This window comes from Plasmodium brasilianum (genome assembly GCF_023973825.1).
Source record: "Plasmodium brasilianum strain Bolivian I chromosome Unknown PB_00_01, whole genome shotgun sequence".
Taxonomy (NCBI): Eukaryota; Apicomplexa; class Aconoidasida; order Haemosporida; family Plasmodiidae; genus Plasmodium; species Plasmodium brasilianum.
The window spans coordinates 248988-393166 of record NW_027122924.1 but is presented as its reverse complement, the minus strand read 5'-3'; the positions used below and the strand labels follow the sequence as shown (position 1 = coordinate 393166).

Here is a 144179-nt window from a genome sequence, read left to right as displayed (position 1 = left end):
ATAATATTTAAGTAAAATCATACTTTTTTGCACCACATAACAATAGCTGTCTTTGCTTTATTTCTAACAGTGTATGTATAATATTACCCTTAATTTAATGGATCAACATTTATATTTTTACTAGTTAAATAATCATTAATAGTCGTTTTTAATCATAATATTTATTACCCCATTTAATAATTTTATGCAATAATAGATGTACATATTTTTGTATTATTTTACTTAATATAAAATTAACGGATAACGCACGATATATGTAATCGTTAATATAATAATAAATTTAAATTTCTAAATATATTCTAGTGTTTTTTTATATTTATTTTATTATTTATTCATTTGGATGGTGATTATCAAATGAATTTTTTCTTTTCTTCGTTCTACAATAGCACTTAATATATTATCTGCAATTTTATTTTTTCTTTTTTTCTTTATTCCTTCTCTAAAGTATTCTTTTAAAAATATATTTCATTGTATTACCTTCTCTCAAACAAATATATATCCTTTTTTTTTCTTTACTTTTTTAATAACAAAAAATAAAATATACTAATTTTCCCCTTTTCACCCCTATTTCCGATATATATTGTACCATAATATTGCATATAACTGCAAAATAAATTTGTACATAATTTAATGTATAAAGAAATATATTTGTGGGAAAATCATATATATCATGAATTGACTAAAACGTATATCATATATTACAAATATAAAAGGTGCAAAAGTTGATGTGTTATTGGAATGGCACGTAATGATAACTTTTATGTATTCATATAGAAAAACTAACCGATAAGTAGAGAAGGGATTCACATAGAAGTAAAGAAATAAAAAAAAAATGATAGATAATTTACAAAAGTTGTTTTTAATTAAATATTTTGAACGTAGAGAAAAAAAGAAAAATGGATAAATATTTTTTTTTTAATTAATGGAATTATTCTTTTGCTAAGAAAATAGTAAATAATTAACAATGAAATATAAAACCCGACGAATAAAAGGTTATATATTAGAAAGAAAATAGAGATAAAACAAACAGTTGTTATATCTAAGAATAAATATTGAAACATTTAAATTTTTTTTCTCTATTTAATTACTGAAGTTAGTACATTTTCTGGATATATTATTTAGGATTTATGCTTACAATACTGTACTTAAGTTTCAGATTTTATATTATAATAAAGAAGTGAATACACATAACGAAATGGAACCTTAAAAAATGCGTTAATCATTTACATTTTTAATTAAATATTAATTATAAATGTTCAATTTATAAAAATGATTCAGTATAATTTTAAACGAATTTTTAAATAATTGATTTTATAATATCCCCTAAATAATGTTCATAATTAGAATTAAATATTATGATGTTTAGTACATATTAAGTACGCACATCATTTTTACTGGAATAGTATAATAAAATAATGTTATCCAAAAATATATACAAAAAAAAGTTGACGATACTACATAAAAAACAAAATGTGTAACATATATTATTAGTGAAATAAGGATTTTGTTGTTTCTAATTCAGTATTTGTGTCACGCTGTATATATCAAAAATTCAGTATATATAATGTAATTATTATTTAATTATGAAAATAACTTCAAGAAAATTGTGAGGAAATAATATAATATGCTGTGAAATATTTAAGTCAAAATAAATTAAAAATATTTACATCAATGAAAAAATATATTTAAACTATGAAGTTTATATATACCTAATAAATAACTATTTTTTAAAATCGTTTAATATATATCTTGTTTCGTAAATATTCAATTATGGAAGTGATAAATAATATAAATTAATGTGAAAACAAAATACAAGTGGAAAAATACTTTGTGCTCATTAAACCCCAATGTGTATAATGTAAACATTCAATGAAATATATTAGACTAATCATATAATTCTAGAAAATTTTTATAAACAACTGTATATAACTGATAATCTGAAAACTATAATTATATGTTATCCCTATACATTCTCTAAATAATAATAAAGATAAGAAATATTATTATGTTAAAATATTAAAGAAATAAACATAGACCAATATTACATTACTTCAACACAATGATTATAATGCTTTAGAAAATATAGATATAATTAAACAAAATTACTTTTATGTTTGTTTTCACTAACAAACACGAGTTATCATATATATTCCAATTCTACATATAAATATAAATATTTTATATTTATCTGATAGAGATTTGAATGTTAAGTATTCCACTCTAAATTAACAAATATATTATCTATTCATATCTCATTAAACCTAATTCACAAATTTAAATTTTTAATGATACAAAAAATAAAAACTATATAAAACATATTTATATATTTACAATATAATATACATTAAAGTAATTTATGCAAATTATAACTAACACTACAATTAGGAACAATAAAAATAAAATAATTGGATTTTGCTCTTCAATTTATTATAAAGTTTCATAGTGCACAACTTGTTAAACAAATATCAATTATCTATGTTAAAAAATGATATTATTTTGTTGTATATTTATAATTTTATATATATACAATAAAAAAAAAAAATTTAATCCTGTTAAATGGACTGTTACAATACATATGATTTTTTGCTTATATCTGATAACACTTATTTCGTAAAATAAACATTTAATATATTTTTAAGTAAAAAATGAAATATAATTTAATACATGTAAAAGAAAAAAATTGTATTCATTTAGTTTCATTAAGTACAAAAAAAAAAAGACATCTTTATTTGTAATTTAAAACAAATGATAACTTTTTACATGTACGTAAAAAAAATAATCATTTAAGTCTACACTTTCGTAAAACTAATACCATTTTTTACTTATATAATTTAATATATCATACTAATGAAATTATATGAATTATGCTTTTAAAAATCAATATCAATGCATATGCTCATACATATTTCATGAAATTATAATTTAATACAGAAATTTACATATTAACAATGGTATTGTGTTAAGCTAAAATATTGCATTATATACAAATTCAGAACATTAAAATATTCAATTCACAAAAAATAAAAATATTATTTTTTAATGTTGTTTATAAAAAAAACAATGTATATGTAAGTACATTTATAATAATTAAGCAATTATGTTTATGTTTATTATGTATATTTATAAATATGTTAGTTTTTACTTACCATTAACGACTACACTATAGAATGAAACATGTTCCTTATTTTTCCTTTTTTCATTTTCTCTTTATAATTATTGTATGTTTTTTAATTTTTATGAACGTAAAACAAATCCTTAACATATATAGGATAAATGATACACTTAATAATACTCAATAAGATATTGCTCTAGCATCAAACTTTTCTAAAATAATGTAAAAAAAATTATCTATTATTAATAATGATCCTCATGATACTAATATACTAGATAAAATTATTTGTAATCTATGCCTTTTATGAATTGTCTTTTTTTTTGTCTTATCATTTATCAAAGAATTTTTTTTAATAAAATCTACATAATCAAGATGATTAAATAGCATTCTTTAAAAATGAGAATTTTTTTTCATCAAATACTAGATATTTATGTTCCTTGTATTGCTTACTGAATTCCTTCTTGTATAGTGAACTATTATTTTATTATTTATTTTTTCTAAAGCTTTACTTTCCATTGTTATATATAACTTTACCTTATTTAATTCCACTATAAGATATAATTTCTGTAATCCTTAAAATATTCAAAACATTTTCTTTCTCATATTTAGCCAGTAATCCATAACGTTTTACATCAAATGTTCTATCAAATTTGTATCCTCTCTGTGAATTTACTAAATGTATTCTAAAAAAAAAATTAAGTATTCATTGTTTTAAAAAATGAATAATGTCATTCTAAAATATCTATTAATAAAAATAAAAAGTGGAAATAACAAAAAATAAAAAATTGTTTAAATAATATTCTCATATCATGTCAATGTAAAAATAATATATCCAAATTAAAACGATAAAAGCAGTAGTATTAATAATAAAAAATGACTTCATTTGTTGTTCCCTGTTTTATATCCTTAAAATTGTAATATATTCAGTTAGATAGCAATTAAAAATAATATAATATACATATTATAAAAGAATACTATAAATATTTATTTATTTTTCTTATTATTTTTTTTATCTTTTTTTTGTAGAGATCTCATAAAATGTATATATAAATATATATATATAATGTTTTTTATAACATAGACAAAGAAAAATAACTATTAAAATATATTATAAACTTTTCATTTTAAATTTAATAATAAATACATAATTTTAATAAAAATAATTTAATTTGAATTTATTCATAAATATTAAAAATGTATAAAATTATTTCGTAATAACATAAATAATATATTATTAATTATTTAAAACCAAAAAAAAAAATTATATAGCAATATTACATAATATTCCGTTTATTTAAAATATGGAAAGTATAAAACGCACATAGTACATATTTCATCATGTATTAAGACATTAACTATTAAGTTCAATTAACTTTACCTATAAGTAGTTCTAATAATTACATTCGATTTTATGCAAAATTTTTTTCTTATAATTAGCTCTTTTTAATTATAAAAATAAATGAGAAATTTTTTATTTAATAAAAAAACTTTTCATCATAAAAATTATTAGATATTTTGTAAAAACTAAAAAGAATTTATACATAAAACACGATTAACACTTCAAAATTAGTATTGTGCTTTATTTATTTTTTAATGAAATTTTCCATATTTTGAAAAGATTATCAATATTAATATATATTCTTATGTATCCTAAAATTTACAATAACATAAATCTCGTATATCATTAAATACTTTTTATAATTACTAAATAAAAATTTTGTAATTGCACTACTTTTTAATATATTATTTATATAAATTAATATTTATATTTACTAATACAAAAAAAAATTTTCCAAATTAAAATTTTCCAAAATTCATTTTATATATTAGCAATAATACCATGGATATTTGGATTGAAATAAATTTAAAAATAAAAAACATATACAATATTATTCATTAGAAAATGTCATAGAACAACAATAAGTATTATTAAAATTATGCATTAATTTTTCTTATGAAGTTTATATAATTAATTTATTATTTTCTTTTTATTACTTTAAAGACATATACTATACAAGGTATACATTTAAAAAAATAAAATCAAACATAAATGAAACTTAAACAAACATATGCTCTTATATGAAAAATGTCATTAGTTGCAGATATATTACATACCTTAAAATTTTTTGTTGTCTTTATTATAACACAGTAACTAACAATTATAAAATTATTATATGTAAAAAAATTTATTCTAAGCTTATAAACAGATTTCATGTTTTTTCCAAAAAAAAAAAAAATTATAAATTAAAAAAAATAAAGAAAATTATCATTTTCAAAACAATTTTTTAATTAAATAAAATAATAACAGAAAATCAGAATTACTATATTTGTATTCCATTATTTTATATATGGAACTAATGTCTCATTTAGATATATTCTTATTTACTATTCCTTGAAATCTCTAATATTTGTTGATATTATAAATGTCTATTTTTAATTACCAACTTCTAAGTTTTTCACTTTTTCATAAAATAAAGGATCCATCTATGAACTATTTTTTTATTTATTATGTATTTAACATTTTATATGATATTAATATATATCGTAAGTAGATTTGTGACTTTTTATATTCATATCAATCTTTTAACTTTTTTTTATATACCTATAAATATAACTTAATAATCCCACTAGTATATTATCAGTACTCATTTAAATTATCATTTTACTATTTTAATTTTCTACATGATCAATATTATAATAGTACGTAGTAATAAATTTTTGCACAACAATATTTTTTTTAAAATAAAGAAAATACATATTATATGTTCTGTAAAAATTTTATTACTTAATTATTTTATTAATTAGTAATACTTTAATATCACAATTACAGTATATTATTTATTTTACTTGTACTATTAGTAATCAATATAGTAATTTATTCATGCAAAATTATATAATCTAATTAATATATCAATTGAACATTCGTATACACTATATGCGTACTTTAATCATAACGATTTTATTTTTAGATATATGTGTCTCTTTACTGTTTGTATATTTTTCCATTTTATCAATTATATTCAGAAGGCATTCGTATAATTGATTCTTCATATATGTTTACATGCAATTATATGACACAAGGCACAAATAATAATAATATTAGGATAATTTAATTTTATTCTTCAAAAAATTTAATAGCTTACTATAAAATTTTTAAAATTATGAAATACAACATTTATTAAGATATTATTTATAAATTATATTATGTTGTATTATATAATTCTTCCATATATGTAATGAGTGTTTATTTCCATTTAAATATGCATATAATAATATATATTTTATAAGTATTAATGCTAACATATTTCATATACAACATAATATTCCCCTGTATACATAAAATTATTCTGATACCTTATTCAGTATTCCACATATAAACATATTATATCTATAAATAACTTTTAAATAGTAAAAATACAGATTTATGCTGTTTGTAAAATAAGTTATTATTCCATTTTTATAAATGTTAATTTATATTTTATGTATATAATATTATCGACCTGTATTAATATATTATGCATTAATTACATGTAATTTCTTACTCAAAACATATTTGTTCAAATAATATTCACCAAGTTACATATTAAAATATAAACTATTTAGACTGTTCTATTTTCCAATAATACGTTAATTTAATTATATAGATTTAATATATAAGTTCTTTTAACTTTTTATTAATGTACTAATATATATGTTATCTTTTCATTTATTAGTATTACACTTTTTTTTTTTATTTATATATAATCTTTATTTTCTTTAGATTTTCAAGTATTATATTTTATTAAAATTATGAAAAATACTAAAGTACAAAATTGAAGAATTAATTAAACTATCACATAATTTCTGTATATTATTTAATGCACCACTGTAAATAAAAAGTAAGTGCATTATGAATATTATTTATATGCATTGAATTCTCATTATAATATAAATAGAAATTAAATATTCTTAAATCTAAATTCTAACGCATGCATACTAATTCCAGTTATAAATATTACTATATTAATGAAATTATTATTCAGTTATATAAGAATATTTTGATAAAACTAATAAATTATATATTCAATAATCCTCTCTTGGCTAAGCAAAATATATAAAAAAATAGTATGACATTATATAAGGACACTCAATTGCACAATTTTCATCTTAGAAGTGTTGAATATTATTAGTAAATAATTACTCAAACAAATTTAAATTATTCTTCAAAATTTCCGTAATTTAGTACTAATTTTAATTTATACATAGATATGCTAGTAAAATATATAATATTCCTTTGTACATATAATACTACATTTACCAATTATAAATTTACACAAGGAATTTTTATTATTTCCCTAAAATATATTTAAGGAACATTTATAAAATATGTAGTTTAAATGTAATTAAAAAAAAGTATACATTTGTTTTCATATAATTATTTTATCTTATAAATTATAGTATATTTACTTAAAAATATAAAGCAAGAATTACAAAAAAAAAATGTTACAATAAATTTTCTATAATTATACACATTATGACCCATTAAAGATAAATATATGAATGAATGTTAAACATCTATATTATTTATTTTTAAATATATGCTATGAATATTATAACTGTTTCAATTATAACCATTAATTTTTATTTATATTTATTTCCAGTATAAATACATATATATAATGACATAATTGTTTCCTATAATTATGTATTACATAATATTAAGGATTCTAATAGGTATTAAAATATTTAATATTAAATAAAAAATAAAAATTAATATAGAATTTATATTTATAATATTTTATTATAATGTTTATTTCTTTAGTTATTATGAAAATGAATTAAAAGTATGTTTTGCATAAGCAGTATATATAGATCGTTCTTAGATACAATAAATTAAAATTTTCAAAATTATATTTCATCTATAATTAATTCATTCCTAAAAAGAATATTATTTTATTTCATATTTACATTTTCGGACATAAAATATTCATTAATTTAAACATATATTTAAAATGTTTTCGTAGTAAATACTTATTATAATACATTTATACTATTATTATCTATAGTAAAAATTAACTAAATGTACTTTTTCTAAAACATCTCAAAAAAATCAGTCTATACATTTTATAATATACAGATAAAGGTATTTACAATTAATTTAGAATAGATACTACATTTATTTTTGTTAAAATTACGAAATAATCATTAAGAATATAAAAATGTACAAGAAATAAAAAAGTTCTACATCCATTTTATATTGTTGAAAACATAGAATTTCTTATTAATTTAACGAAAATATACTAAATACTCTTTCATATATGAATATTATAGAACTTCATATATTTCGTATACATATATTCTAATATATATATATATTTTTTATGTATTAATATTAAGTTTTAATGATTAATTAAAATAGTAATTTAAAAAATAAAACATTTACAAGCACTAATAATTAAGAATACATGATTTTATATTTTATATCAAAATAGTTATGTAAGTGTATGTGGTATTATTAAATTTAAGTAAACACACTCATATTTCTTATGTATATTTTATTTCTAAGAATACTACATATTTTCTTATACCATATTAAATATTTCTATTGTCAAAGGAATTAACAATACTATAACATATTTTAGGATTATTTACCTTTATTCTTTTATATCTTTCACGTTTTATCAAAGTATAAATAATACCCAATATTATTAACGCACTGAATAATATTAAAAATCCTGAAAAAAAGTATAATATTTCTTTTGGTAACTCAGACAATGATTCTACTAAATATTTTCGTACTACTTTATACATGGTATTTATTGTTAAAACTACGAATCCTGCCAAAAATATTGAAAATGTTGGAACAATTTATAATCCTACCTTTTTATTTACCATTTTTCGTGCATTTTCTTCATTAATTTCCATGTTATACATAATTTTATCTATAGAATATAATTTATTGAATATATTTTTTTCAAAAAATGAATCTATTCTATTGAGTGTAGAATATTGTTTTTTCATAGATAATTTATTCCTTTCTTCTTCCTTTAATACAATTTCTTTTATTATTTTTTTTTGTGATTTAGGGACTATGACATTCTTATATATATTTCTTTTTTTATTTATTAATTCAGTATCACCCTCGTATCCAAATGTATATCCAGACGATATTATATCCAATGAACTCTCTGATAGTAGTCCATTAGTTGTTAAACCTGAATATCCATCTAGTTTTTTCTTCTCATCCATACATTTACAATAGATATACTAAAAAAAATGTAAATATTCAATATTTATAAGTATATAATATTTCTATAATAAGAAAATGTAATGTTTATAAATAAAAAGTTAACTACTCCAAAAAATATAAGAAACTTTATTATAATATTACATTTTTGTTATGATGATATATCCAAATTAAAAAAAAAAAATACAAGTATTTTAATAAAAGTAAGTGACTTAAAATTTTCTTTCACTGTACAGTTTTTTAATAGTATTATATAGAGACTGATAAAAATATTAACAATATTTTAAATCCTCTAAATAATAATATAAACTTTTTATAGTATTTTTGAATTTTTTATTTTAATTTAAAGGTAATAAATTAAATTTATATAAATATAACTCATATTAAAATTTTCGAACTAAGAATAACATAAAAATTAATGAAGTGCAATTTCTATATAGAGTTATTTTATAAAAAAAATAATAATAATATAAAATAATTGCAACTAAAATAAAATCAGATAAGATAAAAAAAAAATAAAAATTATTCAGTCAATGATAAATATATATTATTTATTTAAAATAAAATTTAAAATATAGAAAATATATACTAATAAATATTCAGAAACTAATTATGAACGATTCCATTATTTCCAAATATTGATCCTAATTTTATACACATTACTTTTATAGTTTCCTTTTATGATCAGATAAATTAATTATTGTTGTAGGAAAAACAATAGAAAATGTATATGAATTTATAAAACATATTTTTCATTAAATACAATATGCACTAGTAGCTATCTAAAAAAAAATACATTCACTCTAATGAGCAATTATGTATTAATAAAATAAAATTTATGCTTACCATAAAATCTCTGATATTACGTAATATTTTCAAAAGTAATATAATACTGAAAATTATATTTTTTTACAAGAATTTTACAATACATTAATTAATATCTGTACCCGAATATGATTTATTATTAATAGAATATTCATAATTTCTTAGTTTCCACATTTTACTTATTCCTTTTAAAAATGTATAAAAATATGCAAAGAGAAAAATAATTATATAATTATAAAATATAAGGTAAAAATTAATTGAGTGTAAAAGTAATGTATGCAATCAAATTATTTTAGAAATAATTTTAGCTATATATTATTAAAAATGAAAGCAAACAAAAAGGATATATATATGACATATATAAAAGGATTATAAAAAAATTTTAAGAATATAAAATATTTAATAACTTTTAATATGGAATAATTTAGAAAATGTCTCACATTATACTACTTTATATTAATACATACTCTTGGATATATAATTTTAAGATGAAATATAAACAATTATCGTCTTCATATTATATAAAAAGTTCTTATAATATTAAAATTATGTTATAACCTATTAATTTTATTCATTGTATATTTTTAGTAGAGCGCATAATAATTTAAATCTATTGTAATCAAATTAATATTATTAATGTTAAAAAAAAAAAAATATCACTTAAGTTTATTTCCATATGTTAACATTTAAAGAAAAAGTAATTATTACATTTAAAATAATTTTTTTGAAATACTAAATCTTAATTTTAAAAATTGACATTATATATTCATTCCTTTGGATTTTGTGAACATATTTCAATATTATGCATAACATTCATTTTGTATATTTTAAATGATTTCATCTTTTCTTCAATATATAATTTAAACAGTTAAGCAAAATTTTTTAGAGGAAAAAACTTTAATATATAAGAGTCCATGAAGAATGAAATACACAACTTTTTTTACAAAATAAATTACAAGAAATGGTATGTTCTACATCTTACGTGAAGTTAATATGTTAATTATAGCATATACTCAAGCACTCTAGTAAATAGCAGTTTTTCTCAAGTGTTTTTTTTTTTTATTTCTTACATATTTTTTCTTTAAAAATATAGTTATTTTATATTTTTTTCATTTTTATATGAAATATTGAATATATAAATATATTTATATAATAAATTATAATGCAAGTAAAAATTGTGTTTATAGTTATGTCAACGAAAAAAAGTAAAATACAATTTTGTAACGATGCTGTGTTTAATACTCATGTGTCATATTTATTTTTTACCGTTGACTTATTTGTATACAATTAAATGTATTAAATCTATTAATAATTTACATTTTTTAATTAAATGTGATTTTTTCAATTACAATTTATTACCCTATAAATTAATATATTATATATAAAAAATATATTCCAGTAATTACTCTAATATGAAAACTGAATTAAGTAGAAATTTAATATTTTATATTATGTCATAATACTTTTAGAACAATAATAAACTTTATACATTTAAAAACAAAATTCCCTAAATACAATATTATTTTCTTTAAAAAAAGATAAAATACACATATAAATGTATCATTGGAAACCCAAACATTTTCTCATGGATCATATTATTTTTTTTAAAGGTAATTTGATATTTATATATTTTTTTAAAAAACGGTTAACCTGTAATTTTTTATGTTTTACATCAAAATATAATATGGATAAGTGTGTGGTTCTCTCAAATTATATGCTAAATTATTTGTTCTAAATAAATAAAATAAATTCGTAACTATATATTTATTTATGTATTAAGTATAACTAAAATATATCTATTATATTTGAAACTCTAACAAAGCATAAAATGAAGTTAATAAACAATTTATTTAATATATATAAAATAAAAAAAATATTTTATCAAACTATTTTTACTATATATAGGTTATTAAAATCTTAAACTATGATCAAATATCAAAACAATATTTATTTTTATACATATAAGACCAAGTAATCCTGTACGTTTTAATTGAATTTATTTAAAAAAAATAGTTTTTAAGTAAAAAAAAAAAAAGTACTAAAAGAAAAATTAAAATAAAAAAATTACTCAGAAATTAAAAAAAAACAAAAAAGTATATATATATATATATATATATATATATATATTCAAATAAACATAAAATATTCAAAAAAAAAGTATACATATTTTAATTAAATCAATTATATATTTGTTTTCGGTGCATCATTCCTATTGAATAGAAATGTTTAATTAACTCTATTTTGTATGCTTCCTAATATCTTGGATATACATCAGTAGATATTCTATAAAATCTTAGATAAATGTAGCTCATACTACTTTGTATACTTATATGACCTCTTGTCCAAATTTAAACAATTAGGTCTTGGAGTGAATCCCTAATAATTCTTATGTACTTAATTATAAGTAATTAAATTTATACATTTTCTTCCATTTTTAATTTAACATATACTGGATCGAAAGGGGGTAAACTAATAAACATGTTAATGACATAAAATATATATAATATGAATTTTTTACAATTATGATATTTTAAGAAAAATACACCAAAAATGGCAAATTCTAATATATTCATCGTACAAAATGAATTTTTTATCTACATTAAAATAATGGAAAAAAACAAAAATTATTCCTATTACCAAAAATATTGCAATAAAAATACGAACAAAAGTATTCTTTAATATATTAGATACGTCACCTTATCTAGGAAGTGTTTTCCACATGAAATTTTAATATTAGTAATTAGCACTTGTTTATTCTTTACAACTTTTGCACATACTGATCTTTCTAATTCTTTTGAAGTCTGTTTCACTCATTGGAATTTTCTTTTTTTTTAAAACTCTTTTTTTTTCTCGAGGATGTAAAACCCCTTTCTCTTTTAATCGGTAAACCTCAGAATTCGTTATAATTATAGAAATGCCTTATTTTACCAATTCTTCCATATATTTTCAAGAACCAGATATATCTGACTCTGGTTTCTCAGTAGGAAAACTCAGTTTTCCATATTTGCCTAATTTCCATCTAAGATCATATGAGTCTTATTTTGGAGGTGAAGAGCTATTTTTTGTTTCTGAACTAATAAAATTCATATTATTCCTAATTTCTTAATGCTTGCAAACTACTTCTCCGTTTATAATGGATATAGTCTTTAGACTTTCCATTAAAGATCTATTACCATACCATTGATGTCCGTTGTTTTAACTATAGTCATATTTCTTCTTAAGACGTATGCTGCGATCAAAGTGGTAATTCTTCGATACTATTCTTAATATGAAATTTAGTAAAAAGTAATGTCCCCAAAAAATCTTGATCAAAATCAATGAAATCTAATTTTTCTTCAACAGTTTTAGTTGAATTAAAACATTCTATTTTATTGCAACTCGCATCATTTGGGACAAATGCATATAAGAGCTCGATTGAACTCATCATCACAGTTTAAAATATAATAGAAACATACAAATATTTATGCCTTACAACACTTCTTTCTGTTTTAAATTATATTACTTATATAACTGATACATTTTTTATGTATAGAAATCCCAACATTATTAAAAATATCTCTATTCATAATACTCTTATAATTTGAAAAATAATAATGAAATATTTATCTTCATATTTATCATTCATTTAGCTTGAATTATTACGAATAAATCACAATTAAAGCTATATATCCTGTGTGCTGTGGTAAGTGAAGATTGTAGATTAAGAAATTCATTAACTTTTGCTTAAACATCATTATCTAGTGAATCGCTTTTAAGCCCTATTCCTATTTCTTCATATACACTATATTTATAATGTGAAAAACTCCCAATATAGCCTCGTAATTTATCCCTTTCTAGCAAATTTTTTTGAATTTATTGCAACTTGTTTATAAATGTTATTATATTTAATTTTGCATATGCTTTTTAATTACTTAAATATATTACATTTGAAATTATGATCTACCTCAATGCCCTTAGATCAAAATTCACTATATTTCACATTTGAAAATAATTTTTTTAAAGTTTCATCCTGTATATTGCATATATAAAATCAATAATATAACGACTTGTATAATTTTTATAAAAAATGAATTTTTTTTTGATGTTTTATGCAAAAAATAACATTTAAATGAGGAATAAATTATTGTTAGATTGCAAATGAAAATATGCATAAATTATATTTATTCTTCCTTCATATTTATTATTTCCTTTTAATTTTACATTACATACACTACATGAAGTAGTTAAAACTATACAAAAATATGTATCAATGCTTAAATAATGAAAATATATATAGGATTTATTCCTTTTTTGTACTTTTTTTATTAGTATTTATATCAATTAATATAATTCTTAATGAAAGATAACACCTAATTTATCTTATAGAATAAATTATATTTGTAACATTTTTTTACATTAATATTTTTAATTAAGAACTAAATAACTTCAATGATGAAACATTTTAATAGTATATAATTAAAAAGATCTAATATAATACAGCACAACTGCATTTTATATATTTAAATATTTAGTAATTACAATAACATATTCTTTAATAATAAATATCCCATTAAATGTATATAATTAAATATCGAAATTCTTAATGATATATTTACAAATAAGTACTTTTAAATTTTATTATATGCCTAATCATCCTTATCTAATAAAATTTTAATATATCCTTTTTTATTTAATATGTTATGAGAATATATTTAAAATTATTCCATACTAACTATATATTATATCGTATTGTAGAAAATACAGCAACACCTATCTTCATAATAATAACTAACAATATGCATATTACAAAATGTAAAAATAAACAAAGAGGAATATTACAAAAAAATACAAATTAAAAATCAAAAATAAATAGCTTTCAATATAATAAAAAAAAATTCTCCTAAAAAATTTAGTTTTATTATAATTCCACTAATTTTTAGATTTCATATATAGAGTAATAATGCCTTAAGTATTTTAATATAATTTTTAATATATAAGTAAGTAATATATCTTTTATTGTATACTTCACTTCCTGTATTTTGATCTTCCTTATTCATCAATAAATATATGTATAAATAAAACAGTATCTCGTATTCTTTTTAATAAAAACTTTTAAGAAAAACTAATTAAGTTTAATTATCCTAAGAAGAACAATGAATATATTTATATATTTCCATTAGAGTGAAAATATTATATAAAATACAAATGAAAAGAATTAAAATTATATGGTAATTATATATTATATTCAGAAAATATATGTACAGTATTTATTGAAGTTTTCATAAATACTAAAATAATGATGAAAAGTTACATTAGTGTGTTATACAATTTATGTGCACTTTAGTATTTTATAGGCTCTGCTTTCTAATAGCAACATAAGTAAAATATAATTTATTATAAAAATAAATTAAAAAAATGTTCAATCATATTTTCTTAGGGTTTTGGATAAATATCTTTTCAATAGCGCACTTTAAAATTGGGTATGTATAAAATATTGTAACTTGACCGTAAGGAGATTATCAAGTTTAATAAAAATAAAACACATAAATATAAGAAAAAATTATTATAACACTATCTATTTCTCTGTCTCTCTGTCTGTCTCTCTCTCTCTCTATATATATATATATATATTGAAAGGATATTTCTTTTTATTAATTATGCTTAAGAAAAAAGAAATAAGTTATATGTATACAGATTTTATTTTGCTCCTCTGGTATATTGATGTATATATTATGCCTTCGTTCGCTATATAAATATATATTATTTTCCCTTTTTTATTATTGAAAACATGTATAGTATAAATATTTATAAATTCATTTCTTCTTAATAAAGATATAATAAAGAAAAAAATAATATAATAAATATTTAATTATAACATGAGTAAAAAATATAATAATATTACATATTTTTTTAAAAGGTATGTTTTAATGTTCATTTATTTTATTTATTTATATGTTGTATATTTTCTTTAAATAGAAGTCTTAGCATTCGTCCCCCAAAAGTTGTTTATCATTGTCATTCATTGTATTGTTCAGAATTAACTAATGATACCATAATGAATATCAACTAATGTTAAGATATTTATATTGTTATAAATTTTATAAATTTTTCCTAAATTACATTTTAACATTTTATCTTATTATAATGGATTACTTATTTTAGATGGCTAGGATTAAATTTATTTGCATTTAATAGTTTATACTGTGTATAATTTCTAAATATAATCACTGTATATTTATTATTCGATATACAACTATTTCTACAATATTCGTTCATTCTTATTTATGCTTTAAAAAATTTATTATACATTAGATGTTTCCTATCATAGTTAATTAATATATCTTAATATGTTACATGTTTCTTAAACGATACGATAATATTTATTAACCATTCCTGAAGTTCAACATATTTTTCTTTTAATTTCTGTAATATATATAACAACATAATAGGGGGGGGATTGTTTTGATTACCTTAATAAACATAGTATATATTTAGTTAAAGGGAAAACTCTTTATTTTGAACATATTAATAGGTTATACATTTCATTTAAAAAAATATTTACAACTATTGTCATATGTATTATTAATATAATAAGCATAGCATCGGCATACACATTTCTTATATAATTTATAAATTAAAATGTCGAAAATTTTATACCTTATTTTTAGTAATAACAGTTTTAATTTCACTTTAAATACAACTGAACTTTTTAAAATATTCGTGCTATAGTTTCTTTTCTTTCAATTCTTTTATTATAAAATCTATATGGCATAAAAATTCTGCCCACCTTAAATTAATTAAATGACCATCTTATACTTTATCGAAACGTTTATTAATAATATCATTTTCACTCTTTATGTTCTTTCTTGTTTTTTAATTTTTACATACCCTAATATATAATTATTGCTGCAAATAATAACAACGGCATGTGCGTTTTGCTTTATTATGTTCACTATATAATTTTAAGTATATTGATGCCCTTTTACAAATATTTTTAATCTTTTCTTTGCTTGTTTCTAAAGTATTACTGCAAAAGTTAAAATCATATTTGTTTTCTTAACAATTCAATTTATTAAAGCCTTCATATAAGGGAAATCCTTGTAATTTTTCTCCAACGAAAGTAAACAAAAAAAAATGAATTATATAAATACAAATATGTTTTAGCTAAAAAAAGAACTTTTTATTTTAATTAAATATAAATATAATAAATAAATAATGAATTAATTATTCTGAAATAAATATGAACTGTACTCATTCTTTACCTCCTATATCTGCTTTACTTTTTCAATATAAGTTAATCAAATTACCCAAAATATATGCAAACAGATAATATATATATATGGGAAGCAGATCTTCATATAATCCTTAAAAAAGTCAAGTGTTTCATTTTAATAATTATTAGAACTACATAAATATTTATTTGTAAAAATGACTCTTTATTTTACCTTTAATAATGAATTGTACTAGTATTATAATTAAAATATTAAATAAGCCTTTTTTATATGAACATATTAAATAGATATTAGGAGTATATGGTCCACTTAAAGTTAATCATAATAAGATAAATTATAGATTTACAAATTAATTATTTATAAACATACCATACAACACTATTAACAATATTCAATATAGAAATTTCATTTATGTTACATAATTATAAACTTTATTTTCCATTGAACCATTTACCTAATAATCCTATATACCTATTTAAAATAGAATCCTTTTGATATTTATCTTTTTATATAAATATAATCATTAATTTAACCTAGAAATAATAATTCCCGCGCGAAGTTAAATTATTAGGAATATCAGTTATTTTATTTAGTTCTCTTTATATTTATAAAATTATACATAATTCCTTATCATTTTCGACTTAGTACTTATTAGAAATATTAAATGATAAATTATTCTGTATTATAATAGGAATAATCTATGTATTTTTTGTAATTTTGTTAATATTAATATATATGTATATTACCCTAAATTAATATGTCAGAGAATTATTCGTCTTGAAATTTCCTGTAACATGAAAAAAATAACATTTTTAAAACAGAAAAATTAATAAAAAGGAATATTCATTTTTGTATTTTTTACATCGAAAAATATATCTGTAAATTATAATAAAATCACAATGAATTAATTTATATATAAAATATATTACACCATAAAAATAAATTTATGAATATTATTTTATTTCTGATATATGTATTAATAATTTCGAAAAATTATTTTATAATATCTTTTAATTTTATATTTTTACATATTTTATTTCTTTTTGCGCCACATTATATAGTAATATCACAGAATGATTGTATTTTTATTCTAAAACGAAATTTATATAGTAAGATGTTTATTAATTTTTCTTTCAGCCATTTATACAATAAAAACGTTATTTTAATTTTAACAATTCATATTGCACATATGTGACGTGATACCTGTGTATCATTTTATTTGCTTTCTAGAATTCTATAATCAATTGAGTATATTTTCTTAAATTATTAGGAAATAAATTTATAATAAGCATTATTATTTCAATCTTCTCTTTACATAATGTACTAGAAAAAACCTTGATACCATTTAAACGTTGTAACATAGCGTGAATTAGCTATTTTTATAAGAACGCAGTATTCCAAAAAACGGAATGTATAAATATATAAAATTGTTTACTATTTTTTAAAACAATTAACTTATTACACTTTAATAATGGTTATAATATAAGTAATTTTCTTAGTTAAAACACAATTAGATATATGTTAATTATGATATATTGTTGCTTTAACATAATCTTTAAAAAACAATAATTAATTTTCAAATGTTTATAAAAATCTTGTAAACAGTATTATATGCATATAAACAGTAAAAAATCATAATTTTATGGAAAAAAAAGTAAATTATACACATAAATGGAAAAACAAAAAATATATTCAAAATTACACAAATGAAATTATATAGAAAGAATATATATAACGTTCATATCCGTATATATGCACGTATATATTAACAGTATACAACTTCTCAATTAACAAATATAATTATGTTATTTATTTTGAAAAAACAATAAAATTATTTTATCATATAAAATAATCACATACTAAAGTACTTCATTCAGTTTATGCACATAATAAGATTATTTCCTTTATTTTTTTATCTTTAAAACATTTAAGATATTATATCATTATTTCATACATATTATTTGGTATACACAAAAAATTAACATTATCTATTGCTAAATATGATCTGTAAGTAATGTAAAGAATTGTTTAGTAGTAACTATTACTATATTAAATTTATACATTTCTTTGTAATAAAGAAATATAATTGAAATATCAAAGTATAGCTATGAATTTCAGTCCTAAAATAATTCCTTTCATAATCATTTTATGGCTTGAAAATAATAAAAATTTTATTGTACATAATTTAAAACTTTAATTTACATTATATGTTCATGTTAAAATTATTATTACAGAATTTTATTTTTATTGCGTTAAAAATACAATTGTATTCAGCCTCTCCATTTTTAAAAAATGATTTTTACAAATAATATAATATGCCATTTCTTTATTCATGTTCTTTAATTAATTTTAATACATAAAAACCTATAAATAGTAAATTGTCAATATGTTTTTGTATAATTTCTAAATGAATATTTTCATTAAATATGATAAAATAGAAAAAAAAACAAACCAACTAGAATGATTAAAAAATATTAAATAAACGTAATTTTCTATTTGAAAATAAAGCATGTATGTTTTTATATAATAGAGTAGTAAAATTAAAATATTATTACAACCTTATTTATTATAACATATAATTAATTTTTTAATTTTAAAATGTTTTTTTTTTTCTTTTTTACATAATATCTCTGTTGAATTTCTAGAAGTAATATTTAAACTAAATTTTATATTATCTTTAAAACCTATACAACTATTATTATAATAAATTGTAGTGAAATAGGATTAGTGTACAAGCGTATATTTTAAAGAACTCAAACAGAATAAAGAAAGGTATTAAACATTATAAGAGTGAAAATTATAAATTACACAATATCAAAATTTACGTAATCATATTAAGGTCAATTTATTATAAAAAATTGACACATTACTGTTAGCCAAAATATTCAAATCTTTTGCTTCCTCAGATAACCATTTGAATAAAAATAAAAAAGCTAATAAAAAAGAAAAATTTTAAGGTCGTTCTTAAGAACGGGGATTTGTTGTATATTCCACCTGTACTATCTTCCTTAATTGCTCCTCTTTTTATAATAGAAATAGATTCTAATGAATTATTATTTTCCTTGCTAACTGGATCATGTTGCATTATAAGCTTCCTTAAGTTGATATATAATTTTTTTTTAAATATCTAAAATTTTGAGCCAAAAAAGCAGATAAAATTATTATATATGTAATTGTTTTCTGCTGTTAGTAAAGTATTACAACACCCATGTTAAAAAAGTTAATACAAGGATTCTATTAAAAAAAAAAAAGAAGTTATATAATTTTCCTCTTTATGTTACTTCTTTAAGGTTCAAACACTTGTATTAATATATCTAAATTTGTAAGATGATCTTTACAAATATAAAATTTAGTTTTTGATTTACCATTTTTCATCATCAGTCATTATTAATACATAACAAAATATAATAAAATTAAGCAATATAAAAATTTCATAATTTTAATGTACATTTATTACTTCTTAATGTAAATTTAAAATAATATTTAAGATTTACATATACATTATTACAATGCACAATATGGGGAAAAAGGTATAATTGGAAATATTATATTTTAAGAGATCTCATTAACTTGTTCAGCTGATTTTATGTAGTTAATGTACTATAACAGTTATATTTTATTTTTTTCGGTAAATACTTAACTACCATATATATTATAATTTTCCTTTAAAAAGAAGTGTATTAATAATATATAATAAAAAAATTGAAACTTCATATAATTTAAAGAACACAGGTCTATTATAAAAATAGATTATTTCACTTTCATTAATGTAAAAGACATATGAATGTGACTTCTAGATTTGATTTCGTGAAAATTAAATATAAAAGGAAATAAAAAAATATATTTTATTGAACCTACTTATTATATCACTATATATATTTTGTTTTTTTTTTTTATACTTTCTTAGTATAACTAAAATAAATGCCTAAAATTCTTAAAGATTCTAAGATTTACTATAAAAATTTTTAAATCATTTTATTATTATTTTAAAAAATATATAAAATTAAAAATACTCAAAACGAGTGTATTCAGTAAATACATTGTTTTAGATAAAAATATATTACAACAATATAAATATATTTTATATTGAATACGGGCATTATTTTAAGTATACTCAAAGCTAAAATTATGTTTGTACTAAAGAATTTTAATCTTTATTATTTATAATTGTGTGTCACTATGTCAATATATTATCTTTTACATTTTTTTATCCTTCATAGTCATTATATGCATATTCTAAATAAATTCAAATAAACATTTCACACATATATATTTTCGACGTACATTGTTAATATACATTTTTTCATTTCTATATTCAATAAAATTTAGTATTTTCTTTATAATATTTGCTTTTTTTGAAGTATAAAAATACAAAAATTATTTAATAAAAAAAATTGTAATAATTTAAAATTACCCTTTTTCTTCTAATATGAAAATACGTTTCCATGACGCTCAAAATTTTAGTCTTTTTATATTCAATAGTTATTATAACCATAATTTAATATCATAAATATTATGTGAATATAATTTTTAATAGGAACCTTGGAAAACTATGTAATTTTAATTTAATCTAAAATTAATACTTATTTACTTTTAAATACATAATTTTAAATTATCATTATTTTAAATGAAATTACACAAAAAATCCTCTTCATATTAAAATATTCATGTTAATTACTATGATATCATATATTTAACCCTTAAAATTCAAATTGGAACCCTAAATATGTTATTCATGTATTAAGAATATTATAGTAACTTATATATATATGATCCTCAAATTGTTTTCAATGTTGTACATATTTTAGAATACAGATACTAAATTTATTCCTCTTTAATATGCCATGTACTTCTGTATTTGCCTTTTTACTTCTGCAATTAATATTTTCGTTGTGAATATAATTCACTTGATGTTTTATCAGTAGAAACTCTCTACTTACAGATTAAATTTATTCCATATCTTTCCTTATTATAGTACCATATTTAGAATTTTTAAATGTAATTTTTATCTCTGTAACATTTTTCCTTGTGTGCTCTACTATTTTTGTAATAGTTAGATTCATAAGATCTTAGAAATTAAGTTTTTTAAAAAAATATCATTGCACAATTTTATTTTTCATATATGAATTGTTTGAATTTAACATATTAATTAAGACTTTTTATTTTATTTTAACTATATTTTTCGAATTTTAGAAATATATAGTTCATCATGTATTTAATAAATATTAATTAAAATTATAATACATACATACATAATTATTTTTACTGATAAATTCTTTGCTTCTCTTAATAAGGAATGGCACATTAAAATTATAGTTCATAATAGGGTGTAATAATACAACAGAAATTTTCGCTTTTACTGGCATTTGAAAGATACTGTTATAGGTAACGATATAAGTAAATTAAACCTAATGATAAAATTTCTCAGATTACATATACATTAAATGCGTGAAAATTTTTATGATAATAATTTTAGTACTTACTTATTATACTTCTGATGTCTATATATGTAATTAATTCTAAGAAGTACCCCTCAATTTTTGAAAATGTATTACAAAGATACATTTATTTTTATATATACAAGTTCGTATTTTTAACACAAGCTTTTAATATATATTGAATTCTATATGCTATAAATATTCTTGAATAATAAAAAGTAAACAATTTTTCAAAATGTTCAATACATGAGAAGCATATATTTGTAAAAGACTAGGTACAATTTGGAACATTTTATAACATTTTGTTAATGTCCTCTTCAATTAAATAAAAAAGAAAAAGTAATTATCCTTTCGATTAATAATTTAAAAATATTTCAATTATTTAAAGATAGATATTAAACAAATTTGTAATGCACTCCAAAACAACGTAAATACATTTATGATATCAAATGAATATTAATACTGTGTGAGAGTTAGAGTTTCATTAAAATTCATTAGATAAATATATAATACGTAAATTTATCAATTATCTCTTTGTTTTTTTTTTTTTTTTATGTTAAACCAAATATCTCCTTTTTTGTTTATCTAAAAGAAAAAAAATGAACTCTCTCTTTTTTTAAAATACATGAGCTTTTTTCAGCACACATTTTTTTATTATACATAGATTTTACCCAAACTTCCTAATATATATATTTTACATTCAATTATTTCTTTTGTATGAACTAATACTAACTATATCAGCATACTCATTATGTTCAACTATTTTTTCACATTTGTGGATAGAAAGAAACAAATATTTTATTACTCGTAAAATTTTGTGATGACTTTTAAATTATGGATATATCAGTTATTCGTTTCTTTATTTATGCAACTAATCCAAAAATTAAAATACCAAAGTTTCATAAATAATGTAATATTTACTACCAGTTTTATATTTTATTTTAACTTATACAAGTTTAACATAATTCTAAAATAATTTTATATGATGTGCATCCTTTATAAACAATTATTTTTCTATTGAATACATTTATAAATGATTCACTATCTAATTATTATTTTTATACATTAATAAATGCTATCAAACATGTGATATAATAGCAAATCATTATACATAATAATATAAAAAATTTTATATCATATAATAAATTCAGCATTCATAATAAAATATCTCTTACCTTCACATATTCATTCTAAGACGTTAACTGTTAATAAAATAAAAATATTACCACATATAAAACAAATATACATCAACCTTTATTTTCCCAATAAAATAATTTTTATCTCAACTATTACTACATTGAAAATGATATGTATTTAATATTTATAATATTCTTTTCCCCATATAATATTATTCTGTTGTCTTATGCCAAAATGCATATATCAAAATATAATAACCCATTTTTTACTTTCTTTTTTATGAAGGACTCTCGTAAACATGAAAGTACATGATGATTACTATAAATTTCGATTTTTACCTTATTTTTAAGAGTCTTTATCTTTAGTGGAATAAGAAAAAGACACTTTAAATCAATATGTTATATTATTTTTTAGTGTACCTGTAGGAGGCAATTCTCATATAGAAAATGTTCTATAATGAACAACATTTACGAAGAATTGAACTTTTATTTTATTTATAAATTCCTAGGATCTAAAACAATTAAAATTAGTGATTTATGAAATATTACTAAAGAGAACAACCATATTATAATTCATGGGAATTTCATATATCAAATCCATTTTACAGAATTTTTATACTTTTTGTGTTATTTTATTATTGTGTATAGAAAATATATTTTATAAATTATTTTCTTCTGCTGTCATTATAATAACATGTTACTAATCAATTTTCAATGTGATATGTAGGTTTTTAAGAAAATATTCGCTTCCACATATGCAAATTAATTTTATATAGATTTATATTTTTTTTTATTTTTTTACCTTATTGCAATATTTTCTTCATAAAAAAGTTTAGAAACAATTATTTTTTTAATATTTACAGCTTATTTTATCAGTAAATTCTTATTATTTTTTTAAATTATCCTTTATAAAGCCTTACAAAAAAATAAATGAAAATTTTATATAATAAATTCAAAATTGTAAAACTATACATTCATTTTTAATATATTTATTTATATGACAAATAATATTTAAGTTAATAAAAATAAAATTATAAAAAATAATAAATGAAGATATTATAAAAGCATTTTCTTTTTTTGAAATTCATTAACATTTTTTTTTATTTAAAACAAGAAATTACATTTTTTCTACATTATTATTTTCCTCAATAATATTTCATTAAATTTTTTCTTATTTTTTAATAACACATTTATTAAATAAGAAAAAAAGAAAATAGTAAAAATATAAAAATTATGTTTTCTTTTAATTAAGCAAAGCTGGAAATATGGCAATTGTTTAGAAAATTTATTCTTATGAAACTTCGTTTATTATTAAAAAATATAAAAAAAACTACATAAAATATTAACGAAAAAAATAACATAAATGTGATAGAAAAAATAACATAAAAAGCCAAAATCTAAATTAAGAAAAATAACATACAAAATTATAAGAATAAATTTTAAAAGATGATATAAAAAATAATATAAAAAAAGATATAAATAACAATTTAAAAAATTAAAAAAGAACAAAAAAAATAACACTAAAATTGAGTAAAAGTAAAGAAAACATAATTAAATAAAATAAATTTAAGATTACAATAATATATGAAAAAAAGTAATAATAGAAATAAAACAATTTTCAAACAAATAAAAATAAAATTAAAAAAGTTTAAATAAAAAAAACTTTAAAAATAATTAAAAAATTACTTAAGGGAAATATTAATCATCCATTTTATATATAAAATTGTTTTTTTTATCAATATATAATTAACCTTTATATAAGTACTGTTTATGTTTATTCTTAATAAAAGATTAAGTTCTATATTTTAATTATTATTATATTTTTTTCTATTTTAATTTTTAACATTCGTATATCAATACATTTTAGTATAATAATGAAAATATACAAAAATTATATTTTCGTATAGTTAAAAAATAAATAATGACAATATTTGAATGAGGAGTATATAGTAATACAAATATTAAAAAAAAATTTAACTAAAATTAATAATATATTCAGTTAAAATTTAACGAATAGGATGATTACCTATTGTAACGCTCCATATTTTATATATATATATGTTTAATTTAAGTTTTTCATTAATCCTACATATTTATGTTTTAAAATTAAATATTTTTAAACAAAAAACCCTTAAATACTAATAAAAATTATTTTAATTGACAGTATATAAAATAAAATATATATATATTATATATATGTTATTAAATTTAGACGTTTCTCTAAAATGTTTTAACGTTTCCATAAAAAATTAATTTCTTAATAAATTTATAATTTATAATTTTTTGTTTTACTTAAATTTTTGTTAATTTTAAAACTTTTATTTTATTATTTTTTTTAAAATAATAATTTAAATATTTTTTATAAACTATTTTCTATTTTTTTTTTGTTTTTATTTTTATACTTATTGTTGTATAGTACATATATTATTTTTTAATTTGATTTATTATCTTGTTAATTTAATAATAGAAAATAAAATTTAGATATTAATAAAGATGAAAGCAATATTTCTTTTTGCATCGGCTTCTGTTGCCATATTTAAATTAGCTTCTTCGAGTTCATCACATAATTACAGTAGTGGAGTAAGACGAGAAATATTTTATTTATATATATTTATATTTTTGTTAATTCAATATAATAAGTAAATTAACTTAAAATATATATTTTATTTTAATATTTTGTTTAGTCATGTTGTGGAAAAAAAATAAAGCCGCCACCTTGTAGGTCTTATAGCAAGCCTGAAGATATACCATCGATTGTTTTAAGACCAAGGGTAGAAAAAATGGAATCGTTAGAACCATATAAAAGTGCTTTATGGGAAAAATGGTTTTCGAAGAAGAAAAAAGAAATGTTAGAATATTTTCAAGAGGAAAAAAATGCTTGGCTTCAACACGCAGCTATGGAATGGGGAAATTTTTTGAACAACTTAGAAAATAAATGGATGCACTATAATCCTAATATGAAGGAAGATTATAATACAAATCTTAATGATGTATGCGCAAATTGGAGTGATAGTAAGTGGAGAAAATGGTTTAAAATATACGGAGTAAATCATTTGAAATCTGAATATGTAAGGTGGTTTAATAATAGTATATCCGACTACAATATAACGATGACATGCAAATTGATTAAGTGGTATAAAAAAAAGAAATACGAATTTGATTCACACCCCGAATACATAAAAGAAAAACGTTTTTGTAAAAAATGGAAAAACAAAGCGTGTTCAAGTGTAGATCCCGAATTTTACGTAAAGACTGCACAGTATAATATCTGGAATTCTAGACATGAAAGAGAAAGAAAAGAATGGTTACAATTAATTAACGAAATTTATGCAAGATACGTTGCGCAGAAATGCACTACGTTGAGAGATTGGGGTAAATGTAATGTGGAATTCTATAAGGATTGGATAAAATTCTTTTATGAAAAATGGTTACGAAATGAACAATGGAAAGTATGGCTTCAAGAGAAGAATATGGACGACAAGAAAAACACAGAAAACGTGGAAAACACGGACAACGTGGATAACTTGGACAACACGGACAACATGGATAACTTGGACAACACGGACAACATGGATAACTTGGACATTGTAGACAACATGGATAACATAGACAACACGGACAACATGGATAACTTGGACATTGTGGACAACATGGATCACATAGATAACAAGAAGAACAAGAAGAAAAAGAAAAACAAGAAGAACTAGGACAACATGAGCAACATGGACAATAGTGAATTCGCATAAAAAAAATATATATTATAGTAAAATGAACGAAGAAAAGCTATAAATTATTTCTCTACATGATTTCAAAAGTACATATTTTCATACCAAATAAATGAAGAATAAGAGATACAAATAATTACAGTATAAAATAGAGCATTATTAGCCAACGTTATTTCATATTACAAAGATCAATGAAATATATTATTTATTTCTTAAATATTTAAGATGATTATGGAAAAACATGAAACTAAATTAATGAAAAACAAAAACGAAGGGAATTCTCTACATATGAAAACTTAAATAAACTCAAAATTAGAACAGCTCTAATTCTGAACGTGACTTCTAATCATAAATTAGAATGCACAATTTTTTTTATATTTACGTGCCATACGTTACATTTTTATTTTATTAGTGTTTATTCTGTATATAATTTTTTGTTATATGTTTATTTAATATATTGAAGTATATTTTTTTTTTTTTAATTTTTTTTTTTTTTTTTTTTGTATTTTATAATTTAAAATCATATTTACCATTATGCTTTTTTATTATAAAACTATTTCTTAGTTATTAGTATATGTATACTTTTCTATATCGTAAAATAATACTTCTATACTTGGGATATTTAACATAAATAAACTTTTGTTTTTTAAATTTATGAATAAAAATATAAACAATTTAATTCCTAAATAAAATTACACAGAATGTGTAATTACTTTATTAGAATAATTTTTTCATTAATTAATTTTATACAATATTTTGTGTGTAAATTTTATAACTTTTTTACCATAATGTCTTATCTACGTTTGGACAATTTTTAATAATAAAAAAATAAGAAGACTACCCATAATTTATTGATATATGCGTAATAACTTTCTTCTTGGATAAATAATTATTAACAGTAATTCTTAATCAAAATAATTAACATGGCTCTATTTAATAATCTTATGTTAATATATATATATTATATATGTTTTGTACTATTTTATTTTATATAAGAACTGATAACATGCTATAAATTGTAACCATTTTTATAATGAATCCCAAATATTATACATTTTCTAATGTTTTTTTATAATAAATTTATTTGTCATTTATGTGTTATAACTTTCAATTAATTTTTTTTTTTCTTTCTTTTAGATATAAGTACTTAACACATTACCTAAAGTTTCATTTTCCTTTTTTCGTAAGTGTCCTAAGAAACGTATCCCTTTAAAATCTTTTTTAGTGTACTGTCTTTATCATATATACATATATATTTTATTTTTATTTAATATTTCAAAAAAATAAAATAAAAAATCATAATTTTCAAATTTTTCCTTATTCACCAATGCAAATTGTAAAGTAATGCTCCAGATTGGAAAAATTGAAAAAGTGCATTATTTAAAATATAAAGAAATATGTTAATGAAAAAAAGACAAAATGAATTAATGGATTCAAGTAGATTCCAAATATTACAAATACAAAAAGTGGAAAAGATGGTGAACCTTCGGTATATCCCAAGATGATGCCTTTTATAAATTCAAATTGAAAAATGGGAAAATTGGGGAGAAATAGTTTACAGAGAAGAAAAACTTTCGATTTAAATGGTATATAATGTAAAAAACAAAGATCTACCTAAATATTTGAATATGTTGAAAAAATAAAAAATGGATAAACTTTTTTATTTGATTAATATAAGCATATCTTCGTTACGAAAAGGATATATAGCAAACAGTGCATTTTATGGCGTAAAGAAAAAGCTTTAAATTAAGAAATATATTCAGATAAAAAAGACAAATGTTATAGCTAAAAATAAATATAAAAACTCCGATAAAAAATGGATATATTAAACTACTAAAGTTAGCACATTTCGTGATACAACTTATAAACAACAAATGAATAACTGGTATAATTGCAAAAATATAAAATAAAAAGATTCTAATTTCCCTTAGAGCATTTTTGTAAATTATTTCATCCATAACAAAAAAGCGGGATATAATAAAAAATAAAATTATTAAAAATACTAAATTCTAACAATTGATGTATAAATAAAATTTTCAAATGAAAAGAGAATACTTGAAAAAAAGGATCCATTTTATTTCAAAATAAAATTCATCGAAATCATTTTAAAATTATGTATATTATATTTTAATTGACATAGTACTTATACTATTTGTCTTGTTCTCACGATAAAATATTTGATTAATATTCTAAAAATATCTTCTTTTTTAATAATTCTATTATTACTATTTTATTTTTTATGCATTAAAAAATATATATGTTAAAGTTATATATTTTTCGGTGACCCTTCTTTAACAATTCATATCATTACTTTTACGTTCATATATAGGTATATATATAGTAATACCGTTTTACTAAAAGCATATGCCCTGCCATAACCATATGCTTATTCGCAATTTTAAATATATTTTCTAACATTGATAAACGTAGCTCCTTTTTTAAAATTAGGTAACAGGTTAATATATATAATAAATTGTTCCTTTGCATACTTAATTGTGTGTTGTTTTGTACATATAAAATATAGAGTATATTACGATTACAATTTCACTTATATTTCCTTTATTTGTATTAGTTGCAATGAAATTACATATAGATTATTGGATTAAAAAAATATAAATTTCTTGTTAAATACACACACAATCGCTACAACCTAGGACAATAATACTAATTAAGGAGGTTCTATTGCAAATCTTTGCTAAAATATATTTATTCAATTTTTTATATAATTTTATTTTATCTTAAATAAACGTATAATACACCACATTTATACATATATATATACTACGGAGGATTTTATTTTTTTTATTTTTTTTTAATTATTTTATGTATTATTTATAGGACCTATGCATATCACATAGTTACAATTAACATTTTTTTATTTTTTTAATAATATGTGGATATTGTATTGTGAAATATTTTCCTATTCTTCACTTTTTCGTTATTCTATAAAAAAATTATTTTTTTCATATTTACCATCATATTAACCATTTCACAGGATCTTGTTTAATTTGATATTCCTTATTTCATTTTCCAAAAAAAGTGGTAGTTTTCACATTATTTCCAACTTTCCAATACATTACCTAACGTAATATTATATTATTATTTCATTTTGACTGAATAGTAAAGATACATTTATATTTTCTACAATAACATTTTTCTTAATTATTACTCTAACTTTTATATAACTTTTGTTATAATGTTATATATAATGTTAATGACTAATCTCTTCTTTTCTGTTAGCATTTCTATAACAGTTTTTGTTTTGGAACTATTGTTAAATAAAAAATTGTGTTAATACATTTTTTCATTTAATATTTTGTTAACTAACTTTAATACTTTAAAATCTTCCTCGATAAATAATAACTTTATAATGTTAAAACAATCATAATTCTAGTAAGACATGCTTTAATTATTTTGGATTTCATTCTTTTTTTTCATATTAATTACAATCTGCTATTATACTAATGTATCCATTATTGCAGTACCAACATTCATATTACTTTTTTGGACATGTCTAAAAATAACACTAAATAGCAATTTAATTCTATTTTTATTAATATAGCCAGATATAGATATTCCATGTCTCCTCATTGTACCAATTGCTATTTCTTCTTTATTTAGTTTCAAATTTTAATAATAAATTAATTATAACGAGGTATATATATTATTGTTACTTAACTCCACATTTTTCTAAAAATAAGACGTAACTGTAAAATTGTGCCTTTAAATAACACTAATTCATGTGTCTAGTTTAAATTTTTAGAATTTAACCAAAATTCCTAATATTTCAACAATATTTGCATTATATTACATAATCCATTTGAAATTATATATGCTCACATTAAACTGATATATCTATTATGTTATACTCCAACTACTTTACATTGAATTAATATAAGTATTTTAATATTTTTACTTGTAAATGCTGTTTTGACCTTTTTTATTAATGCATATCATGATTTAGCGTTCTCTTCTTTATTGAACTAAACTTGATAATAAATGTTTTAACCAAAAAAATTTTATCATTATTTTGAGATAAAGAATTAATTTTATAATTTATTTTAATGTGCTAACATATTTTATTTACATCGGAAATATATTGTTTATGATCTATGTTCTCTATATAATTCGTTTTTTTCTATACAAAGCAATTATGAAACAAATTCATTATTTATCATTTTCTTTCTTTTTCTTTTTTAAGGCTATTATCTAACATAATTTAATACTAAATAATAATATGAAATAGTAATAACAAATTACATTAAAGTGAAAAATACGATACTTCTATTAAGAATAATTGTACTGCTTGTAAGCCCTCTATCATATTTCTTAAAATTTAAGAAAAAAAGTTTCATATATTCACATTAACATAATACAAAAAAAAAAAAAATTACTAATCTTTATGATGACACACAAATAAAATCAGAATACTACCTCCATATAATTTTTATTCCATAATACATTTTTAATAAAAATATATACAATTTCTATCTGACTAAATGTGCTCGCACGGAAAATATTATCCTTTTATACTAATATTTATGTATATATATATTAAAAAAAAAATATATATATATATATATATATATATTGAGACAATTATTTTTTTTAATATAAATGAAATTTTAAATATAAAATGTTATTAAAACATATTATTCTTATTTGTTAACCTTACCTATTTTAATACTTTTTCCTGTTTTTTGTAGAACCATTATATAGTTCAAAATGTTGAATATTTTTATATGAACTTACCATTATTTAACGCTGATTTAGTTTATGAAAACATTATTTTGTAAACATTAAATTTATAATTATAGAAATTTTACATTTCTCATTTTTTATTTCTAGTAAGCGGTATACGTCCTGTGGTATTATTACGAAAACTTACTAAAAAGTAGATTACACAAATATTATATAATTATATTATTATGTTAAAATATTCTAAAACAATAAATTCCTTATATTAATATTCACACTACTGTACTAAGCATAATGAATACCTTAGCAAAATTTTTAATAATCTTTAAAATTTTTTAATTAATTTTAATACATATATTTAAGTATATATTTATATAACTCTATTCCACATTTTTCGTAACACCTTTTTTTTCTATTTAAATATTTAGCTAAAAATTACTTATTTTTCATAAATTTATTTTTATGCATTTGTGTATATATCATAATAACTTACAAAAATTATGTACTACTATAATTTATAAATTTTCATATAGAACATGTAAAAATAATAATATAAAAAGTTATCATTTATTATCCCTTTTAAAAATATAAATTAGTATTTGTTTAATTAGTAAATCTTATAAAATTCAGATAAATAACCAATTTTTTTTTTTTTTTTTGTTAGAATATTAATTTCTAATTATCATAATAATGTAATATAGGAACCCAAAAAAAAAATTTTTTTTAATATATCGTTTTTTATATTTTAAGTACATTTGTAATAAATAAAGCTAAACTAAAACTTATGTATTGATATATCTGAAGGTTTTATTCTCTTATTCTTTTAAAACATAAAAAAAAACAATATGTTTTCAAAATAAAAAAGGTAAAAAAAAACTACAAATAAATCAACTGAAAAAGTTATTAATAATATCTTTTAGCAATTATATAATTTTATAAAAAATAAAAGATAAATATTTTTATAAAAATATTTAAAAACTAATTTTATGAAGTTCTATACATAAGCTTGCAAATTTTGGACAATATAATATTTTTCTTTATTTTTGTTCATATCCATCGACCGTTACATGTTTATTAATTAATATATTTTTCCGTGCATGTAATTTACTAAATACAACTGTAATATGTAATATCGTAAAACAGCACAAACTATTTTTATATTCGTTCCATTGTAAATTCTTATTATGCAATATATATTAAAAAGAAATGGGATACAATTCTCGTTCAAAATACCAAAAAAAAGAGTAAAACAATACAAAAGTGGATAAAAGTACAAAAAACTAAAATGAAAACAATAATCGCTTAATATAAAAGATTCATCATATATAACTATAATAACTAAATTATTTATGTGATTTAATCATTTACAACAATTCAATATTAATATTTTTTATTTTGGTTTTTAGTTTTCTTTTTATATTCCGTATCTTATGTATTTGTTTCAAATGTAGCAATAAAATTAGAAATAATATATTTTCATTATAATAGATTAACATATATTGTTAGTAATACGTTTAAATTGTTCTATAATTAAACTTTCAAATTCAGGTTTTAAAAATCATAAAATAATACATAAGCTTTTATATTTGTCATGTTAAATAAATATATATTAATAATATTAAACAGACATTTTTATATAGTAGTCATATGTAGAAAAAAAACAAAAAATAATTAACATCCTTTTAATCTATTTATTCGAATATGTCTATGAATAATTAAAGAAAAATAATTATACACCTAAATATTTTTTGTGTAAATTAACTTAATAAATTATTCTATTTACGTGGAATTGTTATATTATTATTTTTTTTTAATACAAAGTTATTCTTTTTCCTTTTAATTAACCTTATAATTAATTTTGTTATATTTATATCATAATAATTTTTCAAATATTGTATAACTAATCAAATACTTTTTCCTTAACTAATATACTTAAACATACCCTTAATTAATTAAAATATACTCCAAATGAAATAATTCATGTCTAGTAGTAATAACCCTAAACAGAAGAACACATATAATTAATAAATTATACAATTTAAAAACTAATAAAAAGAATAATATATACCATAAATAATTAATCCTTATGTAACTAATATATATATATATATATATATTATTATGTTCCATAAGTAATTGTTAATAGTATGCAGTTTCCACATTCCCAGCAACAATGTAATATATTTTTTATATTAGCAAGTCTTATGTGTACATACAATATATTAAATATAAAAAAATATTAACAAAACAATTAAAGCACTATAATGAACTATATCAAAAATTAATAACTAAATTAAAACAATAAAAATAAAATATTCTTCCAGTGCAAGCAATAATTTTTTTTATAGTTTCTATATTTTTGCAAAAATAAAAGGATAAATAAAATTATTTAAATTAACACAGATTATAATTTTAATATATGTGTATTTTTTTTTAAGAAAAAAAAAAAAAAAAAAAAAAAAGACGCAATATTTAAATTGATAATAAAATTACACATTAAATTTTATATCACTTATTAATGTAATATATATGTTACTTCTTAATGATATTTTTCATTTTCTTTAAAAATTGAGCTTACATTTTATATAAAAATATATCCCAGGCTTCTACTTAATATCAAAATATGATAAGAATGTATATACAGTTGTGATATATTTATTTAGGGTACAGAATGATAACAAGAACATAAAATAAATATTAATGTATTCAATTATTTTTTAGTTATATTGATCCTTATGTAGATTATGATTTTGTTATTCCTGTTACTATATATCAAATTTTAAGATAAGTTATTCATAAATAAAAAGATATAATTTTGTATTTTTCTCTCAGATGGTTATTTACCATCTAGAGCAATTATGTATTGTTATACTGAGAAATGGATCATCTACCCAATAATATTCACTCTTTTTTAATATTCCTAGATTTATGAATAAATTGCTACATTAGGATAAAAAGAGTAATAATATAACGAACGTAAAAATGAATTATCAAAAACATTCTAATGATTCCTTTGAATCTTGGTCGTAATTAGCTGTATGATATTTTAAAGCATTACAATAACGTAGTAATCTCCAAATCAAAAAGATTAAAGAATGTACTATAAAAGAAACACCTTCCTTAAATAAAGTGTAAAGGAAAAAACATATTAAGCAAAATTGCTAAGTATTCTCTAATAATCTAATAAAAAAAAAGATGGAATTTCTAATATATCTTCAACAATATCATTATGATATAGAACTTGAGATATCGATAATGCATTCTTTTAACATGAACAGTAAATATGGCAAATTCCCTATACTTTTAAAAGAGAATTATATGGAACTTTTAAATTTGAAATATGAAGTAGAAGATCTCTGTAAAAAAAAAAAAATATATGTATTCAACATATAAATCATTTTAAAAATGCGATTATAATACATTCATTTGTAATACTAATCCTACATGTATAAATACCCGTAAACAGTAATTTGTGTTGAATGAAATTAAGGACTATTCTGAGAAAGGCGGGTTTCTCGTTAAAGACTATTCTAAATATGCAAATATTTAAAAAAAAATAATAATTTTCGAGAGTTAAAATGAGGCATACTAAATCCTTAAATATTCAATAAAATTAAGGATTATCTAATCTTGAATACAATTGTACGTGATAATTCTCCGCTTGAACAAGAATATAAATTTCCAGAAAAAATACAAAGTTTAAATACAGTTACATATCCATCTAAATCTGAAGATAACATTCCAGATGAAGATATATTTCCACATTCAAGTAAAACACAAAATGAAATATCACTTCTTACTCAAACTACAAATATGGAAACTGAAACAGCAAATTTTACTCCGTATTTTGTATCTATAGATGAAAAATTAAAACTTTAAATTAAAACAATAAGAATAGTTGATATTCTATTAATACGTTGTTTTCTACTGAAGAATCAAATTCTTCACATTCTTCTTCTTCTACTGAATCCACTGAATTCCCAGGTACCTATAATGTTACTTATTTTCCTATTTTTAAAATAACTTCCCAAAGATCATATATATTTAACATTAAGTTACATATCTATAAAGAAAACTAACACATACGTATTATCTATATAAATAATATTTCTAATTATTATTGTATATGCGCATTTTATTAAGGGAACATAAAATTAGTATTAAAAACGTGATAAACAGTTAGTTACTCTATTAATTTATTTTATAAATATATTCTTTTTATATTGAAGTACGCTTTATTAAGGTATTTAAAAAGAGAAAACCAAAATAAAAAGAAGAACAGTCCGATTACTTAAAATATTAGTACCTTCACACTCTTATATAAAAAGTAAGTTTTTAACATATTATTGTTTAGAACACCCCATATAGTATGATGAAATAATCATAAAAAAATAAAAATACATGAATTTAACTTGAAACAAAATATAAACCCATTAAAGCAAAAGAAGGACAGTGCCATAACTGTTAGAGAAGTACATATGGATGTACTCGAAACATGCAGAAATGAACAATGGGAATTAGACAAAGAACAATTTTTAGAAGTACCCCTATAATAGTTCACAAAAGAAGTATATAGAATATTTACTAAATTAGCAAATGATGAACTGATAATGAATAATATTAAAGGTATAAATTATATTGAAGAACAAAAAATTTAAAGGAATAAGAAGACAGGATATAAAAGTTTTCCTGAAAAACTGAAAAGAGAATTGTGTTTTAACAATTTGAAAGATGCACGGAAAAAAAAAAAAAAAAAGCTGATCTTGAGAAAATAAAAGAATTGGAAAACAACCTTTCAAAAGAATATAACAGAATTCCCTTTTTCGAAAGACAAAAAAATACAGCAAGACAGTCGCCATAAAAAAAGGGTATATTAATAAAACAGAATATTGAACAGGAAAAGTTTAAAAGGTTCATAGAAGAAAAGGAGTAAGTGTAAAATGAATACGATACTAAAGAAAGTAATGATAATATATCACTAATACATATAGAAGAATTCGAGTAAAATGAAAATTATGAATTATTAAATAAATATAAAAAAAAAATACTTAATAACCAAATTTTGCATATTGATACTTATGATGGCATTAGGTGAAAGCAAAAAAGGGGGAGTGCATAGAAAATAATGAATTACATTTGAGTACTTGCTTAAATGCATAGAGGAAGGAGAAAATTAAAATAAAAAATAACACATATCAAAACACATAAATGAGGAGAACACCAATATCTTATAAAGTAGTACATATAAAGAAATTCATTATTATACTGTGGAAAACAGTTTCAGACAGAAGGTAGAAGAATGGATAAGAAAAAATGATACACATGTAAATTCTAATGATAATTTTAATAAAGTTAACAAGTAAGTTGAAATAAATGAAGAATATACCCAAAATGTTGAAAATTATATATCATAAGTATATTCCTATGTTATTCAAGTAAACTCAGGTGGTGTCAATGAAACAGATTTCTCCAATTTTGTGATAAAAGTATTATATAAAAAGAAAAATGTAATGAATAATATAAAACAGAAAAATATATGTGAAATATGATGACTTAAATGCATTTATTTTAAAAGTGCTCTAATTGTATATAATGTTTTTTATTCCTATATGAATTTTTATAAGTACATTATTATATTAAGCCTTCATTAAGTAAAAGAAGAAAAATGCTAAGGTAAATATATAAAAAAAAATTAATTTGTATAAATTAAATATTCGTATATTAATTCATAAAGTATTTACTAATGTTTTTTGTTTTATTACTTAATAACTAATTTTTTTTTAGTGAAATCTAATATATATTCTATTTATAGCTTATATTTCTAAAATATATATAGTTTATATATATATATAATTAATACATAGTAAAATCTTTTTAACCATGGTTCAACAATAATAAGATTAAAGTGCAGATTAGAACCTAACATAAGAATTATTTTAATTATGTACATATTATTTCTTAACAATTATTCCATTTTTTTTTATATTGTTAAATTGTTTAAACCTTTTTTGTTTAATATAATATCTAAATTTTATAATTTTGTGAATATATAATACTGTGTTTTACCTTCAGAGGAAATTACTTTTTCAGATATTTAATATAACGACAGTTCTTATTCACTATGGAAACATTAAAAAATTATTACTACTCTTTGTGTTAATTTACTTTCCTTTCATATTAAGATATATATTTATATGTAATGTTGAATATCACTTTTTATAATATGTATATAACACAATATGAAGATTAATGTTTTTTTTATTAATTTAATATATAATTTAACGATTTCATTATAATTCTTATATTAATAAAGAACAATGGAATAATACATATTTAAAAAATAAAAGTATTATTCACATATATAAAACATTTAATAATAGTACATTACATTCCCTATTTTAGGAACATTAAACTTGTAAAAATTATACAGAACAAAAAAAAGAAATAGATATGTCTTTATATCCCTTCAATATGTTCCATATATAGGGTATGCTGTTAACAAAAAAGAAAGATAAAAATATTTTGGAGTATTCGGAGAACGTGTAAATTGTTGTTAAATTAATTCTAAAAGACATTCGAAAAAAGAGTTATGGCATTAATATGCATATAACATCTTAATCGATCGTACAAGTTGATAAGAAAATAATTGAGTTTTAATTCATTTAAAATATGTTATTATTTTTCGGTAATAGAATATTAAGGGTGTAAACAAATCTAAGATTTAGAATGTAAAGCATAGATATATTAAATTTTCTTGTTTTATTTTTCGCCTTCGAATAAATTATTTTTGAAGTTACAGAAAAAATTATTTTTTTTCCTTTTATTTTATATTTTGTTTTTTTGTTTATAATATAATTATGCGGAAAAAAGAAAAATATACTTAATTTACTTTATATATAGATGTACATTTTTATTACGTATATAATTAGACAAAACATATAAGTAAATTCATTAAAATCATTAATTACTTCAATTTAGAACAAATTAATACATTGCATTAACCATTGAAATATAAAGAACAATATTATTATTCCCTTAATTTATTTGTCATAATTGTTTAATCCGTAAAAAGCAATACTTTTTTAATTTTTTTAATTCATATTTTACATTCTGATTACAATCATACTAATTAGCAGTTTCATTTTATGTATTATATACTTCTAATGAACAATACCCGCTCATTTAAAATGAAAACTATTTATATTATCTATATATTATAATTAATATAAGTGATCATAAATGAAAATACTAACATTGGTCATTAAGTAACATACTATTGGTATTATATATGCCTTCTTATTATAATTTCATTATGTATTAATTTCTTTAAAAATATTTCAAAAAAAAATTTTTTGTTCATACCTTTATCTAAACATCTTATTCGTAGCAATATTAAGTATTAATATTATTCTTATATATATATATATTTATATATTAACAGATCAATTCAACTAAACTTTTACCAAATTGAAAGGTTCCTTTGAATTATTACTAATTTTTTGCTAGTTTTTTTATTAATAAATGTATGACGAATGAAATTATGCATTATGTTAAATAATTTTTTTCTTGTAATATATCGTAGTAATTCATATTTTATGTACAAAATTTACGAATAGGGGAACTTACACGATGTTTTACCCACATCAACAAATGTATTATATGATTCATAAGAGATTCTATAAAATGACAACTTTCGTTATGGTTTGTTCTTTCAAACTAAAGGAATAGACAATAAACTAATAATGAACATAATAAAGAGCTATATATATAGATTTAAATATTTAACAACTTCTTCGCTAGGAAACTCCAGTACTACTTTTACATAGTAATTAATTTTATCATTTTTAAATAATATAAAACATTTTTATTCATATATAAAAACAAACTTGTCACTTGTATGTTCATAAAAATTCATACATTTTTAAATAGTAATATTATCAAGGAACTTATTACTTAGTTTCACTTTTACATGATATTTCCAATAGATATTTACATATACTTCGTTACATTTTATTAAAAAAATTTTCATATAAATGTACATAAAAATTATTTTAACATTTATTATATAATTAATTAATATAAATAATAAGGTAATATAAAAAAAAAGTTTTTCATATATCAATTAATATACAATTAATCATTTCCATTTAAAAAAAACTTCTTTTACCAACGAAGATATATATATGTATTCATAAATAAAAAAAAAAATTAAATATAGTAATGAATAAATTATTATAAAAAAGCTACATGTATAATAATAACAGAATTTAACTTATGCATTATCAATTCATAGCACAGCAAAAATATTTAATAAAAAGAAGATATATTTATATTTTTTCAAGAAATATACGTACATTATATATGTAAATATAAATAAAATTTGAAAAAAAAAATTAATAATAATTTGATATTATAAAGTAAAAATGTGTAAAATTTTTACTAATCCTTTTTTACATGCATTAACACTTTATTTTTTAAACGTGATTTAATCAATCTATTTTTATATTGGATGAGTTATTTTTTACCTTATTATAAGTATTTTCTAATTATTATTCATCGTTGAATACATAATAATAATTAAAAGTATCATTAACATGTAAATTACCTTTGTAAAAATTATACTTTATAACATTTTTAAATAAATTTTACATTTTATACTTTATATTTTTTATTAATTTTTTTTTTTTTTTTAATTATATTTTCCATTTTTAATAGCAATAATTTTCGAAGAAAACTCATGAATTTTGAAAATTTTATTTTTACAATTTTTTTTTATGTTGTATTTAATAAATTTTTAATTAAAAATTAAAGGTACATATTATATCATCACCGTACTTGTAAATTAGTGTTTTAAATTATTTAAATAGAATATATCATTCATTTATATTACATATCAAAAAAAATATATAATAATCTTAAAATTCTATATATTTGTCGTAAATATACATTATGGATTATAGCTTGATATTTATTAGTGCTAATAATGTGTTTATTTTACTAGTGTTTTAATTAAATTCTAGTTTATTATATCTATTGTATAATATTAATGTTGTTATAATTATTATACATATTGCAATTTATTTTAAACATTTCTGTACGTAAAAAGATCTTATGGAACTTTAAAATTATCATTCGTTATATTGTTACGTACGAATTTGAAATTATTTCTTTTCACAATTTAAATTATACATAATTATAATTTATTGTAATTTCATTACGTTTCATTCATTTTGTTAACCAAAATAACAAAAAAAAAAAATTTTAAGAGTAGGAAATAAATATATATTAAATAGGATTCCTTATAAGTAATTTATTTATAGAATATTTGTTCCACTGAATACATAAATAACAACTTTTCTAAGATCTATTATTATTTATATTTTATTTTAATAAAATTACTATGTGGAAAATTTCCTAAAAATATTTTTATTTAATTCATTCTCTTAGTTACGATTATTAATATATATGTTATAATTATATTTTTAAATTATATATAAAAGTAAAGAATTTTAAAATTTTTAAGTAACATAAAACAATAAATAAACAATACAGAAAAATCTTCTTTTTATTAGTAAAGAAAAAGGTGGATTGCTAAAAATTCTGTTATCAGAAAAGCTCATTATTTAAAAATAAATACAACACCATGGTACAAACTACTATATACTTATCTTTTCCTAACATTTTCATATTTACTATTTTAGTATGGATATGCCAGAATTCCTATGAAGTAGGATAATTTTTTTATATTCAATAATTCTTATACTTTTGTAATCTTACATTTTCATTATAAAAAACTAGTATTTTATTAATATCGAAATAAATACATAATTTAAAAAATTTTATATTTACCCTAATTTTTAGTCAAATAACTCTGGAAAAACATGCCATAAGAAAACCAACCTAAATAATGCACCAAATGCAAGAGTAAGCAGGATATTGATTGGTGAAACTGATGTAAATTTTCAACAGAAATACTTAACCTTGAAAGAAAAAGCAATGCATTTACTGGATGAAGACGATGATCATTTTGCTAATAAATTAAATGCATTAATACAAAATTTCGGTTTACAAGAAAATTATAAAAAAGGAGTGTATAATAACAGTTTTCAAAAACCATCAAACTCATTAAAATATAGAGATAATTCCAAAAAATCGCATTACGATTCAATGACATTTGATAGTGATTTAGAAAGCCTAAGTGATCTATCTACATATGATGACACAGAGGAAACATCTCAAGATTCATTATATTATGATAGTAGTATTGATAATATTCATCATAAAACAGGAAGTGGAAAATTAAATGAGAAACATATTCCTATGAAAAATTATGAACAAATAGAACCAAAAAAAACATCATCGATAAGTTATCGTTTAAAGAAATTCGATAAAAATTACGAAAATAAAGTAGCAAAATTATTGAATACTAAATATGATAGCTTACATAAAATTTCACATAAATCTACAGTATCTCTTTTTAAAATAATACTTCCTGTTATAAAGCCAATTTTGGTATTTATTGCTATGATATTTACGTTTATGATGATGCAGAATACTTATGGTATTTTTTTATCAATTCTAGTATTTATTTTTTGTATAGCTTATGTTACCTATAAATATTTTAAACTTAATGGTTTGAAGTAATAGTAAGAAGTGAAGTACATATTCAAGAGTTTCTATTTGCTCAATATCATTATACCACAAAATTATAGAAAATCTTTAAATTAAGGTAATTAGTTTAATATACATAAAATTTTATATAATTAAGGATATATATTAACTCCTATTATGTATGTAATGTCTGAATTACATTCTTTTCAACTTTTTATCCCAAAAAATATTTTAATAGTATTCATATTTTTGCTTATATAAATGGGTTACTTAAATTTTTTGTGATTATTTTTATAATTAATATTATTGTAAATGTTATAAAGTGTGCATCTTTAAACTATAAGCTTTTTTTATTATTTTTTACATCTGTACATGCAGAAAAATCACTGATGGTTTGCGGCTTCATATTCGAAAGATATAGATTAATGAGTTCTTTCTTGTTTGTAATTCATTGTATTTTTGTTCTTGTTTTAATTAGTATTTCATCATATTTGTAAAGTTTTAAAGATATATAACATATTATTAAGTTTTACAATAATTTGGATAATGAAAGAACATTTTGTGAACATGTATACAAGGGCTTTACTAATTGGAATAACTTTTTTTATAAAAAAAAACAAACTACATATTAAGTTGTTCAAATTAAATAGAAAAATTAGTTTAACTACGTTTTTTATTTAACAGATATATTTTTAAGCACGAACTGTAATTCTTTCTAGTGATTTATTTTCATTCTCTAGTAAATGAATACAACATCGCATTACTTTTATATTGTAAATGAAAGTTCTATTTCATATTCAATATGTATGCATACTCATAATTTATATATATATATATTTTTACCATTCATATTACACTACATCAGTAGTAACTTTTTATTTTGTTAAATCGTAATATCACCAAGTTCTCTTTTTTTTTTTATGAGACTCATAATATGTAACATTTATGTATAAATGAGGTTACTCGATCTTAAATATATATATATTTTTTTTTTTTTTTTTGGTATCATATTTCCCATTTTATTCTTATTAAAATTGTGCAATTATGGTATTGTGTATTCTTAAAGAAAATGTATTTCACCCTTTCATATTAGAACAAATATGTAAAATGAGAAAGAAAATATCAAATATCAATAAAGTATTTAAATAAAAAATTATGTAGTTAGAGTAATAAATACGTATTATTGTAAAAATTATTTTTCTTTTAAAAGTTCTTATGCTTAACAGATAATTCTTTTTGAATATAAATTCTATCGTAGCATAAAAAAAATTAGATATAAATAAAATTAATCATGTAATAATAAAACAGTAACTGTACAATTTTTCATAAAGTTATTTCTTTATATCCATTTATCTTCCATTTTGTAATGTTAAAATTGAATTTAATATACTTTATTATATGCATGATAATTAAACATTAAATTAAATTTTACCTGAATTAATAAATAAAAATAAACTGTGCAACTTCATAGTAAGTCATCCTATGAATGGTATACCACATGCAAGTTAAACATATTATTTAATTATTACGCTAACCTTATCTGTTGATATGTTTAAATACATTAACCCTTTGAAATATAGCAACAAAATTGGAAATTACTCAGTTCTATTTAATAATTATATTTTTATATGGAAAAAAAAGAAAAAAAACTAATTGAGAAGCAAATTAAATTCAATAGTAGCCATAATTTTTCATACTTTTAGAGAAATTTTGTGGAAGTGTCGAAAATCTACTCATGCTTTGTTTTATCCATTAACTAATTATCACGTTATAGACTTTGTTAGATTGTTACAGTTCGTATAACTTATTTGAATAATAATTAATTCTACTTTATATTCTATATTTCATTATGCGCAATATATTATTGTTTATTTGTGCATAATTATTTTTATTTAGTTTATATATTATCAATACTTAATTGCTAATAATGTTAAAAGGAGTTTTTTCTATATTTAACAAAGTGTGTAATATACCGCACAAAATTAAAAATACATGTATGAAACATAGAAATTTATACGAATAACTTATCCAAAAAGTAATTTAAGCATAAAGAATAATGAATTCAAGAAATATATATTTTTATGAAACTTTTGTAAATTATTACATCAATCCAATTAAGCCATTTTTTTTTTTACATATTCCATAAAAACTGTAATTTATGAGTTCTTATAACTTAGAATTTGATATAATAATTTAATTTTAATGATATGTCTAATTTTTTATGAGTTAACTATATTTAGTCTTACATAAGCTATATAGTGAATAATATCAAAGCATAATGATTAAAGACAATGATAAACCTATTTAATATATAAAACAGTCTTCACACTTATACTAATTTCATTAATGAAATATGTTTTTTTCCTAATTATACTGTTTAAAATGTTGGATGAGCTAACATTATAATAAATTTTTATCATATTAAAATATATGTTATTAAAATATCTATTAATAGATTTTTCCAGGATAATGACTCCTTTTGCTTTGTTCTATGACATTTATATGTAAGATGCAAACACATTAAAGAATATATTTCGATAATAATAAAATTATCTTGTTTCAACAAATGTTTCTTATTATGCATTATAATGTAGCTTCTTATTATTTACATGCATCATTTTCCTTTACAGTTTATATACCTGATATTGCATTTTATTCGTACATTAATACGATTTTAGTTAACCATTTACTAATTAATAGCAGTAGTTCATAATTTTATATAACTTACTGTTATTAACAATAAGCATCAGAATATAAATGTACAAATTATGATTATTCCTCTTTTATATGAATATGTAATATCATATAGCAATTTTTATAAATTTCCTAAGCAATTTTATAATAATAAGTTATATACAAACAATGTCACACATAAAAAGTTTGAAAATAATATATTCAATATACAAATTTTATGAATAGCATATACACTTATAAGCTATTCCGGTTACCATAAAATTATAGCCTTCTGTTAAGGCATATTCTATAGAATAAACTGATAATTCCAAATATAATTATATGCTTTATTCACAATTATTTAAAATAAAAATATATAATGTAATTAGTGATATTTTGCAGCACATAATGTTTTGTTATAAATAAATTCAGGATATTTTCATCTACATAATATGAATAATTTATAAACGACATTAATTTTTTTTTTTTTCTATTTAAAAATTAAAATTTTATAATAATAAATGCTTTTTTTTGGACACTTTACAACTAAAAAATAGTGTACAAAAATTAATTTGTTTATAAACTTATTAATTTTCCTATTTCCCTCATTAGCAACGATGTCTTAACGTGTTTATGTTACTTTTTTTTGGATAAAAATTATACATCCATTTTCCTACTAAAAGAGTAAATTTTTTTTTTCGCAAGAATTTGATATTACAATGGAATGCACATAATTCTGATGTTATTATTGATAATTATGCTTTAATATAATTAATTATTACTAAATAATCGTATTAACTACAAATAAGTTATGGCAAAAATAAATAGGATACTACTTTATAAATTATATAAGTTTTCATAGTATTTAATTCATAAACGACAGCAAAAAAAAAAAAAAAAATAATAAAAATAAATAAAAATAAATAATAATAATATTAACATAATATGATTATTCCACATGCGTAAATATTATTTTAAGAATGCACATATTTAACAAAATATTAAAATAATTAATATTAACAAAATAAAATAGAATAATAATAAATAAATAAATAAAAATAATTTGTTTCGTTAAAATTCATATTTACAGCATATACAGTTTCCACACACAGCATTGTTCATATATATTTGTCTCATATTCTCCAGATTCCTACTATATTTTTGCAAATAAAAAGGCATATTCCGTTTTTTCACTAACATAACAATAATTCTTAAAATTGAACACATTTCTGAAAAATGAAAAATATATTAATATTATATTAACATTTTCATAAGAATTTATATGAAATAAAATATAATAATTTAAATTTAAGCATTATACTTAATTTCGAAGTCGTTGAATAGTAAACCTTACAAATTATACTTATTTAACTAAACAATATAAAAAGAAAAATAGTAACCCCTTAAATATACCTTATTAAAACTTAGCTAATAAATAAAAACAATATTAAGTTCATTTTTATGTAGATTGTACATATATACACTAATGATACTCAGTATATTTAGTACGTCTCATTAAATAAACATAATAAATAATTGTTTTGAATTTAAAAATAATCATATATATTTTATATTAAGTAGAAAAAAAATTTTAGACTAGAAAAAGATAAAAATTAGAAAGAAACTTTTTTTATAGTTTAATTAAAAATTAACACAAAATTTCTATAAAATTACATAAATTATGTCCTTATGTAATAATTTTAAGGTATATGTATATTATTTTCATAAGAATCAATAGAAATAAGCATACATATATATATATATTAAGCCATAGTATTTAATGATTCTGTATCGATAACTTAAAATACATTCTGAAAAACATAAAAATATTCAAATTCACAAAAAAATTAAGAACATATTTTTTTATAGTTATGTATCAAAAAATCCAAGTATATATAAAAGTATTTATGAAATATAAGCTTTTCTTCATATGTTTATTGATTATATAACTACATATATTACATATGTTAGCTCGTATTAGAGACTTCTTCATATAAAGAAAAATATTCATAGCTATTCATTTTACCTTTGCATGAACTAAATTTTTTTTATATTTCTTAACTTTTTTATTTTAATAAACAATTAATAACATAATCATAACAATTAATATAAAGAGAGAAGACTTAAATATAAGTAAATTACATAATTAACCTAAAAATTCTTATCTTTAAAGTTGCAAAACCCCAATAATACCAACATCTTGATTTCACTGTACAAAGAATACCATGCTATCTCAAATAAGGAAACTATTTATATCAACAAAAACAATATTTAAGGTGAAGCAAGCCAAAATATGTATTTTTTGCGTATTATTTTTTTTGTATGTTTTATAACTAACTATCCTGTTATTTTTTAGAAGATATATATAAAGTTCTTTGAATACGCTTCTTTCTGAATGGGAAAATTTATTTATACAAAATATACAACAATTATTTTTCTTAGATTGTTTAGGGTCCCAATCTTTTAATGCATTTTAGTAGGAACGTTTGTTTTTTCCTTTGTCTCCTTTTTCATTATTAGATACATTTCTTTTCTTTTTTTTTTTTGTTAACTCCATTAATTGGTATATCTTCTTTTTGCCATATAATACTTGAACCTTTGAGCTGTTTTTATTTTCCTGGTAATCTATATACTCTTGTGCCAAATTTTCCTCTAAAGTTTCATTTCTTATTTAAATACGTGTTACGAGCACTCCAAAAGATTATTAATGAAAATAAATAATGAAAAATGTGCGTATTTCAAATATCGTTAAATAATATTAGTATATCGTATCATTTTCAAAATGATGTACCCAACTTAAAAGGATAAACTTAGCAATTTCAATAAATAATAGTAAGTTAATTTTTCGTTCCCAATTATGAATTTTTAATGTTGCAATGTAATCATTAATTAAATAATTAACAATAATGTGATATACTTCTAATGATAAATGATACTATATTTATTTTATTAAATTTTTTTTTTTTTTTTTTGTTTTTTCATATAAATTTAATAAAACATATATATATATAATGCACTTTATAACATCGATAAAGAAAAATTCCATTAAAATATATTACAAAATTTTTATCTTAATATTATTTTTAAAAAATCTTCATGAAAATAAAATTATTATAATTCATTGATAAATATTCAAAATATATAATTTAGTTATTTAATATAATAATAGTGCAATTAATTTTTTTTTTTCTTACAATTCTTTGCAAAATATAATAAAAACAAATTTTAACTTTTTATAATATATCGAATTATTAAGTTTATATAAAATATAGCATATCTATAATATATATAATGCACTATTCTACACAAAAACATAATTACTACTCTTATGGATAATTTCTTTTTAATAGTACTAATTTTATAAATAATAAGTTTTATAAGAGCTGGTTATTATTATTATAAAAATACTAATTATTATAAGAATCTAATAATATGAATAATAAATGAAAAAAATTATTTTTTCTACAACTTTTGGTATTATATTAATCGTTACACTTGTATTCTCTTACATTCCATAACATATTCAAAAGATGAAACTGTGGTATACTGCCTAATATATGAATAAATATATATTTATAAAGAATGTGATGAATGATTTTATATTTTTTATAATAATTCTTTAGAATTGCAATCCTTAATTTAATTCATAACATTATTTGTAAATGAAATCTTTTTAAATATTTAAACTTAATTAAATTTCTTTTTATATATATATATAATATATTATATATATATATATATATATATATATATAAAATGAAACATTAGTTCGATAAAAAAAAAAAAAAAAAATCAGTAATAATTCTGTTAAATGTATTTTTATCAGAATATCATAGGTTCAACAATTTATTTGTCAGTTCTTTTAAGAACGAAAATGCTTACATTTTTTTTTTTTATCATCTCATTATATCATAGTTATATAACTAATATTTATAAAATATAATTAAATCAACAATTACATAATTGTAATAATAAATTAGTAAATATGCTTATCCTTTCATTTGTTGTTAAAGCATTAAGATACTTAATAAGAACAACCAAAAAAATACTATTATAGTATAAATCGAAATTATATTGATGGGCGTAGACAATCTCATATAAGAAATCTAAACTTTAAACCCCAATATATAAAGATATTTTTTTTTTATCTATAATATATGTACTTAATTTTTATATATATATTAAGCGTTTTATTTAAATATTATTTAAATAAAAAATGTGATATAAAGAGAACAAAAAAAAATTATCAAACACAAATAAATTAATAAAAAAAAATCTCTAACAAAAAAAAAGAAGGGAATCTTATAAAATAGTTATTTCACATCTACAAAAGGACAAATCAGAAAAAAAAGCATAAACTAAATGTTCATAAAAAAAAATACATAATATTTAATTCTAATTGTTATTATGTTTACTTTTTTAAGAGATAGTTACAACAGTTTTTCAAATAAAAAAAAAAAAAAACATGGTAGACTTATATATTTGCATACGCTATTAGCCCTTTTTCATTTTCTTTTTTCTGTTATATATTATTCTTTTCATTCTTGTTACAAATTATTGCTTACTGTACAAACATATATATCCATTCTTACTCAATTATTATAAAATGTTACGTTTTTATCTAATGCTTCATGATTGATACTCCTTGTATATATTGATATATAAAATCTTTTTTTTATAGATTTACTTTTTACATTCTAAAAATTTAAAATCTGTTAATAACAGATGCATAAATTCTCTGTTTTTCTGGGATTTTGTTAGTTATGTTTTTTTCCTTAATATCTATAAATTAACATTTTGGTTTATTAATTTCTATATATACTGCATTATTATTCTTCTTAGCTTCTGTATTCACATTTTATTTTATGTATCTATTCTTTGTCGGATACAGTGGTTAGTCACCCTATTTAAACATTTTCATCAATAAGTTTTTTTTTTTTTTTTTTATATCTACTTACAAATATGTCATCTGTATATTCTTCATTATTTCTGATTCATTGTTTCCATCTATTTTTAGAGGAATATATATTCATTATTCTAAATTATATGCGCATTTTTATTATATCTCATCAAACGATTTACCATGTGCTCAAAAGGTTCTTCAATTAATGCTCGTGAATTTACATACTTTAAATATTTTCAACATAAATGCTTTTCATTTATTCCGTAGCTTTTGTAAATTTTGAGTTCTCATTGAGATATTATAATCCCATGAACTTTTTGATTGAAGAATCTAAAAATACTTCTTTTTTCCTGGTGGATCTACTTTTATGCGTTCCTCAAATAACATTATATATATCAAAACAAAAACTTTTTCCATTAATAGTTTTCTTTTACGCTTATAGTATTCTTCTAAATGTTCTTTATCTTATAAGCGATCCATAATTATCATTGATATATCTTCATTGAATTCAGTACTATATATATATATATATATAGATATAGATATTAGATTAGTGCATAATATAGTATTAGAAACGATGTTACATAAATAAAAGATTTAAGGAATCATTAAGTTTCTAACATAAAATTGTTCTTAATTATGTATGCATACAATATGCTCACTATATTTTTTTTTTTTTTTTTTACTAAACTCCTACACTTATATAAAATATTTTATTTTTATCTGGATTTACCTTTCCGCAAGCATCTTTTTTTTTATTTGCTAAATTAAAAGTTGTAAATATAGAATAATAACATACATTGATTCTCTTCACGAATAGTTTTATTCATTTTTTGAATTTTGGCTAATAAATTCTTCTTAGATGTTTCATAATTTTACTTATTTTTCTCTCTTTATATTTTTCCCATTTAACCAAAATCTAAGAGGATTAAACTAATATTCAAAAGCAAACATAAAATATATATAATATTTTTTTTTTTTTATAAAAATATTTTTTTAAGAAATATAGAATATATAGACATATAAAAATCATTTCTATTTTAAAGGGAATGTACATTTACTTTATAAAATAAAAAAAATTGGAAAACTAGAACCAGAAGAGTAAAATCAGTTAAAATTAAAATGATAAAAAAATCGCATGTCAACTTTTTACTTAACCATTTGTAAAAATTTATACATTCAAGAGTAACATTACATTCAACAATTAATGCTACATATATTTGTTCTGAATATTCATGAGATGATTGAAGATTACAATTTAATAGGATAATAGTACATTCAGTTTATATTTTTATCACATTTAAAATAATACAAACATTTTCCTTTTAAAATATAACTCCCCTTGCTATAGTATAGACAATATTCTTTCATATATTTTTTGTACGTACTAATATAATTAACATACATATGATATATATGTGCCCTTAATTCATAGAAGAAATTGTATATTATATAAAGAGATGGTATTTTAATAATTGAAATAATTACTCTTATTATTATTCCTTTATTTTCCATTACATTTATTATAAATTAATAATAATTTTATAAATTTTGAAGTATTTATAAAAAAGGAATTTATAATTTTTATTATATCCTGCGTTAATGTTTTAAGGAGAATAAATACCTTTAAAAGTAGTCGAATAAGCGATAAATATTTCTCATATATATATATATCATTTATTCATTAGAGTTAATAATAAATAAAAAGATCTTTATTAATCATATTATTTTTCGTTTCAAATATATACCATTGTGAAATTTTACAAAGTACAATAATATGTTATATACCCAATTTTAGCTTTGATAAGTTATACAATCACATCAATAATTATAAATAGTATCAAATTTATTATATCATCTTACACGCTATATGCATGCAATCTTCTCGAGCTACATTCCTTATAATTTTATTCAAAAAATGAGTTTATATTTACTCAAATTCTTGTTTTAAAAAAATAATTTGTACAAATTAAGAATTTCAGCATAATTTAATAATTTACAAAATATATTTTCAAAAAGAAATTTTTAAAATTAATTTCATTAAAATTAACATACATATGTATGTAAGCATTCCGATAATAAAAAGAAAAAATGCTTATAACGGTGCACTTTTTTTAAAGTTCCATATACTTATAATAAAATATTTTAGCTTCAATTTATTTTTAAAAAAACTAAAGTAAAAAAATATTATAGTATTAATTTCTTAAAATTTTATTGTTAAGTATTCACTTCATGTTAATTTTTAGATGTAAAACATTTAAATAAGGTACTACAAATAATTCTTTTAGTATAAAGCTGCAAATGTTTCTTTCGCTCCACAATATTCAATGATCTATAAATTCAATCATCCTCTCTTTTTAAGTATATAAATTTATTAATATCGTTATTATATTAAAATACATATATATACGGAAAAAATTAGGAAATATTAATATATATTTTATGTAATACTATTTATCTTTAATAAAAATATGCAGTAGAAATATTTTTTAATTATAATTATTGTTTGATATTTTTGAAGTATTTATTATAATATACTTAATATTTTACATGCAAAATAAAATTCAGTATCAGAAAAATAAAATAAAAATTGGTACCACAATATTAGAAGCAAATTATGTGCATCATAAAATATCTCTTTTTTTTTTGTTAAATTTATTTCAAACAGTTGTAATACTGCTTTGAGCATATAATGAACAAAAGAAAAAAATTATTTTAAAATTTAAAAAACTAAAAAAAAATAAATAAAAATATTGAAATTATTGTTTATTCACTTTTTTTGTACATTTACAATAACATATAATAAAGTTTAAATTTTCTATGAAAATAACGAAAGTTTTACTTCTTTTATTTTACTTTATTATTTATATCTTAAAATATTCCATTTGTGTACTATTTTATTATGTATACTCAAGGTGTTGTACTAATATATAATTTCTCCTAATATAGAATTAGAAACTATAAGAACAATATAAATTTTAATAAATGTAAAAGGGAATACTTTAAAAACATAAATAATAATACATTGTATACAAATGACAATTTATTATATAAACGATACATTTATTTGACACAATTTTATATAAACAGTAGTAGTATTATTTCATAAAATGTCTAAATCTTGTAAAATAAAAGAAAATTATTTTTTCTATTTCTATCCATTTTACATATTGATAATATCAAAATTTTACATTGTTCACTATTAAGGTTCTTTTCAAAAAAAAATAAAAATGTGTTTTTTTCATTAATGTTACTTAATGTATTCTCATAAATGATACTGTATGGTTAATTATTATAAATCAATATAGATTTTAAGAAAAAATTTTATCACTAATTTTCTTTTAAAATAAGTAATTTGTTCAACACGTGTATTTATATATATATATATATATCATATTACATGGAACCTTATCATATATTAATTATATTTTTCAATTTTTTTGTTAAATTATCACATATACTAGTTTTATTTAAATAATTTAATTCTAACAGAAGGTGATAAAATATGGCTTCTTAAAAAAAAAAAAATTTCCTAATTATTTGTATTTCCTGCTCTGACTAATTGTATAAAAAAAGTTATAGTTAATAATATTATCACACAAATAAATTATACGAAGAAGCGAATAATAATTAACATTTATATAGTCTTTATATGTTTTTTCTAATAAAAGAAATTATTTTTTTTTAGTAAAGAAATATTCTTATGTTATCAATCATACTGCTTAATTGAAAATATATTTATTACTACCCATGCAGTTCTTCCTAAAGTTTCTGTTAAATATATTCTTATTCTACTTAAATTATCATTAATGTAATGCTGACATATTATGATGTTATTTAAAATAGATCTTTTATGTAGGTAACTAAGATATTTAATAATCTAACTCTTAAAGGAAACTTTTCTAAATATTTAAAGAAAAATGTAGTTCTAAACATAAAAGCTAAATGATTTTATATAATGAGATAAACATTAAAATGTCAAAATTTATCTTTAGAACATATATTATAAGAAAAAAAAGAAAAGTTAAATAAAAATCAGAATACAACATATATGGTAAATAAATATGTATATATATATATATACATTAAAAAATATATATCTCCTATTACATAACATTTTAATGGAAGTATATAAGGTATATATAAACTAAAGGTTTGCATCTTAAAAATTTACTCTGTAATATTATATTTTACTTGTAAATTTATAAGCGAAGAATGCATTTAACACTTAGTATAGCTAAAAATCTTCTTGTATCATGATATTAGCAAAACAACCATATATAAGGCATAAGATACAATTAAAGAATTCTCCTATCTATAAAATACTCATACCTATTTATTATTACTAGTAAAATCTAATGTACATCAATAAATTGTGTAATATTTCTGTGTATACGTGGCTGCTGATATATTCATTAGCATCCTTTAATATTTTAATTAATATAAGTGCTGAAAAGTTGGATACATATCCTAAATTATCATTGAGTGAAGAAGCATATTACCATTTTCTATAAATATTGATATTTATATAATTTAATTAGTATATATTAATACCTGTTAAATAAAGAAAAAAATTAATTCATTAAAATGAGAAAAAATGCATTTGTATATTTTTATTAATATATTGAATATACTGTAAATTCAAAATAATATTAGATATATAACCTCCTCGATAATGAAAATTCAATTGGTACTTCTCAAGCGTGTGATAAGACCCTTAGAGCTGATATTAAACCTATGTTGGACCCTTCAATCTTTAAACTATGCAGTAATATAGAAAATATATTAAATAATTTTGATAGATATTGTCCATTAGATACTGATATTAGTAATAAATTATGTTGTGACTATTTGACCTATTGGTTATATGAGAAAATAAGAGACAAAAATTGTAACTTCCATAATATCCATTGACTCTACAATAAATTCCAAAAAACTTTAGATAAAAGAAATACTTTTAAAAAAGAAAAGGATTAGAATAATGAAAAATTTCTGAGAATATTTAGTATGGAAGAATTAATAAATAAGAAAAAATTATATGAATTTTTAGATTATTATGAGAATATAAAAGACATATTGACAAATAATGTATCCAGAAAAGTAGAAAAATACAGATCTTATATAAAGCACATTTTTCATTTATACAAGGAAAAACTAAGTTATCATCATTCAAAATCAAAATGAGTTTATATTGATGAAATAATTAATTTTCAAAATAAATTTGAAGAAGGGAAGTTAAGTTTCCTGAAACAGAAATATATTGATAATTCTCAAAACTCCTTATTCACAATAGAACAAGAAATTTTATCACAATTATATCAAGAAGAAACAAAATTATGCAACAAACAAGTATATGGATCATATGAGAGTGGAAACTTAATAAATATAAATGAATTATCTTTTTTCCATATAAAAATATTTTATAATTTTTTATTATAATACTCCACTACTTCTCATATGCAATAAAAAATATTTTCTTGAAAGAAAGTATGTATGTACTTATTTATTTTCATTATTCTACCTATTTTCAGTATAACATTTTTCATGATTTATATATACATAAAACTATTTCTAGTTATACTTAAGATAGTGTGCACAATTTATCTAAATTTACTAATACACATAGTAAATATGAACAGTTCGATTCAAATAGCCTAAGTAACTTTAAACATATTTGTAGATATTTTATTACATATCTTTTGTTTTTGACTAATTTTCAAGATAAAAAGCCTATGAAAAGTAAGTATTTTGAATATTTGAATTACTGGTTAAACGATAGTTTAAGAGGAACTAATAATAGTGCTATATATTTTATTGACCTTCTTGGTTAACTATTTGATTCCGATTATCCTAAGTTAGGAAGTTACACTATATTTAACGAAAAATTATATAACGTAAAAGATGATAAATATGAACAAATAAATATACTTTACTGTTTGTATGATAATTATAATAAAATTATATCTGAAGAAAGTAACTAAGAAGTATACATTAATTACCATAGGAAATGTGTTAATTATTTTAAGAAAGGCATGATCAATTATTATAAAACAAAAAATTGTAAATTTTTGCATGCATTGAACAAAATTTGGATCAAATTTAATTCTTACAAAGAAAAGGAAGAATACTTCAGAAAAAAAACATTTCCAGAATAGCCAAAAATTAAACATATATAGAAAAATAAAAGGAAAAAAGTTCTTAAAAAATATCAGATGAATGTTGACTCCTTCCTTCAAAAACTACTGATTCAGTTCTTCAAGAAAATCATGACAGTGTATACTATATATCACTTTTTATTTAAACATTTTTTATAACTCTTTATTTTAATATACAATATTTTATCAAGCTGTATAAAATGTTTTTTGAAAATGAAAATTAAATGTTAATATATAATTAATTTTTTCACCTTAATTATCAGGATTATATCCTATAAAATTTGTCTGTATATAATATATATGAAACATTGAGCAACAAGGAAATATATGTGTCCACTTGTATTAAGTATTGTGATAAGATAATTTTGCTGGATGGTAACGACCAAATTATATTGATTTGCTCCAAAATTGCAACTAATTTAAAGAATTCACCTGACGTTTTGAGTACAGTGAGTTCTTCTATTGATTGTTGTTCATATATAACTGAATGGATATATTATAATATAATGAATTTACACAGAACTGATGTGGAGTATTTTAGTAATATATTATACAAGTAATGAAACAATTATATATATATACAATACATAACTTTATCAGTATATTCTTCATTGATTTCTACATTTTTAATATTTTTTTTTTTTAAATAATACTTGCTTTCACTTATACTCTTGGTGATTTATCCATTAATATCTGCATTCGAAGTTATATTATTCCGTAATTAACATTTCAAATGATAAATAATACACAGTCGTATCTCTATTTTTTCTATAATAGCAACAACATATTTTATTTCTAGTGTTCTATTGACATTTTTTTTTCTAAAATATCTATAGTATGCAGAATATATTTAACTTCTTCATAATTTAAACACATTAACGCCTATTTTTATAATATTATTTTCACAAAAAAAAGTTGTATAGCATATTACATATAACATTTCCATTAAAGTCTAATTATTTCAATATTAGTTTTTTTATTAATTCTTTCCTTTATTTGTTAGTGTATTATTTTAAAAATATAATTCTTTTTACATAATAAAATTGATAATAATAAAGATAAATTACATCCTTATTCCCATTCATTAATATACTTAAATACTTATATCTAATTTTTAGTTCATTTTTTCATATTCCTCATGTAAGGAATAACTTTCCCCTTCAAAAAATATATGAATTATTCCTCGAATGTTATATATAACAACCTTTATGTAAATGAATTTCTAACATAAATAATTTTAAACAACAATATAAGTTTATTTGCTCGTGAGTTTTCTTTAAAATAATATTTCTTTCTTACAATTTATAATATCCATAATAAATGTTGCTATTTATCGACTTCCCCATCCTAGTTTCTTTTTGAATAAGTTCAAATATTTTTGTTTTTTTTCCTTGAAAAAATCTTCTATAAACCTCATTTTTCCATTTTACAGTTCACCATACAAGCAAAAAAGTGAAAAATATTTTCCATATCCCTAAAATATATATGATATCCTTATATAGTTTAATTTTATAAGCTTTTTTCCCCTTTCTACTAAGTTACTAATTCATATTTGTTTCTCTGCTTTCACAATTTATTTCATTTGTATATATTCATTTCTATTTATATGTTCATCTTATCTTATTAATATTTTAGTAAGTTTTTCTTATATGTCTCTTTTACATTTCCAATGTTTTTTATTTTTCAGGACCTTCACATTGCTTTATTTGCTTCTATTTTAGTTCTGAGCTTCATCATTTATTTTTTTGTCCTAATTATCATATGTAATTTTAAATATAATAACTTACTACCTTTGAATATACCTTTCTCTCTACGTTTTATATATGATTTTATAAAATATAATTACGGAGTTAAATTCTAATTTGTATGCTTCCTAATATATTTATTCTAAAGAGTTTATATTTCATTTGATATTAAAAGAATAAGGGGCATATGCGGAGATAATCTATGTGTAATAACCTATTTCGTTATAACTTGTGAAATTTTTCTAATATGTCCTCTAATAGTGTATGTTCATAATTTTTAAACATGTATTTTTCTTAATACTTTTTCCTTTAATAACTTTTTATATAACAAAGAACCAATGAGTGTAAATAATATTATAAATTAAAATTATAACGGATAAATAATATATTTACATTATAATTAAAGCATTTACGAACCATAAATTATAAATAATAACACAAAATATTTATATTTTTCTAATTAAGTTTATATAAGCTTTATAAAAAATGAAAAACATGAAAAAATAAATATAACAGTCTAAAAGCAACTAACATAATAACATAAAAAGAATCATATATCAATTTTTGCTCCTTTTTAACTTGAAGGTATAATGTCACGATCAGTGGTTATATGTGCAAAAATATATCTTCTTTTCTTTCATTAGATAAATGATCAATGCATAATAATTTATATAAGAGTTCACACGGACAATAATTTTTAAAACATCTGAAATAATTTTTGCAATACTGTATAAACACTTGAATGAAAAAAAAAGGCATGTTATCCATTTATATTTTATTTTATATATATATTACTAAAATATCCAACATATATATAATACATTTTCCAAATATTTTTATGGTGGATATTTTTACAATTATTAACTTCATCACAGTTTCTAAAATAATCGTACAAATTTTTCCGTAATCTGTATTCATTAAAACAGTATGATCCTAAATAAAACAAAAAAAAAATTATCCTGTGGGTTTATTAATAGTTTCAGAAACTATATCAAAAACTATAAGAAAAATTGGCATAGTACCAATAACTTTTCCTTTGATATTAATCTATTTTCTTACTGTACCATATAATCAATAAGTAAAATGTGTTCAATGATCATCATATGTTATTCTTATGAACTCCTTCACCGAAAATATTTTAAATAATTTTCAATTTTTAAGAAGATCTCTTTATCATTTTCGTTTTGCTTTCCTGATATATTCAAGTCATTACAATGAGTATCATTAATTCCTAAATTTATTCCATCGTTCTACATTTCATACGTATCATGTACTGGTAATCCTTAAACAATACTAACCTCAGAAGTTAAACACACAAAAAGAAATTATATAAACATTTATGTACACTCAACTAAGAAAGAATTTTTTTATTATCCTTTAAGATAATTAAAATGTAGAATTGATAAGGTATTTAAGGAGATTCTAATGAAAATATAAAATATTCCAACTCTTCGTCACATAAAATATCCATCGAGTATTAATATATGTGAATTAAATAAAACATAAATAATCATGATCATATAAGTATAAACAAACAAAAGTATATAATATACTGATGTTTTATATATTTCCATATTCTAATTTTGAAAGGTAAAATATTTAATTATAAGAAATCCTCTTTAATAATATTTTTCTACTATAACATTTTAGTACAAATAACATAACTAAAAGTTGATATTCCTAATTTAAAAAAAAAATAAATAAAACGGAAATTGCGAATATAGTACGTCAACTAATATTTAATATACTATCAAAAAAAATGATTCTGGCAGCATATTTAATTAACAAACAATTAATGTATAATTATTCGAATGATATATAATAGAACAATTTTTTTTTTTTAATTAGCACAACTATAAAAATTATTGTGCATTGAAAATTTTATATACTATTCCTATTTCAATTTTTAGGGTATTTTCTGATTATTATCACTATCTTATTTTAAAAAAAAAAATATATTTTACCTAAAATATCATAGTTCTGAGCTTCTAAAAGGTATTATACTATCCCTATATATATTTTTTTTAACAATATAAATACATTAACTAATTTTACAATTTTTACTTAATTGCATATAACACATATAAAAATTAGATGAGTTAAAGAAAAACGCTGTATATTAGTATGAATATAAAATATGTCATAAATAAATTTTATTTAAAATAGTAAAAAGAATTTATTTTAAAAAAACTCCTTTCAGATTTAATCAAAGTATTTTACAACTTACGTTTGAAAAATAGTAGTTTGAAATTCTCACCTTTATGTGCAAATAGAAGCTAAATCTTATTTTTTAACCTTTTTATTTCCATTTCCATATTGGTAACATGTATATTATTTTACCCTGTGAACATAAAAATATTTGTAAAACAAGAAACCGATTTGTTAAAAGTTTTGAATAAAAAAATATTTAAAATAGCACTGCAGTTAATTATATAAAAAAAAAATGTATACGTAAAAAAAAAATTTTTTTTACATTTCTATCGCCAAAATAATATAATTTCAAATTTAAATGAAAAGGAATTTATATAATATATTTAATAAATTTTCATCGAAATATGAAAATATATTTTTGTTGATTCATTTTTCGTCTATGATATAATAATCATTAAAAATAACCATATAAAATTTTTTTATGTTTCATTTGTTTCTCAGTCATAAATCACTTAACACTAGATATTTTATTTAAAAGCAAGAAAACAATAAACATTTATTCTTATTTCTTTTATTTTAATATTATTTACGGGTAAGTGTTCCAGTTATTTCTTTTGTTGCTTTCAATCACGTACATATATATATATATATATGTATATATAACATAATGGTCATAGCCTGTATAGCTAACTGCTCATATTTTATGTATAGTTAAATATATTAAGATAGCAAATTTTGATATGCAAAAAATTAAAACGTTATAGTTATTACAAATATTAAATTATTATATTAATTCTTGTTCTTCATTAATATAACATCATGAAATATATACTGCTTAATTCTTTTTTTTTTTTTTTTATATTTATTATATTATTCCTACTTATACTTGTTACTTGCTTTTTCCTTTCTTCTTTTATATCAAAATAAAAAGGATATTTATAAAATAAAAATATTTTGCCCCGTTACACCTTTTGTAGTTAATGTATGTTTATTCTTATATATAATATTAATGGAATTTTATATATATTACTGTATACTTGAGTATAAATCGTATATAAGAGGATAATATTATTAAAAAATTTATAATTAAAATATAACTGCAATTAATAATATCTATTATTCTATAAATAGGAGAATAAATGAAATTTAATTTATACATCATTATTTTTTATTTAAAATTTTAAACATATAATTATACTAATATATTCGTACTTCATGGTTTTACGGTTTTATATCATGTATACAATTTCTATACATTCCTTATCTCATAAGTTAACATACATATATTTTTAAAAAACTTTATATTATAATTTGTGATAATAAATTTTAAAAAGTTTACATTGTTTCTACTCTAATAAATGAATTAAATTTTTTTTTTTTTATTTCATAAATTTTAACTAAAAATTTTTAGATAATATATTTTTATTTAAATTTTACAAAATCCTTATAGTCCTAATATATTAATGTAAAATTTTATTAATAGTTATATAAGTATAGTTATATTTATAAATTGTTGATAGTTCTTTTAAATTATATAACTATTATATGATATATATAAATATATTTTTTTAATGTTTAAATAATTCTCAACCGAAATAACATTAGTTATAAAAAGTATATGTTTTGTCAATATTATTGTATAAAACATTTTCCTAAATTATAATTATTTAATATATTTCCTCATATTATTACATCTCACATAAAATAATTACATTTAAAGAAGATAAAATATTTTGCCTCTTAAAAAATACGTGAAAAATACTTCTGAATATTAAACTAATACACTTGTACACAAAATCTTTTTATTACATCAATTATATAGCAACGTTTAATATATAATAAAAAAATAATGATCAATAAAATGGATAATAAACCCTTTTTAATTAAATCATTTGCATTTACCCTTTTAGTATGGATGTGGCAATTGTTCGATCATGTAATATAAAAATTAAATTTAATATTTTCCCAAATTTTTTGTTATGCATTTTTTTTTTTTAAATAAAGTAAGAATTACATTAATTTATAAAGTAAATAATTCTTTTTTTTTTTTTTTAATCTTCTGCATTTTTCTTAATCTTTAGTCAACTTCCTTTTTTTCACTATTGGATAATCAAAACAACAATAATTACCACTTAGATGTAAATATTATGAGAACATTATACGCAGAGAAAAATAAAAACTTGTCATTAAAGAGTAGAATATTGGTAACAGAATATGATTATAATATATATGATAATTATTATAATGATGGTAACAATTATAATAACTTTGAAGGGTTACATGCAATGGCAGGTAAAAATATGTATAAATCCAAAAATGAAAAATCGTTATTAAAATCTATTGTTAAATGCTTTAATAAATGTGATAAAACGTATGAAGAAAGTGTAATGAAGGTATTAAGCCGTAATGATGGACATGGAAGAAGTAAAAATAATTCTTCTCCTTTAGTTAGTATTCTTATAATTTCTGCTCCAATTATGTTAGCGTTCATTTTCATTATTTTATGTTCTATCGTGATTCCCGTTGAAAAATCTACCCGCTTAGGGTTATCATTTGTATTTTTTTTATTATCATTCGTTTACACTTGGAAGAAATGGAGAAACTGTTATTCTAAAAGATCTAATAATTAGAAAAATAATAATTTAAATGAAAAGAAGGTTGAATTTTATTAATTTTATATGATAAAAATTACACCCACAATTCATTAATTTTAAGGTAGAAAATCGAATATTCCTGAAATTTCATGCGTTCTGTATTATACTTTATATGTATTAAGTTTTGTAAGTTTAAAAAAATGTTCAAATTTTATTTTTTTCATCATTCTATCTTATAAAATAATTTGTTGTATACTATTATATGCTACTTAATTTAAGTATCCAAAATATGTGCATTACAATTATTTGTTTACATTATTCGTAATTAGTAATTGTTAGAATAAAAAGTATTTCCTGGAACAATTCATTATTTTTTTTTAATTTTGTAAGTTTTTTTAAATTTCTTCAAAACATTATTTTATATTCGCATGCCACTAATTTAATTGAAACGCATTCCTTTAAAAAAAAGTATATTATCTTGAGAATACATAATTTAATGCAACACCTTTTTTTTTAAATAAAACATAAAGAGTTTTTCCGTAAAGGCATGCCACAAAAGGGTAAAAATAAATAAATAAAAATATATATATTTATATATATGAATAAATTAGAGTAAATGAATAATAAAAAAAAAAAAAAAAAGGAAGGAAACTCTACTAAAATTTCAAAATGCTCAGTCTAATAATAAATTCCTACCTCATAATAATGTTAATTAAGATAAAATTATAATAATATAATATTATATTATATATATATATATATCATGCTACAAAATATTCTTCTATACAAGGATATGCTGCATATTAATTAAATTACGGAATTTTTTTAGGAAGAATAACTATATATAACATAAAAAAATATTTATTATCACGAAAGGAATGATATAAAAATAATAATGAGTTATTATATGTATAATAATTTTAATATATAATAAAAGATATACTAAGGAAAAAAAAAACAGAAAAAACAAATATAGATCAAATAATTATATATACAAAAAATAAAATAAAATAAAATTCTCCCCTTTGCTTTATTTTTTTCAAAAAAAAAAAACGCAAAATGTCAAGAAATATATAAGACATTATTTTTAACTAATGACTGAATGATTTTGCTCAACTTTTAGGTTTTTAATATAAAACAAGATATATCAGTAAAATATAATATATTATAATAAAACTAATGTAATTTGATAATATATTTTGTCTAATTTGTAAATATTCTATAATGGATTCGTATTTCATACATTTGAAGAAAAATAGTATTATATTAAAGAAACAGTATATTTAAATATTTCCTGCTCACAATATACCCATAATAATACTAGTACCTTATATTACTATATATCATATTTTTATGGATTTTCATAATTATTTAAATTAAGCAAATCGAAAAGGACAAAATTATTATTATTACTATAATTATTATTAAATAATGAGAAAATATATCACAATATCAAATAAATTGATGAAAAGTGTTAAGATCATTGTAAACAAATATCTTCAAATATATGTTCAAACATCTTTGTCAATAACATTAAAAGGAAAGTATCCATATTTTGAAATTTTAAATATATATGTTGTTTATTATTTTTTCATACATATATATGCTCAAGGTTACATGTTAAGGTTCCATTATTTTTATTTATTTTTTTTTTATTATATTTCTCAATATATGCACTAGTAATAAATTCATGGTTAGTTAATTGTAAGTAATAAATGTGCACTTAATAAAACAACAATATTATGTTGAAAAATATAAAAAGAATAACTACTACAAATAAAATAATTTGGTTGAGTTATTTATATATATTTCAATAGAATTATATAACCTTCTTATATAAAATATCATAATATGCACATAAATGCATTTAAACAAAAATTCTCACAAGATCGGATAGTTCGAAGTAAATAATATATTTAATATAAGTTAATACGTAATATTTATGAACTATTTTTAAAAATTTTAATTTAGCATTATTAAAAAAATAGCAAAATATATACATGTATATATATAATTACAATTAATAAATCGATAAACCTATAAAAATTTCTTTAAATTTAAAATATATTTAGTTTAAAAAATTTACAAGATATAAACATATCCTTAGTTATATATACATTCCTAACCTATGTAAAATAAATGTACTTATATTTTTAATAACCTGCTATTTCTGCAAATCAAAAAAGAAAACTCAAATATTACCTAAACTTTAATATTAGGAAATAGTAAAAATACCTTTAGAATGTATTTTTTTAAAAAAAAAAATATTACTGGTGCATTTAATTATAGTTTAATAGAAGAAGCGATTATATACATACATGTATACATCATAAAAATCTTCTATATATTATATTATTCCATTACAATATGAAACATAAAAACTTCGAAATATTTTAAAAGGAAAATAATGTAAATAGATTTTATAAACAAGTTTTCAAACAAAATGATAAAGTAAAATTAATTTTATTTAAATGGTAATATATACAAAACCTTGTTAGAATATAAAATTTTTTAAACAGTCAATTTTTTTGTCAAATATCTGAGGATGGATAATTTTTTTTTCTATAAAATAAATATTTGTAGACAGTATTATTACTATATGCTCTTTTGTTAGTAATATTTTCAATATTATTTGTGCCTATTATTTTATATATATAAATAAAATAAAATTGTGAGTGTTATCTTTTTCAACTACTATTTATAATCTACCATATGTAGATGAAATTCACTGAACTAAATAAAATTTTCAAACAGATGATTTTAAGTCATATATATATATATTATGAAAAAATTCTCTTCATATTCCGCACCACTGTAAAACGTTTTATAATTAATTTATATAATGAAATAAAATAATACATTAAAAAAACTAAAATACAGTTATATATATTATATATACAAAACATATTCTTAAAGTTTCTTTTAGTATCCATCTTTTTTGTTTTTGAAGTGCACGTATAATATTCTACATAACAGTTTTAAAATTAGCAATTTTATTTGCACATTTTCCTCTTTTTTATTTTTTTGTAAAATTATATCTCCAGATTAAGTCTTAATTCCATTATCATAATAAAATTAGTTGTCATCTTTTTTTTCTCTCTCTCCTTTTTATCTTTATTTATATGCCTATATATATGTTTTTACTTGTTCTTTCTTTACTTCTTTTAGAACAAAATAAGAAGGATATTTATAATATAAAAATATTTTACCTTTTTCCAATTTTTAGCTTTAATATATTATTATTATATATATACTATTAATTAATACATTTTTATGTATTACTGTATTCTTAAGTGAATACAATGCATAGGAGAGTATAATCTTACATAAATTATTTTTTTTTTAAAATACAACTAATAATTTCTAGTAAACTATAATTAGGAGAACAAAAAAAGAAGTATAATATATAACTTGTCATTAATATTTATTATTTAAAATTTTAAACGTATTATTATATTCAAAATTTACGATTACAATTTTCCATCGTTCTTACAAGTTCCATACGTTCCTTCTGTCGTAGATAACATACATATACTTTTAAAAAAATGTATGCTATAAGTTGTGTTAATAAATTTTTAAAAGCTTAAATCGTTTCTACCCTAATGAATGAATTAAATTTTTTCCCTTATATTTTCTTTTTTTTCATAAATTGTTATTAAAAATTTTAACATACAACTTTTTTAATTTAAATTTTACCAGAATTCTTATACCCCCAATAAATTAACGTGAAATTTTATTATCATTTATGTAAATAAAGATATATATATATAAATTGTTCACAATGCTTTTAAATTATATAATTATTATATGATATATATAATTATATTTTTTTTAATGTTTAAATTATGTTCAACCGAAATAACGACATTTGTAAAAAGTACATCTTTTATTAACATTGCTTTATAAAATCTTTACCTAACACATTCTATTTAATGCATTCTCTTGGATTATTACTTTTACTAACATAACTTAAATACATTTAATTTAAAAATATAAAATATTCTAGATTTCAAAAAAAAAATACATAAACAATACAACGAATATTAGAGAAAATCTTTTGTGAGCAAATTTTTTGATTACTTGAATTATATAGAAATTTTTAAAAAAACAAATAATAATCCTTTTTTTCTATAATATTTTACATTTATCGCTTTGGTATGAATGTGGCAATTTTTCTATTATATACTATAAAAAAATAATTTTATATTCTCCCTAATTTTTTGTTATTACGTATTTTTTTTTTTTTTTTTCTTTCAATAAAATAGGAATTATATTAATTTTTGAAGTATATCATTTTTTCCTTTTAAATCTTCAATATTTTTCTTAATTTTTATTTAACTGCCTTTTTTTCCATTATTGGATAATTAAAACAACAATAATTTCCATTTAGACACAAGAGTTATTAGAACATTATGTAGAGAAAAAAATAAAAATTCGTTATAAAAGTGTTGAATATTGACAACAAAATATTGTTTTATAGTATATGGAAATTATTATTATGATACAAATAATTATAATAACTTCGAATGGTTACATGAAAATGCAGAAATAAATATATATAAAGCTAAAAATGAAAAATCGTTTTTAAATTCTATTGTTAAATGTTTTAAGAAATATGATAAAAAGCATGAGGAAATTATAATGAGCTTAGTAAGCTGTAATGATGGACATGTAAGAAGTAGAAACATTTCTTCACCTTTAGTTAGTATTCTTATATTTTCTCCTCCATTTTTGTTAGCGTTCATTATCATTATTCTATTGTCCTTGGTTATTCTAGAAGAACAAATTACTCGTTTAGAGGTATCATCTCTAATTTTTTTGTGATACATTATTTACACTTGAGAAAAATGGAGAAATTGTTATTCTAAAAGATCTAATAATTAGAAAAATAATAATTTAAATGAAAAGAAGGTTGAATTTTATTAATTTTATATGATAAAAATTACACCCACAATTCATTAATTTTAAAATAGAAAATCGAATATTCTTGAAATATCACGTATTCTATGGTGTGCTTTATATGTATTAAGTTTTGTAAGTTCAAAAAGATTCTCGAAATTTATTTTGTTCATCATTTTGTCTCAAAAAATAATTTGTAATATTATATTATTATTCCGCCTAATAAAAATATCCAGAGTAATTTATACAACACACCAATATGTTTAAATTACTTATAATTAGTAAATGTTAGAAGGAAATACATTTTTAAGAACAATTTTTTTTTTTTTACTTTTGTACGTTCTTTTTAAATTTTTTGTACGCATTAATTTATTTCCATGTAGCACGAATCTAGTTGAAACCTATTCCTTTTAAAAAAAGGTACATTTTCTTAAGATTGTATAAGCTACTGTAACACTCTTTTTTTATAACAAGAAATAAAAAATAATTTTTCCGATAAAGGTAAGCCATAAGAGGCTAAAAATAAATATATAAAAAAAAAAGAAAAAAAAAAATATTATATATATATATATATATATATATATATATATATATATGAATAAAAGAAGGTGAATGCATAATTAAAAAAAAGTAAGGTAACACTCGAAAAATTTTAGAACACTTAATCTAATAGTGGATTTCAACTTAGTAATTGTAATTATGATATTGTTAAAATATTATATATATATATATATATATATATATATATATATATATATATGTGTATATATATTCATCATTTTACAAAAAATTCTTCCATAGAAGCATACAAATTATATTAATTAAAATATGGACTAATTAAACGGCGTATAATTATATATAACTTAAAAAAATATTTAGTATTAAAAAAGGCTTAATACGAAAACAGTAATTTGTTATTATATGTTTATTGATTTTAATATACAATAAAAGATTTACTAAGGAAAAAAAATTCTTCACTTCGCTTTATTTTTTTCAAAAAAATAAAACGCAAAATACCATGTAACATATAAGACGTTATCTTTAACCAATGATTGTTTGAATGTGTTCAACTTTTAAACATTTAATATATTATAAGCTATATCACTAATATATAATATAATATATTATAATAAAAGTAATATAATTTGATAATAGAATTTACCTAAATTATATTTAAACATTTATAACTAACTTATATTTCATATATATGAAGATAAAATGTATTATATTAAAGAAACAGTAAATTTAAATATTTTATGTTTACAATATATTCGTAATAATACCAGTACCTTTTAATACTATTTATCATATTTTTATGGATTTTCATAATTATTTAAATTATGCAAATCGCAACGGACAAAATTATTATTATTACTATAATTATTATTAAATAATGAGAAAATATATCACAATATCAAATAAATTGATGAAATGTGTTATGATCATTGTAAACAAATATCTGCAAATATATGTTCAAACATCTTTGTCAATAACAATAGGAAGAAAGTATCCATATTTTGAAATTTTAAATATATATCTGGTTTATTATTTTTTCATACATATATATATATATATATATATCCGATGTTCCACATCGAAGTTGCACTAATATTATATATTTCTCTTTTTTATTATATTTCCAAATATATGTACTAAAAATAAATTCATTATTTGACATTTACATTAAATATTAGTTCACATAATAAAACAATACAATATGTTCTTATAAAATTTAAAAAGAATAACTTAGATAAATGGAATAATTTGGTCGAGATATTCACATATATATTAATATAGTTGGAAAATCTATTTATACGAAATTAATTGATGCTTATAAACAGAAATTTTTTTAAAAACGCATAGTTCTTCCAAAATAATATATTTAATATATGTTTATATAAATTATTTATTAAATATTATAATAAATTATAATATATCTCTAATAAAAAAATTGAAAAAAAAAATATATATATGTGTGTATGTATATAATTTCAATGATTAAATTGATAAGCCTATGAAAATACCTTTAAATTTAAAACATATATAGTTAAAAGAATTTACAAGACCGAAGCTTTCCCTTAGTTGCTTGCACATTCTTCTATTAAGAAAGATTAATAAACGTATGTTTTAAATGACCTGTTTCTTCTGAAAACCAAAAATATAAACTCAAATATTTCCCAAACTTCAACTTATAGAAAATGGTAAAACCGCCTTTAGAAAATATTTAAAAAAATATATATATAAAAAGTTTATTTAATTATAGTCACATAACAGCAACGATTATATATACATATATATTTATATCATAAAAATCTTGTACTTAACGTACTACTGAACAATATGAAACAGAAGAACTTAAACATTTTTAATGCAAAACCCCATATATATGTTTATGAACAAGTATTTAAACAAAAAGATAAAATAAAATAAATTTTATTTAAATAATATTGTATACAAAGAAAGGTTGGCATAAGAAATGTTCTAAATAGCCAATTCTTTTTTTTAAATATGTGCCGATGGGTATTTTATTTTCATATCAAAATAGATATTCGTAGACAATATTTTTGTTATATATTCTGTTTTTTTAGAAATATATACAGTTCTATCTGTGCCCATTTTATTTTTTTCATATAGATGAAATAATATATATATGTAATTTTTTTCAAATGCAATTTATAATTCACCATATATTGTTGAAGCTTGTTAAATAAAATAAAAATTTCATTCGCATGTTTTTAAGTTATATATATATATAATATTATAATAAAATACTTCTCATATTCCATACTCATTCATTGAATTATATAATTAATCTATATAATAAAACAAAATAATATATTAAAAAATATAACTGTAATACATAAAATACATATGTATAAAACATATTGTTAGGATATTCTTTAATATTCAATGATTTTTAAAGTATACCCTAGTAATATTTTAATATAATAGTTTTAAACTTAGTAATTTTATTTGAACTTTTGCTTTTCTTTTTTTTTTTTAAATTATAATTTCTAAATATGGCTTAATTCTATTTGCAGAATAAAATTAATTGCTACCTTGCTTTTTTTTTTTTTTTTTTTTTTTCATTATTACTATTTATATTTTGTTGCTTCTTTTTTTCTTTTCTCAGAACAAAGTAAGGATATTTATAAAATAATAATATATGAATTTGTTCTAATTTTTAGTTTCAATAAATAATAATATATGAATTTGTTCTAATTTTTAGTTTTAATATATTTTTATTATGCATATAATATTAATTAATAGAATTTTATGAATTACTGTATACTTAAGTGTATACAATTTATAAGGTGATACCCTTATTTAAAATTTTTTAATAAAAATAAAACTGAAATTAATAATAACTGTTAATCTATAAATATAATAATAAATGTAATATGATCTATAAATTATTATTTTGCGCTTATAATTTTAAGTATATTATTAAATTCATATTTTTTCAATGTTCACTCTTAGAACTTTCTAGCACGTTTATATGTTAAATACAATCTTTTTCTTATTGTTGATCTATATATTTTTAAAAAGATTTATATTTTAATTTGTGATTATAAAATTTTAAAAAAACCACAATGTTAGTACTCTGTACTTATAAGAATTAAACTTTTTTCTTTATCTTTTTTTTTCAGTAAATTTTTATGTAAAATTTTAAGCTACTCTTTTTTTATATAAATTTTATCAAATTTCTATACTATAAAATAATATGAAAATTTTATTAACAATTATGTAAATAAAAAATATGTATATAAATTTTTGACATATAGTGTTTTCAAATAATAAACCCATTATATGATGTAATTATATTTTTTTAATATTAAATTATGTTCAACTAAAATCGTGTCAGTTATAAAATGTATGAGTAGTGTTTATATTGATGTGTAAAACGTTTACGTGAAACATTTATATTTAATGTAATTTCTATGATTATTACTAGTGCTTATATAATATAATTATTTTTAATTAAAGAATATATAAACTATCGTATATTTTGATAAAATGTTCTAGCTCTTAAATTATAAATAAAATGCAATACTATTAAATATTAATCAAAAACATTTGTAGACATATATTTTTTATTATATTTATTAAATAGCAACTTTAAAAAAAAAAAAAGATAATGATAGTCGAAAAATTAAATAATAAAAACTTTTTTTTTAATTATTTTACATTTACTCTTTCAGTATGTACGTGGCAATATTTTGATCAGGTAATATGAAAATTCAAGTTAATAATTTCCTTAATTTTTTAGTTATTATGTATAATTTTTTTTCTTTTTCAATAGAACAAGAACTATATTAATATATAAAGTACATAATTTTTTCCTTTTAAGTCTTTTAAATATTCTTAATTTTTAGTTAACTGTCTTTGGTTCATCATTAGATAATCAGTGTAACAATGGCTGCCATTTAGATACAAATATTATAAGATCATTACGTATAGAGAGAAATGTAAATTCATCATTAAAAGGTAGAATATTAGCATCAGAAGATGATTTTAGTCTATATAATTATAATTATGATAATTTTGATAGCGATTATATTGATTTTGAAGCGTTATATAATCAGGCAAGAATAAATTTATATAGGAGAGGAAATAAAAAATCATTATTAAAATCTACTGTTACAGGTTTTACGAAATATGACAAACAGTATGAGAAATATGTAATGAATACATTTTTCAGAAATGATAAAGAATTTTTAAGAGGCAAAGAAAATTTTTTATATGTTGCTAAGAATTTTTTTAAAGTTATTACTCCAATTCTAGTAGGGTTTATGTACTTTATTCTAAGTAGTCAGTTATTTTCATCGCCATTTTTTTGTATAGTGATACCACTTTTATTTTTTATAGTAACAGTAGTATATACTCTGAAAAAAATAGCCAAATGTTATGTTAAAGGACTAAGCGATGAAAAAAAATATATGTTAATAAAAAGGCTAGAGAAGGAATATTTTTAACTTATGCGATAAAAATAACACTCACTATTTCATAAATTTTGAATAAGATCATAAAATTTTCTGAAAACTTCATTTATTCTTTAGCATATGTTATATGAATTATATTTTGTGTGTATAAAAAAAATACTCGAATTATATATTTTTCAATATTTTATCTTAAAAAGTGAATTATTCTATGATTTTATATGCAGCCTAATTTAAGTATTCAAAATATATTAGAATACATTATTTTTATATATTCAAATTATTCCTACATAAATAATTGTCATGAGAAAATGATTGTTTTTGAACAATTATTTTTTTTTTTAAACAATATACCCATGCATTGTATAGGTATTCCACTAAAATAAATCAACATAATACCTTTAAAAAAGGATACATTCCTTAAAAATAAATAAACTAATGGAACATTCAATAAATAATTGATTGATTGTACTCAACTTTTCGATTTTCAGTGTATTTTGAAATATAATACAAATACATAATATAATATACTATCGTATAATAAAACTAATAAAATTTTATATTAGAATTTTTTTAGACTGTCTGTAATTATTCCATATCTTATTTGTTTTTCATACGTATGATGATATAACGTATTATATTAATAAAACATTAAATTTACATATTTTATGTTTACTATTCACGCGTAATAATACTAGAACCTTATAGTACTATTGATCATATTTTTAATGATTATAATATTTTTTCAAATTTAGCAAATCTAAAAGGACAAAATTATTATCATTACTATTATTATTATTATTATTACTATTATTATTATTATTACTATTATTATTATTATTATTAATACTATTACTATTATTATTAATACTGTTACTATTATTATTAATACTATTAATATTATTATTAATACTATTACTATTATTATTAATACTATTACTATTATTATTAATACTGTTACTATTATTATTAATACTATTACTATTACTATTATTATTAATACTATTACTATTATTATTAATACTATTACTATTATTATTAAACAATTCTCAAATATATCGCATTTTTTAATTAAATGCTGAAAAATATTACGGTTACGGGAAGTAAACATATGCAAATGTATGTTCAAACATCTTTATCAAAAAAAATAGCAAGATAGTGTCCTTATAATGAAGTATTTGGTGTATATACTGTTTATCAATTTTTCATACATATATATACTCAAGGTTAAATACTAAGATTCCAGCACTTATATTTTATTTTATTTTATATAAATTTCTCAATATATGCACTAATAATAAATTCATAGTTTATCAATTAAAATAAATCGAAATTCACATAATAAAAACAGCAATATGATATTATAAAAAATTAAAAGAACACCTTCGATAAGTGGAGTAGATCAGTTGAGATATTCATATATATATTGTAAACATAGTTAGAAAACTATTTTATTTGAAAAATCGTAATGCCAATAATTCTAATAAACAGAAATTTTTTCAAAAACGCATCGTACCGTGAAAATAATATATTTAATATATGTTTATATAAACTATTCATTAAATATTATAATAAATTATAATCTAGCTGTACTAAAAAAATAACAAATATATATATATATATATATATATATAGATATAGATATAGATATAGATATAGATATGTGTGTATATATAAATTATTTCAATGATTAAATTGATAAGCCTATGAAAATACCTTTAAATTTGAAACATATATATAGTTAAAAGAATTTACAAAACGGAAACATTTCCTTAGTTATATATCCTTCTCTTAAGTAAAATAAATAAACGTATGCTTTAAATGAACCGTTATTTCTGAAAATCAAAAATGAAAATCCAAATATTCCCCAAACTTCAATCATAGATAATGATAAAACTGCCTTTAGAAAATAGTTTAAAAAAAAATACAAAAGTATCATTTATTTATAAACTAATAACAAAGATTATTATATATATACATATATATGTATATCATAAAAATCTCGTACTTATTAAAATGTACTATTCAATCACAATATGAAGCAGAACTTCAAAACTTTTTTAATGCGAAGACGTATATATACTTTTAAGGACAAGTATTCAAACAGAATGATAAAATAAAATTAACTTTATTTAAATGATAATTTACCAAATCAATATTTGGATATAAAATTTTAAATAGTTAATTTTTTTTTTCAAATATTTACGGATGGATATTTTTTTTTTTCTTATCAAAATAGATATCCATAAACAATATTTTTGTTATATATGCTATTTTGTTAAAAACATTTTAATTTCTATTTGTACCTGTTTTATTTTTTATATATAGTTGTTTTAAATATATGTGTTATTTTTATAATCCACTATGAAAGATGGAACTTGTGAAATAAAATAAAAAATTAATTCTCATATTTTTAACTTATATATATATATGTATACATACATGATATTATAAAAGAATACTCCTCATATTTCGTACCAATTCAATAAATTTTATAATTAATTTATAAAATAAAACCAAATAATATATTAAAAAAGATAAATAACCACAATACATAATATATGTATATATATATATATATATATATATATATATATTAAACATTTTGTCAGGATTTCCTTTAATATTAAATGATTTTTAAGGAATATCCTTAAAATATTTTAATACAATAGTTTTAAAAATAGTAATTTTATTTGCACTTATTCCTTTTTTTTTTTAATTTAATTTCATGATGTCTTAATTCGATTCACAGAATAAAATTGTTATTTTTATTTTTTTTTCATCTTTATTATTCCTATTAATATTTTATTGCTTCTTTTCTACTGTTAGAACAAAATAATGTATTTGTAAAATAAAAATATTTTACCGTATTTTAATTTTTAGTTTAAATTTATTTTTATGATTACAGAATATCAATAGAATAATATATATCACTGTATAATTAGGTGTATGCAATACATAAGTGGATACTCTTTTTTAAAAAATTCTGATAAAAATAAAACTGCAATTAATATATATTAGTATATAATAAATAAGCGTGTACATAAAATTTAATCTATAAATTATTATTCTGTGTTTAAAATTTTAAATATATTAATAAATTCATGTATGTTCAATGTTCATGCATACATCTTTCTATCACGTGTATATGTTGCATACATTATTTTTCTAATTGATAATATATATATTTTTAAAAAGAATTAAATTGTAACTTATCAAGTAAGCATTATAAATTATACAACATTTGTACTCTATTCCTATATGAATTATGTTTTTCTTTTCGTTCTTCTTTTTTATCCATAGATTTTTATTCAAATTTTTAAGCTACTCTTTTTTTATTTAAATTTTACCGAATTCATAAACACCTAATAAAATGATGAGAAAAATTTATTAATAATTATGTAAATGAAAAATACATATACATATATATTGTTGATATACGTATTGCTTTTAAATTATACAATTATTATTTGTTGTAATTATATTTTTTTTTTATGTTATATTATGTTGCACTAAAATCAGGTCAGTTATTAAAAGTATACCTTTTGTTAATATTGATGTGTAAAACGCTTATGTAAAAGATTTTTATTTAATGTAAATTCACTTATTATTACTTGTTCTTATATAAAATAATAATTTTTATTAAAATATATGTATAATACCTTATATTTTAATAAAACGTTATAGCTCTTAGAATATAAATAAAAAATTATACTATGGAATGTTGATCAAATTATTTTGTAGACATATTTTTTTTATTACATTTATTAAAAATTAACTTTAAAAAAAAAAAAAATAATAAAATAATGGTAGAAAAATCAAATAACAAAAACTTATTTTTTAAATATTTTACATTTACCCTTTTAGTATGGACGTGGCAATTTTTCGATCAGGTAATATAAATATTAAAGTTAATATTTTTCTTAATTCTTTGTTATTATGTATTATATTTCTTTTTAAATAAAATATGAAATATATTAATGTTTGAAGTAAATAATTTTTTTTTTTTTTTTAATCTTCTACATTTTTCTTAATTTTTAGTCAACTGCCTTTGGTTCATCATTAGGTAATCAAAATAATGATAATTACCATTTAGACAAAAGAATTATGAAAATATTACGCGGAGAATCAAATGAAAATTCGTTATTAAATGGTAAAATATTGGAAACAGAATATTATTATAGACCATATGTTAATTATTATGATGATTATACTAATAATTATAACGATTTTAAAGAGTTATATAAACGTGAAGGAATATACATATATAAAAAAAAAAATAAAAAATCTCTATTAAATTCTATAGTAAAAACTCTTAAGAAATATGATAAACAGTATGAGGAAGATGTAATGGATGCGTTTTTCAGTAATAATATAGGATTTATAAGCGTTTCAAATGACTTTTCATCTGTAGCTAGTAATATTTTTAAAGTTATTTCTCCTGTACTTGCAGTACTTGTATACTTCATTACAAGTTGTATATATTTTTCATCAATACCTATCCTTTTAGTGATATCATTTATGGTTTTTATATTTACAGTTGTTTATACTCTAAAAAAAATAGCAAAATGTTATATTAAAACCCTTAGCAATGAAAAAAAATATATGTTAAAAAAAAGGCTAGAGAAAAAATATTTTTAACTGATGTGATAAAGGTAACACTCATCAATTCGTATATTTTGAATAAGATAATGGAATTTTGTTAAAAATTCATTTATTCTGTAGTGTATATTATGTAAGTATAAAAATAATACTTGAATTCTTTTTTTTTTCATTATTTTGTCCTAAAAAATAATTTGTCGTATGATTTTATATATCACCTAATTTACGAATTCAAAGTATATTATATACATTATTTTTGTTTCCTCAAATTATTTATATTTAAATAATTTTGACGAAAAAATAATTCTTTTTGAACAATTATTTTTTTTTTTTTAAATTATTTATACATACATTATATCTGTATCCCACGAAAATAAATAAATATCATACCTTTAAAAAAAAAAATAGGTTCCTTAAAAATATATAAGCAAATATATCGTTCACCGATTGATTGATTGTGCTTAATTTATAATCCTTTAATATATTATGTAATATAATACTAATATATAATATAACATAATATAATATATTATGTTAGAACTAATAAAAGTTGATAATGGAATTTGTCTAAATTATTTGTAAACATTTATATCCTATTTGTATTTCGTACGTAAGAAGATAAAATGTATTATATTGAAGAAACAGTAAATTTTAAAATTTCATTCTCATAATGTACCCGTAATCATATCATTAATACACAGTACTATATATCATAATATTATAGGTTACCATATTTACGTACAATTATTAAATATAAATATACAAAATTAATATTATCATTACTATGGTAAAATATTATTGTTATTACTATTATTATAATTAAATAATGCTCAAATACTTCACAATTTTTTACAAATTGATTAAAAGGATTATAGTCAGTGTAAAATAATATCTTCTAATATATGTTCAAGTATCTTCGTAAAAAAAAATAAGATGAAAGAATCTATATTTTGAAATATTTAATGTATATAAGTTTTTCATACATACATATATATATATATATATATATATATATATATAAATGTACATATATATGAATATATATTCTCATTGTTACATGTCGAAGTTCCACTATTTTTATTTACTTTTTTTTAATATATTTCCTAACATATGTGCTAATAATAAATTATTGATTAATCAATTATAATAAATTATAAGGCACCTAATCAAACAGAACAATTTGACGTTATAAGATACAAAAAGAATAATTAAGATAAATGATATATTTAGTCGATATATTCAAGTATATGTTAATGTAATTATAAAAAAAGATAAATCTGATAAATGCATATGAGCAGAAAATCTTTAAAAAACATATAGTTCCTTGAAAATTATACATTTAATGTAAGACTATGTAAATTATGCATTAAATAAAATAATAAATTACAATTTAGCATTATCTAAGAAATAGCAAAAAAACAAATATATTATATATATATATATATATTTATTTATATATTTATTTATGTGGTTGTACTATATAAAAATACTTTTCATAGTTATATACCTTTTTGGGAATTTGAAATGTGATTTATATAATAAAACAAAATGAAATATTAAAAAAAATAAATTTCCGTAATATATAATATATATATGACATATTAGGATTTCTTTTAATATTCATTTTTTTTTTTTTTTTTTTGTTGTTGTCATATTATAATTCTTAAACTTGGATAAATCTATTTTCAAAATAAAATATATTTTTATTAGATTTTTTCTTTATTTCATCTTTATTATATTACGAACTATTCATAAATTGTTAGTTGCTTTTTCTTGTTTTTACTTAGAACAAAATATGAATAATTTATTTTCAAAATAAAAATATTTTATCCTGTTCTAATTTATAGTTTTCATGTATTTTTTTTAATATTATAAATAATTTTAATTAATATAATATTATGCATATTACTTCTTACCTAAGTGCATAAGACATATTTATGAGAGCATATTCTTATTTAAATGCTGTTAAAAAAGATACAGCTAGAATTAATTATACGTATTAATAAACTATAAACAAGAACATAAAAAAAAAAATTTAATCTATATCTTATTGTAAACATTCATTATTAACAATTTTAAAGATATGGTATTGCTATATTTATTTAATGCAAGTTCATTATTAGGATTTTAAATCATGCATAATACATGTTCTATAAATTCGTTTTCTCATTGTTAACATATAATATTTTTTTTTTTTTTAAAATACATACATAACGATAATAAATTATAAAAAGTCGATATTGTTTTTGTTATAATAAATAAATTAAGTTTTTTCATTTTTTCCCTATTTTTTCATAATATATTATGGAAATTTTTAAGGTAATATTTTTTTATTTAAATTTTATACAAATTCGTATGTCTAAAAAAATAAAGTCAAAATTTAATACTAATTATGTAAATACAAAATATATATAAATAAAATGTTAATAATGTGTTTAAATTATACAATTATTATATTGATAATATAATTTTTTTTTTTTTTTTGAAGTTAAATTATATTGAACTAAAACCACGTCATATAAAAATGCAAGGGAGTATGTGTTTTGTTAGTATTGTTCTATAAAATGTTTGCATAAAAACATTATCTTTTAATACATATACTGGGTTATTACTTTAACTTATATAAAATAATTTTATATTTAAAATTAAACAATAAAAACTATTTTAAATTTTGATAAAACTTTTTTTGAGCTCTTTAAATTATATACATAAACAATATTACTACTGAATTTTAAAGAAAAACTTTTATAAACAAAATTCTTTTTATTACATTAATAATATAGCAACTTTCAAAAAAAAAAAAAAAAAAAAAAATGATTGTAGGAAAATTCAATAATAAATCGTTTTCTATTAAATTTTTTACATTTACCCTTTTAGTATGGACATGGTAATATTTCGATCAGGTAATATAAAAATTAAATTTAATATTTCTCCTAATATTTTGTTATGCATTTTTTTTTTTTTTTAAATAAAATAAGAATTACATTAGTATATAAAGTAAATAATTTTTTTTTTTTTTTTAATCTTCTACATTTTTCTTAATATTTAGTCAAAAACTTTTCGTTCATTATTGGATAATCAAAGCATCGATAATTACCATTTAGACACAAAAATTAAGAGAATATTATTCAGAGAAGGAAATGAAAATTCGTCATTAAAGAGTAGAATATTGGAAACAGAATCTGACTATAATATATTTGATAGTTATTATTATGTTCATGATAACAGTTATAATAGTTTTGAAAGGTTACATGATCAAGCAGAAAAAAATATATATAAAGGAAAAAATAAAAAATCGCTACTAAATTCTACTGGTAAACCTTTAAAGAAATTTGATAAAAAGTATGAGGAAAGTGTAATGAATGCGCTTTACATTAATGATAATGAATTTATGAGTGGTTCAAATAATTGTTCATCTGCAGCTAAGCACATTTAAAAAGTTATTGCTCCATCTCTTGCAGCTTTTGTGTACTTTATAGTAAGTTTTTCGTACTTTACAGAAACATATTTACGTGTAGTGATACTTTTTATAGTTTTTACAGTAGCACTTATATACACTGTGAAAAAATTGGTAAAATGTTATTTAAAAGGAAGTAGCAATGGAAAAAAATATAATTTAAAAGGAAATATAAAGGAGAAATATTTTTAACTTATACGATAAAAAGTACACACATAATTCATAAATTTTGAATAAGATAATAGATTATTCTCACAATTTCATGCATTCTATAGTGTACGTTGCATGTATTATATTATGCATGTGTGTAAAAAAAATACTCGAATTATATTATTTTCAATATTTTATCTTAAAAAATAATTTGTTATATAATTTTATATATAGTCTAATTAAAGTATTCAATATATATTACATACATTACTTTTATTTGTTTTAATTATTCATACTTACATAATTGTGTCGAAAATATTATTTGTTTTCAGTAATTTTCTTTTTTGAAAATCATTTATACATACATTATATGTGTATGCCATAAAAATAAATAAACAGTCATACCTTTCAGAAAAAGGAAGTTACCCTAAAATTATGTAAGCAAATGAATCATTCACTGACTGGTCGACTGACTTATTGATGAACTGTGCTCAACTTTCAGGCTTTTAATATATTATCTAATACCAATATATAATATAATATATTATGACTAATAAAATTTTATAATATAATCTGTGTAAAATATTTTGTAAACGTTCTTTAAATTATTTGTATTTCATACATATGAAGATAAAATGTATTATATTAAAGCAACAGTAAATTTAAATATTTTATGTTCAAATTTTACCTGTAATAATACTATAACCGCAAACTACTATATATCATAATATTATAGATTACCTTATTTATGCACAATTAGTAAATATAAAAGGACAAAATTATTATTATTACTATTGTAATTATTATTGTTATTACTATTATTATGATTAAATAATGCTCAAATATATCTACAATTTCTAGTAAATTGATGAAAAGCAATACAGACATTATAAAAAAAATATTTTCAAATGCACGTTCAAACACGCTTACAAAAAATATATTATGAAGTAGTTTATTATTTGAAATATATAATGTATATACTCCATATAAGTTTTTCATACATATATATGCACATATGTATATATAAACATCATAAATATCTTGTAGTTTTTTAACTGTACTACTCCAGCACAATTTAAAACAGAAGTACTTCAAAACGTTTTAAATGGAAAACCACATATATATGTTTATGGACAAGTTTTTAAGAAAAATGATAAAATAAAATTAATTTTATTTAAATAATAATATATACAAAACAATGTTTGGATAAAAAATTTTTTATATGAACAATTTTTTTTTCAAATATCTGTGGATGGGTCTTTTTTTTTTTTTTTTTATTAAACTAATTATTCGTAGGCAATACAATTATTATATACTATTTTTTTAGATATATTTTCTGATATATCTTGCGCCTATTTTATTTTATGTATATATATATATGATAAAAAAATATATGTGATATTTATTTCAGCTGCAATTTACAATTCATTATGTTAAGTAGAAACTTGTGAAACGAATTAAAAAATTTCATTTCCATGATTTATAATAAAGGTGGCATAATTAGAAAATACACTTCATATTTTATGTACCATATTGGGGGATTTTATAAATAATTTATATGATAAAACAAAATAAAATATTAAAAAAGATTTATTCTGTAACACAAAATATACATATATATATATATATATAAAACAAAGTGCTACGATATCCTTTAATACATACTTATTTTTAAAGCTCACACTAATAATAATTCACAAATCATTTTTAAAATTAGTAATTTTATATGAACACTTTCTTATCTTATCTTTTCTTTTTTTTTTTTTTTTTTTTTGTAAAATTATAATTCCTGTATATGCTTTAATCCTATTTGTACATTAAAACTGTTACCTTTATTTTATTATTTTTTTTTTTTTATCTTTTTTATATTATTCCTATTTATAATTTATTACACATTCTTTTCTTCTCTTTAAACAAAATATGGAGGATATTTATGAAATAAAAATATTTTGATTTGTACCAATTTTTAGCTTTAATATATTTTCATTTATACATAATATTAAATAATACAATTTTATGTATTACTTGTACACATAATTGTATACTATATATGAAAGCATAATTTTTTTTTTTTTTTTTATTTAAAAATTTTTAGTAAAAATAGAACTGCAATTGATATCTATTAATATATAATAAATAAGAGAATATATAAAATTTAATCGATAAATTATTTTTTTGTGTTTATAATTTTAAACAAGTTGTTAAATTCATATATTTTCGAAATTTGCACATTCAATTTTCCGTCATGTTTACATAAATTATGAATACTCTTCTTTTTCTTGTTAATCTATATATTTTTAAGAAGAATTATGTTGTATATTGTTAAATAAATTTTAAAAAATCCACAATATTCCAAATGTACGATATATATTTAATTTTTTTTTTTTTTCTTTTTATGAATTTTTTTGCAAAAATTTAAGCTACTATTTTTTTATTAAAATTTTACCAAATTTCCTATACTAACAAAATAATACAGAAATTTTATTAATAACTATGAAAATAAAAAAATATATATATAAATTGTTCACTTATATAATGCTTTTAAATTAAACAATTATTATTCTATATTACAATTACATTTTTTTTAAGTTAAATTATGTTGAACTAAAATCGCTTGAGTTATTAAGAAGTATTTATTTTGATAATATTATGTATAAAAAGTTTGCGTAAAAAACATATTATTTTGATGTATTTTCCTGAATTATTAATTTTCTTTAAATTTTCTTTATATAAAATAATTATTTTTAATTAAAGAATAAATAAAATATATTATGTTTTGATAAAATATTAGATCTCTTAAAATTTAAATAAAAAATAATAATACTGAATTATAAACAGAAACATTAATACTTTCGTAGGCATAATTTTTATATTACCCTTATTATATAAAAACTTAAAAAAAAAAAAAAAAAATGATGATAGAAAAATCAAATAAAAAAATCATCTTTTCTAAATTTTTTACCCTTACCCTTTTAGTATGGATGTGGAAATATTTCGATAACGTAATATGAAAAATGAATATATTATTTTCCCTAATATTTTGTTATAACTTTTCTTTTTTTTTTTTAAATAATATGGGAACTATATTAATATATCAAGTAAATAATTTTTTTTTTTTTTTTATATTCTACATTTTTCTTAATTTGTAGACATCTGCCTTTAATTCATCATTGAATAATCAGAACAACAATAATTGCCACGTAGATACAAATGTTATGAGAGCATTATGCGGAGAAGGAAATGCAAATTCGTCTTTAAAGGGTAGAATATTGACAACAAAATATGGTAATAGCGAATATGATTATTATAATTATCATGATGGTGAAGATAGCAATTATAATAGTTTTGAAAGGTTACATGAACAAACAAGAAAAAATTTATATAAAAGAAAAAAGAGAAAAACTCTATTAAGTTCTATTGGTAAAACTTTAAAGAAATATGATAAGAGGTATGAGGATAAAGTAATGAGTGCTTTCTACATTGATGATAGAAGAAATAATGATAATGTATATAACCTTCAGTTTATAGTTAGCAAGGTTGCCCAAATTAGTACTCCAGTTCTTCTATCGATTATGTATGCATTCATAAGTTTTTGTTTATTTACATCAACATTTATTCGCATTTTTCTACCATTTTTAGTTTTTATAGCATCTATTTTATATACTGTGAAAAAATTTGTAAAATGTTATGTAAAAGCAATTAGAAAAGAAAAAATTTATAATTCAAAAGGAAAGATACAGATGAAATATGACTATTAACGTACACGACAAAAATTACATCCATTATTCATTATTTTTGAAGAAAATAATGGATTATTCTTAAAACTTTTCATGTATTCCATATTGTACATCCTATGTATTATATTACCTATGTATAAAAAAAATTACGTGAAATATATTTTTTTTTTATCATTTTGTCTTAAAAAATAATTTGATATATGATTATATATACCACCTAATTTAAGTGTTCAATATATATTAAATACATGACTTTTTTTTGTTCAAATTATTCGTACTTAAATAATTATTATGAGAATATAATTTTTTTTCAATGATTTTCTCTTTTCATATATCATTTACACATATATTATATATTCTTATGCCATGAAAATAAAAGAACATCGTACCTTTAAAAAAAGTCCGTTGTCTTAACCCTATATATAAGCTAATACAACTCCTCTTTTGTATAGCAAACAAAATAAATAATATATCCCGTAAAGGATACTACAAAAGGATACAAATAAAACATGTAAAAAAATTGAAAAAAATGTAAATATAAATATAAATAAATAAATATATATATATATATTTATATATTTATATTTGTACGGGCAAATGCTTTAAGTGTATCATTAATTGGTAAATGTACTAGTATTTTATTCCAAGTACAGCTTCATTTGCCCATAAAACTCATTAACAGTTAATATTACATTATATTTTTAAACGACTCATGTTTCAATGTCAATTTCTTTCGAATAAGAGTAATTTTAATATAGAACATGTTCACATTAAGCATTTCTTATGTGCTTGCGTTGTAAATAACAACCTCATAGGTTAAATTATTTTTGGAGGGGGATAAAAGTAGGGAACAAAATCTAACTGAACCCATTTTATTATCATTTAATCAAAAAAATACTTGTGAATACTATTTTATATAATAATAATATTTACGAAATAATTACCATTTTTATGCTTTGTTTGTATTATATAAATACATATATAGAATATGTATATATTTTTCATTTCGAAATTATTATTTATAAATGTAATAATTTTATAAAGAAGCAAAACTTTTCCTTCGCACATGTTTAAAAATATAATTATTTATTTCCAAGCAAAATTTATACATATCATTTAGCTAGTTGTGGACATATAATAATATTACAGTAACGCAATAAAATTGTAAAATATCTTAAGAAAGTTCTATAAATTGATATGTTTTCAAAATAAAAGGAGGGTAACATAAAGGGCAATTTTATTTTTCCATAACATTAAAACATATTCACTTACACATACATCATTTTTAACATTACTTATATATATATATATATATAATATATATATTGTATTATTTTTATATTAAAAATAAAATAATTTATTATATTACCATAAATATTATGTCAGACAAAGAGTATTATATAACTTAATGATTATTGCTACACTTTATATTTATGTGTCATCTGTTTATTTTACATTTTTTTTTGAAAAATTTACACAAAAAAAAAAAAAAAAAATACTAATATAACATTTTTTTCCATGAAAAATTTTCAGTGTTAAAGGATTAATTTTTTTTTTTTTGTTTTTAAAATTTTATAGTGTTCCGTAAGTTTTTGTATCTTTTTTAATTTATGTAATTATATAAAATGGTAGAAAATTATAGAAAATATTTCTTATTGTATATAACATAATAAATGTAATATTTATATTTTTTCATATTGTAAAAAAGTATAAATTACATTTTTATAAGTACATATTTTTTTATGTATGTTATTTTACATGTATACATAGATTTTAATATTATATACCCTTTAAGATTATTCATTGTAAATTATTCAATATATATTTTTAATGATACATTAATCGTCATATAGTTAAAAAGTACATAAACTGTTCCATTATTTATGTACATAAAATGTGGTTTACATTTTTGTACAAAATATACATATATTTATATATATAATATATGTATAATAATATCTTAAATTCTTCTATAGAATTAAAAAATAGTTTAACTAATTTTTTTTTTTTTTTTTACTGCAAAATATATATATGTACTTATATAACCCTTCATTGCAAAAAAATGCTTAAATTCACCCTGTTATATCTTTTCCAGTAGTACATGTATAAATATCTTTCTTTTATTTATATTTTTAAAATAATATTATTTTTTACCCCGCATAAAAATATGGAAAACCGTGAATTATACGTGAATTATAGGATATATTTTATTATATATATATATATATATTACATGCAAAAATATATATTTCTAATTTTGCAAAAATGTTCTAGAAATTTTTTTTTTTTTTATTACTATTACTTATACATTATATAATTTACTTTAGAAAAAATGTACTAATATTTTATTAATTTTTTATTTTACATTTTATATTATCTTTTATTTTAATTATGAATAAAAAGAGAAAAAAATAATAATAACAAATAAAAAATTGTAAACAAATATATAATATAATATATTATATATACATTGCATTTATATATATGCATATTTTATAATTATGCATATATAATATTTTAGGAAAATATACCTTTAGGATATAATATAATTATAAGAAAATATAAATTACCGAAAAAATTACCTAGTCATAAATTGCTAACGCAAAAAACATAATAAATTCAGTTTAAAATGGTACATTATAAAGCTTTTATTTTTACCTTCCTTATTTGGGAAAGGGAAAATACCAAAAATGTAAGGATTATCAATGTATATTGCATCTAAATATATGTATATATTTTTTAAGTTGTCGTTAGTTTATTTTTCATTTTTGTTTTTTATATACTGTTAGAATTACACTTTCATGGGTATTACCATATTATGAGTAAAACAATAATTTTTATTTTTTCTACACTTTTGTACGATTTTTACATCTTTATATATCTCTGCATCTTTGTACATCTCTGCATCTTTGTACATCTCTGCATCTTTGTACATCTCTGCATCTTAGTACATCTCTGCATCTTAGTACATCTCTGCATCTTTGTACATCTCTGCATCTTTGTACATCTCTGCATCTTTGTACATCTCTGCATCTTTGTACATCTCTGCATCTTTGTACATCTCTGCATCTTTGTACATCTCTGCATCTTTGTACATTTTTAATAATTCTTTTTCCCCCTTTTAGTGTAATTCAAATAACACATGTGATGTTGAGCAGAATGAACTACACATTAAACTAGGTATGAGAGTTTCTAGAATTTTATACGAATTGGATCGCATCCATAGTTCAAATGGTCATGGTAGTACTATATCTTTATTAGGTACGAACAGTAATAATGGTAACAAAAAGTATGGAAAGAATTATAAAGAACGTGTAGATAGTTATGAAAATGTTAATGATGACGATGAGGAAAATGATGATGATGAGGAAAATGATGATGATGAAGATTTTGAAAAGGTAAAAAACCCATATGCAGATGTTTATAATTCATCCGTAGAATCATTAGGAGATAGTTCTAATGATATTTTTAATAAGCGTGGTAATAAGAATGGCTCAAATAATAATGTCAAGCAAAATTTGAAGAATTATCAAAATAAAAACAGCCAAAAGACAAATTATAAAATAACACAGAATGAAAATGTAACAAAAAAACATAATGAAGTTAATGGATTGGACAGTGAATTCAGAAAAAAATTGTTTGATAGTAAGAGTAGTTTAAGTAGTAGCACGGAAAATCTTGGTATATATTTCGATAAATATTGTAATGATAGTAAAAAGAATAACGGACATAACAAAAAAACGAAACGCAATTATAAAGATGAATTAGATGATAAAATTGATGAAGTTATATTAAGAGATAAATTAGCTGAACGAGATGTATTAACAAATAACAAAAAAGAGAACAGTTCAGTAAAAAAACAATCAGATATGAATTTCCCAGGATTTTTGCTTAATTATAAATATAATCAAAGAGATAAGTATAACTATCATTTAAATCATAAGGAAGTTGTATCAGAATGCTTAAAAAATTTGAAAGAAAAGGAAAAAAAAACATTACAAAAAGTATTAGATTCTAATATGTATGATGATGTAAATCCATTGGATAAGAAAGAAGTCCAAGAGAAATTTAAAACTCGCTCTAGTAATATATTAAAAAAAAAATATAATAGTGAAAAAGATAGACGGGATATTGATAGTAGTTCAGAAGATGAATCAGTATTAAGAAAAAAAAAAACATCTTATCCTAAGCAAAAATATTTAATAGTGTTATTGAAAACAAAGAATAGTAGTTCAAAATCAATGGAGGACCTTAGAGAACAAATAGATAAAACCATGGACAATAATACTGCATTAATTGCTCATGCGTTACTAAATAAAATTGAAAAGGTTAAAAATGATATATCAGATATGAAAGAAAAACATGCAAAAGAAACCCAATATCTTAATTCCAAACTTAAAAGAAGTGTTAAACGTGCCTTTTTCTGTATACCGTTAATTGTCCTAATAGTAAATATAACATTCCTAATTCTATTGGAAGTATTTGAAATTTTTTCTTTTCCGTCTTTATTTGTTATTTTTACTATTGTTATTGGAATATTTCTTTCATACGTCCTTGCGGGGAAACTGTTATATGGATCTCCAATGAAATTGATACGTAATCTATTTCAAATTAACTTCTAAGCGAAAAACTAAAAAATGTACATGGGAATGAACGTGCATATATATATATAATATGTTTATATGCACGTATATATTTTTTAAGTTCATTTATTGTTTTTTTTTTTTTTTTTGCAAAAGTTTTGTCCGTTGAAAAATTGTTAAATTTTATTGTAAGAATTAATAAATTAATACACATTTTATTATTTCTTTCCAAGTACAATTCTGTTTAAATGTGTAAAATGTGAAATGCAAAAACATGTAACATTCATTGTTTTTAAAAATTTAAGAATTCAAGAATTAAAATTATGTACATAATATATGTATATATATATATGTGAATATTATGTGCATTTATTATTTATTTTCTTTTTTTTTTTATATTGATTTTTCTGTTCGTGATTTATCAATTTAAGTAAATATTTTTTTTTTTTTTTTTTTTTATGCACATTCTGTGTATATCCTTATATATACCTTAATGCACGAAAATTAAGTGCAAAAAATGTTTTGTGGGGAAAATTATATATATACATTTTTAGCTAATTAGTGAAATGTTAATTTTTTCCTTAAGTTATTATATGTATATATATATTTAGATAGTTTTTGAAAAAAGCCCCTTTCCATGTATTTATGAACAGGTAAGTCTCGTTTCTTTTAAATATATATGTAAAACTTTTGTTACATATGCTTTAAATTAAACATAATAATTTCTTAGTTGTTAGTGTCTTTTTAGAAAATACATTAATTATGATAGGTTTATTTTTATTATTAAAGTGAAGTTATTTTAACTCATGTAATATTTAAAATTTTCTTTTCTTTTATTATAAATACATGAACCAACCCCGTTGTTCATGATAATTTCCTAAATTTTTAATTGTTCAATGCTTTTGTATTTAATTTTTTTAAAGGGAATTATTAAAGGGAAATAGAAACGTAAAAGTAGTAGTATCTCCCACGGTGATAAGTGTCCTCACGTGATATTTTTATTATTCTTTTGCCTATTTCGACCGTATTTATCCTATTTTGACATTTTTTAATGTTTTTTTTTTTTTTTTTTTTTTATTTAAACTTTTATGTAAATTATTGACGTTATTTCTGTTTTTATGTCTATTTTGTTTTTACGTCTATTTCGTTTATATGTCTATTTTGTTTTTGTATCTATCTTGTGTTTTTGTATATATTTGTTTTTACTGCTATCTCTGTATGAAATTCCTTACAAAAAGATTTTACTCCTTTATGTTTATCAATATTTGTACATATCGTAAATAGTACAAATTTACGAGCAAATATTTCTATATTTTATTTTTTCTGTTTTTTTAATTAAATAAATTCTTTTATATTTTGAGCAAAATGTTTTTAAAAAAAGTAGCTAAACGAATGAAATGTTTGCAATAAAAGCTACTAATTGAAATTACAAATGTAAAAATGTGTATGGTAAGAAAAAAATAAAAAAAGAAATTAATAAAAATATAAAAATTATGTAAAATAAAAAATAACTACCGAAGAAAATATAAATATATTATTTCAAAAGATGGAATAATAATTGGGGTAAAATTAAAATCTTTTGGTGATTAACAATTGACTTACTATACAACACAAATAATTGTCAGTTAACAACTATTCAGTCGTAAGGAGTATATTATAAAACACATTATATATTTAACAAAAAAAAAAACAAAAAAAAAAAATGTACAATTGTGCAATTGTACAATAGTACACATATATATGTATATATACACTTATATGAAAGCACACACGTATGTACGATCCATGTATATATAAGTACCACCTACATAATTCCACTCAAATTTTAAAACAAAAATGAAGAAATCAAATGAACATTAAATCTTTCTAAATTGTGGTAATCTTACTGGGGCAATACATTTATACAAGACTTGAATAAACAAAATAGAAAGTGTTCAAATGTTATTTTAATAAATAATACAATGGACAGGTGCCAAAGGCAGATGATGTTAATATGGTGAATGGCTGTTATATTTGTACATCCGTTTAATTATTTGTTTGTATGTGCATACGTATTTATTATGTAAATTTTTCTGAAGCTCGAACAACAAAAATATATAAAATAAAATGAAATAAAATTAATATAAAAAAAAAAAAAATAATAAAATAAAAAAAAATAATAAAAATAATAAAATAAAAAAATATAATAAAAATAATAAAATAAAATAAAATAAATAAAATAATAAAATAAAATAAAACTAATAAAACAAAAATAATAAAATAAAATAAAACTAATAAAACAAAAATAATAAAATAAAACAAAATAATGTAGTTCTACATGTCAGCACAAACATGTGCTACTACATAATGGTGGGACCCATACATTATTATACCTCTTTAAAATTATCCACATGTAAGAAAGTTTTTCTTATGCCTGATTATGTATGTCTTACATATGGAAGATATTATGCCTTAGAAACTTTTAAACAATTATGTAATATATACTTCCATTTATTCTTCATTATTTTCATATTTTTTTTTTGTGATGCTATTTCAAAAAAGAGAAAGTTAATAAAATCTTCATAATAATGTGAACACTTATCATTGAATTTATATAAAGTTTTATAATCATCTTTTTCTATATGTGTTAAATCTTCTTTTATAATGTAATAAATTTTATACCATATATCAATTTTTTTTTCCTTAGATATATGATATCTTTTTATTAATTTTCCATAATATTCCCTTATTTTTTCCTCCTTATAAAAAATTTTTTCCCGTACATTTTTATATATTGTGTCCCATATATTTTACTTATCACACTAACACCTACAAAACCACACATATTTTTAATTTTTTCATAAACTTCATCTTCTTTTAAATCTTTCATTGCATCTAAATTGTATAAATCAACAAGCCTTTTTTTTATCCTATTTTTTGTTTATACATTTTCCTCTTTCTACTTCATTTTGTTATTATATAACTTCGTACACTTGTTCTCTTTGATCTTTTTTAATTCATTGTAAGTTTCCTTTTCTTTGTTTTTTTTCCTTTTTTATTATCCTTCTTAAAAATATCTTTACACCTTGAAACTAAGATATGAGGTTTTTTCTTTTTCGTCTCAAGCTTAAAATTATCAAAATTTTGGGAATATTTATTTTTTATTATTAAAGCTGAGTGCATATATGGTTCACATGTACATAGATCTTTCTATAATGGTATTTAAAAAGCATGTACGTTGGGAATTAGTTTCATTGTGTAGTTAAACTTTTTACTTGAAGTGAAAGAGGAAAATAAAATAAATTAAGCGATACTACGCGGAAAAATAAATGCATTAACAAAGAAGTTGAAAAGAGGGGAAAAATTATTAAAGAGAAGAATAAAAACATGAAAAATAAGAAAAAACGGGTGAATGAAGAAGTAAAAAAAAAAAAAAAGGATAAAATCATGAACGAATGAACGAATGAACGAATGAACGAATGAACGAATGAACGAATGAACGAATGAACGAATGAACGAATGAACGAATGAACGAATGAACGAATGAACGAATGAACGAATGAACGAATGAACGAATGAACGAATGAACGAGTGCACGAATGAGTAAAAAGTGCGAAAAAAGTACTTATGTGCTCAAAATTTTTCAAGATGATATTATCTGCAACCAAAAAAAAAGCAGAACAATAAGCATAGCATTAAAAGTTCTGTAAAACAAAAAATTTATTATACTTTTCTTCTTATTATTTCGTTTTTTTCCTCCTCTCACAGTTCCTTGATAGTAATATATATCATTTTTCTTACTTCCCAATAGTATATTCTTTAGCGTAGAAAAATTCTGTCTATTGAATATTTTCATAATTATAGTTTTTAAATTAAGAGAAAAAAGGGTAAATCTCTTATGAAAAAAAAAAAGAAAAAGAAAAAAAAAAACATTACTTGTTAATTCTTTAATATTTAAAATATACCGAAAAAGAAGTTTATAAACACATCAAATTCTCATCTATCCTTTTTAAAAAAAAAATAGAACACATATTCATATATGTCACTATGTACATATTCACATACATAAATATATATGTACATACATATATACTTATACATGTATTAACTTAATTGAATACATGTTAAGAACTCTTCATCTAACGGTACCATCCTTCAGCAACTATTTATTTTAATAACTAAACCATATGGATATTATAAATACTTAATACACTATTAAGAGGTTATCAAGGTCTATATTTCCTTTTTTTTTCATTTTCTTAAGAGTTATATTTGTTCATCTCTTTCATAAAAAATTTCGAAAAAAATATTTTTTCTAAACCATTTTTACTAGTGAGTAATATTATGAAATTACACAGAAAAAAAAAAAAATATATTCATTTTTTATAGTAATAATTATATATACAAAATAATACATAAATGGTTTGACTATTTTTTCATACTTAAAAAAAAAAATATTGAATAAAATGAAGTAATATTAAAGAATAATAAAATGATAAAATTCCGTTCCCCTTCTGCAAATATATCTTTTTTTTTCTTTTTTTTTTTGTTGTACTTAATAAAGTTTTCTCTCACATAAAGTTTATTAGTTTAATCCTTTTAATTTAATGTTATGCTTTACATTTCGGGTAATACATTGTGCATTAGTCTTACTGCAATAAACTACTTCCACTGCATTAATACATGTAAATAAAATAATAATATTAAAAAATAAAATTGCGACTTTATAAATATGTATATATATATTTTTTATTCATTATTTTCTACAAAAAATTATATATATATATATATGTATATGTTTATGTTTATATATTTATTATTTGATAGAAAATATAAATAGATTTATTTTATTATATGTTTACCCTTTAATTCTCCTCATTACAAGGGTACTCTTACGGAGTTAAACGAAACACCCGTATGCTGCTTTTCTTTTTTTTTTTTTTTTTTTTTTGATAGTTACGTGTGTATGTACAAATATATCTATATATAAGTAAATGACACTAATCCATTTAACATTAGCTTTTTGGAGTATTTAAAATTTGAGGGGGCTCATTTTAGTTCTCTTCATTTTGCCTAATATTAAATTTGATAGCAGTGTTAAGAAAAAACAAATGCTCGAAACAAAAAATGATGGTGGTCATTAATTTGAATACATGTATAATGTAACACATCGTATATTTCTAAAAGGTTACTAGTTGAATTGTGCAAAATAATTATTTTGTCATCGTTAATTTATAATAAAATTATTTAAATACAAATAATATTTATACGAAATGAATATAATTATGGGTACATTTAATAATCAATTCTCTTATATTTTTTTTAATTATTATATGAACAAATTATTTTATTTTCGTATCTGATTAAATAATTAGCTATATATTTGCTAATAAAATGGACAAATCTACAGAAATATGTCAATGGGCAGAGTGAGAGAAGAAAAAAATAAATAAAAAAAAAAAAAATTGTTGTCTCTCGATGCTATATTTAATAACCTTACAAAAAATATATTTTTTTAAAACACTTTTATTTGAAATTTTCCATTTTACTTCGTACTAAATGACATTTTTAATTTTTCATATATGATACCACTTATTATTACTATAAATATATAACTGTCGGTGAAAATGAAACAATTGTTCAACTATCTTTGCATATAAAAAATTGTTATGTCTTTATAATATAGTGGAGCGTTATTTTACTGCCCTTCTTAAATTTTAGACTTTTTTTTTTTTTTTTTTATATTAAAATGCAAAGGTTTAGAGGGGTAAATTTTATGGTAAAAATGACACTCCACGTATTTACGTAAAAATATTTCGTATTATGTATATATGAATATATAAAACGCCAAATCGACTAAAAAATAGAATATTCTAGTGGAACATCATAACTAAATGTGTGAATGCTGTATAAATTTGTATCTCCAATATTAATAAATCTATTTAACAAAGAAATACCTATATAGCGATGCACAAACTGAGAGCAATTGGAGTTGTTGAGTATCTCCCATATATTGTTATTACGTGCTGTGGTGTTATCAACATATTAATATAATATTATCATAATATTGCCAATAATATTATTTGTAAAATATATATATTTGACGATTGACATAGTATACTCGCAATTAAAAAGTACATTTTCCATGTTATGTTTTATGAAAGCATATTCAAATGATATAATAATAAAAAAAAAAAATTATAAAATAATATTCTCTATATATATATGAACCTCACCAACAAAAAAAAAATTAACAATGTTTAATTTTAAAGTATATAAAAGTCAACAAAGAATTTATTGTATAACATTTATGTACAACATAGAATATACTCTAAATCGATATATAACTATTAACTTATATAATATATCAAAAATTTGACATAAATTTTCTATCTGCTTAAATGTATTCAAAATTATTACATATATAAGTAGAAAAAATTTTTTAAGTAAAAAGCTCATACAAAAAATTTATGCACGTTCATGTTGTATATATGTATGTATGTACAAATTAACTCCATTTAAGACATATCAACGTGGTGTCCCTCTTTATTTTATATATTATACATGTTTATTTTTTTTTTTTTGTATATAGTGCACTTGCAAATTTTCTTTGTACATGTCTACCTTTTACATAAGTTAAAAAAAAAATGTAACATATGTACATATATATATATATATATATATATATATATATAAATATATACATACAAAGATTCAATTTTTTAATCAACACACAAAAATATGAATATATTGTCGTCATGTTAAATTATGACAAAAAACAAGTAGAGAATTTGCATTGGAGCATTTAAAATGCCAATGTAGTTAATAGGCTATAAATAGTTTAATATGCACATGTTTGTACATATATATATATATATATATACACGTACGTAAGTACGTGCTTGCGGGGGGTTACCAACTTTTGCATGAACAATGTAAGTAAAGTGAGTACGGGATAAGTTAAACTTTCTACCTGCTGCACTACACTTCACAGAAATAAAAAAAAAATAATAATAAAATAATAATAATATAATAATAAAATAAAAATAAAATAATAATAAAATAATAATAAAATAAAATTAAATAAAATTAAATAAAATAAAACTAAACAAAATAAAACTAAACAAAATAAAACTAAGCAAAAAGAAAAGCGAATTACTGAAAATTATTCTTTTAATTTAATGAACGCGTCCACTGTACAGCCTTGTGAGGGAGTTAAATATTTATGTTAACCCTTCTTAACTAGAGCATTTTTATAGTCCCATATAGCACAAATTAGTTTTAGTACTGGAACATATATTACGTGTTTAACTTCGGAAAATATTTCTTCAGGTAATTTTATTTCTTTGCTTGGTTCAGGTTATACGAAAGTTTTATCTATACAGGGAGCTACAACGCGCGCACATGTATTTATGTGCGTATATGTTCAAGTATAGGTGTTCTTTCTCTTTTTCTTTCCACTTCGCTTTTTTTCCATGGGGGAGTGAATTCACATTCCTGCACGTACCTTCCTGAACTGCGTAATATCATTCCAAAATCGCTTTGACTTTTTAGTTAACATAATATTCCAAAAATTCTTCATTTTATTCCTATTTATACACCATATTTTTTTTGTTTCAAAAATAAAACTAATAAATTTCGCACGATCAACTGCTCCGTTTTTAAGGAGATCATAAAAATTCTTGCGAAGCTTTTTTTCTTTTTCCAAAAATTTGTAAGTCATCTTTTTGCAGGCTTTCATATATTCTTCATTTTTCATTTTATTTGGTACACCATATATAGATGCTAAATATTCACAATACGTTCTAATAGCCTGCTGCATTTTGATATACACTTTTTTTTCATTGTTATGTACATAATTCCATATAGTATACATTTCCTTAACACTTACCAAATCTCCTAAATTATTTATTTTTTCTCCAATTTCTTCTTCTGTTAACTTCTCAGCTTCGTCAGAACCTCTATAACCGAATGGAATTCTTTTTAAATTACTTGTCGATTTATTCGTTTTAAATATTTTACTACCATTTTCGTTTATCTTTTTACTATCCATAGGAGTACATATCTTGTCCTTTTCATTATCATCACCTTTAATATTTTTTGATTCAAGATATTTGAATATTCCTTTATGTTTTACATCCTCCTTAATTCTTGTACATAGCCGATTTATTTTCCTTATACAATTTGATAATTTCCTTGAGCCTCTTTTATTTCCTTCTAATTTGGTGCATACACAACTTTCGTATATATGTTTGTTCTGCAGTCATAGGTAAAAATTAAGGAAACAAACAGAAATTTTTTTTTTTTTTTTTAAAATAGTAAACGTTTTAATTTAAACTTACAAAAGGGGTGAAGAAATAAAGGAAGAAAAAAAAGAACAAAAAATGGGAGAAAAAAAGAACAAAAAATGGGAGAAAAAATGAACAAAAAATGGGAGAAAAAAAGAACAAAAAATGGGAGAAAAAATGAACAAAAAATGGGAGAAAAAAGAGTGTTATGCCAAGAGACACACGTACATTTGTGTAGACTAATTCTTTCAAATTTATCTCACTTGTAGTATAAAAAACAGAAGAACAAAGAGCACTTCACTCAACTTTAGATGTATAAACTTATTTCTAATACTCTTTTTAATAATTTTTTTTCCTTTTCCTCTTTCTAAAGAAGATGTAAAATTATTTTTGCTAATTTTCTTATTAGACTGTATAAATTCTTTTCGCAATAGAGAAAAGTTTTTGTAACAAAATATCATATTGAATTCTTATATGTTTGAGATAAAAAAAAGGAAAAAAATAGTAAATGCCATTAATAGGAAAAAAAAAAAAAAAATCAATGCCATTAACTCCTATACATCTTATAAAGAGGAAAAATAAATTAACAAATAAATAAATATATAAACTTATAAACATATAAACTTATAAACATATATACATATGGTCATATAACCATATAACCATATAACCATATAAACTTGTAAATATTTACTACTGCCACTAAATTACTACGTATATCACTGAAAAAAGCGACACAAAAAATTAATATTTATGCAAAAAAAAAAAAAAAATGGAATTATCACTTAAATATAGACTAAAGCCTATAGTGTTACATTTTCTACATAACATGACAATCAAATATGTAAGTTTTGCCAGTAACATAATCCTGAACAGTTCTATTCTATTATGTTCTATTGTGCTCTATTTTATTTTATTCTATTCGTTTTTTTTTTTTTTTTTTTTTTTAAATATCAAAATAATAAAATTTTCTTATATATTTAAAAAAAAAAAATAATAATTTAATAGAACAAAAATTTTAACTTCTATGCAAATGGCGAAATTTTTATGCCTTTTTTTTTTTTTTTTTTTTTAAATTCAAAATAATTTTGCCCAAACAAATTCAAATATAAGGTAGCCGTGTACTAATGAACACGAAAATTTTGTAGCACCAACAGTTAACATTTTCGTAAAAATAATTATGTATATACTTACTACATTTTACAAAATTTTTTGTTTTTTTAGTATTAATGTAACAGTGAAAATAATAATATCATGATAATAAGGTTAATTCGTAAGTGACGTAACATAACGATGAACAAATAATAAATTTTTATGTTGAAAAAAAATTATTGTACAAGTAGTTGCAACAGAGAATAGGATGAAAGTTTCAAAAAAAAATAAATTTATATCTTTTTGCTTTGCTTTTTATTACTCTAGTTTGGGGCTGAAATTTTTTATTATGTTTTCAATTTTTATTGTACATAAAAAGAATAAAAAAAAATGTGTTACCTTTTTTTTTTTTTTAATATACTAAATTTGATAAGCCTTGCCAAATTTTTTTGGTCTTAAATTTTTTTTTTTTAACATGCCTCTTTAAAATTTTTTATTTGCCGTTGTTTTATATAGTGTGCCCTTTTTATTTTAAAAAAAATGTACTCTAATTTATTAAAAAGGAAGAAAATGAAAATAGAGAAGAACAAAACAGGTAAACGTAAAACAAATAATAACAAAACAGGTAAGAACAAAAGAGATAAGAATAGAACAGAGTAGAATAAAACTCAAAGGCATAAAATAAAATAAAATAAAATAAAACGATGACTATTACTTACAATCATTCGTCAAAATTTGTATTTGACGTTCTATCCCAACTCTAACTTTTACCTTAAAACAGATTACACTATAAAACGATGTATAAATCATTACACAATTTATTAAAAGAACGTTTTACAAAAACAGTCCATCATTGTATGGACAGCTTTCTTCACTTTTGTCCAAAGAACTAGGAATATCATACACACATCTCTCCCTATACATGAAATTTATGTCATAACATATTTTTCCACTCCATCATTCCAAGTAAAAAATACTATAGCGACCGCCTCTTGTCAAATGTAAGCACAGTTTTGTAAAAAATATTGTGCGGTAAAAATATGAATGTAAAATAGAAAAATTATACCATCGTAAGAATAAATATATCCACAAGAATAATCGAAAAAAAAAAAAAAAAAAATTACAACAAAATGGGACAAAGCAAAATTTATATAACTAGATGAAACAAAAAAAAAAAAAAAAAAAAAAAAAAAAAAAAAAAAAAAATAAAATAAAATAAAATAAAATAAAAATAAATAGTTCACATAAAAAAGACAACTCCTATAGAAATAACATTGCAACTTACACATGGCTATACGTTATGCTCATTTTTCCTCATATTTTAAAGACCATATGAGCTTATAAACCTTTCCATCTCGAAACGTAAGCAATAATTCATAAACAGTAGGAACAACTCGGTAAGCTTCCAATATAATAAGTATAAGACGATTTACACGAATGATAACACAGCATGCAATCCAATGATTAATTGCACAATTTATGTACATTTCTATATATATGTCTTTCTCACTTATCCGTTAAGTTAACTTTCCAGCATGTACTTACTCATACCCACCTACCAAAATGGACTAATTTATCATCCTTACTTAACAAATGCGCCTAGTTTTCAACCCCATTTGCTTACACCTCTCTTGATAGGCCTCAAAATTTTTATTTATTTTATCCTTCCAGTAATTATACATTATCATTCTGAATTTGATATGTGTTACTCTGTATTTATTTATAAACTCCATAAACCTCCAGCGCTCAGCTCTACCATCTTCTAAGTAAATATACACAATTTTACAAAAGTTTTTATCGTAACGTAAAAATATACGTGACATGTATTCCGTAATTTTCAACCATATACGCCTCTCAACATCCTTCGGAATATCACATACAAAAGCTAAACATTTATAATATTTCATCAACTTTTTCCTCATTTTATAATATTTCTTTTTCTCATGCTTATGGACATAATTCCATATAATAGACATCTCCCCTTCATCAGCATATTCACCTAGATTTTTTATCCTTTTTGCTATATACTTCTCCAACAAATGTAAAATTAAATGATCATTTTTACGTCCAAATGAGTTTTTTCTCCTACTACCAGTGTTCTTACATGCCATTTTAAAGTATTTATTATATGGTACATCATACACCCTCGAAGCACCATCAAATGTCATATAATTTCTGTTATCGTAGTAGCTAGGGTATACATGTTGTTCTTTACTAAATAATAATTCATCAACATTGTTATTGTTACCATCATCACCTTTATTGCCATCATCGCCATTGTTACCATCATCACCTTTATTGCCATCATCACCTTTATTGACATTATCACCTTTATTGCCATCATCAACCTGGTCTTCATCCTCGTCATCATTCTCATTCTCATCCTCGGAAGAGCTTATTTGTAATTCATAGAATTTCAAGGGGTTGTAATGGGCTAAATTCCTTGAGCATACATCGCTGTGATATGACTTTACAGCTACAATATGATCATTTATATGTTTAATCTATAGAGGGGTATGAAAATTATGGAAAAACAGTTTTCTTTTTTTTCTATTTTTTCTCTATTTTTTTCTCTATTTTTTTCTCTATTTTTTTCTCTAATATTTTCTCTATTTTTTTCTCTATTTTTTTCTCTAATATTTTCTCTATTTTTTTCTCTAATATTTTCTCTATTTTTTTCTCTATTTCTTTCTCTAATATTTTCTCTATTTTTTTCTCTATTTTTTCCCCCTCATTCGTGCTATTATAAACACACTGTAATTTAATGGAAAAAAAGAAAATAAGGAAACTACGTTGCAGGAATGAACTTTTTCATTTTATCTTCTTACTTGTAGTAAAAAAAATAATAAAACTTGACATAATAATGTATAATTAAAAGGTCTTGAAAAGAAAAAATTTCTCATCATACTTTTCTTAGCCTTCGTAAAATTTATTTCCTATTCCTGAAGTAGTTGAAAAGTAAAACTTTTTTTTTTTTTTTTAGTTTTCTTGTGTTCTTCGCAACTAGGAAATTTGTAACACAAAAATAAATTTATTATCACAATCATTAAAATTTTACTCCTTAAATTTTCAAAATGACAAAAAAAAAAAAATTAAATTAATTTATTTTACAAATTAAATTAATTAAATTCTGTGTATCAACGAAAAAAAGAAAAAAAAATTTACGAAAGAGTTTCACTCATATGTATATATATATATATGTACATTTTTAAACATGCAATTACTGCAAATAAAATAATGCAAGGGCGCATAGATACATGATGGTATTAACCTTCAAAATTTACGTGTACTTTTACATAACTAACGCGAAGTTTATATCTTTTTTAGAACAGTTCCCCTTCATTTTTTTCAGTTAAATTAGAAATACAAACTTTTATTTTCTTTTTATTTCAAATAGAGTAGGGACTTTTTCATTGATACACATACATAGTTTATTACGTGAATACTTACGTAAAAACTTAAATGCATAAATACTTACACACATACAAACATATTTTATGATGAACATTTCAACCCTTTAAAAAGGCCGACAATTTACATAAAACCTTGAAACTTATATTTTCTTTTTATAATTAAAAACAAGAAAAAAAAAAAAAAAAAAGAGAATCAAGCAAACTAATAAATAAAATGACCTTACATATTTCAGTGTAAAAATGTGTCTTAACTTTGGAATATTTTATTATCATAAAAAAAAATAAACACTCTTAAAAATCTTCATTTTTTTTTTTTTTTTTTTATATGTTTTCAATTTTATATATATTCTCTTTTATGTAAATATAGTGCACAATAAGCAAAATAATTACAAATTTGTCATCAATGTGCCATCATCAATATTTTTGATTTAACAAAATTTCGTTAGCCTTGCAAAATCTTTACTCTTTGTCTACATTCCTAAAGTAACGGGTCTGAAATTTTTAATTTTCTTTTGTTCATTTTGACTTGCTTTTTTAATTTAAAAAATTTACTCAAACTAGTTAAAAAATAGTGAAGCGGAAATGAATAAAATGGAAGAGATGTAAAACAAAGCAAACCAAATTAAAGCAAAATAAATCAAAGCGAACTGAAACAAAACAAAATAAAACAAAACAAAATGAAGCAAAACAAAATAAAGCAAAACAAAATGAAGCAAAACAAAATAAAGCAAAACAAAATGAAGCAAAACAAAATGAAGCAAAACAAAATGAAGCAAAACAAAATGAAGCAAAACAAAATGAAGCAAAACAAAATGAAGCAAAACAAAATAAAACAAAAATAAATCTAAATAAAATACATTAAAACAAAATATAGTAAAATACAACAAAATAAAATAAAACAACAGAAGGCAACTCAGGACAAAACAACGAAAAAATTATTTACAAAGATACGTCATATTTTTCTTTCATTGTCATTCCGCTTATATTTTTACCTTAAAATAGGTTATACTATGAAGTGTTATGCAACGAATTACTTATTATATTAAGAAAATAAAACAAAAAAACAAAACAAACACTGTTTATAAAAGAAGTCAATTATTTTATGGAAAACTTTCGTTTTTACACAATGTACAGAGATATAGCTAATACACCTCCCCCAAACACTCCTTAGTTCCTACAGGTTTTGTCATAACATACTTTTTAGTTATCATCTTCAGGTAAACTAAGCAAAATATAGTTACAATGCTGGGAAAAATGCCGTGATATAAAGAAACAAATTCATATAGGAAAAATTATACCATCGTAAAAAAATAATTGTATTCATATTAGCTTACATTTCCAGAAATAAAAAAATATAAATAAAAATAGCACAATGTACCATATGTAATCAAATGTGGCAAACTGAAATAAACTAAAGATAAAACATCAATTTCACAAATCTCCTAGAAAGAACTATGTCGTAAGGGTAACACCAAGACTGACTGGTGTGCACGCAAAATTCATCTACCCATATATATTTTTTGGAAAACCATATTTAGCATACTCATTTTTTTCGAAACATAAGCGAATATGCACGCAAAGAGTTAATAAAAGGGTACGACCTGTATATACAGGCTTAACCTTTTATATAAGATTATTTCCCTTGAATAATTGTGTATTTTCAGACTTACTAATTACATGCAATGATATATAAAAATATATATCACATATAATTTAGATAAGCGTACTTTTTGTTTTACCAGAAATAACAAATTATTCTAGTACATAGAATAATTTGAATAGATAATATATATGTATTATATATGTATATACATATGTACATATATATTTATATGTATATGTATATGTATATTATTATATATATATTCTAAGTGAAACCGAGAGAAAAAGGAGGCAATATCATCATTTTAATTAAAATGAAGAATATAATTTCCTACTTTGCAATTCACGTTTTATTTTTCATTTTACCCATATCTTTCAAACGAGTAAATCGTATTTTTTGGTAAAGGAAAAAAAACTAAAAATGAACATATCTTTTCAGTATCATCCTATCATGATCCTCCAAAAAAAAAAAAAATAAATAATAAAATAAATAAATAATGCACACATTTATGCATACACTTATACATACACTTGAGTCCCCACATTTGCGCGTACTTATATAAATTTAAAACAGAAAACATGCGCTAATATTGGGAGAAGAAGCGCTGAATGCAGTTAAATGCCATAAAAATGAGTTTTCCTTTTTTTCTTTTCTTATTTATTTTTCGCTCGACACGTATGGACACACATATGTCTATATACATATGTACATTTCTATTTATTCCTGAAATCACAATTTCATATAGTACCTCAAACGATCTTAGTTAATGTTCTCTTATCACTTTAGTAACACAGGTATAATTTTTTGGGTCAGTCGAGGGGTTGTGTGAACACTCCATTTTGCATTCATATATTTCATTATCAAAATATTTGGCTCACAAAGTGTCCAATGAGCGGGAATATATACGTATATGTATATATGGTATGTATATGTGTACATGCGTATATCTATTCATGCATAATACCACATTAAAACATTCGATAATGAGGTGCCTTTCCTATGGGTTCACCTTTACAAGTTACACCATGTAGTCATATGCTTATTTCCTATTTACACATTATTCGAGCTAAAAAATTTTTCAGCTGATAACTTAAGTCGTCTATATATGTAGAAAAACCTGTAGCTCTCTTCAAGCAAGTCATAATTTATGTGTTTCCCCCAATTAGCAAGTTTACTGCTTCTTAAAATGAAAATAAATAATACCTTTTCAAAATTCTTTCTTTTCACAAATGAATGGTTATTCTACATGATTTCGCTAAATCTGTTATTTGAAAATACAACTGCACATGCTCAACTTTTATATCGTTTTATAAGCCTATTTTTCTTACATTAAAAACATCTAAAGAACCTAAAATTGCAGATTTTCAATTCCCCCCCCCTTTCCCACATACAAAAACACACCTTAACATTGTTTATACAGTAAAAAACAGTGATAGTATATTTTGTATCACTTCAACAGTTTACGCATTAATTTATAAGAAGTGTTAAAAAGGAACAATAAATGTCTGTTATGTTTTACGTCAGTTAAAGCAAAAGATTAAAATGTAGCTTAAACGAAAATTTGAAAATGATGCGGAGCGACATAACCAGCTAAAGCAAATTATATATCCTTATATATTAGCATTTATTCCTATAATTGGGTCATATATATATAGATATAGATATAGATATATATGTTGGAGGTCCAAACATTTTTACAAATATTGCAAAAAAAAAAAAGTGGTAAAGAAATTTTTTTTTTCTTAATTTCTGTTACACAGTATAGAGAAGTTAAAATCAGGAAAATAAACACACAAACAAATGAACAAACAAACAAACAAACAAACAAACAAACAAACAAACAAACAAACAAACAAACAAACAAACAAACAAACAAATAAACAAAAAAAAAATTAAGCCTTTCATTTATGACTATGTTAATAGGCAACATGCATTCATGCACATATGTACCATATATGTTGGTATGCATATATAGTACCCCTACACGTATGCATTGTACCCCGGGTTACATATCAGCGTCCTTGCCACTACAGGCTCAGTTGTATAACTTCAAATCTTAATAATTCTTTTAGTGTTCTAAATGGAAAAAAATAACTAAAGGGGTACTACTCAAATTCATTCTTCTTATTGTCACTTAAATATACATACAAGCATGTACATATATGTACAAATACAAGCATATATATATGTACAAATACAAGCATATATATATGTACAAATACAAGCATATATATATGTACATACATACGTACGTACGAACAAATGTATACATCCATATGCACATGAACACCCCAATGCATTCTCCCTTGTCTCACCTGGTAACTGCATGTTAGTAGCAATTGAACTCCGAATTTATCATCTCCATACATACACTATTAATGCCCCTCCTAAAATTCCTCCATTCGAGTTTCATATCATTTATAAATTGAACAAATACTTTAGTCTGACAAGGACCATTTTGAAGGAAATCATAAAATTCCTTATAGAATTCTCGTTCTTTATAGAAAAGTTCATCTTTCATAAAATAATAAACTTTTGTCCATTCTTCAGTTTTTACTTTTCTTGGTATATTAGTAATAGTTGCTAAATCTTCACAATATTGTATTATGTTTTTCTGCATGTTAATATATTTTATTCTCTCAAAACCATTAGTATAATTCCATAATACAAACATATCTTTAACATCTACATATTCGCCTAAACTTATTATTCTTTTATTTACATCATCTTCTGTTAGCTCACTAAGATATTCTAAATTATCTACATCGTAATGTTCATAATCACAATTATTTATAATTTTTTTTTTTTGTTTTTCATTTTTTCTAACAGTTTCATAATTCGGTGTATCTTCAAACGTTTCACTAAGATTATTATTTATATAATTTAATGGCACATAGTAATTTTTATGTTCTTTTAATTCTAACTTATTATTTAACACTATGTCCTCCTCTTCTTCTAAGTTACCATTTTCGTTATCCACAGTTTTTCCAAAAAATCTATCAGACAGTTTCCTTGAACCAATGAAATTGCTAAACGCTGCTTTGAAACTTTCAGTGCTTTCCTTGAAATCTTTATCCTGTAATGCGCAGATGTGGATGTTTATGAGGGAGGAACCAACAAAAAAAAAGGAAATAAAACAATTAAAAAAATTAAAAAATTAACAATACACAGTGCACAACTCACAACTTACAACTTACAACTCACACCTTACAACTCACAACTCACACCTTACAACTCACAACTCATAACTCACACCTTACAACTAACTAATAATAATTTACTCAAAGATAGACGCACAAAACGCGAACATCGTTGTGGTGCAACATAAGTATGCTCTATCCTTTTACCCTTTTCTATATTACCTGTTGTTCTAAACGAAATAATAACCCAAAAAGCAATATGTTAAAAATAGATAGAAATACTAAATTATTACTCATATTCCTTTTATTAACCTTTTTTTTTTTACTCTCCTCTAAAGTGCTTGCAAAAGAGTTTTTTCTAATCATACTATTTAACGTTACAGGTATCTTTAGAAAAAGAAACCTCGTTCTTCTATCACTACAATATGATGACATTATTTTAAAAACTTTTACTTTTTTCACAAAAAAAAAAAAAAAAAAAAAAAAAAAAATTATTTTAATAAATAGGTTGATGCATTATTTTATTGTTAAGTTTTTTATTTTTTTTTTAATTCATCTTAAAAATAACAAGAAAAGGGGCGATTTATTCAAGCTATTATATAGTATATAATATATATTTAAGATTATTGATACATATATATATATATATTTCTACATTTACAATAATCAAATAACAGGGGTGTTGTTTTAAAAATTTTTTAACAATTATAATCAAAATAATTAAGTTAAAATGCCCTCCTTAGGAGGAAAAAAAAAACATAAAAAATATTAATCCAAAAAAAAAGGTTCATAAGAATTTAATTATTATCACTAAAATTATTAGCCAAAAGTTGTGCCTAAAAAAACAAAAATAGAACAAAAATGACCATCAAGTGTTTATTAAAAATTTTGAGATATGCATTGTTATATATATACGCAATTATATATAGTTATAAACATAAACATAAACATAAATATACATATAAATATATACTACATATATATGTATATATAAAATAAAAAAAAAATTAAAAAAAAAAATCCTTTTCTTCAAGTTTTTTTTTAGAATAATTATATATATATTTTTTTTTAATTTAAGATAAAACTATGAAAAAGTTAAATGAACCTTAAATCTAAATAAAAAACATCATTTTTATAGGACCATCATAAATTAGTAAACTGTATTTATTAAAAGAATAATATTAATGCTTGAATTGTTTTGTAGAACAACAATATTCTTTATTTTTATTCTTCCATTCTACAGCGTATATTTTTATACATAATGAATGATTTAACAATTATAAATACTTACTGTTTTGTTGTCGCTTTATACATATATAAATATACACATTTATCATAATTTCAAAAACAAGTATTTAAAAAAAAAATGAAATAAATTAAAAAAAAATTTTTTTTTCTAGTTTAAACTAATCAAAATTATATATCTTCATTCAACCTTAAAAAATAAAATAACAAAATGTGAAGGGCTCTTACTGTTAAATTTTTAAAAATTAAAGAGCCGTTAGATAAACGTATATTCATAAAACTAAGTTTCACGGACTATTTAATTTCACTGTATAAAATAAAAAATTAACTACGAAGTTACATGAACTACAAAATGCCTATATATATGCACATATTTGTACGTATACCCATATACTCTCACACATAAATTTTATATATATAAATATATATGCATGTATATACTTAATGCTTATATATATGTTTTTCTCCCTTTTCTGCTAATAAGTTGTATTATTTTCTTGGGTGTTACTAATATTTACGTAAAGCAAAATTTTCATACTATTTTTCCAATATTACAAAAAAATATGGCTAGCGACGTTAACGAAATTTTTTAACATTTTTATATAGTTACAAATCTATGTATTTTTTTCCCAATTCGATGAAAATTCCTGCTTATTTTATTATATTTTTTGCATATATTTTTTTTTTTTTTTTTTATTTTAAAATCTTTTTGTAAGAGCTTCTTTACAATAAAAAGTTATTATCCTGAGTGCAGTTTAATAAATTTTTTTTTTTTTTCTAGCTTTTATTTAATTTTTAAACTAATAAGTGATTACGTATTACATATATATATATATATATACATACGGTTATCGTTAATTCTGCTTGGTCAAACTATATTATTATGTATCTTAGCTTTATAAAAAGCATACTAAAAATTATAATAGTAAATACATGTGTGTGGGTGTATATATACACACGAAAATAACGAAGCTGTACAATATAGTGCGTTGCATTCTTAAATAAGTGAATGCAACATACAAAATAATACACTTAAAAAAAGTAGAAGTTTTCCTTTATTACACAATTCATAAAAAATTGTATATTTATCGTGCAATATTTTTTGAAATATTTGGAAGCACCATAAAAATATTGTGCAAGATAAAATAAAATAATAAAATTAATTAAAATAAAATGAATAAATAAATTAATATAAAACGAAAAAGAAGTCATGAATGACTACAACTTCAAGTTATGTTTTTACAAATACCTTTGTTGTTTGTAAGCCACTGTGAATTGTGTATTCCGGCTACGAAAAAGTAAAAATATTTGAACTCTTAATGTATATAACTCTTCTAAATTAAAAAAAAATTATGTATATATACATACATACATATAAATATATATACATTCATACAAGCAAACCTTCATATAAATTTTAAGCATAACAATGTGCTTATCATGAAAAGGATTTATACCGCTATTTTATTTTAATTTTTTTTTTAGAACAATTCTACTTCCTCCCCATTCAAATATCCCCATGAAAAAAAAATAACAAACCTTAGCACATAACATTTATCTACTAAACAAATAAAAAGTATTGGAAAATATTTTTAAATTTTCTGGGATAACCTTTTTATTCTGTTACTCCTATTTTTTTTTTTTTTTTTTTTATTTATAATTAAAAATTCATGAAGAAAATATTGGTAGTTACACTTTTGCAAGATTGATATAAATGTACAATAAAATTTGCAACAAAAAATTATCACCAAAATAAGTTAATAACATATATTTAAATTATTTTAACTATTTTATTCAGAAATATTTTGCATTATTTATTACTATTTTTTTTTTTTTGAATAGCAACAGTTTTATAAACAAAGGTTGTATAATTTTATCTTAATATTTCATATTAGTTTTTTTATATCGATAGTGCCTGAATATACTACTATAAAAAGCCATTTTTTTCAGAATGAATTAGCAAATCAGTTGTAATAAATTCAGTATTTCTTTCTTCATCCCTTTTTACATTTTATAATATTATATTTTGTTAAATACATAGGTGTCATGTACCATTTTTTTGTATCATAAAATAGTGAGAGTTTGTAACACATGTGTAATTCCTTGTCCTAATTAAAAATTTTTTTTTTTTTTTTTTTTTAACAGGTAGTGATAATATATAACTGTTTTTTTATTCTGATAAACCATATACTAGTTTTATTTTGTTTTACTTTATATTTATTTTTAATTTTTTCATATTCTTCCTTCTTATTAATAACCCTCATTTTTAAATCAAAAGAACCTTTTTTCAAGGGATAAAAAAAAAAAAAAAGTTTCCTAGAATGGTGTAAATAACTCAGAATAGGCTTTTTTATTTTAATATCCCATTAGATGTTAGTACATGTCCAAAATGAAAATTAAATATTAATCGATTAATGACAAATATTTTAGTACAATTCTTTATTCACCTGAACGTTCAGAATATTTTTAACGAATTTATCCCCACATGCAAAGTAGTGTATATTTAACACTACTAAAATTTCATAATCATATATATACATATATATACATATATATATATATAATATATATGTTTGCTCAAAATACACCGTTATTGCAGTTTCACAGTTTGTGTAATTATTAATTGTGTAAGAAATTTTAAAAAATATGACAAAAAAACAGTTAGCTCATTTTTATAACTTAAAAAAGTGCTTGATTTATTACTTTAATATTATATTTTCCTGCAAATTAATATATAAAAAGGCACATTTCACATGAATAAGTCAGGTGATTATACCAAATTTACTATGCAACATTATTAACTGTTAATATGAAAAGCTTTAAGGGTCGAGTAATATTAACATAAATTTTTTCACGCACATACATACATATTCTCTCATTTGAGGGTGTACGTTTGTTTACATACATGATATTGTATACATATACAAGCATATGCCACTATATATTTGTTAATAATTTTAAAAAAAAATGTAAAATTTGTATCTATATTTCTGTTTTCTAAAGAAACGCAATTTCCACCACACGGAAAAGAAGCAAAAAAAAAAAAAAAAAAATTACAACGAAATGAACAAAATTAACAAAATCAATAAAATCAACAGAATTAACAAAATCAACAAAATTAACAAATCAACAAAATTAACAAAATACAAAAAATTACAAAAAAGCACGCATTGAACAATTGAGAAAAAAGAATGCGTAAGAGTTTACCTTAATTTGTCTTTATTTTTTCTCTTTTTTTCTTCTTTTTAATTGTTCAGTGCAATGGACATACTAGGTAAGTGCAAAATGGAGAAATTAATTTTTTCCATTTTGAGCTCTTCATCTTCTCAATTTTGTGCGGGTGCATACAAAAACGTATAGCAACAACACACGCCAAATAGCTACAATTTTATGCATTTCTGTTATTCGTAAATTTTTAAGTTTTTCAAACGGCCTATATGTACTCATGTCAAAAACGTTTATGCAAATTTTTCATAAAATTACCTAATTTTTATTATAATACATTGCTCACTAATATTTCACGTTCGTCGTTATTATTGTTTGCTGAACCACTTCTAGCTCCAGTTTTTGGAGTTTTTTCAATTTCCCTCTCTTGAGCTTGATCTGCATATTTCTCAAAGCTTTCAACTAATTTATTTTGCAGTTTATCTTTTGTCATATGTTTTATAACATCCCATGATTGATTTTTATCTATTATAAATGCTACATATTCCCAACGAAGATTATCATTTGAGTCTATAAACATTTTTAATTCCATAAAATCATCTCTTTGTTTTTTCATTAATTCATCTTTTAAATATGTATTTAATTTTTTCCATTCTCTCATAATATAATCTTCTGATATATCATATTGCATTAATAATTTTTCACATATTTTCCATAACTCTTCCTTTAAATTTAAATACTTTTTTTTCCCCTTATTATATACATAATTCCATAAAACAAACATCTCATTGTGATCTATATAACCCCTCAAATTAATAATTCTTTTATTAAACTCCTCCTCTGTTAATTCTTCAAAATTTTGCCAATCATACAAAAGTTCGGACTCGATAGAGTCCTGTTTTTCTTCTTCATCTATCCTTTTGTTATCTTTATCCTCACAGCTGTTGTCTACATTTTTACTGTTCCTGCTATTGCTGCAGTTATTACAGTTACCGCAGTTGTTACAGTAGCTGATATTCCCCCTTTCGTATTGTCTCATCATGAACTTGGTTTTTTCATCCTCATCCACAGTTCCAGAAGTTTTTGGCACCCTCATGTCTCTCGTAACTTCTAACAACCTTTGGTCATTAAATTCAATAAACTGCTCTAGCTTTTTAAGAATTAACTCTGATAGGTTTCTCAAGTTTCTCTTGTTACATAAATTCATTTCCGGTGTTACACATTCATACGTACACATGCACTATAAAGCGATATTTTAAAATAGGTACACATAAAAATAAGAACAATTAAAAATAGGCACATTTGAAAATAGGCACATTTGAAAATAAGCCACATTTGAAAATAAGCCACATTTGAAAATAAGCCACATTTAAATGGTTATTTCAGATATAAGTACATACGTATATACTTACATACGCATATACTTACATACGTATATACGAACCCGCACCGTGAACCACACATTATGCAGTTCTTTTGGAGGCCCTTTCAAAATATTCAACATACTTGAATGAACAAATATAAGGCACTAAAAAACAATACATTGAACGGTTTTGTATGGTGGCATATAAATTTTATGAATCCCTTCCTAAGTATATTCCTCGATTCTATTTTCTCAACATCAGTATATTTCATTTTCACTTTTTTTTTATTAAGAAAAATACTACAAAATAAAAATAAAATAAAATTTGTTTTTTTTCTCTTCTGTGCTGAACATGGCAGTGGTTAATGCCAAAAAGAACGGGATACAGAATAAAATATATATATATATATATATATATATGTAGAGCTATTATTAACGGATAGTAGGCATGCCTAAATTTTATTAAAAACTGTTCAGGGATTAAAATTGTTATGCATGCTAATTTTTGAAGATTCCACAAATGATAATAAATATAAAAAAATTATAAAATCAACTATTTGCAAAAAAAAAAAAAATAATAAAATAAAAAAAAAAGTTCTTTTTCAAAAATAACGTTATATATAAGTGAACTAGAAAAAAAGGCACAAGATAGTAGCATATATTTATTTTAATACGTATTATATATATATATATGTATTATAATATTGTATTTTATATTATATATAAATCAGTGGGCGTATATAATATTTTTCTAAAAATGAAGAACAAATTGAATCTTAACAAAAAAAAAAAGGGAACGTCACCGAAAAATCAAAATAATGTAATTCTCATACGAGCATATCGAAAATTTTAATTTTCTTTAAAAGGATAATTATTGAAATACTTTTGTATTCTATAAAATATTTTTTTTAAATGTTACATATATATACATATATATATATATATGTATTATTACAACAATGGATAAACTAACAATTATTTAAATATAACTACAAGAATGTTGCATAGATCGTGGAATTTTCTCCTTGAAACATCATTACTATTTTCAAAACATTTTATTAAAAAAATTAATGTAAAAAATTAAAAATAAAGAATAAAAAAAAAAAAAAACTATGGCAAAATAATAATATGGCAAAATAATAATATAGCAAAATAATAATATGGCAAAATATTAATATGGCAAAATATTAATATAGCAAAATAATAATATGGCAAAACAAACAGATGAAGCTTCCATTTTCTAATTAATCATTTGTTAATAATTATTATATGGTAACTATATAAAAAAAAAAAAAAAAAAAAAAATACATACTGTTAGGCTGAAATTATAACGTATTCTATATTTATACTAACATGTTATATTTTATAGTTTTAGGTATATTTTTATTATATACATATATGTATATATACACAACACAGCTAGCGTTATTCAAGGTCCTTAGAATTATATTCGTAGTACAAAGGCCATAAGCAAAGTAATATTTTTTTGCCAGGGTGTTATTAATATTTATCTGAAGTACAAATAAAATACGTTGTACTTGTAAATTTTAACCATTTTTTTTGTTTTTATATTTCTTAACCTGTTCTCACGATAAAATAGTAAAAAATAAAATAATAAATACTAGAAATATTCAGAGAATGTTATATATATATGTATGTTTTTCTTTTTTTCTTTTTTACAAGAACAGTTGCAAGATTAATTCTCAAGTGAAAATTCAATAAATTGTTAAAAAAATTATGCATACATAAAAATGTAAACAGATAAAATGTGATACAAAACTGGACGTAGAGTAATAAATTCCACGTACAATTATAACTCCTTTATAATATAGTTTTCCTACATGCACGTATTTAATTATTTTTTAAAAACTTGTCATGGCTATAGTTAACGACTAACATTTTATCACACCAAAATATTGTTACTCATTTTTCAAAATTCAACGAAAAAAATTATTAATACACAATAGGGGAACATGCCTGTCCTTTGCAGAAGATATAACAATATGTATATTTATGCATATATATATATATATATATATATATGTCATCGGTACGCTAATATTTTGTTTTTATAAATTTAATAAAAATTTTAAATGATTTGAATGTCAACCGGTACATTTTATTCTCACCTTTAGCAATATCACTGTGAGTTTAAGTTGGAAAGTTTTTTTTTTTTTTTTTTTTAAATTGTAAAAGAGCATACACACCACCTTATAGAAGCCTCCACCATTAGCATACTGCTAAAATTATTTTGTAATTTTTTAAATAAAAAAAAAAAAAAAATTTACTTCTGTATTTACGGTAAATTAAATATTACAATTATTTGTACATTCATTTAAAAAATTATCCAAGTATTTACATAAATTCCTTATATGGTTTACATTAGTTTGGAAATAAAAACACTGATCAAAACAGCCTCAATAACATTATTTTACATGTGCAGTTTTAAAAAAAAAAAAATTGTGCGCGTACTTTTTCCCTTCTTCCTTCTGATTGATGTATCAAATCTTAAAAAAGACTCCTCCGATTTTACAATTTTTTTTTTTTTATTAAAAAAATTAAGAGAGGAGGTTTAAATTTTAACTTCAGAATATAACTTTGATAAAAAATACACATACGTATGTATATACGAACATATATATATATATATATAATAATTAATGCACAAAAAAAAATTTGATCGATAAAATATTTACCATTTCCTTAAAATATGCCATACATATGTGCATGTTCATATAGATGTAAAATTAAAACCTGGGTTGTGTTCTTAATATAGTAATTATTTTTTACCTTTTCGCTTGCAACCATTAACATGTAACATAATTGTACACATAGTCAAGTATTTCATTGTTTCCACTTTCTTTCGAACTATTATGAACAGATTAATTTTTTAGAAAAACTCTTAAATTAACTACGTGAACATAAATTAAAGTGTTGAAGTACTATTTTAAAAAAATTGCAACTGAAAAAATAAAAAAAATGAAATGAAATTAAATTAAATAAAAATAAATTATATTAAAATAAATTAAATTAAAATAAATTAAATTAAAATAAATTAAATTAAAATAAATTAAATTAAAATAAATTAAATTAAAATAAATTAAATTAAAATAAATTAAATTAAAATAAAATAATGAAAAATGGCGCAAAATAATGAAAATGTAAACGAATTCTTGTAACATATTTTTTATCATCAAACGTGGTTAAACACGAAAACACACAGAAATATGAATTTATGTTAAAATATATACACATATACCCAACACATATATATATATATATATATATATGTACATATATATGCATGTATCTATGTGTGTATGTATGTATGCACATGGAATCTTCAACAAATACGACGAATAGGTGAAGTTAAACTTTCTCCATTCTCGCAAACTTTATTCCTATTTTAATTTTATATCCGCTGTTGAATATTACAAAATGTATTTAACAAAGCGTTAAGTCCATATATATCCTCATGACGGGTTAAATGATTTTACAAAAATGATTAAGTCCATTCGCGAAAAGAAATTTATGATCATTAAATCAGAAAAATCGCATATATATATATATATATATATATATATGTATATGTATTACGTTTAACATATCTATGAAAATAATAAATTTTGAACACCCACAGAAAAAATGGCGTGTTGAACGGCGGCTGGAGTTTGGCCCAACCTCAGAATGTCTCTTTATATTTAAAATTTCACAGAAAAAAAAAAAATTAATTAAAAATTGAACATTGAACACTGAGCAATGAACAATGAACAATGAACAATAAACAATGAAAAATGAACAATGAACAATGAACAATGAACATTCAGTATTGGATGTCGAATAGTGAGTACTGAAAATGGCAATTATTTTACGCTACAGCGTTATTCCCACAGTTCCACCTTTTCGGATGATCCTTCTCCTAATAGCTTCCAAAATTCGGATAAGCATCTTTTTTTAAGATCCTTATTACATTTTACAAATGTTCAAAGGTTTTATCCGCAATGTAAATATAACATATGATATATGCTCTTCATTTAAATAACAGATGAACTAGCTAATTTTTACTTTCCTTTTACCCACTGTACAAGTTAACTAACCAACCAAGTGGGTATTCCTTGTCATTTCCCATGGCACAAATTTACATTATACATAAAAATGTATGCCAACACATATGAAGTACACATGAATCCATTCAAACGTCAACACAGAAATTACATAACTTAACGTTTCGTTTAATTTAATTTGTTTTTCTGCATTTGGTTTTTCCTTATTATAACTTAATTAATTTTAGTTTTTCTCTTTCGCTCTTTAGTCTCTTATTTCAAAACGAAATATACCAGCAAAATGATGAAGACTCCTTCTCATGCTCCTGCAAGTGCACCTGTTGCATCTCCTTTTTAAGGTAATCCTTAAATATATCTATTAGCTTATTTTTCCATTTGGTAAAAAGATTTATTTTAAATGAATGTCAGGATATTAACTTAAAATAAATAAAAAGAGTAAAATCTAAACGACTAAATGAATCTTTATCTAAAAAACTAATGAAATCATTTAAATCTCTTATTTCTCTTCTTATTATATCATTATTTAATTCTTGATATATTTTTACCAACACATAAAATTTTATTTTTTTAAGAATATCATATAATTCAGTTATTGCTGTACAAAGCTTCCACGACCCTCTCTCAACTATTATAAATTAATCTTTTTCACATGAATGTATTTCATCCCATATATTATAAAGACTATAAACATTTATATCATCTGATAAATTATTTATCATTTTATAATATTCATCTCCTATTAATTGTTTCAAAAAATCTGGGCATATACAACTTTAAGGAATTATTGCCCCACTTCCATACTCTTTTTCAATTACATCATTAACAGCGTTTGACATTTCATCCGAATCGTCATCCTTATTTTGAATCTTCGAATGACTATCTTCCTCTTCTTCTTTTACTTGAGTACTCACACTGTTATTCATATTTCTAAAACAATAATTATCCACTTTTCGTAGGCATCTACTATGAGCCATATGAGACACGTTTACTTTTCCCTCTGTTTTGTCTTCATGTATGTACATATTTATGCTGAACATATTTTAAAAAAAATGTTTAACAAATAAGTGGGAAATATCAGCGGGGATATGGTACTGCGCAACAACGGAGGGGAATAGAAGAAGCGACGAAGTGACAAAGCGACGAAGCGAAGAAGCGAAGAAGCAAAAAAGAGATGAACAACGGAACAACGATGAGAACGTACATCGAAGAGACTTACTATGTACAATCATATATCACTTCGATGTTTATTCTTATCTTATTTGTATTAATAGAAGTAGTAGTATGACAAACTGTGTTCTGCCAAGTTTGAAGAAGGGGAAATCTAAAATACCTCTTTTGTCATTTTTATTTTTCCCATTTAACAAATTTGTAAAGTAATATTTCCTACTTTTCTCCTAGGTATTTAATGACCAATTTGGTGATAATACATTTTTTTTATTATAATTTTTCATTTTTCTCATTAATTTTTATGTGGTAAGATTTATGACTTAACAATGTTTTAATAAAAAATAAAATAAAATGAAAAATAAAATAACACTAATTTTACTTACTGTTTTTACTTACTGTTATTTGGTGATACTATCTTCTACGTGAAAAGCGGAATATACATGTATACAAATACATGAAAATACATATGCATACGGTTAATACATATATATATATATATATATATGATTATCTCATTAGATCCTTCTCTTCTGAGTGAAAAGAATGTGCGGCCTAATGAGACAGTAAAAACATTATCAACCAAAAGTGCTAAAAAAAAATTATATTAGTAAGCTAAAATAAAATACAACCAAAAAATTGTTCATACAGTAACACCGAAAATGAATTTATATATATTTTTATGAATATATTTTTTCCCCCCAAATGAACGTACAAATTGAACTGATAAGATTTTTTTAATTTTATAATTTTACAATTTTTCAGTTTTATAATTTATTAGCTTTACACTTTATCAGCTTTAAACTTTATCAGCTTTACACTTTATCAGCTTTACACTTTATCAGCTTTACACTTTATCAGCTTTACACTTTATCAGCTTTACATTTTATCAGCATTACAATTTATCAGCTTTACAATTTTGCAATTCTTCCGTTTTATTTTCACCTTTATAAAAGAAATTAAGAAAAAATAGTAATACGTTAAAATCATGAAATAAACATTCTGCTGGTTTATCAGGAAAATAACTGAGAATATTCAATGTTCAATCGGTACTTTATGCTTCTTTTTCTATATAGTAAAATGTAAATAATAAAAAAATATTACAATATATATATGTATGTATTATATACCTTTTTTTTTTTATTTAGTTTATATTTTTTTTTTTTTTTTTTTTTTTTTATTTACCATGTAAGCGCTAAATAACAGCGCATTTTTTCCTTTTCCGATAATAGTAAGCAAAAAGATATATATATATATTATATGTATATATCTATGTTTACATTTATATATATATAAACATACATAACTGTAATAATATAAATGCCTATATTTTAACGAAACATTCTGAGGTTCTTGAGTTTATTTTACACGTAAACGAAAGCCACTTAGCAGCGGAACTAGATACGAAATAAGTGTTTATAAAAATAAGGCTTCAAAAAGAGGAATATGTTTACTCCACATACATATATACATATTTATATATCTATGTATATATATATACATATATATAGCAATATAAAAACAGAAATTAAGAGAGGATTAAAGTAGGCTTTTATTTAATTATGTGTTATCAACTAAGTAGCACTGTTTATTCATTTGCATATATTTTTATATGCCATTTTTAAGTGCAAGTCCCACGTTAAAAAATTATTATGAACAGACTGTTATTTATTTTATTTATTTTTTTTTTTTTTTTGATACATTTTTAATTTTACTATATTATAAGCTACGTTAATAGTACATTTATCCGCGTTATTCCAGAAATTTTCTGAATTCATTATGTGTCTAATTGTAAGCCTAAAACGTAGTAGGATTAAATAATTGCTTCTTTTTTTTTTTTTGTTTTGTTTGCTATGGTTGCTTTGGCTATATTGACCACTTTGGCTACTATATTTTTTTTTTTTTTTTTTTACAAGTATATTAAAGTCCTTTAAACGTTCGTGCTATTTTTAAAAAGAAGGTTATATGCTGTGCATATATTAAAATATATGCATGTAGGTAGGTACACACCTATGTATATGTATTTTTCGTGTACGTATTTATAAGCGCTGCGCGAATCATTCATAATTCTTGCTTAATGAATAGGTAAAATGTGTGCTACATCGATTTAGGACGAACAACTACTTGTCACTTAGTAACAACTGTTTTGTTCTTAATTGCATTTAATATATACATTATTTTGTAAAATGCACGTTAATAATAAATGGCAAAGAGAGAGAAAAATATAGTATTATACGATACTGTGTGCAAACTAATATGAAGAAATGTAGTAAAATATAGTAACAGTTATTAAAGGGGGAAAGATAATAATAAAGCTTTATTTGAGCGAAATAATGCTATATCAGGTCATTACATATATGCGCAAACCTCTAAAGGTTTATCTTTTTTTAGTTTAAGAACGTCCGCATATATTCCTCATTGCGCTCCTAACAGTTTCTGTTTTGACTTACAACATAACGCACATTAGTGCTACTTATGTACATGTTAATATTTTTAATTTAGTTCGTTCGTTTTTGTATTTGCATTTTTTTATTTATTCGTTCCATCTAGCTATGATCAATGATCTCTATTTATGTATGGATACAAAATTTAAAAAGTTCAGAATAAAGTTTACGTCCTCTAAAAGTGCGTACTAGCAGGAAAATAAAATAAAGTAAAATAAAAAACAAACGAGCAAACATGCAAATATAGTCGACACAACAAACGAAAAAATACAACGAATTAACACAAAAAAGCTGGTTTGAAAATAGACACAAAGTATAGAATGAAAATTTGGCGCAAAAACTAAACAAAACGAATGATTTGTTCAAAAAATTCTAAAAAAAAAAAAAAAAAAAAAAAAAAGCAATTTCTTTTTAAGGAGAATATTTTAAGTTTAATAACAATTTTACAAAAAGAAAAAAAAAGGTACACAAATACGTGGAAGTGCTGAGGCTCTCTCTGTTTTAATGAAGCTCAAATGTACATACGTACATATATATATATATACATGTCTGGCAGTGAAAAGGGTGTACAAAATTGTGTAAAAAATGTGTATAAATGTATGTATGTATGTATATATGTATGTATGTATGTATGTATATATGTATGCATGCATGCATATACATGTGTATATGTTCTTCTTAATTCTGGTTAACTGCCCACAAAAAATGTTAATTTTAAATGCTCACAATCATGTCAAGTTTAACGTGCACGTCTTAACGCTCAAATTAACTGCCAATTTTATGATCATGTATGGTAAAGCGAAGTGATAACTCTTATGTTCAATGCTTATTTTGCTGATAGTTGTACAACGGAACAATGAGAATTGTTCTTTTCTTCACAATCTTATACTGACATATGATATATCATTTTAATTACAAACTTAAAATTATAACTTGCAAATTATGAATTATGAATTTATGTTTGCCTTATAAAATTAAAAAAAAAATGTAAACTTTGCTCAAGAATTTTCTTTTTTCTGTTTTAATGCGACTTATTCAGTAGTGTAGAAAACTGTTATTACGTAATTTATTCGTACCGTTTACAAATATATAAAAGTACTGTTCATGAGATACTAAAATGTACTTTTACTGGATCACATTTGCAAAAATTTTTATCCGCTATTCAAATATATATATATATATATGTATATATACGTACAAACAAATACATATATGAACGTACAGCTATTAGCAGTCTCTATAGAATGTTATATATGTATATATACGCTTATAAAACGTACACAATGACACATCGTCTGTGATTCGATTTTCTCTTCTCCTTCGCTACTCTAACATAAGGGATATCATTCATTTTCAGGGCATATACTTTTTTCTCAATAATTGTATATTGCAATAATTCTTCTAAGTTATACACCCAATTGCATAATTATCATCGAACTGTTACAGTATCATGTGGCATTTAATAATAATAGCGAAATTCTTTCTGTTTTCTTATGTTTACACGAAAGATGAGTCCACATATAAGTGCCTGCCTTGTACCATAATACGTACATACATGTATGTACATAAATATATACATACATACGCACGTGCATAAATACAAACATGCGTACACGCATACTAACACGCCTCTTTTAATTATGTTCTATCACTTCGGACCATTGTACTACATATGGGAACACACGTCTGGCGTTGCTTTACAATTTACAAGTACATGAATTTCGTTTTCCTTTCATTTTATTAAATTTTATTTAACACACCTTTTATTCATAATTTATTCATAATTTATTCATAATTCACTCACAGTTGACTCACAGTTGACTCACAGTTCATTCATTAGTTGCTAATAATTGTATGCAAATTTTCTTTTTGCGTCTAGTGTTATTGTATCACTTTGTATCACTTTACATCAAAAAGATATTGCCCTGTCATACGTAATAAACTTCTCCCTAATTAAATGACTTGTCTTATATGATGAGCATACATATGATTTTTCACGTAAAAAATTATATTCTCTCTACTATTATGTCTACATGCATGTTGGCGTGCGGCGTAGGTACGTAATTGGATGTGTAAGTGGGGAATATCTATATATCTATATATATCTATATATCTATCTATCTATCTATCTATCTATCTATATATATATATATATATATTTATATATGTGCGAGTTTTTTTTTTTTTTTTTTTTTTTTTCTTATTTATTTCATTTGTCTATAGGACTGTGTGTTTTTATGCGTCTACAAATATATCTTCATCTAAGTCATAAGCTGATGATTCTTTTGGAATGTCTGCATTCCCCAGTATATCCTGATCTTTTTTTATTGTGCCTGATTTGGGTGGACCCTCATAAAAGTGTACTATTTTTTCTCCCTTGTATTTTTTTTCATTATCAGTTCTACTATCCCTATTTCTCACAGGACTCTCTATATGTATAAACTCCTCGTCTTCCATATCTTTTTTTCTTTTATGCCTTATATATCCGTAACTAACACCACCAATTAGACTTCCTACCAACAGACATGCTCCTAAAACTGTAGCTGCTATTACTAGTTTCTTCTTTTTCGAAAGATTTTTCATCCTCTCTTCAAAAACCTTAACTCTGTTTACATTTTGACTTGGGGTTAACTCTTGTGAAGATCGGCATTCCATCAAGCTGATTAACAGAATTATCAAAAAAATTGAAAACTTTAAAACGTTCATTTTGTACTAAGAAAAAAGGCAAAGTTGAGACTACGAAAACTGTAAATAAGATTGTTAATTTTACTGGAATTTACTTTAAAAAAAAGAAAAATACATACACATATAAATATATATACGTACATCTATAGCAAATAGCTACTATTTACTATTCGTATAATTTCAATGAAAATTTTTTTGGTGTTGTTATGCTGGCAGTGATATACACCAATGTTGTTACATAAAACTGTTTTTCAAAATTGCAGAGAATAAAAAGGGTAAGAAGAATGAACAGAATAAAAAGGATAAAAAGAATAAAAAGAATAAACAGAATAAACAGAATGAACAGAATGAACAGAATAAAAAGAATAAAGAATAAAAAGAATAAAAAGGATGAAAATATAAAAAATAAAATAAAATTTTCTTCTTTTACTTTTTAGTTATTTCAAAAATAACAAAGTACTATTTTATTTATGTATAAATATTTTTTTTCTCTTTTTTTTTTTTTTTTAAATTACATTTGTAGTGAGTAGTTGTGCTAGGAAGTTAAAAATAAAATGGAGCATAAATATCGTAGCACGATAAAATCAACGCTCACAGTTATCACATGTTGATAAGAGGATTCCACAAATTGGCTATTAGAAAAATGGATAGTGAATTACAAAATAAAATAATGTGTATATATAAAAAAAGAGAAGTGGTCAAATTTTTGAGAGCCAATAATTTGTGGTCTATTTTTACGGTAGCATGTATCTTACTGCATGCACATTTTGTGAGAGCGTATATTTTCGGGAAGAACTCGCACAACTGCAAGAAGAAGTAAAAAAATAAAATAAGAAAAAAAATAAAATTAAAAAAAAAATATAAAAATAAGTATAAAATAGGTATATAAAAACAAGTATAAAATAGGTATATAAGAACAAGTATAAAATAGGTATAAAAATAAGTATAAAATAGATATAAAAATAAGTGTACAATAAGTATAAAAATAAGTATAAAAAATATATTTCATTTTTCACATGCATGTTCATGCAGAAATTTCATCCATCGACTGATGCCTACATTAAAACAACGTGTTCTTGTTGTTCTATGTTTCTCCTTCTTGTAGCATGTATATGTATATATTTATGTATGTGCCCTTACGTGTATTACAATGAAATTACAAGAAGAGAAAAGTTCTACGACATGCCTATGGGAAGCTTTTACTTTTTTATTTATTTATTGTTTCTATTCGTTTTTTTTATATTTTAATTTTTTTATATTTTCATTTTTTTATGTTTTCATTTTTTTATTTTTCCTTCCTACAAGTACTTACATTTGGAACACATAACTATATTTCGTAAGAGAAATATTTTTTATAGCTTGTATATTGATGGCTCTAACCAAGTCTTTTTTTTCATTATGATATTACTTAGCATAATCGGTCTTTAATTTTTTTTTTTTTTGAAGTTCATATATAATCATCCATTTTCTCTTTTTTTTCAAAAAAAGTTACATAATGAGTAACAGAATAAATCTCAAATAGTTACTTCTCAAATGTAGTAGATCAAAATGCAAAACAAAGATATGAAATGAAGCTTAATGAAATGTAAACAAAAAAAAAAAAAAAAAAGAAGTACACTTTGCATATATGCGCACATCAAAGAAGACCCATGACAAATGACAGCGATATGGAGCGTACCAAAATTAAGGGGCGCACGGTTATACAAAATAAAACAGAAAAAGGAAAGCAAAATATTCATTCGATTTCATTTTATTTCATTTTATTTCATTTTATTTTATTTTATTCCATTTTTTTTCATTTTTTATTTTATAATTTTTTTTTTTTCCCCTATCAATTATATAAGGACATGTTGTATATTGTACTTAAATTTTTTATTACGTTCGTTTAGTGCTTGACGAGAAAGACAGTAAAATAATGCAGTTTTTATAAAAAAAGGGGACTATGGTTACACGCAAGCATGTTTATGTGCATATGTATATATATAAACATGCTTATATGTGTGTTCATTTACGCTAGAACACTACGTGAAAAACCATTACTCCAAAAAAGAGAATTTCACAAATGCCAGTAGTAGGACGCGTGAAGGCGCAACTGCGCAAAATTAATATGACAGCATTTTATCTTCTTTATCTATCTACTTTATTGTTGATTTTTTTTTTTTTTTTCTTTTTTTTTGCCCTTTTCAATTTGCATTTAAGTATTATTGTATCTCAATACTTATAAAAAGAATATATCAAAAAGAAGACGGGCTATATTCTAAATGAACATAAAAAAAAAAAAAAAAAAAAAAAAAGTGTTATGTTCCTTTCCTATTTAAAAGAAAACAAAAAATTAATTTTGTAAATATTTTACAAAATTTTTGCGAAAGTTGAACAAAAATGTTGAAAAAAGCTGTTTCAAAAAAGAAAAAAAAGAAAATTGTTTTTAATACTACTAAAATATAAGCAGTACTTTTAAAAAGCATAATTTCTTATTTATATGTTAAAACATAAGTATTGATAACCCCATTTGACATCTTATTTTCAATATTCATAATAGCTGCTCATAATACAATTGTGCTATGAACATATCTGTTCCCAAATAAATAGTTTTCATATAAAAAAGAGCATTCAAACATTCCTCCAATGTTATGGAGCTTACTCAATAGTTATTTATAATTACTTATTTCGAAAATGAAAATATATTATACACACATGTGTACATATTACAGCTGTTTTGCTCCAAAAACGGTTAAAGTGCGAATTGCACTTTGTAATTCTTTCATTCGTTATTTGTCATTCCACCATTGGGGTCCATCCCTGCCCCATGTCATTAGTCGGCACATGTCCATTTGTAATTAAAATGAGAGACAAAAAGTTCTCATATTTTTGCAAATCCTCTTTTCATTTTTTTTTTTTTTTTTTTTTTTTTTAATTTATACCATTTCAAATACGTATACAAAATTTTCCATGTTTCGTTTATAAAAAATGGGCAAATATGTGAGGGGACCAAATGTCTATTCGTTCTTTTTACACATTTGATTATATCTGCGTTTCAATATTCCGCACGAGTAAATATATATATATATATACATACATATATATTTAGATATATACACGCGTGTACGTCGATACGTGCATGGGTATATGGCTACACCTAAAGAGCTGGAAAAAAAAAAAGTACCACAAAGGCCTATTTTTCTCCTTTCTTTTCCTCATAGCAAAAATAGTTTCACTTTTGCCATTCGAAAAATTTAAGCAACAACATTAACTTTTTAAGCATTTTTTTTTTTTTGCTAATTCAGATAAGAAAAAAAAATATATAAAAAAAACTAGCGTTCTTATATCAAACTACACTTAAATCATTCGAACTGATAGTTAATATGATTGCCAATTTTGCTAAAATGAAAGTTTTTCCTAGTGAAACAGTTTTTCTCGCAATTATAAGCGAATAAGACGAAATGGATAAAAAAGGAGGAAAAAATAAGCCTTAAATGCCTGCTACTTTTGATTTATTTTTATCCCTTCCAATACTCTTGAAGTATTTTTTTATTTCATTTTATTTCATTTTATTTAATTTAATTTTATTTCATTTTATTTAATTTAATTTTATTTTATTTCATTTTATTTTATTTTATTTCATTTTATTTTAATTTATTTTATTTCATTTTAATTAATTTTTTTTTTTTTCCCCATTTTGGCTATTTCATCGAATACATCAGCGCCAAGCACATTCATACAATAAAAGACGACATTTATGTTCTCCTTTCTGCTGGTGAATTGAGAATGTATATCATGCTTAAATGAACTTTTTTGCACTATTTTTGTTTTTTTTTCTCATTTTACTCGTTATTATGTTATCTCATTATCTCTTTATTTTTTTTTCTCATTTTACTCGTTATTATGTTATCTCATTATCTCTTTATTTTTTTTTCTCATTTTACTCGTTATTTTTTTTTCTCATTTTACTTGTTATTTTTTTATCTCATTATCTCTTTATTTTTTTATCTCTGTATCTCTTTATTTTTTTATCTCAATATCTCTTTATTTCTATGTCTCATTACCTCTTTATCTCTATTTCTCTGTCTCATTACTTCTTTCTCTTTATTTCTCTGTCTCATTACTTCTTGCTCTTTATTTCTCTATCACTTTATTTTTTTATCTTTTTTTTTTTTTTTTTGTTTTTTTTTGCTCTTTCCACTCGCTTGTTCACTTCAAAAATATTCGAGTGTGACATATGGTAAGTCAACTTCAAATTAAATTTTTTATTTTCTTTTAAAAAAAATAATATAAAGATCCGCCAGTGGCTTTAATATATTTTTCAACTGTCACACCTCAAATTAAATGGCGTTTTGGAAAATAGCAAAAATAACAAAAAAATTAACCAATAAAAACAAAAAAAAGCAGAATAATTTGAGGCGGATATTAAATTTCAATCGCTCACAAAATTGAGATAAGGTAAAATCCTATCAGAGTTACAGGGGCCAACAACAAAAGATAATATATTAAAAAAATATATGTCATATTTTTCTGCATTTTTTTTTTTTTTTTTAAATTATTTTTTTTTCGTAACATTTGCAAAAAAGCCAAGTATATGCACCTGCTGACGCATGTTAGTGGTGTTCCTCTTCCTCCCCTCATGTGCATATACGTACGTACGTATATCTGTACGCACACATGTATATCTATACATACATACGTAAACCTATACATACGTACATATACCTATCCGTACACACGTATATCTATACATACATACGTAAACCTATACATACGTACATATACCTATCCGTACACACGTATATCTATACATACATACGTATACTTGCACGTATACCTACGCATATACCTATATATGCACAATTGCTCATTTCCACATATACCAATAGTTTGTGCAGGAGCCCAGTGCTCGCCGCTACACGTAACATGCCTCCAACAAAATGGAGGAGATGAAAATCTGCCCATTCACGAACGTCATTGCATATGGGTCTCTGTATGAAAAAATAAAAAAAGAGAAAAATAATGAACTACCAGAAAACTACTTAGTTGAAGAGTTTGATAAGCTTCTTGGAAATTACGAAAGGCCCAATGTGTATGATGAAAATGGTGTAATCCAAATTAGTACAGAAGAAGACTTACTAATTTTCCAAGTTGATTTAGATTACACAGTAGAGAATTTATTCAAAAACATGATATATGTAAATGAAAATGATTCAAGTAATAATAAAGTCCTAAATAGTATATATGGTCCTTATAGGGCTCTACTAAGTAAAGACAGAAATTTTGTTACTGTGCCAATAATTAGGATCTACAGTGTAACAAATAATGGGTATAGTGTTCTAGTGAATGTTCATAATTTTTTCCCCTACTTTTATGTAGAAAAACCAGAAAATTTCGAAAATGATGATATGATAAAATTAGAAATAATGATGAATGAAAATTTAAATTTAAATAATCAATACAAAATATATGATAAAAAAATATTAAAAATAGAAATAGTAAAGACAGAAAGTTTAATGTATTTTAAAAAAAATGGAAAAAGAGATTTTTTAAAAATAACAGTGTTATTACCTAAAATGGTTCCTACGTTAAAAAAATTTTTTGAAAATATTGTTAATGTAAATGATAAAGAAATTGGGGGAATAGTCTACGAGGCCAATTTACCATTCATATTAAGATATATCATTGACAACAAAATTACGGGTTCATCATGGATAAAATGCAATAGAAACAATTTCTCTATTCGAAATAAAAACAAGAAATTGTCTAACTGTACATTCGAAATAGATATAAATTATGAACATGTACAACCAATGATACTTGAAGAAGCATATCAACAAATTCCAAAATTAAGAATTCTTTCCTTTGACATTGAATGTATAAAACTTGATGGGAAAGGATTTCCTGATGCAAAAAATGATCCCATTATCCAAATATCATCAATTTTGTATTTACAAGGAGATCCTATAGATAAATGCATAAAATTTATTTTTACTCTACAAGAATGTGCAAGTATACCGGGCTCAAACGTTATTTGGTTTAATGATGAAAAAACTTTGTTAGAAGCATGGAATGAGTTTATTATTCGATTGGATCCTGATCTTCTCACAGGATATAATATTATCAATTTTGACCTTCCTTATATATTAAATAGAGGAACTGCATTAAATTTAAAAAAATTAAAATTTCTAGGAAGAATAAAAAACATTAGTAGTAATGTGAAGGAATCTAGTTTTTCCTCCAAACAATTTGGAACACATGAAACGAAAGAAATTAATATTAATGGTAGAATACAGTTCGATGTATACGATTTGATAAAAAGAGATTACAAACTTAAATCGTATACACTGAATTATGTTTCTTTTGAATTTTTAAAAGAACAAAAAGAAGATGTACATTATAGTATTATGAACGAATTACAAAATGAAAGTCCAGAATCAAGAAAAAGAATTGCTACTTATTGTATTAAAGATGGATTATTACCATTAAGACTTATTGATAAACTACTATTTATATACAATTATGTTGAAATGGCAAGAGTAACTGGAACTCCATTTGTTTATCTTCTCACACGAGGACAACAAATTAAAGTAACATCACAGTTGTATAGAAAATGTAAAGAGCTAAATTATGTTATACCTAGTACATATATCAAAGTCAATACTAATGAAAAATATGAAGGAGCTACAGTATTAGAACCCATAAAAGGTTATTATATTGAACCTATATCTACTCTTGACTTTGCTTCTCTATATCCTTCTATCATGATTGCACATAATCTTTGCTATTCTACTTTGATAAAAAGTAATAATGAAATATCGGAGCTAAAGGATGAAGATATTACTACCATACAAGGAAAAAGCAATCTAAAATTTGTAAAAAAAAATGTAAAGAAAGGTATTCTACCACTAATAGTAGAAGAACTAATAGATGCAAGGAAAAAAGTAAAGGAACTCATAAAAAAGGAACAAAATAATATTACCAAAATGGTACTTAATGGAAGACAGTTAGCTCTAAAGATATCCGCAAATTCAGTATATGGTTATACTGGTGCGTCCTCAGGTGGCCAGTTGCCATGCTTAGAAGTAGCAGTTTCCATTACTACTTTAGGCAGATCAATGATAGAAAAAACCAAAGAAAGGGTGGAAAGTTATTATAGTAAAAAGAATGGGTTTGAACATAACTCTACAGTAGTTTATGGAGATACAGATTCTGTTATGGTTAAATTTGGAACAGACAGTATTGAAGAAGCCATGTTTTTAGGTAAAGATGCAGCACAAAGAATTAGCAAAGAATTCTTAGCTCCTATTAAATTAGAATTTGAAAAAGTATATTGCCCTTATCTACTTCTAAACAAAAAAAGATATGCTGGGTTGTTATACACAAATCCAATAAAACATGACAAGATGGATTGTAAAGGAATCGAAACGGTTAGAAGAGATTTTTGTATTCTTATACAACAAATGATGGAAACTGTACTTAATAAACTGTTAATTGAAAAAAATTTAAATAGTGCTATCGAATATACTAAATGTAAAATAAAAGAATTGTTAACAAATAATATAGATATGAGTCTACTTGTTGTTACAAAATCATTAGGTAAAACAGATTATGAAACTAGGTTACCACATGTTGAATTAGCCAAAAAATTAAAACAACGAGATAGTGCAACTGCTCCAAATGTCGGTGATAGAGTTAGCTATATTATAATCAAAGGAACTAAAGGACAAGCACAATATGAAAGAGCAGAAGATCCTTTATATGTACTTGACAATAATTTAGCCATTGATTATAATCATTATCTTGATGCTATTAAAAATACCTTATCAAGAATATTTGAAGTTATTATGCAAAATTCAGAGTCATTATTTTGTGGAGATCATACTAGGCATAAAACAATTTTAACTTCTAGCCAAACTGCTTTATCTAAATTTTTAAAAAAAGCTGTGCGCTGTATTGGATGCAATAGTTCTATTAAAAAACCACCTCTGTGTAATCATTGTAAAGCTAATAAAGAATTTTCTATCTACATGCAAAAAATGAAAGATTTTAAAAATAAGCAAAATGAATTCTTCCAACTATGGACAGAATGTCAACGATGCCAAGGGAACTTACATGTAGATGTTATTTGCATGAATAGGGATTGTCCTATATTCTACAGGAGAGCAAAAATTAAAAAGGATATAGCAAATCTGCAGGAGCAAGTTTCTTCCCTAAGGACTGAGTGGTAGAAAAGGTTTCCCATGCAACATGTCCTTCGTAAACGCACTACCGTTGTTCGCCACCTCACAGGTATAAACAAATATACACACAAACACAAAAGCACAAGCTGAAAACAAAACATAAACATAAACGCAAACACACGCAATTATCCCTCGTTCGTGTAATATACCCGTGTTAATTTCTATCCCGGTGGAAGACCCTTCAACAAAGCGTTTGTGTAATTTATATGCAACCACATAAATCTTGTGGGTGTGATTCTCTATATACCCCTTCTTTGCACACATTATTACAAGTTACGACGGGTATCGTTTACCCCATTTACAATTAGGAACAGTAAATGGGGTGTTTGTGTGGTAAAGGTTTTGATAAAGTTTACCTTTTCATTTTGATGCGGAGCCCATAACATACTTTTTTATCCCATTTTGTCCCATTTTTTGCCATTTCATCTCTCTTGATCCTTCTCTTTTCATTCTTTTTTTATGCTTTCTTAATCTTTTTCATATCCTGTTATATCCCATTTTTATATATTTTTTTTTTTTTTTTTGTCGCAATATGAGCAACTAGTTGGGTGCACTTATCCAACTGTGTGCAATATCTTGGATCCCCTTCCCGTAAAGGTTTCTTCATGCAAAAGTGCCGTTATGCATATGCGTATGTACACGCAGATTCATGCACAGATACACGCACACACACATACAAACACCGATATGTGTGCGAACACGGCGTACTTGACATCATTCCTCGATGGCATTCCTGTGCTGAAGTTTCCCTTTGCTCCAGCTTGCGTTTTTCATTTTTTCTTATCAAAATGATATATCTTTTAAAGAATTCAAAAAGTTATAACCTTTATTCTTTTGGCTTTAAAATTCTTGAATGATGAATACCTTAGCCGGGAATAAGTCATTAATTTTGTATTATATGCATAATTTCTTTTTCTTTTTTTTCAAACAGTTAACTATGTCATTTATTTTTTTTAAATAAGACGTGGTATATTTTTATTTTTTTTGTTAATTTTTAATATTCTTAAAGTTTTTCAATTTCGTTTTTTTTTCTTTTTTCCAAATTGGCGCACATATATATATACACGTATATATATATATATATATATATTTATGTATATATATGTATATATATGTATGTACATGTATATGTATGTATACCCAAACATGTACACATATTTTATATAGTTATGTGCAAAGGCACAGATACAACAACATCCGCACGCATGCCCGAACACGCGTGTATGTACTTATCCATGTTTTACTTAAAATTAAAAGTCTAAAAATTAAGACAAAAAGCCCGAAAAAGCGAAAAACTAAATTTCCTACGAACTACAAACCCCTTTGGCCAAATTATTACAATTTTTTAAGGGGAAAAAAAAAAAAAAGTTTTCAATGATTGCTGCAGATTATGCACAATTGATATTACGTTGAAATTAAATTAAATCAAAATTAAAACAAATCAAAACAAATCAAAACAAATCAAAACAAATCAAAACAAATCAAAACGAATCAAAACAAATCAAAACAAATCAAAACGAATCAAAACGAATCAAAACAAATCAAAACAAATCAGAACAAATCAAAACGAATCAAAATAAATCAAAACAAATCAAAACGAATCAAAATAAATCAAAACAAATCAAAACAAAGCACATTATATTTTTTTTTTTTTTCCCCCCCGTTTCGCCGCTAACCCCCTTACGTATTATCATCAGTCAAATCTGAAACATTTTCCTCTACTCCGTTATTCTCATTAATTGTGGTAGTCAGTTCCTTTTCCATATCATTTACATAATTGTTTTCCTGAACAAGGTCATTTTTCTCATTATTTTGATTAAGGTCAAATATATTGTCAACTTTTAATATTTTAGAACAAACGAGTGGAATACCACCAACACATAGTTTTTCATATAAAAACATTATAGACACTTTAGGATTGTGATCATCTGTTTCCATAATTAGTTTTTTATCTCCATCATCTTTCAACAATTTAAAAGTGGATGTATTAACATTTTCATAAGAATCACTTATGACTTGTTCATATAAATTATGACTATTTTTTTTTAATTTTTGTATTTCTTTAAATAATTCTGTATTTTTGCAAAAACTCTTGAAATACTCATTTTTAACGACTACATTTTCACAGACATTTTTTGCACTTTCAAAAGCACCATCAGATATAAACATATTTTTCAAATATTCTTCATTTCCTTTATTCCCTAAATTCTCATTTTTTGATGAAACAAAATTTTGTAACTTTTTTGTATTTGTATTTGCTTCACTATTTGACTTTTCCTCTTTAACCATAATTTTATTATCCCCATTTTTGATAGTACTTTCTTTCGCGTTTATATTATTAGTATCAGTACTTACATTATTACCACTTCCGTTTTTTCCATTTCCTTCTACTGCTCCAATGGCATTTCCATCTCCTTTTTGAAACCTCAAGCTGTTTCCCCTATTGCACACAATAAAAATATAGACAAAAAACAAATATGAACACGTGCAGAACTTTCTCATTTTATCAAAAAGTTTACATTAATATGTGATTTTACCAATTTACCACTTATGTTGTATTTCGCTGCGTTAGTTGTCTATACATTTAATGAGATAAATTCACTCGCGCAGCGCATTTATGTACACACATACATGAATATATATAAACATCTACGAGAATATGTGCATATACATATTTATATATATACATATTTATATTTATATATATATATATAAATATGTAAGTACATTCACATGTGCTGTACGCGTGTGCGTATGTAATACTCCTAAAGGTGCTTTGCCTATTCACTTTAAATAACAACTAACACAATTATTGCCTGTTCATGTAAATAAAAATAATCATTTGCATTTAAAAAAAAAAAAAAAATTAATATGCTGCACGACAAAAAAAGTAAAAAAAAAAAAAAAAAGTCCAGTCTAATTCTTAACAGTTTATTAGTATAATTCCGAAATGCTGCACATACTCAAAATTTCGAATATTTACAAACTTATATATACGCACTTATTTACACACTTTATTTTTAAAATACAATCAAATAAACCAAATTTAGAATTAACAAAAGTACACCACTGACGTCCATTTAAAATTTAAAAGATATATATATATATATACATACATCAAACCTTTTCATAGAAAAACTTAAAAAAAAATAGAACAGTATTATATAAGAGAAATGTGATAAGGAATATAAAGAATATAAGATGAGAAAGATGAAGAAGACGCAGACGAAGGAGCAGCACCCATATGCATACTTACTACTTACAAGCGACTTCACAAAAATATGTTTATTTTTTGAAACCACGTTCGTCATACATTTTAAAATTTACCTTTATTTTACTTAATTTTTTATATTTATAGAAAATGTAAGAACTTAACATTTTATTACTAACAGTCTTGTATTCTTCACGTACGAGTTTATTCATAATGATTTCTCCTCATGTTAATTCATTCATAAGACAGGTCACAATGTTTATTAATTTTCTAAAATGGTGAGGTCCTCTTCAAATAAGAATTCTTTATTTAGCACAACACATCAAAAAAAGGCAACCTACGTTGTCTCATAAGACGTGAATTATAGAAAAAGGGAAAAATTCCCCATTTGATATAATTCCTAGATGAACAGGGTATAACTTTTTGCATGAACAATGCATAAATATACTGAATGCTGCCTCTCATGTGTCTAGTAATTCCCAGGTTTTACTTTTCACAATTTGTTATTATCTCCAACGTAAAATTTTAAAAGGACGATTATAGATCAAAAGAAAGAATACTTATATTTAAGCAGCACATCGAAAAGCCCCACTTGTGAAAAACAAATTATATGCTGCAATTTATTTCTTCCAAAGTACTGGTAAGTTGAGCATTACGAAAAATAAAATTCTCCTTCACAAAAAAAAAAAAAGAAGCACAACATAGCATAAAAAAGGATAAACCCATAAAAGCTTAAAAACGTGTAAAAGCTTAAAAATGCGCAAAAGCTTAAAAACGTGTAAAAACTTAAAAATGCGCAAAAGCTTAAAAACGTGTAAAAACTTAAAAATGCGCAAAAGCTTAAAAACGTGTAAAAACTTAAAAATGCGTAAAAGGGTGTAAAAGCTTAAAAACGCGTAAAAGGGTGTAAAAGCTTAAAAACGCGTAAAAACTTAAAAATGCGCAAAAGCTTAAAAACGTGTAAAAACTTAAAAATGCGTAAAAGGGTGTAAAAGCTTAAAAACGCGTAAAAGGGTGTAAAAGCTTAAAAACGCGTAAAAGCGTAAAAACGCTAACCATATTAACCGCTCAGGTGTTCGTTTAAAAACAGCAGTACCAATGGGGCGAAATGGAAGATAATAAAATATAATGTGTACTGTTAATTTTTTAAATTATCTTAAACACGAAAAAGTTAAACAATTCTCCTAAAACAGAGTAGCCGATGTTTCCGGAAACATAATGTTCAAAAATGCTTGAGTAAAAAAAATTAAATCTTAAATAAAGGTACACGGAAAAAAAAAAAAAAAGAAAAAAAAAAAGAGATAATTAAAGGGGCAAATTAAAGGAGATAATAAAAGAGAATTATATATAGGCTGATAAAACACAAAGAGAGGTAAAATAGTAAGGGTTTTACGAAGTGCGTCAAGTACAATATTTTAAAATTTGCGCGATGAGATATATTGAAAAAGGCCTCTAATAAGCAGTTACATCCGCTTTGAGGCAGCAAAAAGTGATAACTACAAAGCGATAAAGGCTGTAAATGTTATAAAGGTTGACAGAACATTCCGCAAAGAACAAATGCCCAATCGCCTCCACTCCAGGTACCGCAAGAAACGCCTGAAACAGAATGCTTTTTAACAATCTAAAGTTGTCGAAATATAAAAAATTAAAGGACGTGATTTCGATACCGGGTAGGTGTAGTAATCTTACTCAGAACAGAGAGTTAAGAACTAGCATTTTTAAAGATGACGAGATATATTTAGATCCCTTAGAAGTTCATAATGAAGCATTGAAAAAAACAAATTATCTAAACTGTGGGAATATGGATGAGTGTGTATACAATCGAAATAATGTAGGCATGCATACAGTTATAATAAATAATAATTACATGAACATAAAATTAATTAACAAGTTGTACAAAGAATTAAGGAACAGTGAAGTAAATTATACAAAAAGATTCTTATTTTTAACATCGTTATATAATGATGTATTTAATTATAGTTATAATTTATATGACTTATTGAAAATAGTAGAAATATATCAAAGAACGAAGCATATCAAATATTCTGATATAATAAAAAATATTTTACAAAATGTTAATGATCTAGCTTATTTATTATTTTCTTATAAGAAACCACTCATTTCGTATTGTAATGGGAAAACAAAAGGATCTGCAGGGTTTTTATCGTTTCTATCGAACAACAGTTCTGCCTATTTCCATTCTTCTTATTCGTACAATAATTTAAAATATTCTTTTTTACCTTATGGCGGTATTTCTTACGTGCTAGCCAATTTAAGGGGATCCTTAGGATTTTATTTAGCCTTAACAGGTCAGGAAATAAAATCTGCTGATTTAATTTGGTGTGGTTTAAGTAAAAGATGGATATCAGAAGATACACTAGAATTGATGGAAATAACATCTGAAAGTCAATTAGAAGTTTCGGAACAAGATGCAAATATATTGTTAGAGGAATATTTTTTAAAAATTCCACAAACCTATTCATTAAAAAATTATGAACATATAATTCATGATCACTTTAAGTATAATAATTTATTATATATATTGAAAAAATTAGATGATACAGCAAGGAAAAGCACAAATGATAAAGTAAAAATGTGGGCACAAGAAACATATCAACGTATATGTTCCTTACCCCCATTAGCTACTCATGTGACATTTGAAATTTTAAATATACTAAGAAATTATAAAGTAGATTTATTAAAAAAAGCTCAAATAACAAAAAATTTATGGACTACTATGATAAAAAATACTTATAAAATAACACCAACAACAAAAGAACAAGTCAGTATGAACGAACTAAAGTATACAATTGATAAAGAACTTTTCATTAAAGCTTTAAATATAGAAACAAATACAATCTTAAATTTTATTTCTTGTCCTGATGTTTTAAATGGAATTACTAGCTATTTAGTTAAACAGTCAAACCATTCTTTTACTTCAAATTATTTAAATAACAACATTTTTGAAATAAAAAAAGATATAGTTCATTATTTTATTTTCTACAAAAATAATTATGAATATACCGAGTACGATAGACCGGACATTAGCTTTTCCAGTTTAGCTGTTCTGGACAAGTATAATCAACATTACAGTGCGCAGCATAAAACCACATACGATAGGCTTTTCTTCTCTAAGCAGGTACGCATTCGTCGTGATGGGTGTAAACGGTGTGAGTTCTGTGAGTATTTCGATTGTACCAACACGTCGAACTATTCAGACACTCAGCCATCATATGTGCACTGTTTATTCATCCACAATTTATTTGTTTATTTTCTTTCTTTTTTTTTTCCCTTTTTTCCCCCACAGAGAGAACGATGGAATGACGACTACTTAAAGGACGACTTAGACAAAATTGATAGTTATTTTTTGTAACGTTCTGGATTTTTTAATTTTACAATAACACAAAGGATGTTCTATTTTTTAAGTCTATCATTTTTTTTTTTTTTTTTTTTTTATATATATATACGATGAAAATTATTCCATTTTGCATTCCTAATATATGTAGTATATTTCACCGCAAACATTTGTTATGACATTTTTGGAGCTCATAGTTAAAAACTGTAAGTGAACGTGAGTTTTGTGGAAAAAAAAAAAAAAAAGAATACGTAAAAAGGTAAAAAATAAGCAGATGGATAGAAAACATATAAACAGACAAAATGAGAGACAAACAAATGAATTAATGAATAAACAAACAAATAAATATATACACAAATGAATATATACACAAATGAATATATACACAAATGAATATATATACCAGCAAATGAATATATACACAAATGAATATATACACAAATGAATATATACACAAATAAATATATATACCAGCAAATGAATATATATGCAAACAGAACAAAGTTTCACAGTGTGCATGTCAAGCCATTTACCGATACAAATGTACAGGTAATTTTTAAAATTGGAATGGTCAAAAATTATCTTACAAAACATACAGTTGTTAGCACAACGATATTACTTGAACATTTGGCTGATTATCTTTTTAAAATATATTACATCCTGAGAAAATATTGAACCTTATGGCTTCGAGTAAAACTAACATGTACAGCACTTGGTAGTGATTCGTCTTATAGCTATAACATCGAATATACTCATTTTGCAGGACAACTAGCATACGTAAACGTACATGTGTATATTAAAATCATGCTTGTGGGATTTTCTTATGTTTCGGATAGTCTTGACACACGTGTGTAACTATTTAAAAGTTTTTTCCCTTTGCATTTTCCTTTGCGTTTTAGGGAATCATATTTGGAATCAGTTCTTCTGTGGGGCAGTTGGATGGATAATATATGAAACTGGGCAGAATTAAAGGGGAATAAGGGAAAAAAAAAAAAAATAAAAAATAAAATGTAAAATGTAAAATGTAAAATGTAAAATATAAAATAATAATGTATGTGTATCAATTGTTTTTGTGTCTTTTTTTTCATACATCTTTTTGTACTTCTTCACACATACCTGAACCCATGTGAATTCGCTTAAATGCACTTCTCCATTTTTAAGCTCGAGGTGATTGGTCTTTCATTAAGGTATCAATACCATTCCATACATTTATAAATCAAGTACAATAAATGTAGATCTACTGAAAAGTCCTTTTTATTAAATATGTTTTTCAACACTTTACTATTAAATTTTTTCCTTTTCTTCTTTATCACATGCATATGGGAAAACAAATTGTTCTTGATCATTTTTTTGTGTATATGCATGTGTATGGCTGAGTTTATTACTATTAGTAGAATAATTTTCATCTAAAGAATTTTGCACAGTTCTCATTTTTATACTATTTAATAGCTCACTGTTTTTATTCATACTCTCATATATTTCATTCATTTCTTTGCTGTATATTCTCATGCTTCGAACATAATCTGTATAGTCATCTACATAACCATTTTCATTTCTCTTATCGCTCGAGCTTAATGAATCATCCTCACTTTTACTATATTTTTCTAAATCCTCTTTTGCCAATTCGATGGTATTACTTATATCGCATTCGTTCTTATCAGTACCACCATCATTATCATTAGCAGTACCACCATCATTATCATTAGCAGTACCACCATCATTATCATTATCATTATCATCATCATCATTATCATCATCATTATCATCATCAGCATCATCATTATCATCATCATTATCATCATCATCATTCTTATTATTATTCAAAATGTCTTTCTTAATAATGTTTCCTGAAAATTTAGATGTATCATAGTTATTATTTACATAATAACATGTTTTCATTTTTTTATAATTTTTGTTATCATCACTTGAATATTCTCTGTTGCTAATATGGGTTCTGCTTATTTGAGTTTCTTTCGTTTGCTCATTGTTCATTGTATGTTCAATGTCCACAATACTACCAACTTTTCCAGGGATAAGAAATCCTTTAGTTCTGCCCATCTCTCCTTCACTATCTCCAATATGTGCAATTCCGCCAACCTTATCACCTTTGCTAGCAGCCCCTACTTCACTACCCTGTTCCAAATTCGTAGGTGAATCGTCATTACGTACATCATTGTTCCTTTCGCTACTCATACTCGAATTGCCAATATGTATAGCTTGAGGACCTTCTACATTATTTGGATCTAATCCTTTTATAAAATTATCATTTTTGCAAAATGGAATTTTATGTATAAATCCAGTTCCTATGTTACATCCTAGTAATCCTTTACATCCCCATGAGTTATTAGGTTCTATTTGTACTTTTCTTATTTTCTCTGTATCTTTATTATATACAAAAAAATATAACCTGAACGGTTCAGTTTTTTTTTCTTTAATATAATTTAAATAGTTTGTATCAATATAATTTGTTAACTCATCTTGATTTCTAAATATATTATTCTCTTGTCCTATTATGTAGTCACTATATTCTATTAAATTACTTTTAAATGCAGGGGAACCTTCAAAAATTTCTAATACACGAACTCCTTCATTCATTGCATTCGACGATTCATAGCTTAAATTTATTCCTAGTAACCCATTTCCCTTCCATTTTCTTGGTATAATTTTTACTTGTTTCATTTCGTTATAGCGGCAGTTATATACTAACAGAAGTAATTCTTTGTTTTCATTTTGTCTCAACTTCTCTACGAAATTATCATATGTGTATCTAAACCCATCTAATAATTTCAAATTATCAGCTTGAACAATGTAGTCGAAAAATATTTCTATGTTACACTCACTTGCAGGACTGTTCTCACTCACTTTGATAACTCTGTAGCCTTAGAAAAGAGGGATGAGCGGGATACCAAAAAAAAAAAAAATATATAATAAAATAAAATAAAATAAAAAATATAATAAAATAAAATAAAAAATATGATAAAATAAAATAAAAAATATAATAAAATAAAAAATAAATAGGATTTTAAAAGAAAGTAATTTTAAATTGGGACAACACGCAAAACTTTGCTGTTAAGTAGGGGTGAGACTGTTTCGCATACCCCCAAATATATATGTACGTATATGTACGTATATGTACGTATATGTATATGTATGTATATTTATGTATATGTATATACATGTCCACATGTGCATACGCGTTGTTATGCACAAGAAAAGACTGTAATTTTAACTCTTTTGCGCCCTATATGTTCGCTCATACAAGTAACGAAGCTTCTTCTCTTCTTTCCTCTTACCCATATTATGTTGTTTCGCTTGTCCTGCTCCCATATTTTATATTTTTCTTTTTTTCCTTTTTTTCTTTTTTTCCTTTTTTTCCTTTTTTTCTTTTTTTCCTTTTTTTCTTTTCTTTATTCCTTTTCCTTTTCTTTATTCCTTTTCCTTTTCTTTATTCCTCTTCTTTTCTTTATTCCTCTTCTTTTCTTTATTCCTCTTCTTTTCTTTATTCCTCTTCTTTTCTTTATTCCTCTTCTTTTCTTTATTCCTCTTCTTTTCTTTATTCCTCTTCTTTTCTTTATTCCTCTTCTTTACTTTATTCCTCTTCTTTTCTTCTGTTCTTCTGTTTTTCCTTTTTCCCTTTTTTTTTTTTTTTTTTACAATAATAAAGCTTCTCTGTCAAAAAAATTACATTGAAACTATTTCAAATTTACAAAGGGATAACGAAAAAGTTTACTTGACCAGTTCATAAAAAAAAAAAAAAAGAGATTACATACAAGTCAGAAAAATGGAAAAAGAAATATTAAACTAAAAAATATCACTACCCGCAAACGCCAAAAACATTAAAAATTTGCGGATAACAACAACTCAGTATAGTCAAAATGTTTAAGTACATATATTAAAATAGAGTTTCAATTTTCAAAATTCCTACTTTACAACGAATAACACGTACGCATGCATAGATATATGCACACATATATATATATATATATATATATATATATATATATATATAATGCATATATGTATGTATACACATATATATGCAAATATAACCATACACATAAATGTACATGTGTATATTATATGAATAAATGTAGCGCAATTTTTCGCATATACTACATCACATATATCCTATGCGCTTTTCTATTTTTTTTTTTTTTTTTTTTTTTTGTCCGAAATGATGCATTGTGGAGTTGCACATACGAACATAAAAAAAGGAAAAGGAAATGCCAAGCAAAAAAGAAAAAAGAAATAAAATTTGCTTATATATTTTTTTCCTTTTCGTTTGCAGATTTCATGCGGCGAACTACTTTATATATATTACTTGGTCGAATGTGCTTCACCAATTATACGCAGCATTATTTTATTTTACTTTTTCTTATATAGCGAATTTATATATATGCTAAACGATATCATCACACCATATCGTGAATCGTCTGAGGGTTTATACAAATGGTATATATTTCTGGTTTGATTAAATTATTTTAAAATACCACCGAACAATACAAGGATGAAAAGTTAAAAGTACTTTCGAATTATACAATTGTTGTTATCACATTACGTTGTGATGAGTAAATTTTGTCGAAAAATATTTTCCTACATTTAATGAGTTATACTGTTTGGTGTATAAAATAATGCTACTTACAAACGAAAAAAAAAAAAAAAACCTACACAGTACATAAATATATAAATATATATATGTATGTATATATATATGTATGTATATATATATGTATGTATATATATATGTATGTATATATATATGTATATATATATGTACGTATAGCTCATAAAAAGGATGTTCACAGTTTGAACGGAAGGACGACGTGTCAAACAAAATGGTCGCTGTTCTTGTTCATAAACATAAAAAAGAGATATATAGGATTAAATAGCTCTAAATTTATTCAAACTGTTTTATTTATTTTGTGCACGTAAAAAATTGGTTACCCCCGTGTATGTATTTATACAAAGTCAATGACCATACTACCCAACGGTAAAGCATTCCTCATTTTTCCAACAGTGTACACATTTTAAAACAAAATGATAAGTTAACAAAAAAAAATAATAATAATAAAATAATATTATAATATAAAACATTAAAATAAAATAGAATAATATAATAAAATATAGTAGAATAATATAATAAAATATAGTAGAATAATATAATAAAATATAGTAGAATAATATAATAAAATATAGTAGAATAATATAATAAAATATAGCAGAATAATATAACAAAATATAGTAGAATAATATAATAAAATATAGTAGAATAATATAATAAAATATAGTAAAATAATATAATAACATAATATATAAAATAATAAAATAAAATAATAAAATAAAATAAAACTTCAAACCACGATAAAACCAAAAAAATGATCATCCATCATGTGTCTAAAAACGTCCTTATAACTTGTATAGTATCCGCTGGGCATGTGACTGAGTAGCCTCGCACCCTTTTGTCGTTAAATAGTTCGTAGTCATTTCCTCCCTGATTTGTTAATGGAAAAATGGGAAAAACTCAAAAAACAAGAAAATCACAAAAAACAGGAAAATCACAAAAAACAGGAAAATCACAAAAAACAGGAAAATCACAAAAAACAGGAAAATCACAAAAAACAAGAAAATCACGAAAAACACGAAAAACACGAAAAATATGAAAAATACGAAAATTACGAAAATTACAAAAATTGCAAAAATTTAGAAAAAAAAAAACAAAATAATATGAACAAGTGAACAAATGAACAAATGAACAGATGAACAGATGAACAAATGAGGTACAAAAGAATAAAAGAACACACGAACAGATAAACGGTGCGGACAAGAAAAACAATTCCATTCCTTGTCTCCTCTTTTTTTCTCACCTTTTCCGTCTTATCACCAAAAAAATAAATTTCGCTGAATATCCCTTCGATGTGTCTTAAGCAAAATGTCTTGTCCCACCCCTGAAAATGGAAATTTATTTTTATAAACGCGTGTGCATACTTCCATATATATATATGTACAGTTACCTTTTACTTTTTATTCTTTTATATTTTCTACACGCCCCTCAAGTGGGATGTAAATGGCCGTTGCTCCCACACAAGTAGTGTGTAGCTTCGTAAGTGATGCTTTTACAATTTTTACTATATATGATATTTATGCTATATATGATATTTATGCTATTTATGATATT

At 21.7% G+C, this 144179-nt stretch overlaps 21 protein-coding genes across 21 annotated transcripts in view; 11 read left to right on the top strand and 10 right to left on the bottom strand.

Annotated features, from left to right (window-relative positions):
- Window positions 1-8762: 8762 nt before the first annotated feature.
- MKS88_000067 (uncharacterized protein) lies at window positions 8763-9340 on the bottom strand (the record flags this gene model as incomplete). Its single annotated transcript, XM_067214159.1, has 2 exons — window positions 8763-8807; window positions 8972-9340. The coding sequence occupies 2 exons, from the start codon at window positions 9338-9340 to the stop codon at window positions 8763-8765; spliced, it is 414 nt and encodes a 137-aa protein (XP_067075956.1).
- Window positions 9341-26441: 17101 nt separating this feature from the next.
- Window positions 26442-27655, top strand: MKS88_000066 (tryptophan-rich protein; the record flags this gene model as incomplete). Its single annotated transcript, XM_067214148.1, has 2 exons — window positions 26442-26528; window positions 26633-27655. The coding sequence occupies 2 exons, from the start codon at window positions 26442-26444 to the stop codon at window positions 27653-27655; spliced, it is 1110 nt and encodes a 369-aa protein (XP_067075955.1).
- A 7971-nt stretch (window positions 27656-35626) lies between these two features.
- MKS88_000065 (uncharacterized protein) lies at window positions 35627-36250 on the top strand (the record flags this gene model as incomplete). Its single annotated transcript, XM_067214137.1, has 2 exons — window positions 35627-35716; window positions 35990-36250. 2 exons carry the CDS (start codon window positions 35627-35629, stop codon window positions 36248-36250), a joined length of 351 nt encoding a protein of 116 aa, XP_067075954.1.
- Window positions 36251-42014: 5764 nt separating this feature from the next.
- MKS88_000064 (uncharacterized protein) lies at window positions 42015-43015 on the top strand (the record flags this gene model as incomplete). Its single annotated transcript, XM_067214127.1, has 2 exons — window positions 42015-42098; window positions 42233-43015. 2 exons carry the CDS (start codon window positions 42015-42017, stop codon window positions 43013-43015), a joined length of 867 nt encoding a protein of 288 aa, XP_067075953.1.
- A 19455-nt stretch (window positions 43016-62470) lies between these two features.
- MKS88_000063 (uncharacterized protein) lies at window positions 62471-63239 on the top strand (the record flags this gene model as incomplete). Its single annotated transcript, XM_067219871.1, has 2 exons — window positions 62471-62545; window positions 62691-63239. The coding sequence occupies 2 exons, from the start codon at window positions 62471-62473 to the stop codon at window positions 63237-63239; spliced, it is 624 nt and encodes a 207-aa protein (XP_067075952.1).
- Window positions 63240-72335: 9096 nt separating this feature from the next.
- On the top strand, window positions 72336-73078 carry MKS88_000062 (uncharacterized protein; the record flags this gene model as incomplete). The annotated part of the gene is made up of 2 exons (XM_067219860.1): window positions 72336-72347; window positions 72479-73078. The coding sequence occupies 2 exons, from the start codon at window positions 72336-72338 to the stop codon at window positions 73076-73078; spliced, it is 612 nt and encodes a 203-aa protein (XP_067075951.1).
- Window positions 73079-73767: 689 nt separating this feature from the next.
- On the bottom strand, window positions 73768-74255 carry MKS88_000061 (uncharacterized protein; the record flags this gene model as incomplete). Its single annotated transcript, XM_067219850.1, has 2 exons — window positions 73768-74090; window positions 74234-74255. The coding sequence occupies 2 exons, from the start codon at window positions 74253-74255 to the stop codon at window positions 73768-73770; spliced, it is 345 nt and encodes a 114-aa protein (XP_067075950.1).
- A 2593-nt stretch (window positions 74256-76848) lies between these two features.
- Window positions 76849-77683, top strand: MKS88_000060 (uncharacterized protein; the record flags this gene model as incomplete). Its single annotated transcript, XM_067219839.1, has 2 exons — window positions 76849-76935; window positions 77084-77683. The coding sequence occupies 2 exons, from the start codon at window positions 76849-76851 to the stop codon at window positions 77681-77683; spliced, it is 687 nt and encodes a 228-aa protein (XP_067075949.1).
- Window positions 77684-80457: 2774 nt separating this feature from the next.
- MKS88_000059 (uncharacterized protein) lies at window positions 80458-81080 on the top strand (the record flags this gene model as incomplete). The annotated part of the gene is made up of 2 exons (XM_067219828.1): window positions 80458-80520; window positions 80694-81080. The coding sequence occupies 2 exons, from the start codon at window positions 80458-80460 to the stop codon at window positions 81078-81080; spliced, it is 450 nt and encodes a 149-aa protein (XP_067075948.1).
- A 3083-nt stretch (window positions 81081-84163) lies between these two features.
- MKS88_000058 (uncharacterized protein) lies at window positions 84164-85009 on the top strand (the record flags this gene model as incomplete). The annotated part of the gene is made up of 2 exons (XM_067219817.1): window positions 84164-84253; window positions 84401-85009. 2 exons carry the CDS (start codon window positions 84164-84166, stop codon window positions 85007-85009), a joined length of 699 nt encoding a protein of 232 aa, XP_067075947.1.
- Window positions 85010-87617: 2608 nt separating this feature from the next.
- MKS88_000057 (uncharacterized protein) lies at window positions 87618-89610 on the top strand (the record flags this gene model as incomplete). Its single annotated transcript, XM_067219807.1, has 2 exons — window positions 87618-87680; window positions 88114-89610. The coding sequence occupies 2 exons, from the start codon at window positions 87618-87620 to the stop codon at window positions 89608-89610; spliced, it is 1560 nt and encodes a 519-aa protein (XP_067075946.1).
- A 7429-nt stretch (window positions 89611-97039) lies between these two features.
- On the bottom strand, window positions 97040-98299 carry MKS88_000056 (uncharacterized protein; the record flags this gene model as incomplete). Its single annotated transcript, XM_067219796.1, has 2 exons — window positions 97040-97807; window positions 98102-98299. The coding sequence occupies 2 exons, from the start codon at window positions 98297-98299 to the stop codon at window positions 97040-97042; spliced, it is 966 nt and encodes a 321-aa protein (XP_067075945.1).
- A 2217-nt stretch (window positions 98300-100516) lies between these two features.
- Window positions 100517-101836, bottom strand: MKS88_000055 (uncharacterized protein; the record flags this gene model as incomplete). The annotated part of the gene is made up of 2 exons (XM_067219785.1): window positions 100517-101434; window positions 101759-101836. 2 exons carry the CDS (start codon window positions 101834-101836, stop codon window positions 100517-100519), a joined length of 996 nt encoding a protein of 331 aa, XP_067075944.1.
- A 4439-nt stretch (window positions 101837-106275) lies between these two features.
- On the bottom strand, window positions 106276-107521 carry MKS88_000054 (uncharacterized protein; the record flags this gene model as incomplete). The annotated part of the gene is made up of 2 exons (XM_067219776.1): window positions 106276-107022; window positions 107309-107521. The coding sequence occupies 2 exons, from the start codon at window positions 107519-107521 to the stop codon at window positions 106276-106278; spliced, it is 960 nt and encodes a 319-aa protein (XP_067075943.1).
- Window positions 107522-111824: 4303 nt separating this feature from the next.
- Window positions 111825-112733, bottom strand: MKS88_000053 (uncharacterized protein; the record flags this gene model as incomplete). Its single annotated transcript, XM_067219766.1, has 1 exon — window positions 111825-112733. The coding sequence occupies one exon, from the start codon at window positions 112731-112733 to the stop codon at window positions 111825-111827; it is 909 nt and encodes a 302-aa protein (XP_067075942.1).
- A 10033-nt stretch (window positions 112734-122766) lies between these two features.
- Window positions 122767-123186, bottom strand: MKS88_000052 (uncharacterized protein; the record flags this gene model as incomplete). The annotated part of the gene is made up of 1 exon (XM_067219755.1): window positions 122767-123186. One exon carries the CDS (start codon window positions 123184-123186, stop codon window positions 122767-122769), a length of 420 nt encoding a protein of 139 aa, XP_067075941.1.
- Window positions 123187-128135: 4949 nt separating this feature from the next.
- MKS88_000051 (DNA polymerase delta catalytic subunit) lies at window positions 128136-131426 on the top strand (the record flags this gene model as incomplete). The annotated part of the gene is made up of 1 exon (XM_067219744.1): window positions 128136-131426. One exon carries the CDS (start codon window positions 128136-128138, stop codon window positions 131424-131426), a length of 3291 nt encoding a protein of 1096 aa, XP_067075940.1.
- Window positions 131427-133118: 1692 nt separating this feature from the next.
- Window positions 133119-133940, bottom strand: MKS88_000050 (rhoptry neck protein 12; the record flags this gene model as incomplete). The annotated part of the gene is made up of 1 exon (XM_067219733.1): window positions 133119-133940. The coding sequence occupies one exon, from the start codon at window positions 133938-133940 to the stop codon at window positions 133119-133121; it is 822 nt and encodes a 273-aa protein (XP_067075939.1).
- A 2315-nt stretch (window positions 133941-136255) lies between these two features.
- Window positions 136256-138951, top strand: MKS88_000049 (enoyl-CoA hydratase-related protein; the record flags this gene model as incomplete). Its single annotated transcript, XM_067219722.1, has 4 exons — window positions 136256-137788; window positions 137957-138008; window positions 138714-138781; window positions 138904-138951. 4 exons carry the CDS (start codon window positions 136256-136258, stop codon window positions 138949-138951), a joined length of 1701 nt encoding a protein of 566 aa, XP_067075938.1.
- Window positions 138952-139288: 337 nt separating this feature from the next.
- On the bottom strand, window positions 139289-141331 carry MKS88_000048 (golgi re-assembly stacking protein; the record flags this gene model as incomplete). Its single annotated transcript, XM_067219711.1, has 2 exons — window positions 139289-140883; window positions 141235-141331. The coding sequence occupies 2 exons, from the start codon at window positions 141329-141331 to the stop codon at window positions 139289-139291; spliced, it is 1692 nt and encodes a 563-aa protein (XP_067075937.1).
- A 99-nt stretch (window positions 141332-141430) lies between these two features.
- MKS88_000047 (haloacid dehalogenase-like hydrolase) overlaps window positions 141431-144179 on the bottom strand; it is a gene marked incomplete at both ends in the record, with an annotated part of 4413 nt that continues 1664 nt past the window's right edge. The window contains 3 exons of the mRNA XM_067219701.1: window positions 141431-141673; window positions 143418-143495; window positions 143869-143949. Coding sequence (XP_067075936.1) covers window positions 141431-141673; window positions 143418-143495; window positions 143869-143949 — 402 coding nt within the window. The remainder of the gene's footprint in view (window positions 141674-143417; window positions 143496-143868; window positions 143950-144179) is intronic.